Consider the following 140,920-nt stretch of genomic DNA (forward strand, 5'->3'; position numbering starts at 1 on the left):
TTATTGGTTTATTTATTATTTTTTTATTTTTATTTTAAACCTGACCTCCTGATTCTGCCTCAGAATTTATGCCGGTTTGTTTTGGTTTTTTGTTGGGTTTTTTTTTCCCCACAAAGTTAGCAGCAGGGAGATAAACTTCCCATGAAGTCCATTTGCCAACATAGCTTCTTTTAACGTGAAAACAATGGAAAAGCAAAAGAATGCTCTGGCTGGATGTGACATCTCCAGCACCATGGTGACAGCGGCAGCTGCTCTCTGTCCCCCTCAGGGATGACCTTCAGCTCCATGAAAAGCTGATTTCCTTGTCAGCTGTGTGCCTGCCTACCTGGCCTGAGGAGTCCCACCCCTGGAGCCGGAGCTTCTCAACTGCTTGGCAGTCCCATCTCAGCAATCTCTTCCCCAGCTTTCTTATCTTCTTTTGCTTCTTTTAGTTCTCAGTGCTTCCCTGCAGGCTGGAACATTTCAGGATGTCTCTTGTGATCTCAGGGGTGGCTGGATTTAACTGAGCAGGAGCAGCCCCTCCCTCAAAGCCATCAGGCTTGGGCAACACAGGGAGAGGTGACAAACCTGCAAATATTGTGACTTGTAAACTTCACCCTCAGTGGGAGTCTGCTCTCATCATCCCCATCGTCTCAGCAAAGATAGAGTAGAAATGGAAAGGATCCAAAGAAGTGCAACAAATAGTATCAATAATCCATGAGAAGAGATTAAAAAGACTTAGAACTATTTAGTTTAAGAAGAAGAGGGGGTGGGATAGAGGTGAAGATAAGGAGGGCACAGCAGAGGCATACAAATCGATGGCTGATGTGGAGAAGGTTCTTGCCAGCATAAATTTGCCCCTGCAGCACCAAAACAGGAGACTTTCAATGCAATTAGATGACAACACCTTTCAAACCAAGAACAGGGAATACCAACAGGCAGGACTGCAAGACCCCATGCCATCAAGTTTAAGAAGAAAGTGGAGTTTATCAGGGTCAACAACACCAGCAGGCATAAACCAGAACAATTGTGATGTTTGCCAGGGTTCAGTTGAATGAGATAAAAACTGTTCCATCCAGAATTTTGTACCCTTCAGGTCCCCAAAATCATCTCTGCTGAAGATGGGACACAGGGGTGGGGAAACAAACCTCTGGGGTTAATTCCTCCACCTCCAACAGCCTCATATTAAATAGCCCTAGCATAAGCCCAGAGCTACTGATGGGGAAACAGGAGCTGGATTTCAGCATCTGCCTGGAAATATTCCATCAGCATTCTTGAGAGACCTGGCTGTGAGATGAGTTAAATATATGTGAGGATCTACAAAAAAAAGCAACAGTGAATAATAACACTTGGCACCTACAGCATGCCCTTCATCCCTGGATCTCAAAGCGAGCACCTGTGACTCTCGTGCCTGCCTGGAGAAACTGAGGCACAACAAAACATGGCCATATGTACAGCTGCTCTGCTGAGAGCCCACTGATAGCATTCCCTCCCTCGAGCTGCAGGTCCAGTTGGCAGAAAGGTTTGTGAAGACATTTGGATATGAGTGCTACAGAAAAAGGAAAGCAGAGAGTTCAGGGCCAGGTGGGTACTCGTTGAGGGCTCAAGGGTGGAGGGAAGGATGTTGGGGAGCTCCTCTGGCATTTGCTGTGTGAGCTTTCCCCCCCCTACCCTACAGCAAACAGCATCCCCAGGGCCATGTGGGGACAGTGGGGTTTGCAGCCAGAGCAGCTCAGATGCCTCCTGCACGGCCAGGGGGACAGTGGCACTGGAGGGAGGAGGGACAGGATCTGGGGGCATGGGATAAATGGAGCGAGAAGTGGGGACCACCTGCTCCATCTGGTTTGCTGGGAGGGTTTTGCTGGTGAGATGCCAAAGAAGAGGATTGTACAGGAGTCTGTCAGGAGACATTTATAAAGTATTAATCCCTGGAGTGTGTCACTAGCCAGGGTGTTTGATAGTGGCTCTGTGCTGGCTCCTGCGGTCTCTCGCCTCTCTGCTGCTCAGGAGTGGGTTTGATATGCTTCAGGCATTTGCTGAATATTTTTTTTCCCTCTGGTCAATTTTTCAACCAGGAATTCCTTCTCTTCCTGTCCCTCAGCCAGTCACCCTTCTTGGTTTTACCATCCAGCTTGCTTTGATCATCTGGTCCCTCTTTCCTACCCCAAGCCCCCAGGTTCTCTCCTCCCCCAACCCCCAATCCCCAGTGTTGTCTCTGCCAGCTCAGCCCTATTTCATCTTTAAACAAGGCTTAAAAGGCTGTTTACAGGGAGTAGCAGGGGGTTAAGCAAATATTCTGTCTCTATACCTGTGCTGATTCCTGCCCTATCCCAGCTTGCAGGCACCCAGCCATGCTGGGGCTCAGGCAGCATCACACCACGGTGTTGACAACTTCTGGTGCTTGGCCACCCTCGGGGAAGAGAAAATGAGCAACTGTAGCTTTAAAACAAAGATTAGATGCAATTTTTCTCCCCTCCTCTCTTCCTCCTTTTCTCTCTCCTTTTTTAAAGAGAACTTGTCAAGGTTTCCATCAATAATAGATAATGGTGCATCACTCTGGCAGGTTACACCCTCCGGCTGTTTTGATATTTTCCAGAGAATTTGTCAGCAATCTTACAGCAAAGGAAGGCTGGGGGAGGGGTGGGGAGGTGGGGATGAGATCGGGGGGGGAAGAGTCCTCATTAATTTTTAGTCATTTGCATTCCCAGTGTTAAATAATGTATTGATTACTCTTTCTCTCTCCCTCTTCTAATTCTCTCCTTTCTGCGGTGTCTCACAGCTGATGGCCCTCACTCCCTGACAGATAAGTTTGTCAGAGGCAGAGCTCAAAGTCACCATGGTGCCAGCTCCAGCATCACTGCACAAGCCACAGCTCTGGTGGCACCGGCTCCTGTCAGGGGGACACTGAAGTCTCCAACCAGTTGCTAGGACATCCCAGTCCTTGACTTGGGGATTCACCTCCAGCCCTGGTTCCTGCATGTCAGGAGGACGAGGACAACAGGTATTGGAACACTTGGATGTCACCAAAGGAGGGACTGCCAAAAAGCTGGAGGAATGGTAGTGATGCACAGACAGGGAAAACACCACCCCTACCCTCTCCCAGCTGCCTGGGCAACCGAAGGGCTCTGCAAGGAGGAGATCCTGGAAAAGCCAACACTGGCAGCTCTTCCCTTGGGAGGTCAGGAAAATGGACACCCTGAGGGGATTTTGTTCCCTCTTACTTCAGTGTGAATCTGCTTCCACATCCCTTCAACAGACCTGAGCTCAGGACCCTGGGAAGCCAGATGCAAGGTCCACTGCATTGGCAGCTGAGCTAAATAAGAATGTGCACATGATTGGGGCTTTGCCTGGCTTAATACAGCTTGGCTTCCTTTTTAATTAGTACTTAATTGCATAGTTAATATTTTAATATTTTCTTTTTTTAAAAAAATGTCTGATTTAATGGAGTTACTGCCAGCTATTTGTTTTGTAGGACTTTTATGTTTATGTTCCCCTTTCATTTCTTGTTTCCCCTCCACGCAGTGCTCTAATCCCTGAAGCTCCTGCTTGGTTTTGCTTCAGGCAATCAGGAGCTGGGCTTTCAGTTGGGATGGAACCCTTGGTGCTGACATCCCTCAACCAAAGGTGCTAATATGAGTTATTAGCACTCACCAAAGATACAGCAACCCTCGGGAGGAGAGGGGAGATGAAATAGTGCTGGAGTCACCCCAGAAGGGAGGTGGGAGAGGATGGGGCTACCCTCAAGGTCATTCCCAAAGCTGGGCAGAGCCCTGAGCCTGTGTTTGCCTTCCAGCAAAGCCCCTGGACAAACTTATCGCTCCAGGAGTGAGGGAGAAGGGAAGAAGATGGATGTGACATTCCATAGGAATGATGGCTCCTCACCTCCTCTCCAAATCCCTTTGCTCCTTGCCCCAGGGTGGTGACCACATCAAGCCTGGCACATGGGCAGCTGAATGCATTAAGAAAGATGCTGCATTAAAACAACTTTGGCTTGTTGCCCTCCTCAGGCACCCACTGCCTCCCAACCAGCCCCCTTGAGCAGCAAAGCCCAGTTTCAAGGCAGACTTCCCATGGCATGGGATGCTGAGCCAGGACATGCTGGAATGGGCTGCCCAGGGAGGGGGTGGATTCTCCATTCCTGGACATTTTTATAAAGAGACTGATGTGGCACCCAGTGCCATGGGCTGGGAACCACAGTGGTAGTGGATTAAAGGTTGGACTTGATGAGGTTGGACTCAGAGGTCCTTTCCAACCCAACTGATTCTGTGATGCTGTGATTCTGTGACCTGAGCCTCACCTGGGTTGGGATGACTCCTCCTGCCTCTTTGCAGGGTAGGGAAAGTTTCTGCAGTAATCACCATGAGCAGCTTGTTGGGATGACAAATAAACACAAGTTAGAGCCAAGGCACTCGAGGCACCATAAACCAGGCTAAAAGCAAACACGGAATCATTAATCCATCATAAAATAAAAAATAAATATATATTTATAATAAATAAATAAATATAAAATAAAATAACAGCCACTTACCATCCTGAATGCATCAACATGAATGGGGGACAAGCAGAGCCACAGATGCAGCCAGGGCTATGCTGAATGTGAAGCAAGGCTGCAAGAACCAGGGTGGAAAGCCCCCCTAACCCAGTGGGTCCTGGGTAAACCAGGACTCCAGGAGCTCAGACCTTCCACCCAGGTCTGAGGTGGAACCCAGGTGGGTTTAAACCCAGTTACACCAGTTCAGGGCAGGCAGAAGAGATGTGCTGCTCTTACCTTTGTCTTGTGGTCTCCTGGATGGGATGTTCCCATCAAGGATGGCTCTGGCAGAGCCTGGAGAGCTCGTGGGATCACGAGGGGCCCCATGATGCTGGGGGGCTGCTGGGTCCCAAATCCCTTTGGTTATGGCAGGGCCTCCTTTGTTCTACTGGTGGAGCAGAGGTGATGGGACAAAGTGTCAGGAAAGGAGGAGATGAAACAAGTCAGGAAGAAAATTTAAGGGGACTCTTAAGTGCTCCATCTTCTCAACTAACGAGGGTTCTGCATGTGAAAGGATGAGAGAAGAAACCCCACCGTGTGCTAACAAAGCCCTGTGACTTGGCTGACTGGAGGCACTGGCACTAATGAAGTCACCAGAGAGTTGGGATTCCTGTGGCATGTCTGACATTGTTCTGTGAAACCCTCTTTTAATTCAGTCTGAGGAAACAACAGAAAAATGAAAAAGCCCCATGCTGGGGTGATGTGTCAAGGCTGCAGCAGGTTTGGCTGGTGGGTTGGAATGGCCTCCTGGAGGGACAGGATCCTCACCCAGGGTGAAGCTCAGGTCACCCCAAATCTGGGTTGTGAGCACCTCCCAGGTGCTCACCAGGGATACCCCAACCCCATCCCAGAGCAAGGAGATGCCCCTGTGCCAGGAGCTCCGCAGGCACACAGGGAGCAGGAGAGAGGAAGCAGGGTCAGACAGATGGACAGGCACCATGTTTGACCTAAAGCATTTCATAAATGCTGAAGGAGAGCCATCCTGGGAGAAAACACCCAGCAACCCTGAAGGTTGAAAATTGCTTTCTGAAAGAGATAGCTTTATGTATGTACAGACATCTCTTTAAATATATAAACATATTAATATATTAGTATGTTTATATTTAACATATTTAATATGTGAAATAGCATCTCTATACACACACCATGTCATATATATATATATATATAAATGCATACATACACACTATTCTTAAGCTCAGGGGTTTATTCTGGCACCAGCAGCTGTGACTTTGGCAGGGTGGAAGCCCCACAAATGTCCACCAGGCTCCCATATTTCTCCCTTCAGCATCTTTTGTTTGAACAGAGTTGCTTACAATGAGCTGCTTCATTTTGGTGGGCAGGGAGGAGTGGGCAGAGACCCCTCAGGCTCCTTCAATGCCTCTTCTTAATTAGAAACCCTGTCTCCAAGTCTCATGTGCCCTTCCACAGGGTTGGTTGCTCTCACCGGCTTAATCCTGGGAGATTATTTTCTGGTCTCTTTTAAAAAAAATAACCCAACCACCCCAACCCCTTCGGTCTTCTTTCAATTCTTTTCATTTCACCTCATTTAATTCCTTGCCAGCTTAATGACTTGGTAGTAATGAATAAGATGAAAATTAGGGCTTAGTAAGTGTTAAGACAAGAGAGTTTTCTTGCTGATGAAGGCAGCGTGCTGGTGGGAAAGCAAAGCCTGGGGACACCATAGAGATAACCCCAAAGTTCTTCCTGACCTTGAGACAGGTGCTGCCAGCTCCAGTTTGTAACCAGTGACAGACTCCAGCTGGGACCAGGGACACACCAGTCCAGGGAGCAGGATGCTGAAGGGAAGTGGGATGGGTTGGACACAAGGAGGGGTTGGTGTAGGAGCTCCTGGAGGGGAGGTGATGCTGAGCCAGAGGTGCAGATCTCTGTGTGTAAACCTGAGGGAATGAGAAAGGCTGCAGCAACCCCGATGTTAGAGGAACCCTGTGCACAGTCCTGGGTAATCTGGGGTGGGGTTGTTTGGGAGAGATTTTTGCCACAAGTAAAATCATAAATCCTAACACCTCTAAACCCGAGGAGCCTGACAGGTGGCAATGTCAGCAGTCCCAGCTGGGGCTGAGGAACAGGTCTGGCCCTGCCACTGGCCCTGCCTCTCCTGGATGAGCAGGATGGTGCCAGGAGCCACAGTTTGGGTTGGGTGTAAGAGTTTCCTCATCAGAGCCACACACTGGAGGCCTGGGGGGCTGAGGGGGGGGATGCACATCCTGACACCCATGCTAGGAGCATGCAATACTAATCATATGTGACTTTAATTCCAGTTTTTCCAGATGCAACAAAACTAAAACCCAAGGAGTGAGAAGCATGCACGGGGTGTGCAGGCAGCAGAGCTGCCCTCCTGTCACCTCCACCTGGTCCAGGTGCCCAAGGGATGATTTGGGCAACACCAGGGGATCTTAATTCCCCTTTGCCAGGAAGAGAAGCTTTCCTTGTGTGAGGACTCCAGACTGCTAAATGGGTTTGCCCTTGAAGGGGTGAGCCGAAACCCTTACCTAAGGGTGATGCAGGCAGGGGAAAAAAAAATCATACAGGCTGAAGAGAAAAGTGGATGAGGAGCTAAAAGGGAAGGGAACAAAGCACATCAGGCTCAAAAAATTCCCTGAGATAAAAGAATTGACACTAAAAACCCCCCCAACATTGGAGGGCTCAAGCACAATATATCAGAGGGGATCTCACACCCTGACCTCTTCCTGCTCATTCCCATGCCTCTGCTTATGGTTATTGTGGGAGTCAGGAAACCTAAAAGCCTCCAAATAGCCACTATTTTTTGTCAGGTACCTCCATCAAGCCCTGGTAGTGAGGGAGATGTGGGAAACCCTCACTGGGTGAGGTAGTGGATGAGCTGGGGGTGGTGGTGGGAGCTCTGCCCTGCTGGTGGGTGCCTGGGCTGGGTGATGAGGGGGTGGCTGCATCTATTTTGAGGGCAACGTGTCGTCCTGGGAAAATAACTGATTTAAGATGGGGAAATTTATTCCTGCTGGCACTGTGTACTATATAGATCCATAAATAATCAGCCCTTAAAAGCCGTCGCCTCAACTAAAGCAGAGAGGCACGTAAACATCCCAGAGCTGCATGACTAATAAGGGAAATTATACTGGAGAAGTGGCTTCACTACTCTCCTTTGTGTCTGCGTAGCAGAGCTGTGGGAGTTAGGGTCTGGCGACCGGAAGATCTCGCGCTGTACATCCTTATAATTCACAGGGGTGTATATTGTTCGTGCCTCATCACCCTCTCCTCCTGGAGAGCCTCTCCCCATCATTTCTGGTGCAGACAGCAGTGCTGGGAGAGCTCTGGAAAGGTTCAGGTGCCCCCTGGGCAAGGGCAGGGAGGGTGGAATCAAAGCCCTGAGGGTGCCGTTTCAGGAGGAAAAAGAAGGGAAAGGGAAAGGGAAAGGGAAAGGGAAAAGGAAAAGGGAAAGGGAAATGGAAAGAGAAAGGGAGAAGTAGAGGAAGAGGGAAAGAGAGAAGTGGGAGGGGGAGAGGGAAAGGGGAAGGCAAAGGGAGTGTTGCTCTTCTTGGAGGAATAAGGCAGTGGCTGAGGAGGGGATCTGGGATGTCACCCACCAACCTCTTGTGCATCCCCCAGGTGCTCAGAGGGGGTGCAGGATGAGCTCTGTCTGTCCCTCTGAGCACCTCCATGTGCCAGCAGACCCCTGGAAACCATGTACCTTTCCAGCACCCTTTGGAGAAACCCCTGCTTGGGCAGGGCTGGATGTGTCTTCCCAGTGTCTTGAATGACAATGTGCCTCATAGCAGAGGAATAGACCCACACATGGAATACATCCTGTGAGAAAGGCTCTGAGGTTGCTGCTGAGAGAGGGATAGGAATTGTCAGAGCAAATATGAGGGTACACGTGGGCATGCATGAAGTGCCAGGTCTGTGAGACCTCTTGATGGTGTGAAGCTGAGCAGGGAGGAGACTTCCTCCTTCCCTGGGTCTGGATGCTGCAGCATCCCCATCCCCTCTGCCTGGACCAGACCCCCACATGCCCTGACTCACTGCAGCCAACAAGCTTTTATTCATTAGCAGACCAGAGAACAGCACTTGGATTGAAAAGGATGCTCCAGTTCTCAAAGCCTCTTTTAAAATACATTTTTTTGCAATAATTCTGTTTTTAATTATTATAAGCCCTCTAAGTCTCCCCCAAGCCCGGTCCCACTGTGACCAAGAGGCTTCAAAGAGCCCCTCCACCACATTTAAAATCAGATGCTGCTCCCGCATAGCCCAAGATCAGAAACCTGCACTGGGAATCGATTTCCTGATTAGGGGGAAATTGATTGCCCCTGCCTCATTAGCATATCATTAGTGCTGACCCTGTGGCTGGCCCTGCTTGAGCTGGGCTGTGACCTGGATGGATTAAAAAGCTCAGTGTGCTGAGGAGGGATAGGAAAATCAGTAAACAGGGGAGGCAGGCAGGCAGGCAGGCAGGCAGGCAAAACCCCTGGTCTATAATACCCACCTCATCACCCCATCGAGGCTTTTGGTGCTCAGCACCCATCAGCACCAGTAGCAGCTCAAGGGGATGTAGCTCCTGGGGATGGTCCCCTGCCTGGAGCAGTCCCAGAGCAGAACATCCCCTGTGGGGACCACAGAGGGTTTCTTGGGGAGCTCCAGCCCTTTGGAACCTTGACTAACAGGGTGGGTTGTTTTTTTTTTAGTGTTGTGAGTCAGTAGCCCCATATAGGATTTCCATCTGTGCTGCGTGAGGCCTTGCCAGACTGTGTTTTAGGCCTCCATCCAAATAAAGCTGAATAACTACATGGGTTTGATTTGTTGGAGGGTTTGGGTTTTTTGTTTTAAATTTCTTTATGAGTATTGCATGCAAAACAAGGCGAGAGTAGCCTGGCTGCTCCTTAGGTCCTGCCCAGCCTGAGCAACCCTCCCAGGACCCACCTTCTGAATACTTTACCCAAGGTCAGGAGGCAACGTGCAGCCAAGAGCCTGGTCCAGCCTGGACCCAAACTGGTGGTGGGTTACATGGAGAATGCCCAGCACCTGGCTTTGCAGGAAAATCTGGGTTTGTCCTGAAGACATGAGCCGAGGCACATCATACCCCAGGAGCAGGTGGGGGTCCCCCTTGTCCACTGCCCTTGCTGTGCAGGGGGATATGGGGATCCCCTCTTCACCCCATCTGCAGGAGAAAGGAGCTTGTGTTGTTTATGAAGCCTTCTCAAAGTAAAAGGTGCTAACAGCAAATAAATTCTGGTTTCCCCATTAATCAGCATAGATTTGCTTCCTCACTGCTATGAGCCTTGGATGCAGCCATAGTTCCACATGGTTTGAAGTCCTCCACGTCGATGCTGTCCAGCAGCTCTCATTAGTTAGTTTCCTACATAGGGTGAATTATTACAGTAGGGTCCTCTCCAGCAGCCTGTGCTCAGCCCTTTGCTGGATACTCTAACACTGCAAATTAATTACCAGTGATCACACCACAAATCTCATAACTGTAATTGCACGGCCATGCTCCATCAAGGAGCATTTGATCTCCTATTGATTAATGAAACAAGCTGCCCCCTTGCACAAGATGTGTCATTTCCCACTGGCTTTCATGCCACCATTTTTGAAGAGGAATACCTTGATAGAGGAAGAGCTCCTCTGCCCATGGGATGGATGCAGCAGGTGTCACCACCCTGAGGCTTGCAGCAGTGATGGAGGGAGAGGAGCACACCCCAGGACCATGCTCTGCTCTTCACTTGGTCAGCAGTTTTTCTTCCAGGAATAAGACCCTCCTGAGCTTTCCTTTGCAGGAAAGGTGGGTGTCCCTGCTCCTCTTCAGTGCCCAAGGAGTCTCATCCCTCCTGGGCTCCACTGTCCCCAAAATGGAAACAAGAAATCAGGATTCATCTGAATTACAGTGACCCTTCCACCCCCAGTGCTTTACAGGAATGATTACACATTATTTTATGAATAAGTAATATCTTGCCGCAGATTTCCACCTGCTCTGAGCATCTCCCTGTGATCTCTGTCTTTCAGAAAGGAATCTGGAAACATAGATCTATTTTGCAAGCAGCAGAGATGTTTCAAGCCTCCTTCATCCCACATTTCAAGTGTTTATCTCCTCTCTCAGCACAGCTGTGTCTCCTTTGGGGCTGCCACAGAGCAGCTCAAGCTCTTGATGTCAAGTTTGTGCTGCTGCAAGTCCAGCTCCTAGTCCAAAGGAAAAGTTGTCATGAACATTATTAAGCCACTAAAGAGAGGAATGAAGACCAGCTAAATGAAGACCGGCAGCTGGATCCCGGAGCCTGGTTAATTAATTACCTGACTAACCATCCAGGTGGCCAACACAGGTGGCTTCTGCATTGCTTTGCTTACCATAAGGGGAGGTTGGGCATGGCAGAAAAGTGCTGAGAAGGGGAGGGGAAGGCAGAAAAGCCCTTCTGTGCTCAGTACTGTTGTTCAAACATCTTCCCTCTCTTCTCTGTAACAGTCCAAGAATTAAATTCAGGAATTGTTTCACTTTCCCCTACCACCACCATCACCACTACCCACCTGGCAAAAGGTAGAGTTATAGAAATTGCTGTGGCTTTCAGGAAAAAAATAAAAGAAAAAAAATTAAAATTGCCTCCAAACTGCCTCTTTCCTCCCTTGTCAGAACAAGCAAAAGAAAAAGAAAAATGTTTTGCCATCAGTCTTGATGTCTCACGCTGTTTAGGTGTCCCCCCTCTTCATTAAATTAGTCTTGGGCAAATTTAGTTGCTTTAACATAATTTCAAAAGAAAGAGCCAAGATACTCTATTTTTAAGTGTTAGGTGGAAACATTTTGACACAAATCCCCACCCCTCATTCATCAACTCCTCATCTAATTCAACACAAGTTCATGAATAATTTCCATCAGACTGAAACCACTTATCCCTGATGAGACACAGCCCAAGTGCCTGGATCAGTGTGGGCTTCCTCACCCCTCCCTCACCCCTCTCAGGAGATGCAGGAGATTCCCACCAGACTCTGGGAGCTGGGTATCTGCAGGACTTGCTGGGAAAGGTGACCCCCCCAAAGTCCTTGCAGATCTTCTGCTGGGTCCAACGTGGAGCAGACTTCATCCCCTCTTGATGAACAAAGGAAAACCTGGATCAGTTGGGTGAAATGGTGCAAAACCTCCCACCAAACCTTCCTCCCTGCATGGGGGAATATCCCAAATAATCATTTTGTGCCAGTTTCCCTGGAGTGGTCAAAGAAAACCCTACCCTGGAGCAAAAGCCACAAACCAGGGGCTCATGGAGACTCTGGCTCCAACCCCAGCCCCTTCGTGGGGCAGAGTGAGGGTCTGTCCCGGAGGAGACCTCCACAGTGCTGAGCATGAGGAGCTGCAATGGACACATCACCAAGCCCCAGCTCTGCCTCAGCCAGCTGCAGACCCCACTCCCAGGGAGCCAGGAAGACAAAGGGATCCCATCTCACCTCTTCTCCATGGCAAGGTGATCCATCCATCCATCCATCCATCCATCCATCCATCCATCCATCCATTCTGCTCTCAAGGGCTTTCAGCCAGCTTCACACCTACCTCAACAGTGCACTCTCTCTTATTTTCCTGAACAAACTTCACCACAGCAGAGGCTCTTTCTGGGCTGATCTGTACTTGCAGCAGCAGATCCCTCTGGGCCAGGTGCAGGATGTGCGCCCACACCACCCGCCTCTACCACAAACCTGGCCCTCAACAAGTGGGGGAATTGGAGTCTACAACATCAGCAGAATATTTTTAGCATTAATTTTTCCTTCTAAGGTCTTTGGAACCACTTTCTACCTTCCTGGGCTCTCAGGGAGTCACAGCCCAGGTTGGGGTTCAGGGGCGTTCTGCAGCAGCATGTGCTGACCTGTGCTGTTTAGCTGGAAGCTCCTCCAACATTTGCAGCTTTGCACAGTTGAGTTTAAGCAGTTGGTAAAGATCCAGCTAACAAATGCTCCCAGCTAACCTAGGAACCGTCAAAGCCTGGGTAAAACACCTGAATATTGGCACAGGGTGTTGGTCCAGAGGCAGTTTTAGCAGCCTGGGCTGGGGAGGTGGTTGGTGGTTGTCCAGGAGCCTGGCAGGTCATGGCTGCCCCCCCTACTCCCTGACCCTTCCAGCAGCCAGGGGTTTGCAGTTTTTCTGGCAACACACCACTGCCCCTTGCCCAAACAGCCCCAAGGAAAAGCCCTTTCCCCACTCTGTACCTCCCCAGGCAGTTTTTGCCAACAGCCCCAAGCAGCCCCACTCCCAGCCGAGCCGCTGTGCACGGTGCTGCTCCCACCCTTTTCCTCCTTTTCCAGAGGGTCCCGTGTGCTGCCCATCAGGGGAAGATGGCAGCAGAGGAGCTGAGCTGCAACCTCAGCTCCCAGGATGCCAGGGCACAAACCCCTTGGTTTTGAATAAACCCAGGCTGTCATTCAAACCCCTTGAACTCCAGGGCTGCGAGCAGCAGGGGCTTTGCAGATGGCAGCAGCCAGAGGTGGGGCTGAGGCTTTCCAGGGGACACCGGTGAGCAGGGGATGCCCTTGGAAAGCATCTCCCCCCGGAGGTTACAGTTTCACCTAGCCCTGAGCTGCATGGATCATGCCCAGGCACAGCCTGGCTGATGGAGCCATCCACTCGCTGGGATGCTGCCTCTGCCACAGCCACCTGCTGCGAGCCAGAGGAACAAACCAGATCTGAGTGTGCGGGGGGAAAAAGAAAAATTAAAAAAGGAAAAGGGAGATTAGAAATTATAAACGGCAACAGACAACAACAACAAAAATATACAGCTTTCTCCTCAAACTGTTCTTTTAGTCCCAACAGCATCTGCTGTGCAGAGCTTGTCCCTCAGAATTTACAGCTGCACAAAAAAAAAAAAAAAAGAAGCTCATGAATTATTTATCCCCGCTCAGATCAATCCTTCAGCATGCTGTCAGCCAGGAATCAAAGTCCCAACAATGCGGGCAGGGGAGGGAGCGGCTTCCAACCCCCCCACCCCGGAACGCGTCCGTCAGCTCCTTGTGCTGCCCCTCGCCCAGCCCCTCCCTGCCCCCACCCTTGTCCCTGTCCCTGTCCCCATCCCTACGTGGCTACAGTGTCGGTGCCAGCAGGAGCCCTCCCGCCCCCAATTTATGAGCTCCAAGACCCTGCGTGTTAATAATTGATGGCAAAAGCTGATTTTAAGGCACCTTGTTCCCAGGGAGGCTTTTCCTGCTCGTCCCAAATCCAGGCGGTTCCCGGCAGTGCAGCACTAACCCAGAGGACTCCATTTCCAGCTCTGCCTTGCCCGTGGTGACTCCATCTCCTTCCTTGGAAACTCTTAAAATCCTGAACCACCTGCTGCCCCCAGGGAACAGGGACATTTAAAAAAGAGCAATAGCAGGAACTGAGGGTTCCTTCCCACTGTCCCTGTCCCCATTGTCCCCACTGTCCCTCCAGGTCTCTCCAGGTGTTTTTCATGGAGGTGCAGAGGTGGAGGAAAGCAGAGGACAGAAGGATGAGAGGGGCTGGAAAAACACTGCTTGTCCCTCCTGTCTGATACAAAAGAGGCATGAGGGTGGGATGGAGAGAGATGGTTTAGCTTGGTTTATTTCTTTGCCTTTCAGAGGAAAAATCCATCCCTGCCAAGAGAGATGGGAAACCACCCTGCACAGGGAGGTGCTCCAGGCTTTGAACCGTGACCAGCAGAGCTTCCAGGCTCTTCCCTGAGAGCAGTGAGGTAGCACTGGTGTCCTGGTGGTGGGACAGCCTCTCACAGACCTGCAGCCCAGCAAAGCACTCCTATGTCCTAACTCGACTTTGCCAGCTTATTTTGAAGGCAGGTGAGGAGCAAACATCCCTCCCCAGCATTGTTTCTGAATTTCAGGGCGTTTTGCCTCTTTACTGGAAGCAGTGAAGAGCCCAGTGTAGTAGCTGCTCCCAGGACTATTCCCTTTCCCACAATCTCCCCAGGTCAGCCTTAATTCACTTGGGTGCCCCCAAAACACTGCCCCATACCTGGGGTGAAGATCTCTCCTCCTGAAAGCCCTGGTTTCGGTGTCTGTCTTCCCCAGCCCAAAGCCTTGTGCTGTCAGAGGTCTGGTTTCAGCCTTCTTCCTACAGCATCTCTCCTCCTAGAGCATCTGTTTCCCTGGGTGGATGCAAAGCAGCTTAATTAGTCCCTGCAAAGAGCTGGGTCTGTTTCTAAACACCTTCCTGCTCAGTCCAGAGCCTGTTCAGTAGTACTGCTGCAGCTCCACTTCTGCAAAGCCCAACCAGAACTCAGCAGCTGGAGAGAAAGGCAAGAGCAGGAGCTGGCCAGACCCACACCCCATCCTCTGCCATGCCCGGGCTCCTACACGAGTTTGCCTTTACCCGAGCCAGGCAAACCCCTGCCAAAAAAACCCCAACCAAACTGCATTTCCCACTGCCTATTCCCCACTGAGCACGGGGTGGTGGCTGCACAGGGCTCAGCTCTTCCATCAGGTTTTGCCCCAGCTCATCCTCCTCCACGCTGTCCCCAGCCCCACGATGCTCCAGGAGAGCAACCAGAGCATCCCTGGCTTCCTGCAGCACCTTCCCTGGTGCAAAACCATTTATCACAGCCCTCCCACAGCTCACTTGCTAAAGGCCATGCCGTGACAAAACGCCAATAGGTGTATTTACATTCAATATGTCCTGCTAATCTGGCCTTCAGAAAGCTGCTGTTGGAGCTGTCCTTTCATTTCTTGGGCATCACCTCTTTAATCAGCCTCTTGTTACTGATCACAGATTGATTTCTGGGTCCAGTAGCCAATAGGTTTGCCTTTTAATTTTCAGCATCACATTTAATTAAAGCAAGGCGGGTCCCCACCCCATCAAATCATATCAAAGTCTCTCCAAGCCCCAGGTGAGTGAAAACACCAGCATAAATTATTGATTAATCTTTGTTCAAATTAATCACTGCCATCCTCACTGGGCAGTGTGAGGATGGAGCTCGTGAGATGTTGGCTTTTGGCAGCTGTTTTGTAGCTGCTGGGGACACTGGTTTCTCCAGGCAGAGAGGCATGGCTGAAAATCTGTTTCCTGAGAGATCTCATCCTTCACTCCCTCTTTCCCCTGTAAATCCCAGCCTCAGGTTCAGGATTCACCTTGGGAGATATTGCTAGACTTCCAGAGATTGTTATTCTGTGGGATGCAAACCGCAGTGAGGAGTGGGTTTAAAAAAAGAAAATAATTCCCTTTTTCTGCATAAAATCCAGACTAAAGGCCTTTGGGCTGGAAGAGCAAGTAGTTTTTCCCCCTGTCTGGGAAGCCCTGGAGCTGAAGGTCAGCAGGAGCAATGTTCAGGGAAGGGAAACCCTTCTCCCCAGCCACCACAACAGATATGCAATTGATCAATGGAAACTACCTCAAAGCTCAGCCCTGGAGGCATTTTGTGTCAGAAGATGAGGACAAGGGGTGGTTGTGATGGGGAGAGAAAACAGAGCAGGACACACAGGGAGATGCCCTCTGCTTGGCACTGGAGAGCTTTGCCACAGCCCTGTGCTGGGAGGATTTTCATCTCCTCCTGGGCTGGGTGAGAGCTTGAGCACAGAAATGATCCTGAAATGCTAAAAACCAGCAGAGTCTCAGAGCATCCATGAGGTTCTCCAGGGCTCTGCTGGAGCCAGCTTCTCCAGCACTGCAACAACAAAAGCTCCTCTGGATCATGAATAAAGATGGGACCATGGCTGCCGCCTCTCCTGCCTGAATCCCAATTTCTGGGGCAGAGCTCAGATCACTGAACCACAGCTTTGGGGCCAGGGGCTTGGATGTATTTGCACCAACTGGGGAGGAAAACAGGTGGTTTTGCTGGATCCAGAAAACTTCTCCTCTGGGAATAGACTTTGGATGCTGAGAGGGATGAAGGGCTTGAGAGAAATGGAGACTGGGGAAGGATTGCCAGCAGCAGCAGAGCAGCTTGTGAGTCAGCAGCATTAGCTCTCACCTCAACAAGCAATCTGCAAATTGTGCAAATCTGCTGTTCACAGTTCACCTCACCTGCTAAATGGCCTCAGATTTACAGCTTGGGTGTTCACGCTCAAAAATGAGTGAGTTAATGAAGAAGCAGAAGGGAAGAGGGAAGAATTAAAACAAACACAAGTTTGGATTTTGCTTGAGGAGATGGCTGGAGCCTTCCTGTGTGAGGGTTTGTGCCACACAATGTTCAGCTGAGCTCAATTTGCCACTGCATCCCCAGGAACATCTGAGACTGGATCCAGGGCTAAGCATCCCCTTTGCTTCCCTGTTTTTCCTCCTGCTTGGTGGAACTGCAGCCCCTGACCACAGCCCTCACCATGAAGGGGCATTCTTTGATCAGGTAAAGATTTCCAACCCTTCTGGATTAAAATCCTCTCATCGCCAAACCCAAACCAGACAAGGGGATCAGGCTGTGCAAGGAGAAGATGAAAGGGGCTGAGTTTCCCCTCCTTTTGTCAAGAGGAGAAATCAATGCCCAGCTGCAACTGGGATAAAAGAGCTGGCTCTGCTGTGAGGAAATTACCTGGGAAGGAGGAGGCAGGAGGAGAATGAATTCGTGGAAAGAGCCACCCCCAGGGTTTACCTTTAAAGCATTTTTAGTGCCAAGCTCAGAAGAAAAAGCTGCAACCAAGTAGTTCAGAGTAGGACGAGTAGAGGACATCCTGGTGTGGTGGAGTCACTGCTGTGTGAAGGTCCTCAAAGCAGAGCTGGGAAATTAAGGGGGAGATGAGATTGTGGCGAGTTTGGATTTTTCTTGCCTTGAGCTTGAAAGGAGGATGGTGGCTGTAAAGCATCTTTTGGGGTCTCACTCCTTGGCTTTTGGATCTTTAAAAGAAAATCTATCAGCTCTTGATGCAGGGCTGTGTGTGGGGAGGCACCTGTTGGTGTTCAGAAGCCCTCAGATGATGTGCTTGAACCTCCCCTGGTTCTTGGAGCTGTGCCACCACCTGGACCCTCCAACACCATCCTGGCCCTGAGGTGGAACCACCAAAACCCAAGTGCCCACTCCTGGAGCACACCAGGTTTGATCCCCTCCTGTGCACCAGGGGCTTTTCCACAGGCACAGGCACAAGCACTCGGTCACCTTTCCCCATGGAAACTGGGAATGTCAGTCCCATTACAACCCCTAATGCTAGTGGTGTTTGCTTTCTTTCCAGAGAATGTCATCTTAATGTTCTCCAATGGGATACTATTAATCTTGCCCAGCAGATGGATGGATCATTACGGACGGGGAGAGCAGGGGGAACTGTAGCACAGATTGATCAAGCACATTACAAAAGAAGGGATGTGATTTATGTCTGTATTACACCACATATTAGGATATTTCTATAAACCGGTCCCTGAGCAAATAAAAGGACGTGGCCTCTTCCCCCTCATGGGTATGGCTTCTCTAACTAGCTGTGTAAACATGGTGATCAGACATTTAATGGGGTTTGATTAAATGCTGGTGGGGAAAACACCTTCCCAGCAACCGTGGCTGGGGAAGAGGACAGCTCTGTGCCCCTTTAGCCCATGCTGAGGGTCTGAGACCCCCCAGTCCCAGTGCTGCAGAGGGGCAACAAGGGGGCTGCTGGTCTCCCCAGGGAGGGACCCACTCCATCCCTCTTCTTGAGGTCTGGCCCCCCTCTTCTCTTTCTTTCTCCCCAGTCACAGCAGCCTTCATTTCCTCTTTCCAGCTCTCAGACAAACATCAAACTGTTCATCATCATCCAGCATCCCTAACCCCAGACCCCAGGGCCTATCCTGGGACCATGCCACCTTGCCAGTGTCCCTGTACTGTCCCAGAGGTCCCCAGGACCCCCTTTATGCTGAGTCTTGGTCCTCAGACACCAACCTCAGGTACCACCCTTGAGGTGTTACTAAACCCACCACTAAACCCAGAAAAGATCCAGGCTCTTTGCCCAGACCCATCTCCAGTCTCTTCCTGCTCCAGGGGTTCAGAGATGTCTACCCACGAGCAGCCTCTATTGTACTCAGCCTGATAAAACATCTCCACTTGTCCTGGAGCTTCACCTCATGAGGTTTAACAGCTGCTGCATTCCCTCCTGGAGATTGTTGCATTGCTGCACTCTGGGACCAGTCCAAGATCTATTGAAGCCAGTGGAAAACTTCCATCAACATCAATCAATCCAAGATTTAAAAGGGGTTGTGAAGCCTGTGATACACCACAGATGAAAGATAAAAAATAGAACTATTTTCAACATTTACACTTTAAAGAAATCCCATTTTTTCCATGGCCAGTAAAAAAAAAAAACAACCAACCCAGCATCACCTGTTGTAATGAAAACCAGGAAATGGTTTCTCATCCTGCAGACACCCAACACAGGGAGAAAGCTGCTGAAATCTAAGCACTTGGAGGATGGAGTGGAGCCTGTGTGCCAAAAGCCATTTTGGAGCAAGCATCAAGGAATGCTGAAAGCCAGGAGATTCTCCAGTCCTGATGGGCTCTGAGCAGAGTCAGAAAGAACAGCAAATAAACCCCATTTGTTGCAGCTTCCTCGAAATAATGGAGGAAGAGGACAAAATGCCAGGTATCCAAATGTCTAAGTTATTCCTTTGGAACAGGAGCCTGAAAAGGAACAGCTTTATCTAAAGCTGGTAAAGCAAGCAAATTAAAATAATATTAAACCAGACCAAGAGCACGTTGCTCTGTGCTGACAATTTTAACCAGAGAAAGTTTTGGCTGGCAGCACCAATTTAAAATGCAGCTTACAAATCAGTGGCTCAGAGGTGGGGATTTCTATTTCTGTTTTGGTGATATTTTTTATTTAATTGCTTTGCCTTCTGGATGCCCTTTAAAAGCTTTACTTTTTTTCTACATTGCTGCTCTCCTGAGCAGTTTTCACGTGCTGCTTGCACAGAGCTCTTAGGGACTCTACTGGGGGAAAATAAAGTAAATTCACTTTTAATCTCAAGGGCTGATGGTAGGACTTTTTGTTTGTATTGCCAGTATTTAATGATAAATATTTTCAGTGCTCCTGATAACCTGGGTGAGGGCATATTGGTTTCTCTACCTTGGGCTTTAAGATGGCTCGTATTAAAAAAGAGAGAACTCTGCTCTTTTCTGGTTTGGAACCTGCTAGGAAACGGCCCAGGTCTGACTCCTTTTTAATTAGTGGTGAACCACCCATCCTCAAGAAAACCCTTTCAAAATGTTCTTAGATGAAAAAGAAATACTTCAAACTGCTGCTGGATTTTGTAACCAGTCCATGAGCAGTGAAACAAACAAAAGAATTATTAACAGCAGCAAACAAATGGGTTTGGAAACTGAGATACCAAACATGGGCTATACACAAGGGTCAGAGCTGCATTTGTGGAGAAAAATCTGCAGTTTTAAAGCCTCTTGGGCAAATGGGGGAGTTTTTTCCTCGCAGAGGGCAGTGCTGGCAGCCCCTGGTGTCAGCACTGACATCCCAGAGTTCACCTCCAGTTTCCCAGCACAGCAAAAGCAGCTGCCAGCAAAGTTTGGGCAGGACTTTCCTTCCTCACAGATCACCTCCTGTGCCTTTAAGGATGGAAAAATGTGACATTGCAGCAATTTTAAATGCCTCTCCACTCTCTTACGTCAGCAACTTGCAGCTTTAATTTCAGGGATGCCTTTAATTATGTGAGTACAGTGACATGCACAGCAGAAACAAAAGGAAAATCTGAAGAGCTTCAGCAGCTTCACTGTTTTGGCATGTTTTGTTAAATATTCTTCATTTAATTTCCTTCCTTTAATTTTCCTCCTTTTGGTAGGAGAAAAGTATTCAATACAAAGAAGCTAATTTCACTGTAATTTGCTGTGGCTGTTGCCTCCAAACAGTGGTGGAGAGGGGATTGGGTGGGAGGGTGAGATGAGCACCTGAAACATCAGCATCAATCACTCCATAGTCAGAGAGGGGGAATTGTCAGCCAAAACTCAGAGGGGATTTCAAAGCTGAGCAGACCTTCACAGGAAGGTCCAGCCTCGTTCCTCTCCCCCCCTTAGCTAGGGGCACATCAGAGTCAGAAAACCACATTTGGGGAAATTTAGGAGCAAAGGTTTGGGAAACATGGGTCTGTTTCCTCAGAACAATCACCTCTTGGCTCAGGAGGAATTCAACAGAAGAGCAGGGGTAACACAAGAGCTGAGTCAAAAATCAAAGCAAGAAAATGAAGTGCAATGAAGCCCCCTGCTAAAGTTGTGTTTTAGTAATTCTTCCCCACAACTGGGGGACCTCACCTACCTCCAGCTCAGCCTGACCCCAGGGCTGGATGAGCTCATTCATCCCCCTCCAGGGATGCTTTAGTCCCTCCAGCAGGACACAGACAACAGCCAGCCCCGGGCAGTGCTTCCCTTTTGCCATTCTCAGCTGAGAATGGCATTTCTCTTTTCTTCAGGTCCCCCCGAGGGTTTCAGCCTCCTCAGCTGCAGGACAGGATGACTGGCTGACTTTTTCATCTCCCTGCAAATGAACAGTGGCCACAGGTCACATCTCCCTGGAGTTGCTGCAGAGATTGTTTGGAACCAAGGGGAACCAATGGCCACAGACCCATTGTCATCCCTGAAGTCACTTCAGTGTCTTGAAAACAACCTGACACAGGCTCCTGCTTCCTTCACAGCATTTTAAAGAAGGAATCATCAACAGTAGTGAGGCTGTAAGGAGAGAAAAAGGGCTAAAAATACCTTAATAAAACCAAAATGCACACGGGAAGTGCAGATGGTGGGAGACAAGGGCATGGCAGCTCCGCACAAGCACAGGCTGCTGCTCACCACTATTTTATTTTTACACCAAGGCTATAGCGAGATTTCCTGCCAGAAATTCTTCACCTGTGGATGCTGAATGAGCAGCTTGTTGTGAGAACTTGCTGGCTGGAATGTTGGTACCATGGGTTAACTGTAATGTGGCACCTAAATCCCAGCCTGTGTTCTTCCATGAGCTTAACTCCTGCAATCCTGCTCTCGATGCACAGACTTGTTCTAATGACTTCAGATTACCTCACCATTCATTTCTTTTAAAAAATGTCTTTGTTGTCTGGAAATATTCCTCAGCTGATCTGCCTGAACCTTGGAGACACTGAACAGGACAGCCCCAAGAGTGGTGCACACAGGCATCTTTCAACCCAAACTGACCAATAATAACCTGAATAACAGAACAGCTCTGTCCTTGATCTCAGCCCTCTGATTTTCAGCACAACTTTTTGCTCAGCACAAACCCCTCTACTCAAAACTACAAGGATGCTCATTTTAAATTAGCTTCCTTTATTAACATAAAAAGGTTAATATAATGAGAAATGCTCAGCTGTCCCTGGGTTCTCACAATTCAACGTACAACTAAAGACCATTTACATTCCCATGCCACACTTCTCTTTTTTTAAATACCTTTTTGTAGCGGGAGGAGCCATTCTTGCCCCTGAAGCTCGACGAGCTGCTGGTCTCTTCCAGGACTCCAGCCACCACACAGCGCTTCCAGGATAGAAGTGTAGCAGGAGGAGCCTTTCTTGCTCCTGAGGCTCCACGAGCTGCTGGCCTCTCCATGCCTTGCACCAGAGTGAACTTCCTCTGTGGGTGTGTGTCCCACCTTTATTGGCCCCCTGGTAATAGGGGGCCTGCCCTAACCAGGCACAGGTGGACTCACACCCACTCTTTGGCAACTCGAGGCACCTGGTTTATCTTGTTTCTCTTTTTATTTTATTACCTTTTCATTTTATTACCTTTTTATTTTAACAACACAAACCTAGTGATCAGGTATTAGTGCCACAGTTGAGCTTACCAGAGAATAAAATGCTACAGGGCAAAAAACCCCCTGACTGTTGGAAAGGTACATACAGCCCTGACCTCCCAAGGGGTTCACTGCTCTCCTCATACTAACAAGGAGCCCATCTGGAGCTGTCTCTCATTCTGGTCACTTGGTTTTAAAAGGGGAGGAAAAAAGATGACCTCGAAAATTCTAACAAGTCCATGACACATATATGTTTTATAGGAACTAATTATCTGGTATAGAAATCAGAGTGCCCCCAAGCAAGAGGGGTGACACAGACCCCAGTGACTCCGTGGCAGCTTTGTTCTGGGGTTGTTGTTCACAAAACAGCCAATTCCATCTAGACCCCAGCTTCTTCTGTGTGATGAACAAGCCCAGGAAAACCATCTGACTTCTGCTGTGAAGAAACCCAGCCAAAACCAATACTTCCACTATTTACTCACAGAAAAATCTCTTCTGAAGGACACCAGGTGGGTTTAGGAGAACACAAGCCCTACCTAGCAATGGTGCTTTCGTGATCAGCTGAGGGAAATGGAGGATTTGGCACAGACTGTGAGGTTTGAGCAGAGAACGGAGCCTCCTGCTCAACCACTTTGCTGGGAGCACGTGGAGTCATCTCCCACCCCCAGGAACTCAGCTCCATGCCTGTGCTGCTACAGACCAAGGGGCGACTGATTCCCACCTGAATACGAGCAGAAGCTCATGAGGCAGCCATGGGGGTGTGAAGACATCTTCCAGCAAACCCTCCATTGACAGTGGCCTGGCTCCTTTGGAAGGTTTTGCTTGTCTTTGAAATTCCCAGATCTGGAGGTATCAGAACAAGTGGCTGAGCGGATGCTGGGAATGAGGATCCTCCCTGTATCCCTTTTATCCCTTTCCCCATTTGTGCTCTCACAGTTCAGTGCCACCTGAAGGACCAATACCAAAGACAGTACTGCAGCATCACTACAACACTGAACTCTAAAGCTGCCAGTGAGAGACAAATACCCTGATATTTAAGCTGCATTTTTACCTTGAAAAGCAATTTGCAAACCCACAGAGCAGTTCTGAAAAGCCTCACTGATACCTGAGTTTGCAGGGAAGATGCATTCAGCCACCTGCCAGCCCTGGGATTCAGGTCAGATCCTGAGAGTCTCCTCTCACTTTATCATCATCATTATGGCATAAAAATGTTCTACAAGACAAAGTGGGTCTCACATATACTTGCAGGAACTCTTCAGGTTTTCAGGGCACACAGGCAGGACGTGGAGCCTTGAGGAGCCTTTGGTGGGTTTAGCTGAGAATGTTCCCTTGTGGTCCAAGAACTTGCAGAAGCCCAGCCTGGTGCCGAGAGCCCAGGTGCTGTAGGAATGTCCATGGGTGCTGTGCACTGGGGTGGGCTCCCTCTCTTCTCAGTTAAATTTAAGGCTATTGGGAAAGAGCAAAGGGAAATCCAAGCACCCTAAGTCCTCTGTAAGCCCTGCTCCAGAAGCTTGAGCAGGAATGACTTTGGCTTTGAAACTAGGACTGTACCTGGCACTTCCCACTCTCTCTTTTTACATTTTGTGGGTTAGTATCTCAGGGAGGACTGCTCTTGGTGGTGCATAACTCTCAATTAACCTAGGGACTAATTAAAAAGATATATTTGTTTCCATGTAGGCCTTAAAAACTTCAGAAGAAGGTAACATACATAAGAAAGGGAAGGGAAATAAAGGGCTTTGGTTAGAAAATTAAAGTTGTTTGCCATGGCTTGATGGCTTAATCAGTGGATCAATATTGTTCACAGGGCAGGCAGGGAGGGAGCCATGAGCTGTGATGAAAAATGCATGAGGGGACAAGGGAGACCTGGGAGTAGAAAATTAAAAAGTCAGCCTGTTACATTTGTCCAATATTGGCAGAAAAATTAAAGTGGTTTGGGGAGGGGTGCTGGGAGGGAAGAGGGGAGCCGGCTGCGGTCTGCACTGCATATCTGCTGCGGGTTCACTTCACCAGAGAAACTTTCACATTAATTATGTTGCTTTCTTAGCAAAAAGATGGATTTTGTAACCTTTAGCACTTGCGACTGCCACAAGCACAGTAGGTGGGGTTTGCAGATGGGAAAATAAAATGGGCTTTCTTCCCATGGGGGATGCGAGAGGAGAGGGTGAGCTCAGCTGAGGGGCAGGAACCCTGAGATGCTGCCGAGCAGGGAGAGGCAACGTGCTTTCCCTGCAGGATTGGTGGAAATTATTCTATCATTGGGCTATAAACAACAGTGCTGGGGTGATACAACTCTGTAGCACACACAGCCTGAGCCATTAAAAGCAGCAGAGTTGTTTCTGCATGTAGATTACTTTCCTTTACTCTCTCTCTGTGAACTTTGACTGCTACTGATTCTGCAGTGGTGCCTTGCAGAAATCAGCATCAGGAGCAAGGCAGTTCTGGAAGATGCTCTGGGAGAGGTGAGAGCCAACCACTCTGCAGGGCCCATGGTCCTTGCTGTTTGTTTGCCTTAAGGATCTGAGCTGTTTTAAAAGCTGCAACAAACTCCAAACAAATAAAAAGCAAGGTTACTCATCTTGCAATTCAACTGCTTTTTGTCACCCATCACTTTTATATGGGGGGAGAAAAGAAAAAAACATATGTCCAGTAACCAAGCTACAAAGCTGAGGAAAACCACCAAAAGGCTGCATGGGAAAAAAGGTTTCTCAGTTATAGAATCATAGAATCATAGAATTAGCCGGGTTGGAAGGGACCTCAGAGATCATCTAGTCCAACCCTTGACCCACCGGAGCAGTTGCTAGACCATGGCACTGAGTGCCACATCCAGTCTTTTTTTAAATGTCTCCAGGGACGGAGAATCTACCACCTCACCGGGCAGTCCATTCCATAGCCTGATCACCCGCTCCATGAAGAAATTCTTTCTAATATCTAACCTAAACCTCCCCTGGCACAACTTCAGACTGTGTCCTCTTGTCTTGTTGAAGGTCGTCTGTGAAAAGAGTCCAGTTCCCACCTCGCTACAGCCTCTTTTCAGGTAGTTGTAGACAGCAATGAGGTCTCCCCTGAGCCTCCCAATTGATCTCCCAAATGATCTCCCAATTTCTTGTCCTCATGTTCAAAACTAGAAGTGAGCTTCTGTTTGGCATCCCCAGCTCAGCACTAACCAGGCACCAGCACAGGTTCTGTATCCAAACTGCTGACATTCTGGAGCTCTGGAAGAATTCAGACAGCTTGAACTCCACTGCCCAAACCAGAAACATTCCAACCTATTGCTCTTAAAGGCAGGGATAGAAATTGTTGTTTAACCCAGGGTCTTGAAAGGAGAGAATATTCCCTCCTGCTGCAGATTCCTGGGGGAAGGAATGTGACCAACAGGTTTGTGTTTCACTTCAGTAAGGACAATTACTTCTGTAGTGAAGTACCTATAGTGAATTTTACAACTCTCCACCAGGCCTGCCAATTACAGTTTTAAAATTTCAGGCTCAATTAACACAGAGACTGCTGCTGTTTTCTGTAGCGGGAGGAGCCATTCTTGCTCCTGAAGCTCGACGAGCTGCTGGTCTCTTCCAGGACTCCAGTCACCACACAGCGCTTCCAGGGTAGAAGTGTAACGGGAAGAGCCTTTCTTGCTCCAGAGGCTCGACGAGCTGCTGGCCTCTCCATGCCTCACACCAGAGTGAGCTGAGGTCTCTCTGTGGGTGTGTGTCCCACCTTTATTGGCCCCCTGGTCTTGCTCATGCCCAATAGGGGCCTGTCCTAACCAGGCACAGGTGGACTCACACCCACTCACTGGCAATTCGAGGCACCTGATTTATCTTATTTCTCTACAGTTTTCTGCAACTAATTCTCACTGAGTGCCCAGACACAATTGCACACACAATACTTCTGTGAACTTCAGGAGTTGCTTTCTACACCATTATTTAAGTATAAACAGACTGGAGCAGACAGCAGAGCCTAAAGCAGCTTGGATATCATATTATGACCTTTTTAATAACAACAACAAAAAAGCTTACACTATCAGAAACCAACACCTTCTAATTAGTACAGTAACTGGATGGATAGCAGGGCTGCTTATTTACAAGGCTGTCTCTCATCTAAGATGCACACATTGGGTCTCGGGTCATCTTTGTACTGGGAAGGCTGCCTGGGTCAAATAAAAGCATGAGTTTTCATGAGGTAGTTCAGCTGACAGAAAACTGCCATTATCCCCCAGCTCTGGCCACATTTGTTTTGTGATAGGGAAGGAAACAAAAGTACACAAAACAAAAATCTCAGGGAAACCTTGAAACAAATAAACATTCTTCATAGCCAATGCTGTGCCTCCAGAGGAAGTTATAAACGTGTATTGTCTTTCAGCTTTTTCTTTCATTAATATGAGACAGACCTAAAAAAGGTGAAATTCACACCACACAAGCTGTCCTTGCAGGCAGGAGCTGCTGTCCTTGGGAGCTCAGTCTTTTATGTTACCAGCAAACAGTTAATTCAGTACCATGCATGTACAAGGTGATGCAAAGAAGAGTCCCTCCTCTCCCTGTCCTGTTTTTTTGTCCCCCTTTTTTTCATAATATGATTAACTTCATTTAGCATTACTTGCGAAAACCAAACCAAACTCTGCCACCACCAAAGCCTTCAAGAGGGGTGACTATTCCTCCTGCAACAGAAGCTTTCCACACAGAAAGAACCTCAAAAATTCACCTGCAGCACTGTACCTTAGATTTAGTTGAAAATTATCCCATTGACAAAGCTTTCCAGCCCTGCCACTGCCAGCTCCCAAAAGTGAGCTTATTACAGAAGCCTTTGTGCCTTGTTAAGGAAACAAGGGTGCAGTGGCAGGAATGACAGCTGCATTCATCAAACTGGCTACCTGGAAATGACAGATGAAATGCACAGGTCTCAAGAAAATACCAGAGAAGACACTTAACCTGTTATAGCCCCAGGCCACTGAGCATCCAGCTGGAACAGGGACATTCCCAGTCTCTGGGATTCCAAGTGGAAAGATCACTGGGTGGGATCTTGCTCTCCACTGCCATGTTGCATTGAATGTTAAATCACTTAGGAAATGTGCTACATGTGTCTCTTCTGCAGAAGCTGTGCTTTAGGGCTGAATTCTTCTGCTAATTTCAGCCCTAAACCATGATGAATTATTCAAGATGTCCCTGCTCATCACACGTTTTCTAACCACTTAATACATGCAGATTTTTGCAAACATTTTTCATTACAATTTCAGTAAAGGGAAACATCTGTTGCCCCCTCCCTCCCCACCGTAGAAAGTATGTTGCATCTTCCAAGCTGCCACATTCCTTTGAAATTCCATGTTTAATCAACACCATAATCTCTTCCAGAAAAAGACCATCACTCAGATAAGCAGCCCTGCAACAGCAACCATCACCCCATCACATCAGCATGCGTGTTTAGAAGTTTCCAGTTTTTCTACAGAAAAGAGCAGCCTTGAAAAATTCACACCAAAAACCCCCAAGGATTCTGTTGATCAACGAAATAAATAGCACAAAGTCCAGAATACAAAATTTATTTCAAACTTATAAAAGTCTTCAATGCTGCAAATTCTGTCACGAAACACAATCTGTACACAGATATTTGTCATTAAAGTTCAGAATAACTATTATTACTGTCAGATCTCCCCAGACATATTATTTCACCCCAGAAGCATCAAGTGCTCTCACACAGATCAGCCTCACACCTACCTTGCTGACTGATGGCTTTTAAATAGTCAAAGGATATTAGTGCAACCTCAATACTTGGTACAGGATGAAAGGTTCAGACATTGAACCACCCATTCAACCATCAGCTTCCTTCTCTCGTGTCCCAGTGGCTGAGCTACTACTGCCTGCAAGTGTCATGGAAAGCTTCAAGTGTTCGGAAATCCCTCCAGGTGGGTGGCAAACCATCCTGCAGGAACTTTCCGCAGCGCTGGCAGGGAGCCTGGAACAGCTTTATGTAACTTCTTAACCAGGTCTAAAAGGAAAAGGGAGAGAAATTAAGAAAACTGGATATGGATATTCCCCTTTGTCATCATTCCTGTCAAACAGTGATAGCAAGGACAGAGGATGTACTCTGGCGAGGCCCCAGTGAGATACACAGTGATTTTATAAACAGAAACATGCCACGGATTGCAAGGTCACTGTATAGCTGAATTCCCACTTTATTAATCATCTTTTAGTCACTTAAGCTTTTTTAGTCACTTAAGCAAGTTTGTTAATAGAAATTCATGCACTCTGAGCAGGAGGTATTTGCAGCTGGAGAATCACGATGGAAGACAAGTATTGTAACCTGCCTCCTGCCTCATATTTTTACTGGAATATAATTGCTCTTGATGGGTACCTTCTTCAACCAAATATTGGTTTGCTCTTCCTATAACCATCTATCACACCCCTGCTGCAATCACACTGCAATGGTCTGAACTCTTCATAACTGAAGATTTAAAGACTTTCACAGCAAGCTAAATAACTTCCTTTCTAATGCAATTTTAAGATCAATACTCATTGGTCATAAAAATACTCTACCATTTTAAACCTGATTACAGTGATATATATATATATATATATAAAAGGCTAGTGCTGAACACCACAGAGCAAGTCCAGGTGTTTCCAGGTAAAGTTCCTGCCTTTAAAGTGGATTGTTGCCATCATCATCCATAGCAAAGAGGACTCCATAACTTGATTCCCAACTCAAGGAGATATAGTACTAAAAACCACCTAGACCAGCAATTTTATATTGTGAAGGATGCACATGAATCTTGTCATTTAAAGTCCTATTGAATTACATCGATAAGAGAAAATTGTTCTCTGAAGAAGAGGTCAGCTGAGTTTATTGAAACAAATCCTTCCATCTTCATCAGAGCCTTCTCTATAGCAACCAAACCTTTGGCCGTCAATAACTCTCCTCCAAAAGAACTGCTTCTTCTCTGGGTTTAGCAGTAAATATGGGGACAAGGGCAACAGAACACTACAACTAAATTGCTGTTATTTACTTCAGCTTGGATGGGCTTTGCTTGCACTACAGAGAAATCGAATTTTCTGAACCATAATACAAAAATAGGTAAATGAAGTTAAATTGTGCACTCGAGACATCTGTTGAAAGAAAAAATACAAACAACCCTGCATTCTGCATTCCCATCAGAAAATGAGGCCTTCACTACATCCTGTCATGTGGATTGCACAGATGACATGTGAAAGGACCAACATATTGACACTGGTGGTGTTACCTCTGGTTTTGCTTTGTTGGAAGTTTTAGCAGTGTTTTATCAAATCAATAAGGCAGGTCCATGGCTTAAACAAACGTGCTACCCATTCTATTACACATTAATTTTCAGCAACATGTTGAAACATAGATTTGACCAGTAAGAGTTGCTTTCACCTTTCAAAACCTATTAGTTCAAGATACACTGCAATTGAAAAGACCTTTCTAAATCTCTCACCTTAGCGGCCTTTTTATTAAATAAACAAACCAGCACAGCAGGTAGGGAAGTCTGACTGATCTGAACCTACACAGTGGAAATTAAAGGTATAAAGGATGCAGTGCTACTGTACACACCTAAAGATTGTGAATGGCAAAATCAGATGTTTGTTTTCAGAAGTCTCAGTTACATTGATCCAGGTGAAGGGGTAATGTAAGGTAAGTGAAGGAAAAAGTCTGAAGAGCAGAGAAACCTCTCCCAAAAGCCTTCTCTGGGAGACTGCAGCAGAGAGAACAGCAAGAGCCTCCACTGCCAAAATTCATCTTGGTGGAAGGAATTCTATATCATAAATACTCGTTCTCAGTCCTCAGATTAACAGGGCTGCTAATATACAAGCTTATTTCACAAATAAAATTCTAAAATACAAAAAGAATTACAGGTGCTAAACCTAAGTCTGCATATCAAGATGGAGCAGTATTGGATTACTTTTATTTAGTAAGAAAACAGCAGAATACTTCAGTTAATGATTTCCTTGATTCCTAAAATGACCTTGCTGGGAGAGGATTTGCAATTCCTTAGGAACAAAATTGGGGCTGAAAGTGGATATTGCAAAATGGAGTCTTCTCGACCACATTCCTTCCTCCCATCTTTGTTCCATAACTCTCAGCAATTCCCACACTGAGGAAGTTGCCTCGGCTAGAACCTGGCAGTCTCCTCTTACTAGGGAATTTCCTCTGGAGCAGAACTCCCCTCCTGACTTGGTATGAACAGTGTGAAAGGGATGGACCACAGCAAAGGTTTTGGTTGAGAGAGTTTTTTCTCCTGTCTTTAGAGATGACCCAGAGTAGCTTTGCAAACAGGCATTCTCAAGCAAATATTGAGACCTGTGAGTGAGTCAGAACTGTACACACCTCAGTCTTCCAACACCAGTTATCCCAGGGTAATGGGAACGAGCTTTTCATCCTCATCCAGGTATCAGAACCCAACCATGAGAGTCCTTCTTTCTTGTCTAGCTTGTTTAAATCAGGGAAATTACAACTGTATCAAAGTGCTCATGTCAGTCACTGTAAGCATGCTGAAGTCTAGCGGGAAAGACATTTTCCAGTGTACTTACCATGAAAGATCTGACTACCACATCTGGCATTTGAGGCAGCTGGTAGTGCAACAGAGCCGTGGTTGCATGATCTGTCACCTGGATCACAGGAAAAGAGAACAAACACTTATTGATCCTTCATTTCAGACCCAGCAGTGTTCATCTGCAGGACAAGGGTGCATATTCCATGGGGAAGTAGCAAACCAAGGATTACACAACTCTGAAGACATTCTCCAAGTAATGTTGGGTAATTTCTGACAGTGAGCTTCCATTCCTTCTGCCAACTTCATACAAGAATCAGCTGAAGCAACCAAGATAAATAACTTTGTCTGCATACAGTAAAATGAAACACTTTTAGAAGTTTGTACCATGGTTGAACTAACAGTGTTGGTAAAAGAATCCAGACTGGTAGCTCCTCTGCTGGTAGCTCCCACATGCTTTCTTTCTACAACTGGTTTGGCAGTGAGAAAGCAGAACAAAATATGTTGTAACATATAAAATAAAAGCATCCATAGCAAATAATTTGCCTAATTTTCAAATGTCTACAGATTAAGAGGAGAATCTGTGATTAAAATCCCATGTATTCTTCGGCATCATAAACAAAAAAAGTCACTTAACAAATCAATATAGAAGAGAGAACTTTGGTTTTCCCTTTAAATGTAAATTTAAATTAGGTATTTATTTTGAGAAAGACTATATCTTATGATTAGCTCAACAAGAGAAAAAGCATTTTCAACACTGTGCCTGAATTAAATAGTTCTGGAAAACTAATTTGCAAGAGCAGAGGCTAAGACTTCAAAGAAACAAACCAAACAGTTTCAGGTTTGTTTCAGCAGAAAAAAACAACTCCAAAGCTACAACAAAATACCAGCCCATTTCCTGATCTCAACAAACTAAATACCATGATTTGAAACTGAACTTTTACAGGAAAGTGAGTACACTCTCTCAATTTTTTAAATGGAAAAACTTAAAATATTTAACTCTTGTAGTCCTATTTCAGGTTACTGATGTTGAAGAAGCAGAAATTGAGCCCTCAGTTTCATTTCCTCTGAAGCCAGGAATCAATTAATATGATTATGGTTTAGAAATACTTGCATTACTAAAAGCTTTCTGATAGAAAGCTTTTTAATTTCCCAGACAGGGCCATAACAATATCTTACATTTGGGAGTTACAGCTAGATGAATATATAAAAAACTGTATACTTACAATAAAAAGAATAATTAAAAAAACCAAACCAAAACAGGAAAACAGATCAATGCTTTGATAGATTTATAATTTTTTTTAAAAAATCAATACTATTTTTAAATTATTCTGGCAGTTTCTTACAGCTATGATACAATTCACTAACAGTATTCAGCTTGTCAGCTTCCAAAGTTATTAGCAAGGTTAACAGCTTGCTGCTCCTCAGAAGTTCTAGACTTAAAACACAAATGCTTGACATAGGTCTTTGGTTTGCATTATTAAAGAACTCAAGACAACACTACAATGAGAGCTTTCACATCTTCCAGCTTGTAAATCAATTAATGGTTCTCACTAGTAATATCAAAGTATCCAACTATGTGATTGTCTACTTAGGGATGAAATTGTATTTTCTAGTTTTAACATGGATAAGCAGTGCCCTTCTCAAGGACTGTCCATGTACTATAGTAAATTTTAAGTAAGATAAAGTGTGAAATGAAATTAAAATTGTTACTCCCAGCTAACAACTCCTCTTGTTCCTGATTTGTATTTCAGCAGCATGAGCTGTGCTGAAGCACTCAATATTCACTGGAGACTCAAGCTTGAAGCTATTCAGGGAGGTGAATCTGTAAAAGACATTCCTGAATAAATCCATGTAGAGAGAGGCTCTAATTCACACCATACAAACTTCCTCCGCAGAACACCACATCCCAGTCTGTCCTACTCTGAATCTACTTTCAGTTACACTACAAATTTAGAAACAGATTCTGCTCCCCACCAATTTGTGCACAGCTCCAAAAGGAGCTCCATTCAGCATGAACAAGGACATGTGATTCTGACATTTAGAAGGAAAAACTCTTGGGACTGTGCACATTCTGGGGAGTTTGTAAAAACATTCACAAAAGGAACCTCAGGCTGCTTAAGCTATTTATATGTTACCCCATTTAAAAATGTATTAGAAATAAGATGATTAACAGTGCATTAGTAGCACAGCATAACTCAAACCAGTCTTTAAACACATCTCATGGAGTGTTCAGAAATTACTGCAATCTAAGCCTTAGTAGCTGTGTGAATTTTTTGCCTTTAAGATGATGCTTTTACAGGATAATACCAGACATGGCAAAGAATAGAAAGTTCTGAACATTTTTATGAGCTCCCCTTCTGCTGTATTCCTACTTCTAACAAACTGTTGTGTTGTTTTGTTTTTTTTTTTTTTCCCCTGAACAACAAAGTTGTTTTCTCTTGGCAGGGAAGAAAGTTGCTTAAAAGAAATACTGCTATTAAAAAATTTAAATTGACTGGCCACTTTGGCAAAGTTGCACATATGCTGCTCCTATTGTAATGTGAAACTAATGAGATTCCACAGGGAGATAAAAGCCAGCCCAGCATTGCTAGAACACTAATAAACATTTTCTGAACAAAAAGGAGGCAACTTCTACCATAAGCAAATGCTGATAAAGTGCTTCTAAAAAAGATCAAAGTGGGTGTCAAATCTGAGGAAGAGGAGTTGGGGAACAACCTCTCCCCAAGCCCTGCAAAAAACCAGCAGAGCTGAGTAAATGGTAAACTGGCCAGTGCAGGGGAGTGAAAGAAGAATTAAACCCCAACAAGATAAGAGATGATGAGAGAAAGAACAGACTGGCCAGGATTAAAAAAAAAAAAAAAAAAAAAAAAGGAAAGTAAAAGATCAATACCCAGCTTTACTAATGGTCCTATGATTTCACACCAAAGCAAAGCAAAAGAAACTACATATGCACCAGCTCACTTAAGGGACCCACTTTTTCTTCCAGCCAAGTTGGAATCACAAATTCATTTTTTCTGGGTTTAGGATGACATTTTGTACATTTCAGGGGTTTATTTTATTAACTTCACTTTTATGGCTCTGCCTTCCCTACTGCTATCTAAATTATCAGTCACTTTCCAATTTTTATACCTCTTTCTATGGGAACATATTCAGAAGAGCACACATTGATTGAGATAGCTGTTGCTCTGGACCTCAAAATAGATCTTCAAGAGATCTTGCAGAAAAGCTCAATATTTCACAGTTCATATATTGAAAAACACTTGGAATTTTTGTCTGAAAAAACCCACCAGACAAGGCAATCTCCTGAAGCACAACTTTACTAAATAAAACAGCTCGTGTTTAACCAAGCACTTTGAGACAGCAAGAAAGGCTTTAGTTACATGGAAAAAAACCCAATTCTGGCAAAGAGACTCCATTTGAACATGAAAACTTCCCTTCTTGTTAATAGTTAATTACATTTCCTGAGATTTTTTTTTTTCCCCTCTCCTTTTTGCTTCCAAATTCAAATTCAAGTTGACTACCAGCATGTACTTTTAAAATGCATCTCTGCTGCCTTGTTGAGGGCACTGTGTACATCAGGAATACAAAGCAGATTGAGACAGGACCAAACCTCATCTTCCTTGCCACTTCATGAAAATTAAATCTCGTATACTTGTCACTTTTGGGGAACAACCAGGCCCCAGCAGGGATGTCTGGGACCCAGTGAGAAACTGTTGGCTGAGCCCACGCTGCTGTTCTAGGGCAGAGCAGGGAGCCCTGGACTCCTGACAGCCCTTTCCCAGCTGCCTGCTCAGCAAATTAGAAATAGCTCATGACAGCAACACTCAGGGATGAGCAAAAACCAAGCCCCCTCTTATTTGTCTCAATTGAATCCACACCAGTCATTGCTAGAGCATTTCTTTACCCACTTGAAAGTGCTGCTCTGCTGAAATGTGCTTTCCAAAGGTGACACATCCAAAATGTGGTATAATTTGGCCTTCCTGACACTTGTTAGTCATAAAGCAATCCCAAAGCTGAAAATTCATTAATCAAAAAAACCCAAACAAAATACCCCAACTAAACAAGTGCTTCCTCTAACTGGGATATCAAGCACAAAAAGCAAAGACCTGTGGTACAGCTCTGGTCCACCAGAGACTCAGCATGTTCCATAAGATGGATGAAGATATATCTGGCATGAAAACACAAACAGCAACACAAAAACACATGACCAAATTAGAGAAGCTCTCTCTCTCTCTCATAGTATTTTATCTTACTGTCAATAAATATGCTTTTTAAATGTAGGTGCAAAACTTCCTTACAAGTCATAGCTCCCCTTGCCACTTATTTATTCCCTTAGGAATGGCACTGACACCTCCATCTAATGGGAAGGGATTCTCTCAATCCCCCAAAAGTTTAGAATTTTTTGTTTTAAACCCTGCTAAGTGCATGGCCTTAACAGTAGCCTGCAGTAATGAATTCTGGAGGATGATCACAGCACTAAATGAAATTTTAAAACATTTTAAAATAATTTATTAGGATTTAGACCTTTTATGAACTGCAAAAATGCCTGTGCTCATTTTAAAGGATTCCCATCACTCAACCTGCTCTCCAAGACCATATCTGAGTCTCTCTGGAGAGAATCTGGTGCACAGAAACCAGTACCTGAAGGATGGGAGATCCTTGAGAGGATGAGAGTGCAAGCAGGCACTGACAAACTCCACACAAACCCTTCACACCCCTTTTCAGTAACGCACTACTGGACTTCTCTGAAGAGCAGGATTTATCAGTTGTTTCCAGAGCTCACATAGTGTTTACATTTTTATTTTGCTTGTTACACTTATTTGGACTTGGTCACAGAGATTTCATTTCACATAAGCAGGGCTCTGAACAGAGCCAAGCACTGATCACACAAAGGAGCAAACAGGCATGTGACCCTGGAACAGTCCATCTCCTCTCCTTGAACAGACATCGTCAATAGCCCAATATTTGTCTCATGCATGCATTCATCCTGCATGTGATTTTATTCTGAGCTTATTGACAGGAATACATCTTCATACATTACAATAGTTATGTGCCCCTGTAGTGGTGAAAATCGTGTTTCGAGTTCCATCACTTTGAGACCACACAGCTCCCAAACAGCTGGACAGGCAAAACAGCTTCTCAAAGTTCAGGTTAAAATGTGCCTTGGTGCAAGTGTACCAAGCCAAAACAAAACCAGTTTGTGGAATGCTAAAACTGAGAGACCACTTAGGTGAAAATAAGGATAGGACTCTGAGATAACAAAGACCTATATGGATTTACAGCCTATGCATATGACTCAAACAGCCAAACTGACCACATTACACAGCAAAACCAGCTATGCTGCTCCTGACTGAGCTGCCTGATAAATTCCTGTTTGACACCATCTCCCATTTTGATCAGCTCATAGCAGTTCCAGTATTCCATATGATTTGCCTCTTTTTTGAATTCAAACTTATGCATATTGCACCATTCTCTACCATGTGTGTGTGTATATACATATAATCTTCTTCACAACCAGGAATTATACAGCCCTCTTCTTCCTACCAAGACTTAAAGCCCCAAAATATTTCCTTTTCTCCCCTTTTGTTCCTCCTCTTGTGCTACTGGATCAAGAGATGCAAGGTGTTAAAATAAGGAGGTTTAAGATCAAAAGCGTTGCCTCTCCCGTGGAGTCTAAATGTCAGACCAAGATGGAAGTCTGAAAAACCTTTTATTTGCTCCTTGTGAGTTTGCCCTTTCAGCCTTCCCTCTCCTGTTTCCAAGCTCCATTCTCTGAGTCTAACCCTGCTGGTGGATTCAATGCCTATAAAGCTTATTCACCCCAGGAAGAGATTCAAGAAGTCTTTAGGGAACTTGGAAAATGACTGTACACTTTAACAGTAATGGGCCCTCCAGGAGCCATCCCCCATCAAATTGCACACACTTGGGTATCCTGCCTAATAAGGAGAGAGAAAAGGCTTGCTGACACAGCCAACATTTGCAAACAAAAAGTCAGGACAAATTTAGCTTTGTTTGACAGGGTTGGATTGAAGATCAGAGGTCTCTGGTCCTTCACCTAGAATGTCATCCTGCAACCCTGTGAGGATTTGACAGGCTTGCAGCTTCCACGGGCAGGTACCCTGTGAGCTCCAGATGTTGTTATATTATCACTGAAGACAGAGCAGGAGAACTGGGTCCAGCTCTTATAGAGCAACAGCCCTGTCCTTCAGAGGAACGATTGATTTTATATGGTTAAAGGAGGAAAGGGTGACCCAGCCTCCTCCCCAGGGGCAGTTCCTCTGCTGCATTTTTCCATCTCAGCACAGCACTTCCATGCAGTGTTCCTGGTGCCTGAGATGAGCCACCTGCTCCAGCAGCATCCAGGTGTGCTCTGACACATTTACTGACAATTTTCTAATGGCATGAAAACATTTGTTTGCAAGATCCTGCAGTACAGATCCTACACTAGTAACAGATTATAATAGTTTCTCTACCACTATTATATCTATTTCCTTTAATTTTGCTACTGCTATTTTGCTACCCAGGAACACCCCCCTACTCCTGGGTATTATAAATGGATACAAGTGCAGCTTCAGAGAATAAAGAGAAAACCATACCAAGCACAGCACTCCAGGGAAAAAATTTACTATGCTGAACCACAGCATTTTCTATCATCTGTTTGAAAACTTGACTTCAGTCCTAGCCTTAACTTCTTTAACTATCAGCTCAAGAGTACAGAATCTATTGATTAGAAAGCACCATCACCTTGCATTTTTATCCCATTTCTCATGCAAGACTCTTGAGCACCATGCAACAAATTCAGCAATAGCTCTTGTGAAGTCAGCAAGTATTACCCCAGTCTAAGGTGTGTGGAAAACTGACCCCAGGAGAGGTTCAATTGCCCAAGGTAACACAGTGACAGAGCTGGAAACAAAATTTATAAAACTACTATAAAAAAAATGCAAACAGCTGTTCAACTGGTTACAGGCAGTTTCCTGCAGTTTTTTCTCTGGTTTTTGTTTTGGGGGGTTTGTGTTTTGGTTTTGGTTTTCGTAAACATCAACCCATTTGTTATTATTTACAAACAGAGAAACAGGAAACTTAACATCCAGGTCACATCACATTATTTTAGAGAATTAGGTAGAGAATAAAGATTCTCATTTATCCATGATACAACCATACAGGCAGCAACAAGAGGAGAAATTCATGTTTTTTCCCTTTTTTCCACCTTTTTTTTCCACCTTTGGTTTGAAGGCCATCACCTAATACACTAACCTGGGTTGCATTTAATCTCCTGTTACTATTATAACTGTATAACTAAAACTTCAAGTTTTATTACCATTTAGCACAAACAATGGCAATATGACTTAACTCTTAACAAATTATTACATCCAGGAAGACTACATCTTATGCTAAAATGAGCTTACAATGGAACACACACGAGGAAATTGAGATGATGTTTTTAATTACAGAACCTTTAATTTATTAGATTTTGAAAGTTCCTTTAAAGCATACTGGTAAAGAAGTTACTAAGTTTTATGCTGTTTGACTTCCTGCTGTATTACCCAACTTGACACTAAATATTTCTGAGGAATGAGGAAAAAAAAAAAGAAAGAGTATTTAATCCACTGATCTCTGAAGTGAAGAATAAAAACTGAAGCAAAATTTTGCTTTAATGCTAGGCAGAGAGGGAGAGTAACCAGCCTCCCCAAAAGCTGCTGTTTGATCTCTAGCAGGTTAATATCACAGGTCAAACATCTCCCCTTCTGACTGCATCTGAAATCTTGGAAGGAAGATCCACAAATAGAGCTGATATGCCATACTTTTGACCTCTGCTTTCATGCCCTTTTGAGTCCCTGACCCCCATTTGTTCCACAAACTACAAAAGCAGATGAAAAAGAAGCAAGTGCACTAGCTGGAGACTCGAGCTCCTTGAACTGTGGCTTCAAGGTAAGGAACCAGGAATTTAAACACAGATCAATCTGGACTTATAGAATTTTGACAAGAGGCCTTCAAAGAGAAACCTTTCCTTCCCTGCCTGGAAAGCAGCAAAATACAGATCCGTCCAAAATACACCTCTTAGTAATTTCATACCTATTGTTCTGACTCTCTCATTGGTCTTTTCTTACTTTTTGGAATGTTACTCATGTCACTAAGTTACTCCTTTGCTTACACCACCATGGGAAAAAAAGCCCTCAGGAGAGACTGGCAACCAAACCCAAAGAAAGCAGCAAAACAAAATCCAAATGAAACGAAAACAGTCTTTCCTCCCCCAAATGTTTAATCTGAAAAAGGAGTAATTGAAGATTCCTCATGAAATTTTAAGGCTAGAGTAGTGTAATCTCCAATTTTCTGTTCCAAACAATGAACTGGAACTGTGATAGAAAATAAATCCAAATTAAACAACAGCAGAAGTGATCTCCTTTTCTATTTACAGTTTTCTCTTATTACAGATTATTGTTTGATATCAGATATCAAAAAGTTGTGATGACAAAGGAGTAAATCCTGAATTCTTTTGTGTAAGGGTCTGGACACTTAAGGTCAACCCCACATGTCTTCTGTACACATTATGTAGAAAAAAAATTATATGAGTCTTACCTTCTGAAAAACTTGATAGTTGGATTTAGACCATATGTCAAGCTACAGTAGGGAAAAGAAAAGTTATATTTTACAATGTGATTATGATAAAAAAAAGAGGCTAAGCAGCTGTTCAAATTAAAAGAGCAGACAATCAGATCTACAGAGACACATTTCTCACTTCACTGTTTTGACCCATTGCCTTTACCTGTTGCAATCCAAGAAAGGGAATTAATGATATAGCATTTGCTCTGTATTGCAATAGAACCTAGTTCCTATCAGAGTTGCAATTCAAAAAATGGTTTAATATCATACAAGGCCTGTTGAATTAACACATTATCTTTTTAAAAAAGCAACAATCATTTGTATAGGGTTGTGGCTGATGTATGCAAATATTCATCAGTTTCAGTCTGTTTCTAAAATGAGAGCATTTTTCTAAGTTTATGCTTGTCTTGTGTCTGAATAACCAGTTACAAATGACAACGTTTAGCTGAATTAAGCCAAAGCATTGGTCTACTGGGGCTAAATTCAACATCCCTTAGGAAACTGTATTTACATTTGCAGACAAAAATAACACTAAAAGGGACTGAAGGTTGCAGTAACTGCAGACATCCATGACTTAAATCTGTGCTCAACTATGTACAAACTAAAAGAACAAATAAGTTTAATTAGCCTTGGAAACCAGAAGGTAAGGTCCTTGTTAAACAACCAATTTAACATGCTAATGATCTTTTAGCCCAGCCCTGTGAAGTATCTTGCATTCTGTCAAGGAAAATCGACAGGGAAAACCAAGAGGAACTTCCATCAGTCCCAGATGGGCACATAATTATTTTTTTTCCTACAGATCCCACTGTACTCAACAATTCCACTCATAGAAAATTTGTCACAGGAAAGGTGCCACAGCATCATCCTTAGAGATCTTAGTCTAAACAAACCAAAATAATTTTTGGAGTGAATTTATGAAGGAGGTGACGCTCCTCGAGTGCTAGGACATGGTTTCCATAGTGGTGGTTTATCACCATTACTGTAGGGACCATTGATTATGTTAGTTCTGTCTTATGTGCCCATAAGTCTGAGTTGAAAGGAAGAAAATCTTACAAAGTGAGTAAAACACACTAGAGGAAGGTGAAGGAGGCAGGAGGGAAGATGCTGAACCCAAGTAATTCAACATTGCTAAAAGTGTTCAAAACCCTAAAAGTTCCCATTCTTTTAAGAGTGATGCTGTTAAGTGGCCACTTCTGAATACTGGTACAGAAGTGACTTCGAGTCCACAGACCTCAGCCTGGATAGGAGATGATGGTAAAGACTTCAAAAATCACTTCAGGAAAGATGTTTCATGGCTTAGTGCTGCTGACCTTGCCTCAAGACAAAAGGCAGCTGCCATCTCAGTGCCTTTTCCAGGACAGATGAAGACAGAAATACCCTGAGGCACACACCTACAAACCTCTCTACAGTTACTGGCTCTTAGGGTGGGATCAAGAACCTGTGTGAACACCAACAGCACTCACACCAACAGCACTCACACTACACAAGTGCCAGTTCAGTCTGGACTTGGACCTGAGCTTGATTTGCAGTGTAATAGTAGACCTGGTCCTATCAGGGAGGAAGGATTGCATTTACATATTAGAAAAGTCTACAATAGAAAGTAAAAAATTAATGTGTATTTTAAAAAAAAATTTTTTTTCAAGTAATTTAATGCTTTCTTTGACTGCAGAGTTGCTATAATTGGAATGTATATATGGTTTTGCTAATCTCTAGTGATCAAACCAAGGACGTGATCCTCTCTAGTTAGACCCAAGATCTAAAAACAAAAAAATAAATAAATAACAAAAATCCACTTCAGATGCTGCATTAAGATGAGGCCAACAGACTCTGAATGCTCATTAGTTGGCATGAAGACTGAAAAGCTGAAAAAGTAATGAATGTCTGTCTTACAGTCATGATGTTATCCAAGTTAAAAAAGAAAAAAGAAAAAGGAAAAGAGAAAAAAGAAAAAGGAGAAAAGAAAAAAGAAAAAGGAAAAAAGAGAAAAGAGAAAAGAAAAAAGAAAAAAGAAAAGCTACCAACCCACCCAAACCACATGCATACATCCTAAATGACTGCCCACCTTTCCCCCTGAAACAGAGGATTAAGGCAGAGGAGGATTAAACAATGCATCATTATAGGTCTATTATTCTTCAACTTTTCACTTTTAATCAAGACACACATTTGTAACTAAAAAACTGCTGAAAGCACAATTTCAGGGCATCCTCTGCATGTGAATTAAACAGGGGCTTTTCTTCCCCACTGCCCTACTCTCCCCACCCACCCCCAGCACAAGGAACAAGAGGCCATTTTCTGAAGGTCGTCTGAACGATTTCAAAGACGATAACAAATCAGAATGTTCCCTGCATCCAATATCAAACAGGTCTGGTGCCAACACTTATTAGAGGAATCAGATTCAACCCCCCTTTCACCCAAACACACACACATCCAGCTTTGAAGTGGAAAGAATGCAGGGATCAGAAATTACCCGAGAGACAGCTCTGCCTGTCTTTGAAGCTTTCCTTTGATACCACCATTTCTTTTCCTCTCTTACGCTAGGAGGCTAAAAGCTGCCTTTTCTTATTGATATGGGGTAATTAATGAAGCCATAGAATTAACATAACCCAAGTTCCTTAACATGAGAATTCAACAGAGATGCTTATGTTTCTTAAATCTAACAACTGCAAAAAAAGAGGTGTTTGAGTAGGCAGCGAAGTACCTGCTCTAAAAGGTGGTTCTCTGTCTCTGCATCCAAAGAGCAGCAGAGTATTAGTATGCCAAAAAAATCCCAATACACTTTTATTTTTATTGGCAGGCTCAGGCTACTAATGGCTGAGCTGACAATAAGCCTGCCCTGCAAGGGTGAGCTGCATAGCTTCATTTATTCAGGAATCAGAACAACACGAGTAATTAATTACTATCCGTGGTTAAATTCCAGTGCACAATGAGTATGTCAGAGTTTGAAACTGAGGGTGGCACGATGCCATCACTTAAACCACAGAGCTAATTAAAATACATCAGTATGTGGGGGATGCAATGGGTTAGTACAGTAAGCAAGAGAGAATGCAGAGTGCTCAGCATCCAGAACCCACGACATGACAGAGGCTGCCAGATCTCACCTATTGTTTTTGCAAAGTGTCACCAAAAATGTCTAAGTTATGCAGCTGGCAACCTGGCAAAGACATATTCTCCAGGGTTTGTGAATAATTCACGAGAGAAGTACATGGAGCACTTAAGAAATGCAATGACTCTTCGCCTGTATAAGCAAAGCTTTAAAATAAGCCCCAGAATGCACTGTCTTATTACTCACTCCAAACTTCAGACTTTTATTTTTTTAACTGTAGTTTTGAGACTATTTTGATCTCTAAAAGGGAGTACCCAATTTAACTAGACCTCAGTACAGCAGAAACCACGTGAAGCTTTCACCTAAGTACCTGTCAACCTACACAGCACAACGTAAAAGCACAGAGCAAGCTACAGCAACCCAGAAAATGCAGTGTCAGCTTTCCTCTGCAACTGCTAGGATGCCACCATGCACAGTTCCACAACTATGAGAAACATCCATATCTGGTTTATTTCAAGACTTGCCTGACTAATTGACCAGAAGACTATCAATGCCTCTGCTGTTTGCACTCACCCTTTTTCTTCCCAGTAATGCAAAAAAAAAGACAGCTAAACCAGTTATACTTTCAGAGATAAACGATGACTCCTGATTCACCATTGGCCTCTTTTGTGCACAGTCCATTTTTCACTCATTGTCTGTGTGATCATTCAGCCTCTTGATGGTGGCCATTTCTTCTTTTGCTCAATACTGTTGTTTTTTATTTTTTTTTTTTTTTTTGCCCCAAACCCTGCTCTACCTGGAGAAAGCCCCCCACAGATTTTTCCTTTTGTTATTTAAAGAACTTTCTGACTTGTGCAGCTAGGAGGATGCCTGAAAAGACCCTCAGCCAGCTACTTCACTGGACAGAACCACAATGATTTACCTAGTGCCCCTTCTTCACCATGGCTTAGAGGCAACACAGGAGCTTCAAAATGCCATATTGTATGATAACACCCAATTAATCTTATTGCTGCTATTTACAAATATTAAATCCTTCCTAGGAATAAAAAAGCTAACCCCAAATCTGTAATTACTGTGTAAACTGCTCACTGGAAAAAATATCAGCTCCTGCTGTGATCCTGAGTGTTCTCTGTATTTTTGTTATTTACTAAAGATGACACTTGCTGATCTCCTTTTTCATGCTCTTCTGTGTCTCTACTGAAAGCTAGTGAATTTTTCTCTCTATCAGTCTAGAAACTGAGAAGCTCAGATAGTATGCTATGGTGAAACCTCACAGGAGTACTTTCCCAACAGCATCTGTTGTGACAGGGAAGGAATTGGAATGGACTATGTTTGCAATTGACTGTAATCGCTCATTCCCAGCAGGCACAATAAGAAAGGGAATCATTGCAAGAGCACAATCTTATTCTTATTCTCCAATTACCAGTGTAGTTAATTAGTGAAAAAGAGGGAGCTCACTGTTTGTCAATATGTGCTCCAGTTGGCAAAACTAGCAAGCTACGCATTTTTACAATCCTCCAAGCCAAATTTACTCGTGATTTAAGTGGCTGCAACACCAATTCTACTTAAGTCAAATGAGATGTTGCTATTTATACCTGAAACACAGACCTTCAGGGTTGCAAAAGCCCTAGGATGGCCCAATGGAATAGCAAACTGCCACATAAAGGTCACAGGTTCATGCAGCCTCATGGGTGCAGTCACATAACTTAGCTTTGGACACAAAAAGCTTAATCAGTAGAAAACAGACTCCCTTGCAGACTGGCTTAAAGCAAGAAAATCAGCCAGGTGTTAGCACTGATGCTCTGGAGAAGCTGAACTGTTCCCCACTGACAGCAGACAAAGGTTAGTGCCCCATCCCCAAAGATGGCCTTGGTAAGCCCCACTCTCCCCCTTGCAGCAAATGATGACAGAGAGAAATGGAATCTGGCTCTGCAGAGAGTTAACCTGGAGCTAAACTGAAGCCCAGCACCAGATGCTAAGTTTCACAAAGGAGCTCTTTACTTAGCTTTTCAGCACATACAGCATTATTATATTTCAAGGGAGCTTCAGAGGAAACTGGATTCATCAGAGAAAATGAGCACACCCAAATGAAGAGTGACACAGGAATCCATCAAGCACTGCCAGTGCTCTTTAGGCAGACCATCATTTCACTTCCCAGCAGAACTTGGGGTGAGGAGGGGCTGATGTCACAAGTCTGCATTTATATGCTAATATACAGGGAGCGTAATGCAGTTGCTTCTGCAGCAAAGTGGTATTTAAACCTGAATATCTGAATCATGCAGATCACACTCAGGCAATTTTAATTTTACTACTTCTTAGGCCAATCCACCACCCTTGGGGTGAAAATCTCTCACCTGGGAAATACAGCTGTGCTATTCCCTTCAGCAGATCAGCTCCTGGCCTTTCCCAGGGAATGGAGGTTCAGGCTCAGAGCCACTGAACTCTGGGTCAGTACACAACGTGCTTCTGTGTGCTCAAACACAGTTATCACTTTTAAAAGGAAAAAAAGTCTCACCTCATTATAACATGGCCTGTGGGTGCCAAGTACTCGTCTTGATATAATGAACTTTGTATTTTAATAGGTTTCATAATCAGAAGAGAAAGCTCCAGAGACAAAATGTGAAACATGGAGGTATTTAGTACTGTTACTGGCAAAGGAGAGTCCTGGCGGACGGCTCAGTAAGAGAGACCATTCTACTCTGAAAAGGGAAACAGGTTGAGCTGAGGGCTGTCAGGTCCCTTTAGCATCTTCTGATGCACTAAAGAGAGCCACATGGAGCACGTGCAGTCAGATGAAGTTTCAGGGTGAATTTTCATAAACCAAATCATTTGTGGAAACAGGTAACACTTTAATAGCTGCTGCTCAAGGTGTGCTATTACTGATAAGCAAATCATTGAGGGCTACCTACCAACGATTCACGAAGTTGTGTTTATCAAGTTGTGCTTAAAACTAGCCAAAGATTTCCCAATGGCTCTCAAAAAAGAGATGCTTGGACCCTGGGGGCTGTTGGTGTGCTGGTACACTGAAAAAACTTTTTCTCTGTAGACACTATTAACAAGGCAAGCAGGGTCTAAGGTGCTAAATTAGAAATTCAAGCAAGGGCTTCAGAGTTGAGAAGTCAGGCATTTGGGTATGAAAAATCCAAGCAAAGCGTGATAAATTTAAACCTGAGCATTCTGAAAAACATCTACAGAGTCTTTTGACAGTTTTATGCTTCTAGCATACTCGTGATTGGATTCCTGTTCTCTGTCATTTCAGTACCAGGTAAAAATCCAACTGAATGCTGCTGGCTATACACTCACATACCTTGCCATCCTCAGTGTAGACATTCTCATTGTAGCCCTTCACTATTGTCCGGTCAATGAAGAGGCTCCGCATCACCACGATCACTTTCAACACCTTTCCTAGGGTAACCTGGGAAGAACAGGAGCAGAAGGACAAAAATAAGCTGAAGGAGAGTCACTGGCGTCTGAATTCACAAGACCATCATGTTAAAAGCTTAAGCTGATACATTTCCAGTTTTCAGTGTTTTATAGACAGACCAAAATAAAAGACCTAGAACCAAAATGTGTGTTATGAGGAAGAGACAGACTACAAAGTGCAGAACAAAAAACCAGTCATTTGCAACTGAAAATGTATGAATTCAGAGAATTCCCTTGTGTAGACAGGACACTGCCAAGCAACTCTATTTTATTAACACCACAACTCAGTAACTCGTCAAAAACAATGAGAAAATGTGATGATTTCTGATGTGTTTGATACTCTCCAATACAAGGCCACTCAGAGAAAAATAATTTGAAAGAAGAATCAGACTCTTCCAATGCCAGCTTTTAAAAGCATGTCATGAATTTAATGGAAAACATTTTAGGTCCAAGAAAAATGTAAAATTCTTTAAAAGGACTACAGCTAAGGAGTGAAAATGTTACATTTTCAAAGGTTTGATTTTCTTCTGTGAAACTGGTAAAGTGAAAAGAATAAAATAATGGAAAATACATAGGGTCAGTCACAGTATAACAACAGAAATAAGCCTAAATTATATTATTGACAAAAAATACAATAATGAGGCATTTAAATCTAAAAATTAATTTACATTTCAAAGATGAACTAGCATTTCAATATGATGTTAAGAGATGTGTCTAACAATAACTCTGCCTTTGTGTTTTGCTACACAGATATTATTACAGTTTTTCCTCACCCACAAAAGCATAAAACTGAGATTAAAGAACAGGAATAAATTAGTAAACATTAATACTTCCCAACCAGCAGCAGCTTGTTTTCTACTGTGTGTTCCAACATTTTGTCCAGTATAGATTAACACAAGCTAGAACAATTTTGTTTTTACTGCTAACCTCAGCAGGCAAATCCACACCCAAAGATATCAGTCAATATGCATCTTCATTGATTTGCTACACGTTTTTCCTTTTTAATTCCAGCTAATGACTCCCACCTGCCACCTTGTTTCAACACGAGGAACCTCAACCTGATACTGACCAAGAGTCTAACAGGGAAATCAGCTCTGAAGTGCCCAGAGCCTTTTCCCCCAGGTAGGAAGGAGAGACAATCTGGCACAAAGACTCCATCTCAAACTTGCTGAAGGAAGGTCAGGAGGGGAAATGGGGTAGCAAAGAGGTGATGATAAAGGACTATGCATAACAGTTATCAAACTATTGTAAGAATTCCTTATTATTATATCTATGTAGCATGGCAGAGTTACAAATCCTGATAAGAACTGAGGACATGTTCCAGCATGGGACATGAAGAAAGGAACTCTAGAAGAGTCTAAAGAACAGGGAAGAAAAAGTTGACAAGAGAGGGAATAGGGAAAAAAGGAGACATTCAGTGATAAACTTCAAGAAGACAGGCTGCTGGGCATAATTTTGGAACATGAAGGAAAAAAAGCAGGTCAGAAGAATGGGTACTCTGCAGTAAGACCTAGCTGGTCTACAAATAAAAGACAATTATTTCAGCGCTTACCACTGTACCAACTAGGCTGAAAATACAAAGTCCTAAACCAGAGGTGCCCCATCTATGATGCAGATTATCTACTGGAATAAAATCAAATCAATCCATTGTCCTTTTAGCCTAGGACACAGGCCTGTCGAAAGAACCGACTCTCAGAGCATCTCAGTAGGCACCAACCACATGGTAAAAGAAAAAGGAAGAAAAGAAGAAATTTTAAAAAGTGAAATCTTTATAATGAAAGAGCAAGAAGGCTGCCCTACAAACACCCAGACACAGCTTTATGTACAGTGTTTCTACCTCCATGCCTTCACATGCTTCAGTGCATGCTGACTTCTTCCCCTATGTTCTGCATTCATATCTCACATTGTTGCCAGGTGAAAAAAAGGGGGATGAAGTTGATCTGGAGCCCGTGTGGGATGTTCTGGAAAATCCTCAGAATGAACAGTGGAACACAAGCTGAAAAATCCCATGTTTGGCACTCCAGCTTGCTTGAACACACTTTCTGCTGGCCTCCAACCTCCCCGCAAGACTCACCTGCTTTCAAAATGCTTCTGCCTCAGCTCATTGCCTTTTCCCAGATCATTTGTTTTCACCCCCTCCCAAAGATTCACACCATACTTTCAGAATCTGTCACAGCTACCAAGACCCCAGCTACCATCCATCACCCAGTACTTAAAGGTCAAATTATGCAGACTGGTCTGGGACAGTAGTCTCAATCACCCACTTGCCTGAATGCCAAAAATGCCAGGCTACAGTCTCCTGCATGTGTAAGAAGCTGTGGGAATCCATCCTTAGCTGGGTACCTAAGAATTCACTGTTGTGAACCATTGTGCAATCACAACAGTTTGTACAAGGAGGTCCTCTTGGAGGGCAGGGGCTCCCAGGCATCACGGGAATACAACTGAATGCCAGCAGGTCTGCCTGGGTGAGTGCTTGGTTGTGTCTCAATCAGCTCTTACAGCTCCCAGGTATTGAAATAGCAAACTTTCCTATTTTGTGTCACTCCTGTTTAGACATGGGACTCCTGTAGTAAAGTTTTATACTGGCTGGAAGAGAGATGGGGACCTGCAGATCATTAGTTAAGCCTGACAGAAGCAAAAATTTTGTAAAACTAAGTGTAGCTCCCAGAAATTACAGGTCATCATTTTAACAGCATTGAAAGAATGAGGCTAGTAGTACAAAGAATGAACAGCCTGTCACTAGACTGGAGGATGCTGTTAGATTTGGAAGCCAAAAGCATGCTCCACAGCTATTTTCAGGGTAAAGCACGTTCCATATTATACACAGTAAATGGGATACCCTTTATTTTCTACTCTGACAGTCAACACCTCGAGCTGTTTCTAGGACTTAATGTTTTTGTTCAACTCAATTGTATTTTTACAAATCATGTTCTCCAGCAAACCATTTTCTTTCCAGCGCCTGTTCAACATAGCTAACTGGAGTCCATGGTCAGAAAAAAAATCTATGTATGGGATAGAATTTATACCTATAGCCATACAACTGTCCCTACAGATCACCAGGAAGAAGGTAATAAATACCTAATGGCTCTGATAAACAGCTGCTTTGATAGTCCTGCTCTGCAGTTCAGTAGTGCAGGTCTCTCCTTCTGGAGGTGAAGACTCACCCAGATGGTCCCCATTTATGGTGCTAAAATGTCCCTACATTTCCACAGGTATCAACTGCAAGAAACTTCTTCATTATACAGAAAAGGTACCTTTCAATAGTGACAAAAAGGCAAAAATTTCCTTTCTAAGCCAACTTTTCCTATTAAATTTCAACCTCTTCTGTCGATATCCTGTTAAGACAGCACTTGGCTTTTTAATATTTTGCCTGAAGGATAGATGCCAACTCGTCCTTGATGTTGAAAATTTTAATTCAAATCAATACATGTACAAGGTCACTTTAAAATTCAATTAATATGAATGAAAAAATATGCCCCACAGTTCTGGGAGATGAAAATGGAACAGTTGCAAGTTAAATATTTTTGTACCTTCTGTTTGGGTCTGTGTAATAACAATGTACTTCAAACTTGCTTTTAACTAAAGTATACTAAATTCAGACAGGTAAGTTATTCATAAATCTGCTGCTTCCTAAAATGGCAAGCTCCAGAAGAAGGTAGGACAGGCAGCTGATTGAAATCTGCAATATTATGCAGCATTTCTGACAAAAACACATAAAATAAAAATCTTCTTCAAATATCCCAGTTTTAAAAATATTTTGTCTATCACCAAGATAATTCTCAAAGAGCATATGACAGACACCGTATGCCAAGAAAGGGGGAGGGTAAACCAGAATAATCAGTGAGAATGCTTTGGATAATTTCTTGCTAAAAAAAAAAGAAAGTTCCAATTTAGTATTACTTATAATTGGAAAATAAATAACTCTGCAAATAAGTCAGAATCAGTTTAAATTAGTTTACAAAATGAAAAGGATCAAAATTAATTTACCATCCCCGAATTCTGCCTGGAGGAAATAGCTTGAAATCCCCTCCTTTAATTTTATCTCCTCACTGAAACTGATACCACATGTAAAACCCTTTTATAAACAATTTTTGAAAAGGCATTAAAAAACATTCTTCAAATTTATTTAACAGTTTTATGCTAGGAAAACGTATGCTCACAACATCAAGCTCCAACACTTTGCAAAAAATTCCCAAAGCTCCAGATTTCCTCTCAGCATCCTAGGGAATTTGCTGCTGATTTGAGCTGCAGATGCTCTGCAATGCAGAGCTAGAAGAAAGAAAACACTCTTTTCAGTTAGCATAGGCACCTCCTTGCTTGTATAAAAAGGAGCCCAAGTTTGTGTGCAGTTTTTAGCCACTTTAAAAAACAAAAAAGGCAACATCAAACCAGAGATGCAACCAAGCCATATTTATTCCCAGCAAAAGGCCAGACAACTGCTCCTTGCCACATAAGCTTGTCCTCCCACTCATGTATCTATCTTGCTAATCACACAATGCCTGGAAATCATCTTTATATATACTGAAAAAATAAGGTTTTGGATAAAAATAAAGTAGGAAAAAATCCATCCCACCTCGACTTTCAACTAGTAGGGTTTTTTTCCCTCTGTCTCATCTGCTGGAGGTATGAATGCTGTGCTTTTCCTCACATGCTCATTATTCTTTAATGATGCCTATGTGTAAATAGCAAGATAAGATGCAATTAAGCCATTAGAGTCTAAATAAACAAACATACTAATTAGGTTCCTTACAAGGATTTTTTTTTTTTTATAGGAGGGCTGGAATTTTACCTTTCATTAGTCTAACCTAATCGCAATAGTTCATGATAAAACATCCACATAAATTAAGGACTTTAAATGATTTTGCCACTCTGGGGATGAGCTGGTGATCCTCTCCCCTGGAAAGATGACATGCTCTATAAACAAGGTGAACAAAGTGTCCCAGAATATTGTTCAAAAATTAAGACACATCTTGCCAGTGGCCAGTCACACTTAGGGAAGGGTCACCCAAGACCAGCATTGCTGGAGATGTAATGGACTCAGACTCTTTGGCCTTTCTTAACTATAGCACACCAGGCATTTTACAAGGATGAAAACAACGTTTGATTTTGCAGAATCCACAGCAGTATCAACACAGAGAGGTGTGAACCCCGGGGACTGGACAGCAGCTCTGGGACACAAGAACCCTGTGGAGGGAGAAAAGTTGAGGAAGTTTCTCCCTGGTCTTTCCCTACTTTTTCTACCCTTCCTCACCTTCCCACCATAAGAGCCTTCCTCACCTTCCTCAGTCTGGAATTAGACAAGCAGAGAACCCTTTACAGTTTACTTGCCACACGCTGCTCACAGAGTTTGTTGACTGAAGAGATTCTTCCTCCACACACGACCTCAGATGCTTACTGCCTTTTAAATTCTGGTTCTCAATCTTAGGAGACAAACTGTGAAGCCACCACAGTCCCAGCAGTCCCACTCTGAGCTCAGAAGTGTTTCCCCAAGAATCCAGCTCACACAACAGATCTTTATATACCCCAGGAGTTCCATCAAACAATAAAACCCAGCCAGTGACTCCAGAAGAGCAGATCCCAAAATGAATATTCATCTGATGAGCCTAAAATTAACTACCTAATTTTGATGATTGCCAAATGTGATCACCAGATCCTACAGGAAAGCTGGAGAGGGACTTTTTACAAGGGCATGTAGTGACAGGAAGAGGAATAATGGTTTCAAACAGAAAAAGGGTAGATTTAAATTAGACATCAGTAAAAAATTTTTTCTTGTGGGGCTGGTGAGCCCTTGGCCCAGGCTGCTCAGAGCTGTGGCTGCCCCATCCCTGGAGTGCTCAAGGCCAGGCTGGATGGGGCTTGGAGCAATCCATGATGGCTGATCCCAAACCAGTCTGGGATGCTGTAATTCCATGAACCTGCATATCTCTATCCAGTGCCTCCCTAATGAACCACCAGACTGCTGAGGAGCAATACTTACACTGCTAAGAGTTTTGAAAAAAGAGATGGTTTTGAAAAGAATTAAATTCTCAGTCAAGTAGGACATCAAGGAAATTTCAAGCCAGTAGCAAATTCTCCTCGCTCCCCTCCAGTTCTTCAAGATCAGGGTCTCTTAAACTAAAAACTGTTTGGTGGCCTTTCTTCATAGAAAAGTAATAAATTTCAGCATAGATTTTTCCAATGGAAAATAATAATGACTTTATGATAAACAAAAATGAGATACAAGAAATTATTCCATTTTACTGAACAGATGTCTAGCCTATTTGCAATTAATACAGCCCACTTCCATACAATGAGACTGCTTAAAATGCTTGGAACAAGACTTGAAAGTTGAAATGCACATGTCTCTGACTTTGCAAGGAATGAATAAAATTGGATAAAAAACATGTTTCATGTTTTTGTATGAGATCTATTAAAAATCTAGACAGCAGTATAAATTTATGAAATTAATTTATTATCAAAAATTTGTAAGCATGAGAAGAAAAAATCATGAGCTCTGGTTTGGCAGAAACAATTCAAGTTTTTCAAATTTTAAGCTGTCATACCCTTCACTGTTTTAGAAACAGCTCAAATTACAGAAAAATATTCAATTAGATGTAAAAATATTCACCCAGTTTTCAACTTCTCTAGTAGTGCTTTTATATAGCTTTAGAGATACTGGGGAGACAAATTATTTTAAAGAGCAGGCAGCTCCCAGACAAAGACAGGAAAATAATTTCTACCTGATTAGGACTGACTGGGTACACAAGCTGAAGTTAGTCATATTTGTCAACTGGAAAAGTGGGGCTACTGTCTACTCTTTTCTAAAATATTTCTGATATTAATGAATAAATGAGGTGCACAGAGGAATCTAGTGTTTCATACTGGAAAAAATATTCTGAATTTTGATAATGGAAAAAAGGAGTGTGAAACAATCATAAGAATCACACTATCAAGTTAATTTTAGTAGAAATAATAATGTATATCTAAGAGTACAACTAATAATTAAGAAAAGCAAAAATTTAGGTATTTTTCAATCATTAAAAAAGTTCATGTTTTCTTAACATACAGATGAAGCTTATCTATTTACAATTCCTGGCATTTGACCAACAAAATCTCACAAAAACCTTAAAAAGAGTCCTCAGTTCCTTCTGCTGCAGATGGAAATTAATTTTGCATAACACTATTATTAAAGCTGATACAATTCTAGCTTTTGTCTTTTTTATGCATAGCGTGATTAAAAGATTAATTGAAAAATCACTAGTGAAGATTTGGATTAAACAGCACCTTGAAATGCCATGATAAACTGCTTTTAAAATCAGCTGAGGATTTCAACAGCTCTGAAAGGTTTCAATTATTTATGCGTTTGGCCTGTGTAGCATAAATCCAGACTAATGAGGCACAATTTATGTGTATAAATCTAAAGCATAAAAAAAAACCCTCCTCATTGTCTGGAGGAAGCAGTAACCTCAAAGGACTAGGGAGGTAGCAACCCCTCAAGACACAGCATTTATGCTCCCAAGAATGGTTTCTGGTTTTCTTTCTTAAAGTTCTGTTTATTTGAAAACTGTACCTTGGTTATGGAGAACTCAGCTCACCACAGAAGGTCACTCTCCAGAAGAGTTAGTCCAGCAGGCTGGTGATTATTCCTCTCAAAACACCAGATGAACCTTACCCACACCTCAACAGCTCAGGACATAAATGGATTTCCACATGCACATGAAATTGTACAGTCTGGGGGCTCAAACTTTCAGTCTTAAGTCCTTTTTTCTTGAAGAAGTTTTATGAGACAGAGTCTCCAGCTCTTCTGAAGTTACAAAAAAATCTCACAGACACTCCCTTCCCCTTCTTCCTCATCTCATTCTAATTATTTGCATAAGAATGGTTTGCAATCATTCTTAAAATCTGTATACTGCTTATCAGTGCCTCTAAAGATTAATACATGGATTTTTTTTTCTGGTAAAAATTATGTGTTTAAAGATATAGGACTGTTGTCAGAGGATGTAGGGAGGCAATTAGGAAAGCTAAGGCCTCCTTGGAACTTAACCTTGCAAGTCAGGTTAAGGATAATAGAAAGGGCTTTTTCAAATACATAGCTAACAAAACTAACACTAGAGGCAATATTGGCCCACTAAGGACTGAGCTGGGAGCCCTGGTGACAGAGGATATAAAGAAGGCAGAGGTGCTGAATGCCTTCTTTGCCTCTGTCTTTACTCCTGCGGGGTTTCCGCATGAGCCCCAGATTCATTTAGCCCCAGAAGTAGTCAAGATAGATGAGGAGTTAGACATAGTGGATGAGGATTGGGTTAGGGATCAGCTGAGTAATCTGGACAGGGAGAAACATGATGAAATTCAACAAGGGGAAGTGTAGAGTCTTGCATTTGGGGAAGAACAACAAGATGTCCCAGTATAGGTTGGGGGCTGACCTGCTGGGGAGCAGTGTAGGTGAAAGAGACCTGGGGGTCCTGGTTGACAAGAAGATGACCATGAGCCAGCAATGTGCCCTTGTGGCCAAGAAGGCTAATGGCATCCTGGGGTGCATTAGAAAGGGTGTGGTTAGTAGGTCAAGAGAGGTTCTCCTCCCCCTCTATTCTGCATTGGTGAGGCCGCACCTGGAGTATTGTGTCCAGTTCTGGGCCCCTCAGTTCAAGAAGGACAGGGAAGTGCTTGAAAGAGTCCAGCGCAGAGCTACTAAGATGATGAAGGGAGTGGAACATCTCCCTTCTGAGGAAAGGCTGAGGGAGCTGGGTCTCTTTAGTTTGGAGAAAAGGAGACTGAGGGGTGACCTCATCAATGTTTTCAAATATGTAAGGGGTGAGTGTCAGGGAGATGGAGTTAGGCTTTTCTCAGTGGTGACCAGTGATAGGACAAGGGGTAATGGGTGTAAATTGGAGCACAGGAGGTTCAAGTTGAATATCCGGAAACATTTTTTTCCTGTAAGGGTGACAGAGCCCTGGAACAGGCTGCCCAGGGGGGTCGTGGAGTCTCCTTCACTGGAGACATTCAAAACCTGTCTGGACACGTTCCTATGTGATGTACTCTAGGTGGCCCTGCTCTGGCAGGGGGGGTTGGACTAGATGATCTTTCAAGGTCCCTTCCAACCCCTAGGATTCTGTGTCTGTGTGTGTGAAAGATTTCTTAATATAGCAGTAGATCTGTGTCAAACATTTTCATAAGCGAAGGCAGATATGATATGAACAGTCCAAGGATGAAGATGGTTGAGATTATACAGTTAGTTAATTAACACTGGCTAAACAGTACAGTTGTGAAATATTTTTCAATACAATAAGCATTATCTGAGCCCACTGGTATGGTGGCAAACCATGCTGCTGCAAGGGAGCAACTCCAAATCTAACTTGGGATATGTTCAGAGCAAGAAATCACAAGTACTGAAGAAACCTCTCTCCTGGGGGAGGTGCTCTTCACACTGCCCAATCCTGCACCACCTTTCACTGAATGATTTGTGGTTGAAAACAGCAAAAGCTTTTGTAGCAGTCAGGGCCAGATGGAAAGTGCCATATTGGCAACATCAACTGAGACAGATGGGAAAGAGGGAAAACCTGCCTACAAGAAAAAAAATGATAAACCCATCACACGATCACATACAAAAAAACTTTAAAAACAATCTTTTTGATCTCTGATCCAAGGAAAATATGCGTACCACTGGTTCAACACAGAGCTGCTATCCTGTAGTAACAATAATATCCGTGATTTAGAGCAACTACAACATGGAATTCAATAAGTTGTTATTGCTTATAAAAGAAGTTTCTTTTAAGAGTTATCATCCTTCCAACCTACCTTATTCCTGATCAGTCACATCCGAGATAATTTAAAATAATTTCTTAATTCTGGCCAAATCCTGAAAAGCATCATCTCTTTTCTGACCTCAGAAAGCTATTAGAAGTGGAAGGTACTTACTGTGTGCAAAGAGGGACTGGGCTCTGAGAAAACAGGAATGGTTTTGAAGTAAACCCAGACATTTTTTCTCTAGCAAAATATGAAGTCACATCTTAAGTAGAAATGCAAAAGCTTCCAAGACTTACAGGTTCCTAAAACTGCACTGATGAATCCAATTCTTTTCCAGAATACATCGTTCCACTTGATGAATCCAACAATTGCACATTAAATGTTTTAATGCCATCTGCTTATTTTAACCTCTGACTCAGTTAATCGCTTGCAAATTTGAGGCTGTTCACAGAAAGCTAACACAGCTATAGTTATGATAGAAAACTTAACAATCTTTGAAAAATACAGACAAAAATCTAACCATAATAGTGTTTTAAAGTCAACAAAATAAAACCAATATAAAAACCTAAGGAGAGACCCTAATGTTCACCAAACAATTCTGCTTTGACAAAGAATCTGATTTTCAGATTCATTTTATATTTGCTTGGAAACAAAAAATAGAATCAGATGTACACTACACTGAAGCCTTTTGTAACGTGTAAGAAAGAAAATCAAAAAGGGCAAGTGCCATGAGAAACTCTGAGATGGAAAAGATTGATCTGATCTCTGTTCTTCATTTGTGCATTCAGTATGTTTTCCAGTTTTGTTTAAAATTTGGCAAAAGATGCAACTTCTGTTTTTCACCCTCCTGGAGGAGAATTAGCATCCAAGTGCCACTCTGCAGACTCCTCTTCCATGTTGCTGTCTTAGAGTAAACGCTTAACAAACTTCTCATGCTGTAAGCACAACAGCAGCCTCTGAAATCTGATGTGAACAATAGATTCCTCGGGAATGAAATCTTGCTTGGTGAGGCAGAAATAAGTCGAATGTATTGGACTTGTTTATCTCTAATCCAGCCTTTACTGCTCATTTACTTCAAAGGCAAATTCTTGACTTCATCATATACAGAAGTTCAGTGACCCAAGAACAAATTTAAATCATATTGGTTTCTTCCTTTACTTCCTCCCACCACTCTTTTCCTTCTTAATTACGATGATTAAGGCTCAGTCATTGCCAAAAGTGCTGAAGAACACAGGGAATATTTGAGTTTGCACTCATATTTCTACCACCACCACATTTAACAACAAAAAGCAATAGATCTTTTGTTTAAAGGTGAAATTCTTTTACCACTCATTTGCCCGAGAGCAAGAAAGGGCCTGCAATGCCATGACGAATGAGGGAAATTATGTTTCTGAAAAAAATTATCCTTAATAACATGCATTTTAGGAACAGTAATTCAATCTGCTAAGATATCTGTCTCAAGGGATTAAATGATCCAACTCACCAGAAGCATTGCAGAGGTTCCATTTGGCCGGGATAGCTGGATAGACAGCTCAGGGAACATCCTATCAATCCGATTGATCACATCATCAACGTATCTACCAAAGAAAATAAAACAAGAGAATGAACACACATAGTCCTTGCCCCAGACTCAGATTATTACTGCCTTTAACAATGTCCACAGGACTGTTGTGAATTAATTACTCTTTGATACCTGCATATTCTTCAAAAATGCAGGCAATTAGGAAAGCTGTTATTAAGAGGAAACATTCCAAAGCCCTGTGTAAGGGCTTGCTTTGAAAATTAATTACCCTAAAAGACATGCACACTCTTAATCTTTGGACCTAATCTGCCAGCCACAAACTCTTGCTGTCCTATTTTTCTGGTTTTGCATCTAGGGGCTGAAGGAGACATTACCAAAATTTTTCTTCCAGAGAGATTCAATCATTCACAGGTTGTCACCTCATTAGCCCTCTCTTTCATAAACTAAACAGAAGTTTTATCAAAGTCTTCAGACTATTTTAGGGCTTTTTTTTCCCTCCCCCAGTTTTTCTCATGCACTGATGCCTCTGAAATTGCCAAGTAGATTCCAGGAGTTTTTCTGGGGTGATCAAACACAGAGGTAAAATACTACCATCCCTGCTGGGAAAAATCCCTCTGTTCCATACACTTCTCTTTGTTCCCTACTATTGGATTGAGAGCTGACGTCCATTAACATGTCCTTTCAGATCCCATGGGCATAGCTCACATCCTTCAGCCACTCCTGGACAGATTAAAATGCACAGTATTTGCATTAGTAGGGGGTATGTGACTGTGTCATCCATGCACCAGTTCAGCTGTACTCTTAGTTGCTAAAGAGGAGAGAAATAGGAATAGGAAAACCTACCTCATCAATAGGTGGCTAAGGGATTGGTGCCACCAGAGGAACTTTGGGTTTTTTGACCATGGGCCAAATTTCAGCACACCAGGTGGGCTGCATCTATCTAACAGGGGAAAAAGGACTCTAGCCCATAAGTTGGTGGGGCTGATAAGGAGGGCTTTAAATGAGGTTTGAAGGGGGAAGGGCTTGAAACCAGGCTCTACAGAAAGGATCCCAAGGGTGGACAGCCCAAGTTAAGAGCCAAATCAGCAGCCCAGCTGAAGTGCATCTACACCAGTGCATGCAGCATGGGCAACAGAGAGGAGGAGCTGGGAGCCATCGTGCAGCAGGAAAGCTGTGATGTAATAGCAATCACAGAAACGTGGTGGGATGACTCCCATGACTGGAGTGCTGCCATGGGTGGCTACAGGCTCTTCAGAAGGGACAGGCAAGCCAGGAGAGGTGAAGGGGTAGCTCTGTATGTTAGAGAGTCTCTTGACTTTGTCAAAATTGAAGTCAGTAATAATAAGGTGGAGTGCCTGTGGGTCAGAATCAGGGGGAAGGCAAGCAAGGCTGGTAACATGATGGGAGTCTGTTACAGACCACCCAATCAGGATGATGAGGGTGATGAATTATTCTACAAGCAGTCAGCAGATGTTTCAAAATCATCGTCCCTTGTTCTCGTGGGCGACTTTAACCTGCCAGACATCTGCTGGGAACTCCACACCACAGAGAGGAGGCAGTCTAGGAAATTCATGGAATGTATAGAAGATAATTTCCTGCTCCAGCTGGTAAATGAGCCTACTGGGGATGGAGCCCCACTTGACCTTCTTTTTACAAACAGAGAGGGGCTGGTGGGAGATGTGGTGGTCGGTGGACGTCTGGGACACAGTGATCATGAAATAATAAAGTTTTCAATACTCAGGGATACAAGGAGGGTCATCAATAAAACCTCTACGTTGGACTTCCGGAGGGCAGATTTTGGCCTATTCAGAAGACTTGTTCAGAGTATACCCTGGGAAACAGCCCTTGAAAACAGAGGGGTTCAGGAGGGATGGTCATTCTTCAAGGAGCAAGTTTTGAAAGCACAGGAGCAGCTGTCCCAGTGTGCCCAAAGGTGAGCCGGCGGGGAGGAGACCAGTCTGGCTGAATTGGAAGACTCTGAAAGAAATTAGGGTTAAGAAGAGGGCCTACCAATTATGGAAAAAAGGCCTAAATACTCAGGAGGAATTTAGGAATATAGTCAGGTTGTGTAGAAAGAAAATTAGAGAAACAAAGGCACAACTTGAACTTAATCTGTGAAGGATAACAAAAAGTCCTTCTACAGATACATCAGCAGTAAAAGAAGAGGCAAGGAAAACACCCATTCTTTACTGGACACGGGTGGAAATATAGCTGTCAAAGATGGAGAAAAGGCTGAGGTATTTAACACCTTCTTTACCTCAGTTTTCAACAGTAAAACAGGTTATCCTGAGGACAGCTGGCTTCTAGAGCTTATAGAAGGTGACAAGAACCTAAACAGCCTCCCTGCAACCCAAAAGGAAACAGTCAGTGTTCTATTGAAGTGCTTGGATCCCCACAAGTTTATGGGACCAGATGGGATCCACCCAAGGGTGAGGAGGGAGCTGGCAGAAGAGCTCGCCAAGCCTCTCTCTATCATCTACCAACAGTCCTGGCTCACTGGGGACATCCCAGATGACTGGAAGTTGGCGAATGTGACGCCAATCCACAAAAAGGGCCAGGAGGAGGAGCCGGGAAACTCCAGGCCCATCAGCCTGACCTCAGTGCCTGGCAGAGTTATGGAACAGATCATCCTCAGTGTAATCACACAGCACCTGCAGGATGGGCAAGGGATTAGACCCAGCCAGCACGGGTTTAGGAAGGGCAGGTCCTGTCTGACCAACATGTCCTTTTATGCTCAGGTGACCCGACTGGTGGATGAGGGGAAGGCTGTGGATGTGGTCTACCTGGACTTCAGCAAGGCCTTTGACACCATCTCCCACAGCATCCTCCTGAAAAAGCTGTCAGCCCATGGATCAGCCAGGAGCACCCTGTGCTGGGTTAAGAACTGGCTGGAGGGCCGGGCCCAGAGAGTGGTGCTGAACCAGTTGGCGGCCGGTCACTAGTGGTGTCCCCCAGGGATCAGTGTTGGGCCCAGTTCTGTTCAATATCTTCACTGATGATTTAGATGAGGGGATTGAGTCCATCATCAGCAAATTCACAGATGACACTAAGCTGGGGGGGAGTGTGGATCAGCTGGAAGGCAGGAGGGCTCTGCAGAGGGACCTGGACAGACTGGAGAGTTGGGATGATCCCAAGGGGATGAGGTTCAACATTCCAAGTGCCGGGTCCTGCACTTTGGCCACAACAACCCCATGGGGAGCTCCAGGCTGGGCACAGAGTGGCAGAATGGGACCTGGGAGTCTGGATTGCCAGGAAGCTGAACATGAGCCAACAGTGTGCCCAGGTGGCCAAGAAGGCCAATGGCATCCTGGCCTGGATCAGGAACAGCGTGGCCAGCAGGTCTAGGGAAGGGATTCTGCCCCTGTGCTCAGCTCTGGTGAGGCCACAGCTTGACTCCTGTGTCCAGTTCTGGGCCCCTCAGCTCAGGAAGGAGATTGAGGTCCTGGAGCAGGTCCAAAGGAGGCAACTGGGCTGGTGAAGGGACTCGAGCACAGACCCTATGAGGAGAGGCTGAGGGAGCTGGGGGTGTTGAGGCTGGAGAAGAGGAGGCTCAGGGGAGACCTCATCACTCTCTACAACTCCCTGAAAGGAGGTTGGAGCCAGGGGGAGGTTGGGCTCTTTTCCCAGGCAACTCTCAGCAAGACAAGAGGGCAGGGTCTCAAGTTGTGCCAGGGGAGGTTTAGGTTGGAGATGAGAAAGAATTTCTTTCTGGAGAGGGTGATCAGGCATTGGAATGGGCTGCCCAGGGAAGGAGTGGATTCTCCGTGTCTGGAGATATTTCAAAAGAGCCTGGATGTGGCACTCAGTGCCATGGGCTGGGAACTGCAGTGGTAGTGGTTCAAGGGTTGGACTTGATGATCTCTGAGGTCCCTTCCAACCCAGCCCATTCTATGATTCTATAAAAAAAACAACAACAAAACAAAAAAAACCCAACCCAAAACTCCAACATGGTGCTATGCTCCAATGGCTATTTTGCAAGGAATTAAAAATCATCAGAAAAAAATAAAATCAAACCAATTTTGCACAAAAACCTTAACCCACACTTGTCACTGTGCAGGAAAAAGTTCCCCCATTTACTTGCATGACTCATTAAGAGCTCACTTGCTGGTAAGCAAAGTCAACACATCCATAAGCCAAGAACTTCCTTAGCACGGTGAAAGAGGAGATGCATGAAACCATCTGGATGAGTAAGTTACACATAAACAACATGCACCTAACTTATTTGCAACTTTGCTGAATCCCATATTTTTTATTTTTAAACACAGCATGAGAGCTTATAGTGTTTCATAAATGCAATCACCTCAGACTCCAGAAACAAATTCAGCTATTGCAAAAAGGAGAGATTGGGTGGTGCTTGATCCAGATGTGGTTAGGAACCTGCCTCAGAGCCTTGCACATTATGATGCAGTTTATTGCATAACTTAAGTTTTCTAATTTTCCAGGTTTTGGGCAACAAAAATATAACCACACAAAATATGAAGTTGCATTAAAAAAGACACTGACGTTGTATGCATTAAGGAAGGAAAAGCCAAGTGATTTTAGGTCAGACACACAACAGTAGGGCTTGGGCACTTCATCTTCTTAAGTCCTCCTGGAAAATCACAAGGATGTGTCTATTTCTCCTGAGAAAATGGCTGGCTGGAGTTAATAAATACTTCAGATCTTTCTTAGATATGATTTATTTTTTTAAGTGTCAAACTTGTCTTGACCACATGCCTTAAAACTTGACTCAAACCCAGCTGTCACCTTATACTACCTGAGCAGTGTAAGGCAGAATAGGAAACTCACAGGGAGCTTGCAAAGAGTATTCCCTTTAAGTGAAATCACATACAGCAAACTAGAAGTCTTTAAATTTATATTAACCAGTTCAAAAGACTTTAAAGATGAGTTTCTAAGATACTTCTGGCTTAGAAGCCTGTTAATTTTGTACCACTCTTCACAGGTCAGTTGACAAAAAAAACCAACAAACTAAAACCACACACTTCAGAAAGCAGTCTCTGCTTTGGCAGGGCTCAGCAGCTCTGTCAGGACCATCCACACAAATTGCCTTTTCCTTCTCTTCTCAATCAAGAGGATGCCAGAGAAAATCCAAACCAAATGTGACGAAAAAGCACTGATGAACATCATTGTTTTGCCCCTTTGCCTTTTTTCAAGTAGGCATCAGTGTTTCCAGAGGATTCATCAGAACAGAGGGATTCCTCACAGATGCATACATAATTATACACAATTACTGAATTAGCCCCACTACATGGTGACCTCAAATACAAAATGAAAAAGAACCTAATCCGAGGCAAAATTCTTCTACAGATGTGCCCTTCAGAAAGGACATCTGGTAAAACATCTTGCAAAGGGATGGATATAATAAATCAGATGCAGGAAAGTAATGTAAAAGTGTAACTGGTGACGACTGAGAAAACTGAAGAACATGTGATAAAGATAAGATAAGTGCACTCCTGAGGCTGTCTGGAAAGAGGGTCAGAGAAAAAGCTGCTGTCTGGAACTTATTTTACTGAACTGAAATACATTAATTTAGTGCCAAATAAGCAGGCACAATTTACACATCTCTCTCCAACCAGTTTAGCTCAAAAATGATAGTTCCTATTTGTGCCACAGAACCATTTAAAGTCTCAGAGAAGTGCAGCACTTCAGGATGGAGAAAAGTCTAATTTGACTTTGCCAATAAACACTTCTAACTTTTAACACACATACCACAACTCAAGTTTCCTCATACTTACAAAAGATGCTGGTTAGAACAAGCATTTACAAACCCAGGAGAAATAACACAACACGGGGCAAGCAAATGGAAATAGATTTTCCCAAATACTTGGCATACCTTAATCTTAAAAAAAATATAATCTACAGAATGCTTAGAATTAAATACAAGCTTCTCCTCCTGTCCTGGAACAGACATTGTTCCACCTAGGGAGGGCTGAATGATGTCTAGACAAAAGCTGTTCCCATAGCTTCTGTATCACACAAAAGATGCTCTAAAAGGTCTGGAGACAGATCACAGATGACTGCAGAAGATCATACCCAGTAAATCTCCATATTCAAATGCAGCACAGGATTAAGTTCTTTGTAGGCAGATTTTCATTTTACTTATTCTTCTAGGCCTCACCAGACAATACATTAACAACTTATAATTGCAACATCCTATGCTAGATAATTTCTACTAAAAAAAAAAAAGCTTTAAGTAACTTTTTCAGTACCTGCATCCTAATCCAGACCTGTGTGCAGCCCAGTTAGGAAAAAACAACAGACTTGGCCTGCAGGACTTCCTACCACTAAATTAAATCAAATATTAAAGCAATTTTGCTAATGTAATTTTACTGGTCAAAGGGAGGATTTTTGAAGAAGCTTTAATAGCAGTTGTACCAACTTCTCTCTCATTTTTTCCTCTACTCTCTCTCCTTCATGACACAGATTCATGATTTTTAAGGAGGTTTTAAAATTCTATTTTTGACAGAAAATCTTTATTTTTAAAATGATAAATAGTATCATTCTGAGGTATGCACTGAATGTACAACAAAACCAGCCTGGAAGATCAGACCTGACATCAGATGCTTTCCAAAGCTGTCACCTCTAGAAATCATTATTTTTTCCTACAAGCTTGCTGTATTAATACTGCACACGTCAAAACACAACAATCTACCACATGAGCATTAGCAAAGACTAAAATTAATTCAAAATGTTACACTCCAAAGGAAGCCTCATTATGAACATGTAGAAAAATCAACACTTGAATAAAGCAGAGATACTCTTTGAAAAATCTCTGCCATTCTGCCAATAAGCACATAAATAAATCCTTTGGTCCATATTAGAGGAACAATGCCTGGAACAGAGAAGAACCTCTGAAGCCCGTTAGAAAATACTGTTTATAAGGGACTAGTTATGCAAAATGTAAAATTAAATGTTTCATACTAAAACATCAGGTTGACAAGGTAGAAACAATTCAAGAAACATCTTTGTAGATAAATGGTCTTGTAACACCACTTTGATTCCCACAAAGGCCCCCCAAAGACAGTAATATAGAAAAGTAACTCATTACAAAAGCCTTTAAATTCCACACTGGACAGATGGCTTAACTCTCTAATGTGACCTCTTTTTTTCTTTTTTTTTATTTATTTTATTTTTTCTGGATTAGACTCAGCGATCCAATGTTAGTGTGATGTTTAACAGCTTAGTCAAGATTTAAATAGCATTTATCCCACACAGTGTTTAACTTGCATGCTGTTCATTTTTCCACTCAATACAACAATTTAAAAATTAGAAATGCAGGTATTAATAATTTTCTGATGAGGTCTTTTTAGAAGAAAGGAGATTTTGCTAAATGCTCCCAGGGAAAGAAAAAGGGAAAAAAACCCACATTTTAATATAAAGGAGTGTAATCTTTCCTATATACTCAGTGGAAAACACTACATGTGAGACCTACAGAAACTCCACATTTCTCTTGAATTTGGATTAGTTATATCCTGGACAGTAATAGGGGAAACTCTCCACAAATCCTCATACTTATTATATTACTTGCTCCCAGTTTGGTTTTTTTTTTTGTTTTTTTTTTTTTTCCCCCCTCTTCTCCTGGTTTCTATTTTCAACCAACCTAATAATTTCTATTCACATGCCTGATATTTCAGAAGCATGGGCTGGCTCTGCAGACTCTTGCTAGCATATGTACTGCTCCCTAATAAAGGCACCAGTGCACAGAGCCTGCCTGCACTCTGCTAAGACTTCTGGAATAGCAATTTTTTTGCAGAATGAAACTCAACATAGAACTTAAAAGTTTTAGCAATGGTGGGATTTTAAATACTACAGATTTTACAGAGAGTAAGTAGTTTGCAAGCAGCCTGATTAGATAAATACTGTATTTTTTAAACATATGATATAGGCACACTGCTAGTGTGATTTATTAATCAGTGAATTAAAGTTTTAATTTGATTCAGCCACCTGCTGAGCAAGTCTCTGCAGGTAGCAAATTCAAGTTGATAGAAGGCTTTTCAGAAGCATCAATTAACAATAGTTATTAAAACAGTGACCTCTGACAGCTTTTCCAAGATGACACTTCTGCTTGGAGAGGCAATGAAGTGTGAAAAGAAAATTCAACAACTCTCATGCCGAGAAAGCAACTTCAAGTCTCAAGACTAAATTAGACAGCTGGCACAATTCATGAGATCCATACATCAGTCTTGGAAGTCTCTGCTTATTCCTCAAATCCCACAGGTTTTGTTGTTTGTTTTTTTATTTGTTTCTTCAGGCTCCTGCTCTTTTTTTTCACTAGAACCTCTGTAAAAATGCTCCTATTTCCATCACTCCACTGCTGGAGTCAGTAGCTTCTTTTACCCAGCTTCTCCAGCTGTAAGCTTCCTTGCCAGGCTGTCTTGTCTTACAGCTGTTAACACTGCCCTCTTGTCCTTTCTGAACAAACTGCTTCAGTCCTTTCCTCTCTCATTTCTCACCTAACCAGCCTTTCTGTTGGTGGAAGACTCCAGCCAGGCTCCTCCTGGCTCATCATCTTTCCTTCTGTTCCCCTCTCATCTGCACAAATTCCTTCTTCTGCTATTCCATCAAAGCCTCCCATTCCTGCTGAGAACTCTTCCTTCATGATGTTATAAAGGAAAAACATCACCTCTTTCAAATATCTGACTAACTACCATGAGGTAAGCTGAGGGCAGAAGGGCAAACCTGAGTCTCTCAAGCAACAGGCAGCTCTTCAGCTGGGGGCTACAACATCTGATCAGCACATGGGAGTTCTGGCACTTGGTACCAGAAATCTGCAGGTGGATGAAGCAACAAGCCAGAATGTGTGGACTGCAAGGAACAAATTTGCTAAGATGCTTTGAGTAAAGGTCCTAAAGAACAAATCTGCTAAGATTTATGCCCAACTCCTTCCCACCATGCAGTGGAGAACTGAGACCACGTGCATCTGGAAGCCTGAGCTCCAAACCTGAAAGGCAGCAGCTTTTCAATTATTCTTCCAAGTCAGCTTGTTGTCAGCTTTCCTAGGGATGTTATTTTGGTCACAGAGGAATTATGTTGTGTTATTGAGTGGATGCAAAAGATTAAGTTATGTGCTTAAATAGTCTAGGAGTGTTTACATATAAACACAGGGTGGTCTGCTTCAAAAGCATATGCACAGGGAGCTGTATCAAACACTTAACCATCTGCAGTTCTCCCTCACAAAAGGCCAAACCTGGTACAGCACTTAGGGATGCACGTGAAGTCGTTTGGACAGTTCTCTAGAAGGCAAGACAAGAGTGTTTGAGGGATTTACAAAGACATTTAGAAACTTGAGGCTGTGATTCAACAACTTTCAGTCTTCAGCAGCAATAGTGCCATAAGGCAGTGACACATCCCCTCCCGCGTGCTGCAGGGTACATGCAGCCCCCTCAGCTGTGCTGTGCTGGGAGAGCAAGATCACACAGCTGATCTGGTTTAAAAAAATAAATAAAAAAGAAGCAAAACGTATTCATTTAAATGTAAACTGGTTTTTACCAGCTCTCTGCGTGGCTGCACGCAGTGGGTCAGCACTATTCCTGCTGGGAGTATGGACCAGGAATACTGTAAAAGGGGATCAGTCTATTACAACAATTATATATATTTTTTTAATGTGTTATTTATGTGGTATTGTTTAGACAACAAATGAAATCCTGAACTCTTCAGTGTTGCTTTGAGTCCACTGATAAGTGGCGTGGTGCAAACCTGCAAGGAACCTCCTAAAAGGGATGAGCTGGCAGTGATGCTCCAAATGCATGCAGGCTCTCATGCTGAATGCTTATGAAATGCAAACAACATCAAATTCCAGTGCACCACCTTAAAAAAGTGTAACTTTAAAAGGAAAACTAACTTACAAATAGAGACCTTGCAGTCAAATTCCTATGGATATTTTATTATATTGTTGAAATAGCTTTCGTTGTACTTATGTGGAATGCTCTTCAAGACACCTTTAATTCACAGCAGTAATCAAGGGAGGAATATGGATATTAGAATGTGTGAAAGCTGGTTAACAAAATAACCATGCATCTACTTTACAGTCATCACCAGGATCTTGTCTGAGCCTGTTACTAGTCTGTGTTTTACAGAAAACATCATTAACTCCTTCATACATACCTCAAAAGGAAATGCAGCCCTCCCACTTGTAATAAAATTTCAGAAGCTTCACAGCATATATGTAATGTTTGTATTTCCACTACTTCATGAAACTAGATATTGCTCCATGGACCCACCATAAATGGTAACAACAGGAACTTTCAGGGGCCTGGATGAGAATGGGAATTACATCAGCATTTATCTACAAAGATGGTTTCTTCAACTACTTCTAAATTGTAGCCTATTTGTGCCCCACGTGCACAAATGTGTGCCTTAATTTGCACACACACATTTCCATACAGTAAAGCTGTGCCACAAGAGCTCAGAAGAAAATAAAGCCAAGAGATAGAGCTGTCCTTTTAATAAAATAAAGAAAAAAAAAGTTTGCACAAACTACACACAGTTCTACCCCCTGGGGTTTCCAGGATGGATATTCCCCACCCTCTCTACCACCTGAAGTTCAGCAAAGCTCACCTGAGGTTGCTTGGGTCTGCAGGGTAAGGTCAGACCACTTCTGCACTCACCAGTCAGTCGTGCAGCAAGGGAGAAAGGATGAAGCTGTGACACACATAAGCTGTTCAGTAAACACCAGACAGTGCTTTGACAAAGGACTCAAAAAATGCATCAGGTCTGCTTCTAGAAAAGGTATTGGGCTGAGCTGGTTTTCAGGCCACCTGCCCAGCCGGATTCCCAAACACAAGTATGTCTCCCACAGATGGGAATGGCTCCACAAGTGTGGACTTGCCACTTGATGGGATCTTGATGCCGCTGCTTATTATTCCACACTGCCATCCCTGAATTCACCCTTTTAAAGCTCAAAATCAGTATTTTATAGCACATTATTTTCAGCTCTACTATTGAAGAATTACTTCACTAGCAAAGTCTTCCCTCTCTTTCTTTCTTTATGCTTTATGTCTCCCTCAACAGAGAGGAAATTACAATACTTACCCCCTTTTATGAACAGCAACAGATGATGCATGATCCCTATTATGTATTCTATACATATCAAAAGCAACATGATTTTACCTTTGGGTGCTGAGATTGATGAATAAGAAACAGACTATAGTTTCCACAGTTAGACCTTTTTACACCCTATGCTTGACCATATAACTAGTACTGCTGGAAGGAACAGGTCTTAGTGATTATTTTTGTGTGGCACACCAAGTCCCAGGACTTTCTGAAGGCAACACAAATTCCAGAGGATGTGAGGAAGGGAGCACTAAGGACAGAACCCTCTGTAGAATTGCTAACAAAAGAAGAGAGCAGAGCAGGGTTGACTATTTCATAAGACAGGTTTATTTGTATCAGTTAAGTCACCAAGCTCTGATAAAATATTATTTTCTAAAAAATTCACTTTTCATCACTTCTTCCTCCAACATGACAAGCTGTTCCTTAGGTTGGGATTTTTTTAGGGCTCATGGAAATTAATTGCGTGGCTTCCACTGAAAGTCAATGTGGGGGAGGAGGGCTAATTCCCTCAAGCAAATCCTTTGAAAAACTTTCTTCATTAGACACTGCCACCATGAGCAGAAGTAAACAACAGAGTTAGTTAAAGGAAAAGTGCTCATCATGGCACTTACTTGGGTTTGCCAAATACAGTCCAGGCACCTCAGCAAAGCAACTGCAGAAATTTGATGCCATTTTGGCCATTTCCCCATCTTGTAATCAGGTTCTTTCTCCTCTATGCTATTTTCCCCTTGCATACAAGGATCAGAGTGCAACCACACAGAGATCAGACAGGCTTTATGTTCACTGTGGCTTTTCAAATGCTGAGTCTCTGCTCTCCTCGTGTTCCTCCACTGCACAGAACAGCAGAGCAGAGTTTAAAGTACTTCACAGGGCTGAAACCTGGACTAAGGCCAAGGAAACACCAAGATACACAAACCCAGTTCTGTTCATAAGTATATTTTTGTACCTGTATCACTTTGCCTGCAGGGCTTCCCTAAAAAGTAAAACATAAACCAGTTTTCATGCCAAATATATGCTAAGCAGAATAACCTCTCAAACTACCCTGTCCTGTGCTATTGGGGAGAAATGTTCAGCCTATTAGAAAATAGTACAACTCTGTTTATATAAGTATAGTAACACAGAAAGCTGCCTGCGTGAAAAACAAGACATAAGGATGTCCTTAGGTAAATACAAACATGGTTATTAACACTTCCTAACTTTGCTCCTAGATCTGTTTCCCTAATTCTGAGCATCCACCTCATGAATATGGAACTGAAGCTTGTAAAAACCAAGTTCCCTTAAGAAATGTCGAAGTTGGTTACCCGAAGTAAAGCAATTCCAAATGAACAGATAATTGCTGATAGGTACAGATTAAAAAGTCTCTCTGGATTCACAGTCCTTAATGATAAAATAAAAACAGAGAAAGACTGCCCTCTGTAATGTGAATGAGTGGTATGAAATAACCCAACACTGGATGGGACCCTATATGGTCTCACGTGAGAACTCAGACTCTGCCAAACAGCATCTCAGCAGTTCTGCTCCAGAAGGGACAACAGAAGATTTCTTGTAGACTCTGAAGGCAATGGGAGCCCTCTCAACCTTTCCTCAGCAGCAGCCAAAATGTCTCTCCTGCCTGTCAGTGACAGTGTCTTTCAGCAGGGAGTGGTTTATTATTCTGATAGGATGCTCCTATAAAGAGAGGGTCAGCTATGAATAACTACACTGAGAAGATTTAATTAGGTTTTTACACTGACTAAACACATTCCCTGCACACAAACAAAATGTTGAATATGGGGAGAAATTATAGTCTATTTTAAGGCCAGGTTACTTTTGGGGGTTTTGTTTTAAACTTCCTGTTTATATTTTTCCTTTGCATGAGATGACTGTTCACATTATCCAGGTACACCATCCAAGCTTAAAGATATCTGGTGAAAAAAAAATCAGCAATTATTTTTTTTTTAAACTCTCTAGGCTAATCTTCTCAAGCATCCCATCCAACAGAGAGCTCCATATTTTGCTAGGAAAAGGTCTGATGATAGCATTAACAAAACCCATAACTAAAAAACCCCCAAAATCTCTGCTTCATTACAGAGTAAAAGCTACAGGGTAGTTTGATATCAAAACCATGTACAATATTGTAGCACTGGGTTTCAATTAAAGAAAAAAAGAAGAGACTGGGACTCAGCAATACTAATGCATACAGCTGCAAATTATGTGTATCAGCAGACACAACTTACCATTAACAGTAACCTTATATCAAAGATTTCTCTAAAAGCAACCAGAGAAAACTGAAGCCAACCAGAAGGGGCGGGCTTATGACAGCTACTACCATCATTAAGAAACCATTATCACCAATTCATGCTGCTACCAGGATACAGATTCACCAAGTTACATGACAGCAAATTATATGATTAATTAGCTAATGTGGAGCTACTGAGAGTCACCAGTTGAAACTGATGCCCTACAGAAACAGATAAAATACAACCAAATGGTATGTATCACCACAAAAGATTGTCCTGCAGTTCTTTTACCCAGCATCAGTGAATTTGCAGATGTTTTAAGGGAGCTCTATCCGTGCTTGCTTTGCATTCACTGCTCACTGCACTGAGAGGCATTTCTGCACTTTGACTTTTGTCTAATCGTTTAATTATTCTTCACTTTTGGTCTAATTGCAATCATCAACTTTTCTATAGCTCCAAAACAAAGACAAAACACAACTGCATTGCTCTAATGAGTCATAGAATCACAGAATCATAGAATTGGCTGGGTCGGAAGGGACCTCAGAGATCATCAAGTCCAACCCTTGAACCACTACCACTGCAGTTCCCAGCCCATGGCACTGAGTGCCACATCCAGGCTCTTTGGAAAGATCTCCAGACACAGAGAATCCACTACTTCCCTGGGCAGCCCATTCCATAGCCTGATCACCCTCTCCAGAAAGAAATTCTTTCTCATCTCCAACCTAAACCTCCCCTGGCACAACTTGAGACCCTGCCCTCTTGTCTTGCTGAGAGTTGCCTGGGAAAAGAGCCCAACCCCCCCCTGGCTCCAACCTCCTTTCAGGGAGTTATAGAGAGTGATGAGGTTTCCCCTGAGCCACCTCTTCTTTAGGCTGAACACCCCCAGCTCCCTCAGCCTCTCCTCATAGGGTCTGTGCTCAAGTCCCTTCACCAGCCTGGTTGGCCTCCTTTGGACCTGCTCCAGGACCTCGATATCCTTCCTGAACTGAGGGGCCCAGAACTGGACACAGAGTCAGACACATTCCTAATAGCATTCTCCATCCCTGCATCCCACCCAGCATCAGTGCTGACTGACACATCTGGAGGGGCTCGATGCTCAGATCAGAGCTGAACTTTTCTCAACATCCCCTGTCCTTCCCACTCAGGATATGGACTTATTTAGGATTTGAAAACTTAAGTCAACTCTTTGGACAGACCTTACATGAGGGATAAAAACCCCTCTTTTCTTCAAATTCTCCAAAACAAATCAGAGCAATTTAACAGATATGGAAATACTGGAAGCAAGCTGAAAACTAAGAACCACCCCACAACCAGGTGCTCTCTGCAGCTTGTTTACACCAGCATTTTAAGATGTCTGGAGAACTTCAGCAGATAGTATTTAAAGATTTGTAAAATGCAGATCTTGAAGATCCAGTACATACTTAACACTTTACCAAAGCGATTAAGAGCAACAGCAAACAGAAGTTTGCTTGCATAAAAGCTTGCTGGTGGAGAGCACTGCCTAAGACACAAAAGACATTCAGTGGCTTAAGTACACACATGCTTAGGAACAGATGATTCAACCACAGTACTGCAGGCAGATGTAAAAGTACACACTAGGAGAGAAAGGATATTAAAACACTCAGGCTTCAATATCAGAATCTCTGTCCCCATCGACGAGTTAATAAAAACCAGCAATTGTGGAACAACAAAAAGAAATTAGTAGCAGCAGATAATACTTCAGCCATACTAGCAAAAATTATAATTGATTTTCTGTCTGTGGAGCTAAAGCTGCTATCTTTGCACTGAAAATAAATTTTCATTTTAATAGCATAATCACACGTTAAAATAGTTTTACCTGGCATTTTCTGTCAACATGCTCATTTTACAAGTGGCATACAAGAGCTATCATTGCTCTGTCATGTCAAGAAATTAGTTTCACTTCCCCAGAAATACCTGCTAGTACATTCCATTGGATTTGCCTATTGCCTATTATGCTTTAAAAACACATTGTTGTGGAAGTAATCTGTTATCTAAATGAAGAGAATCTTTCAAAGTAGAGGGGATCATGGAGGCATCCATATATAAGATACTTTTAAGCCAAACTGCAGTTTTAAAAATAAAATTACACAAATACTATGTTAAATCCCAAGCACTCTTACTTGTAGCAGTCCTTTCAGATAATCCATCTGCTTCTCACTGGATTTAACAGGTTACCATAATCTACATCAATACCTAATGTATTTTCCCCAAAGATACTTCCTTTCTCCCTCCATCAACCACCTCCACTGAAACCCACCTTACAACAGGTTTATGTTCAAGAACTGGCTTTTCAGCAGACCTTTTTAAACAAGAACAGTATTAACTGTAACTCTAGAAGCAGGCGAACTGTTTGATGATAGCTCCAAGTGTACCTCTCCATCTCTGGAGGATTTTAAGATTCATTTAGGCAATGTCATAACTAATCAGATCTAGTTGTGACAAGAGACCATCTCTTAATGGGAGGCTGGACTAGAAACCCCCCTCGTCCCAACTCAATCTCTAACTGAAAATCAAAGAGGATTCAGAGCTGACAGTCTGGAGGCCCCACTGCAACAGTGGATCTTCCCATTAATGTTTGCTTGACTAGAAAATCCAGAAGCTGCAGCAGGCAGAGGGTGATCAGAGGCAGTATCTGCAGAATAAACACAAAGGAGAATAGTTGGAGAAATTCCAGCTGCATGTTCAGTGTGCTCAGTGGACAGACCAGACTCCAGTAACCTCAACACCAAACCAATTGTTTATCAACCAGAAATTATCTCCTAACCTTTCAAATTTATGGTTGCCTTGCTAGCAATACACCTCAGGGACATTTGGCTAATCAGCCTAATACCCTCTTCTCTTGGCTTTAAAATTCAACTATAAAAAAAATTATTAAAAAGCAATAAATGTTTAAATGTAGTTATTATTATTAAAAAGGTAAAGTACTGTCAGATATGACTGTGATCCTTCTTCAAACTGAGTCTGCCATGTAGCTGATTAGCCCCAAATATAGATCCAAGTTTGATGTGTCTTTCAGTCCTTCCCAAAAGGCTTTTTTGTAAGACCTGTTTACAAGGAGCACACAGATTTGTCACGAGCAAAAACATCTTTGCTGAGCAACTGTCAAAATCCAAAAGCCAAAATGAAAGAAGATTCTGCATGTAAAACAGGAAAGTAGAAAAGCCTAGGTTTTGGCTCGAGGGGCGCTCAGTTTTATTGTGCTATTTCGGACACAGATACTAAAATCTAACTTAAAACACATCAAAACAGCAGGGTATTTTTTGCCATTTCTAGAGCTCATTCGATTTTAACACCAAACGCTGAACGCAACAATCAGCAAAAGAGCTTGACAGCTGAAGAGATTCAAGAAGTCCAGGGAGCTTGACACAGACTGACAGGCTCCAGCCGTGCTTGCTGTGTAATTATTTCATGTGTCTGCACTTTGTCTGCCATCACTGAAACGAACACCTAAAGGCAAGAACACAAAGGATACAGAATAATACATCACCACTCATTTATCAGAACAAATGCTGACAGTGGATAGTTAGAGCCTCCCATTAGGTCTTGGCAAGTAGGAATTACACGGTCATTCATTGCTCACGTGTCACTCCTGGACTTGGAATTTGGTAAAAAATTAACTGGTCTTGAACAAATGACAATAAAAGACAAAAAGTCAAACTCTTCCCCTGGATGAAAGCACCTGCTTTGCAGTTAATACCTTCTCTTATCCCAGCTCTGTATAAGCATTACTGAAGTCACTCTCAGCACTGTTCCCAGGTGAAGCCATTCACACAGTTCACGTAGGGAAACTGAGGCACAGAGCAACTCATCAAGAGTGTCATTTGCTCTGCAACATCTTATTCAGGAACTGCTGTATCTTTTAAGTGCTTTTAAATACACATGGCATAGAAGAAGGCAGCAGACACTACTGCAGAATCATATTCTGTGAGGGATGGACACCAAAGTATTATAGGCAATAATGGAGCACAGTGATCATACACAGAATGTAATCCTTATTTTGTTACACTCAAGTGTCCAGGTAAATTTAGCAAAGGTTAAATAAGTAGTAAACCACTTCAGCATGACCAATACCTTCTTTCCAAAAACAGAACTTGTAAGAACAATCCTGAACCCCATCAAAAGAAAAATCTAATTTCAATGTAAAAATTGCTGCACAGAGATGCTTTGGGTTGCTAAAATTAGAGGATTTAATAAAGGATTCCCTTGGCCATGACTCAGAGACACTAGAGACTGCACACAGCCACAGAAAAAAGGCACAACTAAATCTGCCAATATAAATAGGTCTTCCCTGTCCACAGTATTTAGCATTTTATTTTTTATGTTAGAAATAAACTAAAAGAATGAAGCAAATGTATCCATGTCTAATTAGAAATGTTTATTTAACTAGTAGGACACTTATTTTCAAAATTATACATGCATACTATTGAATAACATGACTGAAACTATGAACAAGGTGCAATGAGGCTTTATTAGGTAAAATCTGTTCAGCAAGGAAGAAGTGCTCTGCAAAATTGATCCACCAGGACTGAAAACAACAGTAAACAACACAAACAGCTGTACAGTAGTGCAAATGAAGTCACCTCACCCAGTGAAACTTCTAAAGGTTGCATTTTATTTTTTTCCACTGGCAATTTTGAAAATGGGACAAGCAAAATAATGACACCAAAATACTTTAAACCACTACAAATTGAGATTATGTTTAGACTCTGTGAAAGTCACCAGCTCGAATTTGCTACCCAAGCTTTTTTTCATTTAACCCACCCATAGGGTTCCTTGTAAACACATGAATACCCAAAGAATGCCCTAAAGTGAAATTAAAAAGTAATAACAGTTATTTTTAACATCAAGTGAAGAAAGCAGAGCAAGGCAGTTCTCAAACTCTGTATTCTTTCCAGTCAGAAGGGACATTTAGCTGGCTTTCTCAACTCAAAATCTGGTGGGCTGATGGGGACTGAAAATAGCTGCTTGAGACATCTGCAGTAGGACAGCATCCACCACCCCACCACACTCTGTCCTCCCCAGGGAACAACCACCTGAAACCACAGGCAAATCCCTGTCTGCAGCTCATTCCTTGGGAAAACTTTCCCTTTTTGGTGACTTACTGTCAAAACTGCAGGAGACTTTCATGATGCCTTTAGTGTCAGCTATGACTTATGTTCCTTACTGTGATACACCCAGAGATTCCTTTCTCCTCAACAGTCCATGTTTCACATATGAAAGCACTTTTATCCCTCCTCCCACCACACTTCCTGAAGCTTTCCTCTCAGATAGCTAAAGGCTACTAAGAGTGTCTTAGAGGCACAGAAATGAGGTCACAAATGAAGACATTCACAACACCTTCATATTGCATCACATCATACAACCTGATGACACAGTAACACTGCTCCTGGGAAGCCACCAAAACAGAGACCTTCTTCCTCCACTGGATCAGGGCTCTACTTCCTTTGCTCATCATCTTCGACCAGGGAATATACAACCCATGCAGATGGAAACCCTTGCTGTGAAGCACTTCTGAATTTGGTAAGCAGCACTTTGAATTTGGATTGTAAAGCAGCCACTGATCACCCTCCCTCAAACAGTAAAGCTTAGGGGGGAAAAAAAAAAGGGTTGAAGCAATCATATTATAAAATTGCAGCTTTAGCAAATGCTTTGATATCATTATTAAATTCATACAAATTTCCCCTCTTATCCAGCTTGTTCTTCACTATCTAATTAGTCCAACCACTGGTAGGGTATATCCTTTTTTTTTTTTTTTTTTGACACAGAAACAAGCAGTTAAACTAGTATTTGCAGTCTTTAATTACACATTAAATCTTCATCCTTAACTTTCTCTTTTAGTAAAAGTACAGGGATTCCCTACAGTGCAGTATTAGTGTTCTGCTCTAAATGCTGCAAGGACATCTTCTAACGGCTGGGACTGTGGAACAACTTTTAATTAATTGCCACCTTTTAATGGCATGGTTCTCACACAAACATTACCTTTAAGGCAAACATACATCAAAGAGTCAGAAATTTGCTCTTTTACAACAAAGCTGCAATCCCCAGTAACACTAATTACACACTGTTCCAGATCTGTGCATATTCCAGAAAATGAACATGCAGATCGAGGCTGGGACACAGCCCAAAATTCCCCAAAAGATGCAGGGTTTTCATTTCCCAGTGCCCAAGTGTTCCAGCTAATCTGCAGCAAAGGAGATGGGAATTATTTCAAACCACTCAGTCACACAGGGCTGTACATCACACTCGGAGCAATCCTATTTGTGGGAATTAGCTTGTGGAATAGGGCACCAAAATATCAACTGGAATCAACCTGAGGACTCTTCTGGCTGATTTCTGCAGGACAGATGTATTCACAGAGGTGTTCACTACAAGGACACTCGAGCTAAGGCCATCAGTCCATAACAGCTCACAACAGAATAGTGAGTAAAGCTCTACAAGTGATAAAGAAATGATGAAATCTTAATTACATGCATTCTTTTTCACAATCACAGTGGTTGATTAGGGTATTTTTTTTAAAGTGAATAAAACAGATTATTCCTTGATTTTAATATACACTGTAAAGTTTTACAGCACAAACAATGTGCATTTCAGCAATTTACTAGGGATCCAAGGATCCCTGTTCTCTTGTATAGATAAAAATTATTATCCTGTTAATGAATATCATAAGGAACATTTGGTTTTAGTCAAAATCTTTGCTTTGGACAATCTGTGTTGATCATGCCTGCTGTTTGCTGTGATTACTTTGTAATAAAATATGCAGCTGTATAACACTTAATGAATACAATAACATGAAATTCAGCTCGTAACTATAGAAAAAAAAAAAGCCCAACATTGATCTGGTATAACTAAACTAAGAAGATTATTACAAAAAACCCTTCTGCCAGACTTATTTAGGAGATTAAATCAAGATTAGAATTTTCAAGAGAGAAATTTCTAAAGATGAACAGAGGTGTTGATTACCCAGTTACCAAGCATTGCCAGACTCAAACTGACAGCTCTCAGGAACAAAATTTTAAAAAAACCCACAAAAGAAAAAAGTAATAATAAAAAAAAAAACCACCCAAAAATGTCCACACGAAGTCATACTGTACCCATGTAGTGGATCAGGAGTCCACTCAGATTATCATTAGACCTTTGGCAGCACTTGGTGACCTTCCACAGAATCAGTCTGTGACCCACCCACTGACTACAGCAGGGGAGCACTGAGCAGAAAGCAGGGAAGTGCCTCCTCACCCCACATGTACTGGGATCAAATCTGCTAAAAACCACAACAGTTTATTGCAGAACTGCTTCCTCTTAACAGTGTAAGGGATTAGTTTGGCTCCTACTCAACTGCCCAAGTCACACAGCTCCCTCTGGGGCTCCAACACTTCTGCTGATGGGAGATCAACATAAATGAAAATTCAAAATATATTAACACTCTAAGAGGTTTTATCCTTCTGACTGAATGCTGGTTTAATACTGAGATAATTTGATTTTTATTTACACACCCTACAAAAACTTAGAAAAAACAAACATGAGAGAGAACCTGAATGAACAGAACTGAAAACAAAGCAGAGAAATAAAATAAATTAACAGCTATTTATTTTACAATTTGCCTCTTCTCACTGAAATTGAAAGTTCAACTGGATTACCCCCTGGGCTCTTTTTTGAAGCAGATCTTGGTAAAGTACCTTTGGCTACAAATAATAAGCTGACTGATCAATGTTCGATCCCATGTACGATATTGGATTTGATCTCATTGGACTTCTCAAATGAAGCCTCTCATGACTCAAAACAGTTCTTAGCAGTTTTTTTTCTTTCCTGTTACATTATATTGAGTGCTAACCAGCAAATACCACATAACTAAAAAAGACATTGCCATTATATTTAACAGCAGACTGCTTCTCACCCCCTAGTATTTAAACAAAACACTCCAACAAACCCAGGCTAAAGCTACAGCAGCCCCATCACTGCTCTGCACAGCCATCTGCTGAGCTCTTCCAACTACTTCTCACTGCTGCTGACAGGGGCCTTAGGAAAAAAAATCTCCCTCTCTCTTTAAAAGCTTAGAATCATCTTTTATCCAAATGACAAGGACTAGCTAACTTGCTTGCTGGTTACATTTAAAGAGCTGAAAGAACAACACGACACCCACAGGCACAGCTCTTCTCTTGATAAAACTCCAATAAAGTTTAATGATGTGTTATCGCCTAGGAATTTTCCCTGGTAATGTGTAATACAACATGAGTCCCACCACAGCAGACACTCCCCAGCTTTGAAATCTGAGTGTAGTGGCTACTGAATCTGAAAAGAATCAGATCACCTCCAAGCTATCTATTAAATGTAGGCACTGGGGTTAGGGTGAACTTAAATCAGAATTTCTAATCCTGTTGTGGCCACTTACTTGGGAGTAATCCAGACAATCAGATTTCTCAGCTTTCAGTGGTGGTGAAACACTGTTGAGAAGAAAATAAAGAAACTAGAATTATGTAATGACATCCCAGGGCACAGGGAGGAAAAGTTCTGATTTCAGTGCTCACTGTGTTTAAGGAAACGAGAAGCACCCAGGGGTCTCACTAAACCTAAAGGCAAGGCAGACACACTTGCTGTCTCTCTCGCTAGCAGGGCCCAGTCCCATTTCCCCAAAACTTGTCTGAAAGCAACTGTTGTCAGTTCTGCTTCATAGACAGAATGGAAACCTGAAGAAAATTCCAAAACAAACCAAAACATGTCTGTATCTAAAGTAGCTTAAAGCTACCATATTTTCAACAGCTGCTAAAATTCATTATGATGTGAATTCCTCAGCACTTATTTACCTGTAATAAAGCTGTAATAAAGAGGTTTCCTGTTTGCTCATTATTCTCTATTATGTTCTCCACGGTTTAAAAATTCATTTTGGGATGTTGCTATTTTCTGAAGCAGTGCTGTAGGCAGCAGTTGGAATAGGTTCATATTATTCTGTAGTTTTCCTTTAAAGAAACAAAATACTACATATTCACTGTATTCCTTTGAAATATCTTAAGGGAAACCATATCATGCAGCAGCATGATTACATTGTGCCACTCCAACACCACTGTATTAAGAAAAGTGTGGAATAGTAACCCCTGAAATGCACAGCATAAGTTTTATAATTGAAATAGATTTTCCTCTAAAAATAGAGAAATGGTCACAAAACCACCTGTTCAATGAGTACAATCCTTTTCACTAGAGGCTACTAAGAATTAGTATTCTACCTAGCTAGACTAGCTTTGCTAGTTAAAATACTAGTATTTTTGACCTTCTGTGTAAAATTATAGAGCTTATTAAAAAGCAAGATAAAAAAGTATTTAACAAAGATTGTTCATATACAACAAAACCATACAGTTGGGCAAGGAAAATAATAAAAGAGCAAAGAACCAAATGCTGAGATTCTTTAAGGGAAGGTAAGTTATTTAACAAGTTGATGAAATACAGTATGGAAAGTTTAAGAGACTTTCTATTTAGTTGAAGCAGGTGAAATATTGCACACCTGGATATCAAATGATGTTGCACGATGTGCACATAAATTCTGAACACATGAGAATCAGTATTTCAGCTGAGGATAAATGCAGTCTCACTGCAGGCAATACATTGCAACTTATGCTAAAAAAGTCTCAAAAAACATCTGCAGAGCAGGTGTTCATCCACTTACTAAAAATAAAAAGTAGTACAACGATATGATCCAAACTGTGCACAAGATAGCAAACACTAAAATTAATCTTTGATCTACATGGTATATGGCTGCAAAGTAATTAAACCTCTGAATCTAAATATTATTGCTTTGAATCTAAATATTTTGAATCTAAATATTATTGCTTTGCTTTTTCTTTTATTATTTTCTTCAGCCAGGCAGAAAGGGACCTGGGAGTCTGCATCGACAAGAAACTGAACATGAGCCAGCAGTGTGCCCAGGTGGCCAAGAAGGCCAATGGCATCCTGGCCTGTATCAGAAACAGCGTCACCAGCAGGTCCAGGGAAAGGATTCTGCCCCTGTACTCAGCGCTGGTGAGGCCACACCTCGAGTACTGTGTCCAGTTCTGGGCCCCTCAGTTTAAGAAGGATGTAGAGGTCCTGGAACAGGTCCAAAGGAGGGCAACCAGGCTGGTGAAGGGACTCGAGCACAGGCCCTATGAGGAGAGGCTGAGAGAGCTGGGGCTGTTCAGCCTGAAGAAGAGGAGGCTCAGGGGAGACCTCATTGCTGTCTACAACTACCTGAAAGGAGGCTGTAGCGAGGTGGGAACTGGACTCTTTTCACAGACGACCTTCAACAAGACAAGAGGACACAGTCTTAAGTTGTGCCAGGGGAGGTTTAGGTTAGATATTAGAAAGAATTTCTTCACGGAGAGGGTGATCAGGCTATGGAATGGACTGCCCGGTGAGGTGGTAGATTCTCCGTCCCTGGAGACATATAAAAAAAGACTGGATGTGGCACTCAGTGCCATGGTCTGGCAACTGCTCTGGTGGGTCAAGGGTTGGACTAGATGATCTCTGAGGTCCCTTCCAACCAGGCTAATTCTATGATTCTATGCAATGTAAAGAACTGATTTTTTCCTTCATATGAAAATTTGTGGAGCAAAAGGGTCATGTATTTCAGCAACATGTTCTTCAGCAATTCCTGTTGCACTGTCTCAATGAAGTCCAGCTAAAAGAACACTGTGAGAAACTTAAACATGAACAGGGATATTAAACGAGCTCCTGGTATTGGATGTTATTGGAAACTGATCTCTTCCTTATTAATACAATTCCCCATCTTGTACAAAAAGATATCTCCATGTTCCAGAATGCAAACAAAGTTTTAATCTTTAATTATATTCTCAACCTCAGCTCTACTGGAGAGGTATAGATGTGGTCCTGAGGATTATTGCTTTATTACATTATCATCTCTGTGGTATTTAATGAATATTGATACTTAATGCAGCTTTGCCAGAAGGGGGTAAAGAAGAATTTTACAACTGCATAAAACTTCTGATGACTTTTCTCAACAAGGAAAATAGAGCCATGCACTTCCCTCTTTTACTTTCAAATGCTTCTAAGAAGAGGCCCAAACACCAGAGTACACCCCAGAACACCTGCTAAATAACCACATTTCACACAGCTGCTATACAGGTGTCACCCTTCACCTGCAGACTCTGGGTTGCCAAATCTGAAGCCTGGGACAGGATTTCAAACCTCTGTAAGCCAGTGAGGCCAGACCACATAAGCAGATTTTAAACATATGGTCTTAAAAAATACAAAACATTTATTGGCTTAAGCATGTGCTTTGCCATTATCTTTAGAATTCATCTGCCTCTTTCATAATGCAAATCTCTGAACTTAGGAAGCAATTAGATGCTGTTTATAAAAAAACCACTGAAAAAGCCCTTTCCTCCAAAAACTCTTGGCAAAGGGCTCATCAGGATTTTTCTTCATGTAGAAATGGTAAATTACACAAGTTAAGTTCCAAATAATTTTCCCTGGCACATCTGATGACTGAGTGTATGGTTTACATATATAAATATATATATACACACACACACACACACACACCTACACCTTTCAGTTAGCTGTTAAAAATAGCTAATCTTTTCAATTCTACGTCACTGGCTTTTAAAAATTAAATTCCTTCCTGAAGATTCCACTTCTGTGTCCCAAAGAAAGCTCTTGAACTAATACAACAGAATCTTACAGCACAGCTTATATGCCAGAACAATTAAAACTGACAGGGCATTAACACTATGACTATGCTGGTGTTGAATCAAACTAGGCATGACATGGAATTTGGCATATATTTAAGTTTATTTTCCAAATCCAGATGAAGATACCTGCTGAGTCAGTAAATTAAGCTTTTAAGGGAGACTACATATTAAAGAGCATCTTTTGCTACTGTAGCTCCAAGGGAACATGTATGGACTGCTTCTCCTCTAGAATAAGAATCTAAATGGATTCAGAATTGCAGAAAGCAGGCTAGAGACCTCCTCCACCTCACCCAGAACAAGTGCCATAAATATCCTGGCCCTCCTGAGCCTGCCCAGCTCCCCATCCTCAAGTCTTTATTATGAACTAAAAGAAAAGTTATCCTCAGAGCTTTCTGATGTTCATTTATCTAGAACAATCTAATGGGTAGCACTATCATAATCTTTTCTTTTAATAAAGAAAAAGTAATTTTGCTGGTCTGCTCATAGCAACTGAGTACAAATTCACAGAGGTTTTTACTCACTCTATCACAATGTTTTTGCTGTCAGGTTAGGGCATACATCAGAGCACAAGAGATTACCAGACAAGTTCAAAAGCCCTAAAACAAAAAACTGGACTGTCTTTTACTCAAGCTTCTCTGTCCACTGAGCCTGAAGTTGTCAAATAAGAACCAGACTTCCACATGTTTATTGTTGGTATTGTGCTTATTTCCCCAAAACCACAAATGTCACAACAAATGATCCTAAAAGGCACCATAAAGGGCAAGAGTCTCAGTACCTTTTGTGGTGAGCAAGTTCTTGTTCTGGCAATTTCCTTTCCAACAGAGAAGAAAGATGAGTAATCTGGGAGCACTGAGAAAGCCTCACATAACAAAGCTATCAAAGTCACAAGGTTTTCATCCAAGGCCCCTAAAAATTCCCATTAAAACTAACTGACTCTCTTGTGTGTGCCAATGAACACAACTGCACAAATCCAGACAACATCCTGTGCTTTCTCTTTTCTTTTTTTTCTTCTCTACAAACTTCACTGCTGTCACTTTCCAGCCAACCAGTGCCATACCTGAGCCTGCTGGGTTCCCAGCAGGATGCTCAACTTCTGGGGGTTCTCTGCTCTCAGCTCCTCTAACCTCTTTGCTCAGCTCCCACAGTGTTGTGGAACCAACTTCATAATCAGGAATTTGCTTCTGAGATGTGGTGCCAAGCAAAATGATACGAGGTTAAATAACTATGGTAACTACTACATTTCAAGAGGAAAATAAAAAATGAAGAGTCATCATTTCTTAGTGTATTTATTAATTGCAAACCAGAAGCCATCCTGCTTTTCAGAAGGGATGTGTGTATCTGCTTTCCTTGTCACTCGGAAGGAGCTGACAGCTTTCAGCACTTCAGCAAACACTGCTTTGAGATCTTTTAACAGAAGGAAGGAAGCAGCAGCCAGATGAGAAGCATGTGAGGGAATGCATCTATTAGCAAGTACAGGGAGATGTCTTGTTAATAGAAGACAGAAGGAGGGACAAAGCAGGGAGAGAAGGAAGCCAGAAGTTAGTAATTTTCTCATGTAGATAAATTTGGCTAGAAATGAGATACATATCAATCTCATATTCCCTTCTGCACTGTCAGATCCAGTGAATACCAACACTGAAAAGCAAAACTGAACAAGAGAAGGTCTTCTTCAAAACCGTTTGGCACCCTTAGAAGCCTTCAGATAATGAACAGTAGAATGAAAATTGTCCTCTTAGTGGTTGCACAGGACAGAGAACCTGCCATTTGTAAAAATACCTTTTTGATTCAGAATTGCTGCTGTTGTTTTAGGTATCTTCTAATGATAATGTAGAACTTCTCACTTTCAAACCAGAGCACATCAAAAGATGGCCTAAGCCTGCCAAGGGAAGAATAGGTGAATCAAGAATCAGCTTTGCCATTAGCAAAACCCTTTCTTCTCCAGCTCCTTCTGTAAGCATAAAGAAGGAAGAGGTGGTTGAGCCTCCAAAACAAGCTGAGAAGGTTTTGAGTTTGTTTTTGTTTGGGTCTTTTTGTTTCTTTTCTTTTTTTGGTTTTTTTCTTATTTATTTTGGGGTTTCTTTCCTGTTGTTTGGGTTTTTGTTTGGTTTGGACTTTGTTTTAGTTTGGATTTGTTTTGGTTGGTTGGTTCGGTTTGGTTTTCTGGTGTTCTTTTGTTTTGATTTGGTTGGTTGGTTTTTTAAAATAATTTTTGAGAGGACACAAGACAGCAGAGCAGAGAACAAGACTAAGGGCTCAAGAGAAGAATGAACTGACCCAGACTCGGGTTTTGTATGAGCACCCTTAAGAGCAGAGACACCATTTGGGTCTGTCCATTCTGTGGAATAACACTCAAAGATGGGATGAGCATGGCAGTGGCTCAGGGTGCATCCCTGCCATTAAGAATGTAACAGATCAGTAAAACTGCTCTCTAATGCTACCTTTAGCTCAAATGAAGACATGGACGGATGCAGACTGTGAGTGGGGAATTAAAAGAGACAGTGCTGGTGAGGAATGTCTTGTGTTTGTGCTGTCTCTGCTTTGCACAGGAAGGACCTGTGCAAATGCTAGGACCTGTGTACAGGCTGGGGACAGAGTGGCTGAGAGCAGCCAGGCAGAAAGGGACCTGGGAGTCTGGATTGACAGGAAGCTGAACAGGAGCCAGCAGTGTGCCCAGGTGGCCAAGAAGGCCAATGGCATCCTGGCCTGGATCAGGAACAGCGTGGCCAGCAGGTCCAAGGAAGTGATTCTGCCCCTGTGCTCAGCTCTGGTGAGGCCACAACTTGAGTCCTGTGTCCAGTTCTGGGCCCCTCAGCTCAGGAAGGAGATTGAGGTGCTGGAGCAGGTCCAAAGGAGGCAACTGGGCTGGTGAAGGGACTCGAGCACAGATCCTATGAGGAGAGGCTGAGGGAGCTGGGGGTGTTGAGGCTGGAGAAGAGGAGGCTCAGGGGAGACCTCATCACTCTCTACAACTCCCTGAAAGGAGGTTGGAGCCAGGGGGGGGTTGGGCTCTTTTCCCAGGCAACTCTCAGCAAGACAAGAGGGCAGGGTCTCAAGTTGTGCCAGGGGAGGTTTAGGTTGGATATTAGAAAGAATTTCTTTCTGGAGAGGGTGATCAGGCATTGGAATGGGCTGCCCAGGGAAGGAGTGGATTCTCCGTGTCTGGAGATATTTCCAAAGAGCCTGGATGTGGCACTGAGTGCCATGGGCTGGGAACTGCAGCGGTAGTGGATCAAGGGTTGGGCTTGATGATCTCTGAGGTCCCTTCCAACCCAGCCAGTTCTACGATTCTATGTTTAATATCAAACTTTTCATATGCAAATGCTGCCTTAAAACATTAAAAAAACCCAAAACCACACACACAAAAAAACCCAAAACCCCAAACCCAACATTTTTAGAAGATTCTTTGTCCAAATCACCCCCTACGCTGCATCTTGAGGACCTCTGTTTCCTGCATTCCTTTGTTGGGTCAAAAGAATTACTGCAGTACTGCTGTGTGCTCCAATCTGCTGTCCTAAAATGATATTTTGCAATCTAGCCTGTTTTAAATACTTACATTTAAGAACAGCTTTAGATAATACAGTTGCTCTGAACAACATTTAATATATGCTTGACTCATAGCACACTGTTACTCAGCCCAAAGACCTGTCACTGAACTTAATTTTAATGGCATACATCAAACCAAAAAAAGACAAAGGAATAGTTACCCCTTCCCTGACTTCACAATAAAGCTAAAAAAGAATTCCCTGGATTGCCAAGGCAAAATTAGTATGCAAAATTAGTATGTCCTTTCAAGGAGATATGTAGTTTTGCACCTGGATTTTTTTCTTGTTTTGCATTTTAGAGAGTGAAGAGAAAGAAAAAAGTAATCACAGCATGATTAATCATTATTTGCATGAAACTACAGCAAAATCAAGATATTAAAATCTGTTTGCCACACTTTTTTAAAAAATACTTTTCATAAGCCTATTTTCATAAGTCTTTTCATAATCTGCTTCTGCCCTGTGATGTAGACTTGATAGTGAGCTCAACAGGTATTTGATTTCACTTAATTGTTATTCACTCCCTAAGACACAATAAGATAGCAAATAAGGACAAATGCAGAAAGGTCAAAGAGAAGCCAGAGAGGAGGAAATCAGGGACAGAAACAAGGCCAGCTCAGCATAAACATATTTTTGCCTATGAATAATGCTTGAAGTGGTAATAAGATCCTGAAAAATAATTCAACCACTAGCTGAAGTTTAGTTACCACACTGAAGTTTCATTCTACCTATAAACTACAGGTAAATGCACCCCTGAAGGAAATCCCCTGCAGATAAAAAGATATCCAATGCTTTTACATTTAACTTACCTCATATTACAATTCATACAGCTGCAATTGTTCAAGCACACAGTTTTCTACACAAAAATATAAGCTAGCTCTTTCTCTCTCACCATATATACTTTGAGTAGCTGGAAAAGCCATGATTAAAAAAAAATAAACAACAAAACAGAACACCAGAATATTTCAAGACCTCAAAATAAAAACTTTAACAACTGCTACCACAACAGTCTATAGACTTCTTGGAGATGTCTATTTTAAGGTCTGGATAACTCAATACCCCAGCAAAGGAAGAAAACTAATTAGCCAGTTCCTTACAATATACCCCTGATCTTTCACAAAGAGAAGGAAACAACACCTGGTTTTCAAATCTGCAGTTCTGCCAGAGCTGCCGTTCTAACCATTCTTCTTCACCTGACATATTGGTAAAACAATAACACTTTATGGATTCTTGAATTAGCAGCCCTTTGAAGTTAATATACAAGAGGAAAGCTATGTTGACTCTGATCTTCTTTTTCTCACTTCATAATGGAAAACTCTAAACTTCCCTTCACTCCTTTATCAACTCAGGCCTGTGGATTCTGGTCAGGGGACTTTTATGATTACAACTATGAAGTTTTTGATAGTGTAGTGTTTATAGACCAGTGAAACTTCTGTGAAGAAAAAGCAGTTTCCACAAGCTACAAGGATGCTCAGTAGAATGAATAATTGCTTAGCACTTCATTTTCTACATAATAATCATTTTCTTATATGCAACTAAATATTTTAAGCAGGTTATTAATTTATGAGTTTAGTTGTCGACAGCTCTGTGTTTTTGCATCAGTACACAGACTGCCCAAAGTGTTGATACTCTGTGTCCTCAAACAGTTTCTTAGTGTCCTCATAATTGCCTGTCACCTGTAAAAGAGGTTTAGATTCAATGCAACATTAGCATATGGTGAACAGATGGACTCGGAACAGACGTTTGTCAAGAAAGTACTCAAAACAAAGACTTTTTTGCTTCAGCCTTTTAGGACCTTCAGAAGAGTCCTACTTGAAGCTCCAAGTCATACTAATGAGGGGAACATCGGTGCTCAATGACAGCCTTTCTTGTGTTGCAAAAACTTCTATGACCTGCTACAAAGAAAACTCCTTGCAACTTTTCAGTTGTCACAGTGCCTCCAAAAGCCCTAAGAAACTTAATAAATAATGCTTCCACAGATTACCCATCCATCCAACAACAAAAATTCATCTCGTATGGAACAAAACCACAAGCACAAAGCTGGTATGATGATGATGATATTTTTAAAAAAACAATAACCAAAAGGCTTCTTTAAATTCCCCCCATGAAAACTCTTCAAATTACTCCTTTACTTACTGAGGAGGTAAGACAAGAGTTGTTGGCTGGGCTTTTGGTCTGCGTTTTGCTGATACTCCCATCTGGTTGGCAGAACGTTTCAGAGACTGCTGATTCAAAAGGCCAGATGCTAGCCCAGCATGGTACTGCAACTGGATAATAAAAAAACATATATATTAAAATACACACCACTGCAGTACTCTGTCTATGTGAGACCTCTACTATCTGTATTCATCTGATTCAAATTACAGCCAGTCAGTAAGTTAATGTATGGTATTTCATATATACCTCTTGGAACGTGATGACAGGAACAAAAGGATACTAAAAAGTCTGATGGGCAACAGGCATTACAAAGAAATCATGCTCTAGGGCAAGCAAGACAATGAATCAAAGATTTCATCTGAAGTCCTGAACCCATCTTCAAGTGCAGCAAGTTAGAAGCTCACCCCCAAACATTTCCACTTCACAATCTCAGTTCCCCATTTTTGAAGAGAAGGGGCAGAAAAAACGCTCAGGATTATCAGAGAAATGCAATTCCACCATTCCAGTCCCTACCCCGATGCGTTCATGAAGTTGCCTGAACATTTGTTTTGAAAGAGATGAACTGCTTGACACCTTAACAACTCTAATCCCATGATCCACAGATAAAAAAGGTTACTGTTAGGAAACTATGAGTTACAAACGTTCAGAAAATGAAGCGGTCTTAGGCAAAGCTATACTGCAGGGTACTGACTGCCAAGGAGAAAAACAAAGCTTGGTAAAGCAATCTACATGAAAATGGCTATTAAAATGAGTGAAGCTATCCTGTGAGCCAATTTGACTCAAATGTCAATGCTCAGAGCATCCATAAGGCTTCTTAACAGGCTCCTGGTTTCCTTGGCTGCTTTGCCACGTGCTTTGGGCAGTGGCAGAACATGGAGACACTTGGCATTACCAACGCGAAGAGAACCAGGTCTGCAGGGGGAGGGGGGCAGTGCCCCCCAACAGCTGCACTTAGACCTATGAATTCTGTTCGGAATTGGGTTACTCTGACAGATTTCTGAAATGTTAAAAAAAAAAAAATCAATAAGAGCAATGGACGGTACATGTTTGAAAGGCAATGTTTCAAAGTGTCAGGGGCACCAGAATCTGCTGGGAGCACAATGTGCAGGGAATGAAAAGGCAAGGCAGCTCTGGCAGAGGACCCCTGACTCCAGGAACTCCCTTCCCATTTCTCCTTGCATTTTGTTATTACAAGCAGCCCTTCCCTTCAGCCATTTTGTGCTGCTGACACCATTCACTTGTGTTCCTTGCTCAGAATGACACTGACAGGTATTTGAAGTAAATAACATCATTTGAACACTTGTTAAGAGACAGAGGTAATCACAGGTGATCATCATGGAAGAATTTTAAAAGCCACCTTATAAAAACATTTCATAACCTCCCTGCTAGCGTGACATTTAGTGGTCAAGCATGAAACCCCCCCCGAGAATTAAATATATCCTAAACCCCAATTCTGTCTTTGAAAGCTTCCAGTGATTAAGCCACTTTTACTAATTATAAGTATTTCTTTAAAATCTACCTTTGCTCCCAGGAATGCAGATTCAACTGTCAGAATCTATAAGGGACATTAAATATTTACCAAACCATCCTTATAATGGGAGAAAAGGTCAAAGTTAATAAAACTGACAGGCAGCTTCTGTCCAAGTTGATTTATACATTATTAAAGTATCACACACTGTACTGCACAGAACACATTCCTTTTTGGGAGCAGAGAAATGTTAACTGAAAAGACTGGGAAATTCTTCCTTAATCATTCATTCTAACAAGCAGACACAAGACTGAAAGAAGCACTGAAGCAGAACCTCTAGCATCAAAACAATAGCCAGGAGATTCAACAGTCCTGGTGGATAATAAATGTGCTCTTTAGTTAATTTTGCTTCTTGCAAAATAAACACCTTTGTCTGCCAGCATCAAGCATGACAGAAAAATCTCAGCTAAAAACACACCAATACCCTTAAACATTTTGTTTACTAACAAGAGAATGCCATTTCCTAACATACTCTCCTCACCTTCAGGAAGCAACATGAAATGTACTGTCAGAAGATGGTAAGGGTGCTAAAAGGCTCATGCAGGGAAGCAGAATGAGCTGGTGGGACACCAAGCCAGAGGGTGCTGATGGCTAGAAGAACAGTGGGGAGAACATGGTACAGAGGTGTGTGCCCAGGGACCCTGCTGGAGCCCTGGGTCTGACCCAGTGGTGCTGCTGGGTGCTTCAGATGGTGTCTACAGGGAGGGTCCCTGCAGGTCTACAAGACCCTGTGATCCAATCCAGCCTGGGGATGGTGCTGACTGCCTTCTCTAAAGCTATTTCCACTGACTTGGCTTCTAGTTTTGACAGCTGTGCTGATTTAAACCAGTGGGATGGTAAAGAGCAATAGCTTGACCCTCAAAATAGGCTAAATACTGAAGAGGAGCATTGGTGCAGCTCTAGGTCCTGCTACAGATCATCTCCTTAACAGTCACTAAGGATTTCCCCAGCATTCAGAGGCTTTATTACAGCAGAAGTCCATGCTTTTCACAACAGGTGGAGCAAAGCTCTTTACTTCCTAATGAAATATTCCTCTAAAAATTCAACAAGATCTATCTTTTTCCCCCTCAATACATGCAGATGAAACATAAAATCTATTTCAGAAAACTATGGAAAAAACCCAAAAAACCCCACCCCCAAAACAAACAAACAAAAAACCACACACACACACACAAAAACCCAACCCCCTCCCACCTGCTTGCAACAGCAGCTAGGATTTACACCAGTGCCAATTGGTACAGAGCCTCGGAGAGCTGGTATTTTTCTTAAAACTGTGGTTCCAAACGTGTGAATTTCACATTTTAAAATCAGGAGACTCTAGTTCTCAAAGATGCAGAAGTCCTGAAAATAACACTTCAATACATACAAAAGCCTTACCTAAATGTAAACATAAACAGAACTTGGAGTATTTTAAAATTACATTAGTTTTGAGATTTATTATTTTTCTATGGCAACATGGACTATCTTTTCCAGAAGGAAATATTAGCAGTAATGTTTCACAGGTGCCATTACTCACACCTTCACAGTGTTCCTCAGTATATGAAAGCAACATTCACATATTAACAGTTTTCAGTCTTCCTTACAAGTGAAATACATGGTAAAACAGAGAGTGTTTTATGGAATTAACTTTTCTCACAGCTGTAATTGTAAGAAGGTCAACTTCTTCAAGCACATAGGATGTCTTTGGCTTTCACATGACCTAAGTAAACAGGGTAAGGTGTATTAGAGAAATAGGGACTGGATTTAGTTCCAAAAGCATTCGTATTTTTTTAAAAGGTAATCACATAATATCTTTTATCTACTCCAGTAACCATCATCTTAAAGCAACACAGCTGTGCGTGCCCTGACACAATCAAAAAAGACAAAAAAAGAATCCCTCCATCCACCAAAAAGATCCCACTGCCTTCTGCAGGTGATCTTTAAGGTTTGGAGCAGGCAGAGAACTTCTGCTACAGCCCAAGGGCTCAGCCCAAAGCAGTCAAGACCTCTTTGCTCACTGACCATGTCCTGAGACTGCATCTTGGTCTGCAGCATTACAGGGCAGTGTGTGCAATGAAATGATAAAGACATACAGGGTGCTAATTTAAAACTTTTAAAATTAAAGGATCATCATTAGTATTATGCTGGGTCAAAAGGTCTTTTGTGTGCATTATTCATGGGCTGGAGATTTTGCATGTGCTGACCAAACAAGTCCTTATACTCCACTTACTGATAAGGCCATTTAAAGCTCCAAGAGTGAGCTGGGCAGGAAATAAGTAAGAAGCAGGAGGAGCAGAGGAAAAACCAAGCACCTGGAGCTCTTACAATCAACTATGTCAGCTCACAGGTGCACACTGAAGTTAAGTATTACCACTTTTAAAGCTTTTTAAGCACCAGTAAATTTTCTTTAAAAATGAAATCAGAAGAATGAGTTTTGTCTTTGATCACATGACCCTGATGTAATTCAAAAAAAGTCAAAAACCATGAACTTTTTCCAGTTTCATGTAAACACTTACTGACTATATATATATATATAAACAGAAAAATAATTTGGCAGGTATAGGTAATATTAAAATTTTTTTTTTGTTTCTATTTCTACATTCTCCAAGAAACAAAGTTTTTCAGAAGTGGCTGACAGATCCCTACCACCCAACTGTCTAAGTTCACTCTAATACTGGTGAATGTGTGCACATTTTCCTCTTTCAAGATTCATAGAGCTTTGCCCCACATCATTAAATTATTTCTCCCTTACAGCTAACAAGGGATTTGACTATTATGATAAAACTCTGATCATTCTTTTGACAAGAGCCATGAGCAAGCAAACAGGACACTCCCCCAGTTTCATCTCTGCAGACTGAAGTAGGCAAAAGAGAAATTACACTGCCTTAATTGATATTTTTAAGCATCTCTCAGATAATGAGGCCAGTTTGGAAATTCTCTTTTTCTCCCAACAATGTTTGATCATTTTTAGGATAGCTAAATCCTTGGCCAAAACGACATAAATAAACCAAAAGAGCAGTCCCCAATTTATTTACTCATTGGTTCTGCTCTTACAGAACTGGGTTGCAGGCTTTTCAATTAATAGGAAAGACAGACACTGAGCCTTTGCTCTCTTTTACTAGCTAATTAGGAGATTCTTTCTATTTTTTTAAAAAAAGCATTTATGACCCCCAAACACTTTCCAGTTTAGAAGAATATTTAAGCAACAAATACCTATCCATGATAGGAACAAATGCTACCCCCATTCTATTTTTTTTTAAATCCCTGTACAGAAGTCACTCTATCTTTTCCTAAACATCCTGGTCCACAGAACTAATGAGATCACACCTGTGGCTCTTATTTGCACAGGCAATCTTGCTTTTCCCTCAGGGTTCCTCTCCCCTCTCCCAAATCTAGGGAGCTGAAAAACAAGTTTAGGCATTTTTATTTATATATAAAGCTACAATGGTAGGAAATGCATTGATAGATACCTGCAGTTTTTTTTTTAATGTTTTCTTCACTACATCTTTATTATATTGTCTTTAGATTACCATTTTTGCCAGATTACTGTCAGATTTCAGCCTTCACACATGCTCTTCCCATACTTCTCTTCCAGAACACTGAAATTGTGCTGATGAATGACTGCATCAGTGTTCCCTCACTCCAATACTGCTAGCACATCTTTGGCTTTTCACCATGCAGAGACTGCAAATCTGGTTCCTTTCTTCAGGAATTGGTCAAACCTTCAGCACTGGCAACCTTACTGCCAATAAAATTATCTGCACTCAGTTCTAAGTCTCTACAAAAGCCTCCTCCACCAGGTTGGTTTTCATTTTTTTAAGTATTCTGGAATCCATTTAATAGTTAAATCAGTGACACATCTTGCTTTTTGGATAATATCAACATAAAGTGAGACAAAACAGCAAACAGGCTCTGGGGTTTAAAGAAAATAGTATTTGAGATTGATTATTCTGCTTCTCTATCCATCTGGGGCTGCATGTGGCCTTATTCACCTCTCCAAAAGAATAAATATTTAAGATGCTTCCAAAGGAGGGCAACCAGGCTGGTGAAGGGACTCGAGCACAGGCCCTATGAGGAGAGGCTGAGGGAGCTGGGGCTGTTCAGCCTGGAGAAGAGGAGGCTCAGGGGAGACCTCATTGCTGTCTACAACTACCTGAAAGGAGGCTGTAGCGAGGTGGGAACTGGACTCTTTTCACAGACGACCTTCAACAAGACAAGAGGACACAGTCTTAAGTTGTGCCAGGGGAAATTTAGGTTAGATATTAGAAAGAATTTCTTCACGGAGAGGGTGATCAGGCTATGGAATGGACTGCCTGGTGAGGTGGTAGATTCTCCGTCCCTGGAGACATTTAAAAAAAGACTGGATGTGGCACTCAGTGCCATGGTCTAGCAACTGCTCCGGTGGGTCAGGGGTTGGACTTGATGATCTCTGAGGTCCCTTCCAACCCGGCTAATTCTATGATTCTATGATTCTATGAAATACTTCCAGGTGCTCTAAAGGGCTTGAACACATTTCCTGAAAGGTAACTTTGTGGACTGGTATTTCATTGGATATGCAGCTACAATCCAGACACTTAACAGCATCTCCAAAAGCTGGGTAAAATGATAACAGAATCATCCGGGTTGGAAAGGACCTCTGAGATCATCAACTCCAACCCTTTATCCACTAAATGACATTGTGTTCTGCTTATAAATGACAAAATACAGCCATGGGCACTAACAAACAGTAGGATTTTCAAGTTACCCTGAGCTCAAGGGTAGCAGTGAGCAGTGACTGTTCACTAATGGACTGCAGAAATGGTTTTAGTGTCAGTCTATGAGATACATTTACCCCTGTGTGTTCACCTAATGGATTTCATTGAACTCTGAAGACCAAAGTAGTGCACTTGATCAATAGCTGACAGAAAATCTGAATTCCTTTTCTGACAAAAGTTTTATCTTTGCAAAGTTTTGCAAATATCTTTACATATTTATAATACATGTAGCAGGTAATAATCTGTAGCATGGAAAAGTCATCATTAAAACTCAAGACTGAAGGACATCACTAGCATCATCCCCTACTGCTACTGTGTTCCCTTAAGCAGCTGCCAGAACTTCAGAAATCACTGTTCTCACACCAAAATTAATATTTTCTAAAGATGCAGACTAAATCTTTGGTGTCAGGGGCTCAGGTGGCAACTATGTCACTACAAAGGATGGCCTGCTGCCTCTGCCAGGGGATGCTCAGGTGCCTCTCTAAGAAATGTGAAGATATTTTAAAACTGAACAGCAGAATGAAAGGCTGGAATCAGCTACAGAAACCTTTTTCCAGTTATCCAGCAGCCTGCCATTATTTGCAGCACTGTGGTTGGGCTTTATCACTATAGCAAACTACTTTTCAGATAAAGAAAAAATTAATACTGTTCTTCAATAAAATGTCAACAAGGTGCATCTTATTTTAATCCTAACAGTCTAGTTGCACCATCAAACAAAGGGGAGAAAGATGGTCAAGGAACAGATAAGAGGGAAATCCATTACTGGATAAGCAATATAGCAGTAATGACCCTGGCTGGTCATTTTTTTTTCCCTAACTCATTAAATTGAATTATTTTAACTTCTGGTAAATGCCTTTCCTTCACTTTGGTCACTCACACAACCATTAAAATTCACAATATATTTAGACTGGCAAATACTGTGTCAGCCAACAGCTATTAGCTCAGCCATAGGGCTTTCTGCCAGCACACACAAACCTCACCTTACTTGGTCTCCCAAGGCCTTACTCAAACACCAGAACTCCAGTGTACAGCTCTCCCTGACACAGGAATGTCACAGGCAGATGGACAGACTCTCCCAGGCCGTATCAGACTTCACTCCTTTCTTCTATTGGAAGTTACCACATTACCCAACCAGCAGAAAGGGTTCCAGAATGATACCTGGATGATCTTTAAGGTCCCTTCACACCATTCTGATTCTATGGTACAATTCTATGAATATAGGGTTTCAGCATAGCTGATCTTGCCAAATTAGGAGATCATTCCTCCCTGAATGGTTATTTTTGCTAATACACTCCTTCTTTAAATGTAGCAGGCATCCTAAAGACGGGCTGCTGGGAATGCTGATTTCTAGCCTGCTAGCAAGGACAACCAAGAAAAGCTTGAAGCAGGACAGCTACATTTGGCACAGAACATACACGGACTATTTCCATACTACATTCCTACTACAGCTTGAGAATATTTAGCATCTGATTAATTCATAATCCTTCCAAGATACTATAATTTAACCCCCAGAAAGCATCCATACACAGATAATGGCAACCAGTACAGACAACAGGTACAAGTGCTTAGAGAAAGAGGTTTAAACTTGCATCCTCCCTCATCACAACACAGATTTTTGCACAGACTAAACCCCTAAAATCACCATAGGTGGCTAAAGTTAGAGATCAGCTGCATTCTGGAGGATAAATGTCAAAAAGAAATACATCATATTACCTTTAAAACATTACATTCAACACTGAATGGACTTCTCTAGAATATGAGTTGGAACAGATGTCCATAACCGCTGCACTTGCAAGCAAAACACTGAAACGTAATGGTCAACAAAATCCAAGACTTATTTTCCCCACAAGGTGATTAAAGAAGTGCTTTTCTGCCTTTACTCAAGGTTTCTCTGTTGAAAAATTAATGATGTATATCTGAATCCTGGCTTCAACCTCACGTTCACTTTGGGGAGACAGAGCAATCCTGCTGATCACCAGCAGCAGTCTGAGCTTTTCCTTCTCTCAGGAGTTTCACTGAAAATTTTCTCTAGCTAGAACAACATTATACATTAACTAAGAACTCTAAATTTAAGCTCATTAATCTTCTTTTTAAAACCTGTCAGAATAGCCATTTATGGCTTACAACACAGACTGTCAGAAATTCTTCCTGAAACAGAACGTCCAGTTCTGGGCCCCCCAGTTCAGGAAGGATATTGTGGTCCTGGAGCAGGTCCAAAGGAGGGCAACCAGGCTGGTGAAGGGACTCAAGCACAGACCCTATGAGGAGAGGCTGAGGGAGCTGGGGGTGTTCAGCCTAAAGAAGAGGTGGCTCAGGGGAAACCTCATCGCTCTCTACAACTCCCTGAAAGGAGGTTGGAGCCAGGGGGGGGTTGGGCTCTTTTGCCAGATGACTTTCAACAAGACAAGAGGGCATGGTCTCAAGTTGTGCCAGGGGAAATTTAGGTTAGATATTAGAAAGAATTTCTTTCTGGAGAGGGTGATCAGACATTGGAATGGGCTGCCCAGGGAAGTAGTGGATTCTCCGTGTCTGGAGCTATTTAAAAAGAGCCTGGATGTGGCACTGAGTGCCATGGGCTGGGAACCACAACGGTGGTTCAAGGGTTGGACTTGATGATCTCTGAGGTCCCTTCCAACCCAGCCAATTCTATGATTCTATGATCAGACTTCAGAAAAGTTTGCTCTATGCTTTTAGTTAGGGCACCTACATGAGAAGCTGAACAATTATAAATCTGCAATCCTTGTCTTTATTATATAGAATGTAGAGAAATCCTCTTACTCAATACTGCTAGAGACCAAAATATGTTTTACTGCATAAGTTTGTGCAATGCATTGTTAATATTAGCAACATATGGCCAAGCTTTATTTAACAAAGAAAAAAACCACAACCAACAAAAAAACACAAAAACCAAAAACAACAAAACCACACACACAAATAAAAACAAAAAAAACAACACAAAAACCCCACAAAAACAAGACAAAAAACCACCAAAACAAAAATTAAAAAAAAAAAAAAAAAATCAAAACCCAACCCTACTCCAAGTGGTTTTTCATTATCTGTATTTCTAGATGACCAGGCTGGAATACATGAAAAAGTTAACTTTTGAAAAAGCAGTTTAAAAGATATTTCAACTTAGACATCCAAAAAATAGGTAGACATTTAAAAGAGTCTTAGTAATATTATTTCTTCAGACTTCAAAACGTTATGAATGTTTTTAGGAATGAAAAAAGAATCTATCAGGTTTGATTGATAAAAGTGTAGCTTTTAACTAAGACTGAAAAAACTGAAGACTGGCAACATTTTTTTCCAGAATAATATGCTTCCTCTGCTTTTTTTCAGCACAATGCACATAAATCAAAGAAATGTTAAAGAGGCCCATACATCACAAACTGGCATTTCTAAACTATTTGCAAAATCTGTAATAGTCAAGAGGACAAAAAATACAGAAATGTGACCAGGAAAGTTACTGAAACAAGAGCAGCTCCAGCAGGGTTAATTAAGGTTGGAAAATAAACTTGATTTTGGAATTTAAAAATATGAACCCAAACCAATCCTGATGGTGCAAACACGACAGTACATCAGTCACCACAGAGAAGGAGGTTTTGAGCAACGTGCTTGTTCCACAACTAAGCACAGGCTGCTGAAAATACACAAAGCAAATGTTCTAGTAAGGACAGAAGTGGGTACAAATCAGGGCTGCCCTTGCATCAGCAAAAAGCCAGCCCCCAAAATATCAGTAATTCCAGTGCTAAGCTGCATAGCCATCAGATTTTCACACCCCAACATCTAAGCATGCAACAGACTTTGACAGATGAGGTTTTCCTGAACAGCTCTTGTAGATGAGAATCTCATCTCCTCTGCTGAAAGGAAAGACATGGATTCTGGAAAGTTTATCTGTCCATCTGTTGAAGATGTCACACTCTGACTAGAGAGTGCAGAAAGCACAGGGATGTTTTACAACCAAATCCAAAACTTACTGTAGCCTGAACCAGTGTAAAAGCCATATGCTTCTCAAAAACACCTCTTTTGCTACACATTTTTTTTACCACAGCACAAAGAGTAACAGTTCGAAAGCTGCTGTAATCTTTATTTCTGGAAACAGATCACATTTTCTTACTCTCATCTGCCACGTTGGGGTAAGCTAACTGATCAGAAAGCAGAAAACCAAGGAAATACTACACAGGAAAGCTAAAAGAGCCACGTTCCATTGCAAGAAGTTATCTGCAGTTTGCAGGTAAAGCAGCAGCTCAGAAAGCCCAAGGCCAGAGCAGGACAAGGCATTCAACAAAAACATTTGGTGCAGCAGCACAAGAAGAGGTTTTACAGCTTCCTCTGTCAGAGCTGAAGACTTCCAGAAGGAGTATTTCAGATGAAGCCAGGGGACCTCAGAAATAGCTTTAGGAGTAATCCAAATAAAATGCACTTCATACTACTTCCATGGGAGCTTATAATGATATTATAATTAACTTAATTACACCACAAGATTAATAGCCTTTAAAACACTCCCAGTCATTCATTGCTGGCCTAATTAAAACTCTCTTGGTGCTGAGCCAGCAAGAAATAAGAAACTACTTGCTAACTAACCATTTATAGTTATATATGGTATTATCTTTCTCATGCTGTTGGTTCCCATGTTCACAATTCAGGGAGCTGTCAGGTTTCTTTTTTATAAAAATAATATCAAAGACAGAAGAAAAATGGACAAGATGCCACTTAAGAGGCTTCAACATCTGCAACAGCATCCCAGCTCACTACAGTTAGCCAGTTTATTTCTAGTTTTGCTGCAACAGTTAAGGTCTTCTACAGTAGCAGATGCCTTTCCTCCCACACATCAATTAATTTGCAAATGCACTCAGGTTGTAGAAATAATGAAGTGCTGAATGCTTTTCTATTGGCAGGTTTGGCTGTCAGGAGGTGGATGCTGTAGGCGAGGTGCTAAAATGTGCTGCTGCTATCTGCATGCCAAAGGAAAGACATGGCTCATGAAAACTGGTCGACAGCTAGCAGGGCACATCAGTTATTTTATTTACCCCTCTCTCATTGGAACCAAAAGGAACACATCCTCTCTAAAAGAGTTTTGTTGTATTTATCTACATATTTGTAACATGCTGTTTCCCATGAGATTTGAGCTTTTGTGCTGACCCAAGAAATGTTTCATATTTAAGGAGGAAAGCAATGTTTGTTCATGTATTGTTATACATACTAAAAAAGTTACATTAAAATTAAGTTTACAATTTAATTAAGTAACTAGGAAATGCATGAATTAATATTGCCTATGCAAAATATATCAGTCTGCTTATGCTAAGAATTCAGACATTAATTACATGCTTCTTTCTGAAGGACTTCAAATTACCAAAGTCTGCAGGATTACATGGATGAAGAAGCAGTTATCCAGCACCCGTTTTCATGCACAGAATGATATTTACAGTGTTTCACACAATGCCCACACTTCTCAGATGTCTTCTATGATGTTCTCTTGCTTTATCTTGTTGCTTTACAAATACTGTTAAACTTACCTTCAGAATTTTCATTTCACTCATTCTGGGTGTGGGTCTGAGAAATCTTAGATTTTTAAGAACATGAAGTATTTTTACTACTTAGTTTATTTGTAGTAGGGTTCCTGTAGACAGTAACTGCAGTCTTTAAAGAAGTCAGAAAAGGCTTTAAGCCAGGTCATGGCAAGGCTGGAAACCTCACTTCCATCTCCTGAAATAAATGAATAGATGGTAGCAGTTCACCAACACTTTTCTGTCCTGATCAGCTGGTAACAGGAACTGAAGAACATCTTGGCATCTGTTCACTGAAAATAAGTTAAACTGAGATTCTGAACTTTCAAATTAAATCCCAGACTTTGAGGACAGCATGTTCTCATGGATACAGACCCTTATCATTCTGAGTCACTGAATTAGAAGGTATATAGTTAGTGAGCAGAGAACAGACAAAAGAAAGTTAGGTTATGGTTGAGAGCCTGGCCAGTTGTGAATTTGTATCTGCAACAAGCTCTCTAGGAAATATTAAATCAATCTAAAAGCATCTTTGGGAACACTTTGTCTTGTCTCTTACCTCATTCAAGTGACTTCTGTGTTTATACTTCAGCAAATGTACTCAAAAGCACAAACTATGCATGCACTCACCTTTCAAGTCTTCCAAGAAAGGTAAATCCTGTCCTATTCCTCTCCAGTTCTTCCAGTGCTTAATTACTAGAGTGTTTAAACCATGCACCTCAGCTGCAGTCTGAATTTCTTGAACTTCTATTTTCAATTACTGAGTATTTTTTGGTTTTGCTTGCTATAATGAAGAACCCTCTTATCCACTTCCTCCCCCTCAATGAGGATGTTGGCATGAAGCAAGTGAGTCATCCCTTAACTTCTCTTTTAGAAGCAAAATAAACTGAACTTGTTTGATCATACAGAAGGAGCAAAGGAACCCAAAGGCTTTTGATCAGTTCTCATGTCTCTCAGCTAGAAGAACCCAAATTAACAGGTACCTAGACAAATGGTAACTAATTAGTTTCACAAATAAAATAAGGCTTAAAACCATTTTCAGGTGTTAATAACTAAACATGCTATTAGCAGGGGTACTAAGAGGCAAGGAAATGCATTGCTACAAATAAATTATTTTCTGCTCCTTAAAATCTGCAATGTTCAGGCTGACCTTGTCCCTCTAAAATTTGTATAGCATCTTCAGTTCCAATTCCTGATTTTCTTGTGGGGCAGGCAAACCTTATGTTCTGTATTAAATACAAGACACCTTCTTGGCATGATCTGCAATATTAATAATATAACAGTACCAATTTCAGGAGCAGCAATGTAGCAACAACACATGCATACCTCCAGGAATGGAGATTTAACCATGTATAGCATGGAAATCTTTAATACATCATGGGAGAAAAAGCAGCACTAAGACAGTTCAGACACAATTTGAGGCTTCCTCTTTTGCCATGCAAACACATGACCTTGTTATGCTTCACAAGGTAACACCAACATAGCTGATGCAAGAAAACATATGCTCATCTTTACTGGCCTCAGAATAGGAATAGTGGAGAAAAAGAATGATCCTCAGGGCCAAAGCCAGGTTTCTGAAGACAAGACTTGCAGCTGTCACTTTATTCAGCACAAAACATCCCCACCCACACAAGCCTTAGAGTATTCCTATCATTTCACTGACACAACAGAATCTGAAAAATAATTTTTTTGAAACTTAAAACCACCGCAGACTCTTTAGCTAGGAATTTGTCTGATGTATTCAGAAGACCTGTAAGACTTTGAGCCACTTTTAAGTTGCTGGGGGACACACTTAAAACCACAGGAAAACACAAACGATTAATTTTTATGGATTTCTAAGGAAGACTGACATACATCTGAATTCTCATGCTGTCTTGCAGTCACTCTTCAACAACCCAGTTGCCACTTAAATGTCTAATATCTAACCCACAGACATTTCAGCTCATTATCTACATCTGGACACAGCTTATTTCTGCATCTTGATAATCACTAAGAAAATCTTATGGGCTCAAAACACAGCACTTCATCAGTCCCCCAGTCTCAGGCACCAGGCAAACTGACACTCATTGCTTTCTGGACTTCATTATTAATGAAGTAAAAATTTCAAACATTAATTGATCACTTCAGGTTGTCATCACACATGTACACAGAAAAAAGATAAAGTGGCTTATCTGGAATATTTATTGGAGGGTAAATTAAGACCAGTAATGATCACAGTACAGAGGCTCAAAGCTTTCAGCTAGGCTTGAGCTGTCTGATGATGTATTTGTAATTCATAGAGGAAAGAAATGCTTTCCTTGCTGTTCAATCCATTTTTTTGGTATGTTATCAGAAGCACCTTCATGTGAGGAAGTTGTTCATGGGCTGGAAAATTCCAGAAAGTCCAGCTGACTTAGGGAAATGACACCAACTTCCTTACACACATTTTCCATTGCAGCAATATTTCAGTACCACCTTATTATAAACTGTTGCCCATCTCATCTCATCAGCTGCTTCCTATAAAAATCACAATGCACCCAACATAGGTGGTCTGCTGCCCTCCCAAACTTGCTGTTCCTGAAAAGACACAAAATGCTGTACCTGTACCATTTATTCTCACTCATTCTTAACTTTCTCCCCTCAAAAGCACCTCTCATCCCTTTCCCCTCTCTAAAAAAAAACCAAAAAAGCTGCTATGTTACAGTTGGCTTTTGCGACAGACACAAGATGATAAATTAAGCATTAAGTTTTCCAAAAGAATCCTCAATTCTTCTGCAGTGCACGTAGGTACACAGCTAAAAAGGATCTTTCTGAATGAGATCATCCCATCAGCAGTATGACAAACTGGTGTGCATTTAAGGAAACTGGGGTGGGGGGGGAGCAAAATACTGCTTTTTTCCAACCATCATTTTCTAACTTGTTTCTATCACTTCTCTAGCTACAAAACCACTTGTAAATGAGGACATTACCTACCTACCACCCCAAGTTTACTTTATCAAGTCAATAACTGAGCAGCATGAACGTCTGACAATGCATTCAACTATAGTTTTTGCCTGAGGCACTGAAATATAATAAAAGAGCAAGGAAAGCTGGTAAATGGTGCTGAAATGCTGAAGCTTTGCTGCTGGCACACTAAAACAGGGACAAGTGAAAGCTACGGAGCAAGTATTATAAATTACTAACAAGCCTAATGCTTGGACACTAAGGAAAAACAGATGGTTTTGCAATATGGGGATGGCTCCATGAAAAGCAATCAGCAGAGGGATGCTGCAACAGCGTAGTAGCTTGTCTGAATGTGGCAACAGCCAGAGCAAAGGGAATTGTATCATTTTGGGGTATAAAACAAAGCAAAATCAAACAAGAGTAGAACAAAACAAAAGCATACTAGAGTCAAGAAGAACTTCCTCTTACAGTTAGCTTACATTCCTTGGTAAAACACGATCTGTTTTTTTTTCAGACAGTCCAACATAGTTTTGTGCAAATCAATGAGCCTGATCCACCCCTCACTAGCAGTACTCCTGTCCTGTCCTCTCCCAGGAATTCTGCATCTCACTGTATGATTCTGAATGTCAGCTATTTAGTTCTACTTTTAGCTCTGCTTTAAATAAAAGTGTGCTGAGTGCAAGCTGCATAATGAAGGCTCAAAACCATGGAGATGGTGCTGACTGCAACTGGGCAGCACTACCAAGCTGTGGTGGTTTTATTTTTTGTTTTTCATTCTAACAGACTTATTTAATTTGTGGAACAAAACCAAAACTCACCAAGTTTCTAGCCACAGGCTGGAGCTGACAAGCTGGCTGGTTTCAAAAAGAAGTCCTGTTGAGGCCTTGAGGACAGATTCCAAGACAACAGTCTGAGTGCACATGCACACAAACACAAGAACAGGTGAAAGACTTCTCCACAAATGGGCAAGGACATCAAACTGATTTGTTTTAAGTGTTACATTTCAAGGCCATCATAACCAAGTCATATAGCAGTCATTCGGACTTTTAATGACCTAAAAATCCAATCTGCAACTTTTCAGAAAGGCCAGATTATTATAAAATCTGACACACACTTTGTAAAAGAAACATGAAAGCACAAGTTTATTACTGCTCCCAGTGAGCAACCAAGTATTATTGTTCTTTAAAGTAACAAGTAAGAAATTAAAGAAAATTCGGTTTAAGGAATATGCTTTCTAAACACATCCTGGACTTAAAACTGTACAACCAGAATTAGAACAGAGCCTGCAAACTAATTACCAGCATGTAGCAACAGGACTCCCAGTCACAGCATTCTGCCTGCCTCCTATTGCTCTTCTAAAGAAAACAAACTATTAAGATTTGATTAAATACCTACTTTGCTTAAGGATTCTTGATTAAAAAGGGCTTTTTTTCTTCCCCTGTTATAGTGGGTATTTTATGTTGGCAAATGATGGATCCTATATTACTGTTTTCATTCAAAACAGCAATTTGCTGCTCTAACCATCAAACTGAAGAAAGGGAAGGATGGTAGAGCCCTGTGAGCTGAAGGGAACACAAGAGCAGCAAAAGGTATCAAGTTTGCACAACACTGTAATAATGCTACTGACAGGTTTTTTATCTTGCAAACTACCTTCCATGCAGGAACATTCTTTTATAACCTGACAAAATTCCCTGTAGCCTGGAAACTTCATGAACACCTCGTGTATTCTTGTTCTTAGCCTCTCTGAAGTCCCTGCAAAAATGTCTTTCTAACCTAATAGTCAGAAAGAAATGCAGCTGCATCCATGAAATTAATAACCACATTTACAGTACCCTACACTTGCTACTTCCACACTTTATAAAATTCATTATTTCCATAAGCACCCTTTTAATGAAGACAGACACCATCAAGGTTTAAAAAAAAAAAAAAAAAAAAGGATTTAAGCAACTTGAAAGGAAACAAAAAACAAATCAGTCAACACACTGTTTGACTTCATCAGCCACTGAGAAAACCAAAAAGGATTCTGCTGCTCCTCTGATTTGGTCATGCAAGTCTCTGAAAATATTGCCTGGTCTATTATTTATTTAAAAATACTCCTTCCATACTTACCATAAGTGAACACAAGACATTACTTTTCCAGAATTCACATTGTGGCTGAGAAAGCAAAACACACAGTGATGTTAGAAGGCCATCAGAGCAACAATCTCTGAAAAAGGCCACCTTATATAAATGCACATTAAATATCTTCTCAGTTCACCCAAGCAAAGTCTTCAGCCACTGCTGTATGTCAGTGTCTTGTTTTAAAAGCAGGTCATGGATGCTTACAGAAAAGCCCCAGACTCCTGATGTCTATACATCTGGGAATTACTACATTTTGCAAGTTAGCACATAAGAAAATGCACTAAGGACTATACTCTGAGTTAATTTTGACTCTGGGAGTTCTACTACAAATAACCTTTGCAAAACAGTTAACATTCCCTACGACAGATTCTTTTTTTGGGAAAGTGACTCTTTTTGAGTCATCTTTCTGTGTACTGTGAATGCAACAAAACCTTTACTATAGCATGGCCATCATTAAATATGCATTTATAAGCTACACAGAAGCACAAAGTTACTTTGAAATATGTCTAAACATCAGCCAAAAGTATTTGCAATGCAGGATCCTGTGATCAGAACAGTCCCCATGCCATTGAAGTCTTTTTCTCCTCTGTTGCTCTGTGGAAGGTGCACACAGGACAGCAACTTTAGGAGTACAGGGTAAAAGGGAAACTCAAGAATGAACAAAGTCCTATCAGATAAATACAGTAACAGTGTGGTTCATGAGGGAAAGATCTGGAAGAATAATGTATTTTGGTTTATCAACCTAAATAAAACCTTTTTCTCCCCCATCCTTTTTCACTTCGGGACTCCTTTTGCTTTGTTGTGGGGAAAATGAATTGTATCTGAGCAGGTGAATGTTTTATGTCTCTGCTGCTTTCAAGTCATGCAACCTGCTATGGCAAAGCAGCTGCCTCATCTGGGCTCTTGAAAAAATTAACAAAAAGATGTATTTATCTCCATAGGCAGATACAGTTGCCCATGACATGGAAGTATGACTCTGAAACCCTATTTTTACCAAAACCTTGTATTCCAAAGCTGCTTGGTCTCTACAACATGAAGCTGCCAAGAGAAATGCTACTAATGAGATGTTCTTTTGATTCCTCACAATCAAAGGTCTCCATTCGTTCAGAGGGTGATGCCAACTCTTCTGTCTGTGCTGCACTTTGAACAGACAGCACCAACCCTGGGATGCATCAGCTCTAACAACTGAGCGATCACCTAACAAGACAGCTAGACTGCAGCTTTCCTCTCAGCCTTCCCCTAAAAAAAAAAAAAAAAAAAAAAAAGATTTATTTCTTCCATTTTCTGTACTGTTCCGTGTTTCCTCCTCTCCGCTCCAGGTCTTCCAAAGTGAAGCTGTTGGCTTGGAGGAAATACAACTAACTAGCTCCCTCATCAAGAAAGGAGAACAAGCACATTGACTTGTGCCCTTTATGTATTGAAGCTCTAGCTGAGTAAATGAAGATGTACAGGGGAAAGCAAAGAGCACCAGAAGCAAGTATACAACCCAGAAAAGCACAGTAGCAATTTTATATCTTCTTCAATCTTCCCAAAATGGGATTACAGTTGACCTTTAAATCCACTGGATCAACTAATCAATTCTGCTGGAACAACACTGTATGTGTGATCTAAGAGCGTAGTCAAAAAACTTCCACTGGTTACCTGGCATAGTCATTTTATTTTGCTGTAAAAGTTACCAAGATTTGTCTCAATTGATTTTAGTTGCAAGAAAAACACATCACCAAAACTGCAGGATCAGCAGATAATAAAGGTCTTAGCTTTTTGCAGGATGAATGCAATATCAATAGTTATTAGGATGTATTCATACAAGGTACACAAGAGGAATGGAAAGAAGATGCTAGTAATCTCACTTAATCCTAAAGCAGCCTCAAGTCAGGTTCTTTAGGCTGTGGGAAAAAAATAACTATGCAAGGAAGATGATAAACACTTCAAAGTATTTGCCAGGCAAAATGGTGAATTTGAAACTGAAAATATATTTAAGAGCTCTTTAAGTAGTAAAGCTTTTGTGTCCTGTTAGATGTTAGTTTTATTTCAGATGATAAATTGTGCTTCAACAAAATAACTTGAAAGGGTCTTCTGGATGGTATTCATCCACAGAGGGATCAGAAGCAAAATCAGCAATCAGCAGTGATTCTACTTGGATGAACCCATCTCTCAGATTACACAGAGTACTCATTTAGTACCCCCATCCTCATTTTATAGATGGGAAAAGAGCAAGGTAAGGACAGAGGAAAGAAGAGGATGCACAACTCCAGAGTCCCTCCAGTTCCTTTATAATCTCGATGACACAGCCACTCCTGGAACCATCATCCTTCCCAACAGAAATGTCCACACACAGTATCTTCATACATCTGTGTTCACACAGCCAACTAGACAGCAAGTTATTTTATGCAGAAAGTCATTAACTCCATACAACAGGCAAGGGTGTCCAAAAGATTCAGAAAACTGCAAATGAAAGGTTAGCTCTTGCTTTATCAGGCACAAGAGAGCTTCCAAACTTGATCGTCTCTGTGATCCATGAAATTTCTACAAACAGCTTTGGAAGAGACATCAAGCAGTGCAGCCAATTAAAAAAAAAATAAATGGCTCTGAGCAAACTGAAAATGCTACATTGAAAATTCTGAAAATACAAGATCTGACTCCAGAGTAAAACTGAACCATAAGGCAAGCCAGAGAACTTGTGAAGTCTGAGTGCAGAGACAACTGCAGAGAAAACTCTAAATAGAACCCAATTGAAAGCATATGGGTAGGTCTGGGAACATTAGAATAAAAATCTAACTAATGGTAAAACACATGGTAATGTTTTTCTTAAAATTCAGCTTGGAAGAGAAACATACATCCAGCCTCACTGAGGGCTAACCCTAGGGGGAGGAGGCAGCTATTACTCCTCCAACTGCAGCTGATTTGATACATGATTAAGGTTTTCTCTGAATGAAGAGCTCTTTCAACACAAAGACAAGCAACTTCTGAAGTGAGCAGGGCCCAGGAACTGCAGTAGTTGAGAATGTCTCGATTTCCATCAAAAAAACTGTTTTGCAGAGCTTAGGAACAGCTGTTTCAAACTGAATTACACTAAAACTGGAAGCAAGCTGTCAAGACCTAGAAAATATATTTTATACATAAAACAACATATTTGATTCAGCTGTTTGGTCATGATGGTCAGACAAAAGAGGGAAATAAAGTAACATTTTGAGATTCCAGACGTGGCAAAGACTCTCCTTTTTAACACTATGTAGATTTAATCCTTTGAGCATTTGGAATAGGATAATGTCAAACAGCTCATATCACAGATTCTTGTATATTTTCAAACCACGGGCAGCTTAAAACAGTTTAGAAAGCTGAGGACCCTTTTCCCCTTTTTACTCTAGTTCACATTTTCTGCATCTTTTATAGCAGTAAAAAGATGCTGCAATAAGAGAAATATACTCAATTGCTGTTGACAGTAAAAGATTTAAAGAATTCCCTTTAGTTCACCATTTGAGTAACAGTACCCACACACAGCTCCTTTTTGTGCATGTCTGCAGATCCTAGGAGGCCTTTAGTGGCTATTTTAAATATCAATTTCTACAGGAATTGCAACTGCATATAATGGAGAAGCAAATACATCTATTTTAGAATATACTGTAAAATGTCACATCTTGATATAATTTATTTGTGCCTAATGGCCCATGCAGTACACAGAGCACCTCTTACACTACTGCCAGCTCCAGGAGCTTAGGGAATCCAAATACAAGAAAATTCATCAGGAGTGGTGATGGTTTTGAACAGAACTATTTGCTCTGAAGCACAACTCTGAACATCCAAAATCCCTGTGATTTTATGACATCCTCAAAGATGTAGCTATTAAACTCAGCTTTCCAACCAAATCTAAAGTAATCTTGAAAATATCCTTAGCATTTCAACATGGTCATTACTCTTCATAAGAATGATTTCTACTAATTCTACTCAATAAGTATATTTGTTATCACTGTCAGCTTGTGCTGTCAGTGTATGTGCTGCTGAAGAAGAGGCACCCAGGAACAAGCTAATTCATGACCACATAAAAAAATATGCATTTTTAACACACTGAGACACTGGGCAATCATGCAGCTGCTGTCATGCACCATTTCAGCTTTCAGATTACTCCAGTCTAGCTTCAGGCACTGCACTTGAGCACTTAACATCTCAGCAAATTCAGTGGAGCACCAGAGCATGACTGAATGCTTCACACTGAGCCAAGAACCTTACAGAAAAGCACAAGGTAACTTACTCAGGATACATAAACTTCTGATCTTTCTGTGAAAAGATCAAAAATGTGGAGGACCAGCATCTTGCAGAATCAATCAGATTTCATTAAAACTTATTTGATTAAACCAGAGGACATCACCTTCTACGTGTACTGTAACACAACAAATGTTAGTGGCTAAAAGATTTTTTCCTTGTTCTTTCTTTTTTGTGCAAGTGGGAGCCCTACATCCAGGCATTTAAAATGAGATTGGACTAATCCTATATTGGCAGAGAAAGTGATAACATACACTCTACATACATCATCTTTATTTCTAGAACGTCAGGATTTTACAGCTCTAATTGGATTAAACGTTAGCTCACACCAAGATGTACCAGCAACAAATGGAGTCAGGAGTGCTGGATATAAAACTGCTGCAACTTTTTTTGCCAAAATGCACATTTTCATGAAGCCAATGATGAGCCAGTGGTCTGAACTGCACTGTTGATTACATACTGCTCCTTTCACAGCTTATTTTCAATTTTATTAGCTTTTTTTCATGTTTTGTAGCCCAGCTATCAACAGAATCTGATTAAGATAAAATGGAAAATTATTGAGTATTGCTTATATGCAATCCCAACAATCAAACCAACCACTCTGTGAATTATCTGAGGGGCCAGGTTTAGTAACTCCAGAAGAGACAGTCAAAAAAGATTAGAGTTGCACACACTTTTGCATTAAAAAGAAACAGCAAATAAAGTCACACAAAAATACCTGACAATAATAGTAGAGACCAACAGGGTGACATCATTAAATTTTCCATTTTCTTTGGTATCTTTTAGAAGCTATAAAAAAATCTTTTCCATATAAATAACAACAATGGGATGCTTATCACCCATATCAGTTTCTTTATATTAGTGTTTGCATTCCTTCAATGTCCTTCTTATGAAGGTCCACAAATGCATTACAAACATTTTGATTTGCCTCAAAGAAAGTGAGACACAACCCTGAGTCTCTGAAAACATCTCCTGTCCTTTCACAGTGGCCACCATCCCCTGGGTAAGTCAGATTTCACTACTGAGAGCCCAGGCAGCAGGCAAACATGAAATGGAAAGGAATCCTGGCTCCCAGAGTTTCTTACAATGCTCTTCTTATTCTGTAGTCCTACCTGTTCTTTCATTCCATTCCTAGGCAACATGGATTTCCAGGTACACTTTGGTTTATTTCTTATCTACTAAAAGTAAAGCCTTTTCTTCCAATCTAATGGTTATATCAAAACTTACTCATCTACCTACTATACTGTGCATGGCATATTTTAGTTCAAAGTATTTTAGATTTCCCAAGCAATGCCAGCTTAACCTATTCCATTTGATGACCACACTGGACAGGTTAGAACAGGGAAGTGACCACATGGCACCACTGACTTCCAAGTGCCATGATCCAGCCATCCAACCTGGACTGTAGGAAGGGTTCTTGCAGAGGAAAAAAAGGACTTAGGAGAGGAAGAAGGAGGAGTGGGCAGAAGTGTTTTGGTTACAATAGAGCAACATCAATCATTTCCACCCCAAAATAGGCTAACAGCTAGAACATTAATACTTATCAAAGGAATAGGGGGGAAAATCCCACTCATTAGCAAATAAAGGTGTTGCCAAAGTATTAAATAATTCCTACCAGCTGACAAGGGGGCTGTGATTTATAATAGTATGTATTGATACACCACTTCCCATAATTAGGAAAAGTGAGACTGGTACTGCTCACAGCATTGTTTTGATCAGAGCCTTGAAAAAATACTTTTGAATAACAACAAATACCAAGCACAAAAATAGAAAACTACCCTATGGTGCTCTCAGTCTGCTTCAGGTTTGAAATAAAATATTCTAGTAAAATTCAATAAAAAGGCAGTTTGGACACATGTAACCTTATTTCACAATAGCAGCCGAGTGTGAATTAGTACTATTTTAATTCTGGGAAGATCACAGATACAAAACATTCAAAATATCTAAGACAACAGAATCAAAGGCCAATTTTATTTTTTTTTTTAGCACCACTCTTATCTTCCTGATGTAACCAACCAACCTCAGTCTACTAAAACATCAACGAAATCCAACTAACCTGCAAAGGAATTACACTGGCACAAAACAGCGTTATGTGGCAAACTCTCACCTGCCACAACAGCTTTCCAGCAGTGCAAAGAAAATGGTAGTTTTCATTTCCTTTTGTTCCAGTGATTGGATGTCAAAAACATTTTTGTAGTTATACATGGCACCAATAAAATAGCTAAGGTAGCCTTGGGTTGCACTTTTGTTCAAAAGCAGCCCAGAAATCACAGGCCAACAAACACAAGAGTCCAGGAGCTGCAGATTCCAGAAATTCCAAGCTGAGGAGGGAAGATTCACCCTCCAAAAAGAAAGATGGACATGACTGAGGTTATCCATCCCAAGCACTCCTAGATGCTACTTGAGGCAAGATCTCTAGGGCGAATAAAACCCAGCCAAGACACAGTAGTTGGTGATTCTGCCTTTACTTTTACTGTTACCTTTATTATTACAAAGTTCCCTATTTCATTATGGCTTTCACTTTTTTTTCCATTTCAATACATTAATTTTTTTTTCCCAACTATCATTGCACAGCTCAGAGACCCTCTGAAAAACGATATGTCCACTTTTTTTCCTTCTCCAGAAAAGTATCCACAGATGCTTCTGCTCCATCTCCCTCCCTTTTACATTCTGGATTTTGGTACAAGCACTTGGTGCTTTTTCTTCCAACACTGGAGCATAAAAGATAATTTGCACACTACCTGAATTTGCCACCCCTGACATTCCTGGTCACTAAATTCAACCCTGTAATAATAAAAGTCAATATTCTCCATGCAGACAACTGAGCAATAACTAATAACTATGGCAGTTGGAGGCAAAGAGGTAACCACCTGTTATCTACTCAAAAAAAAGTTAGTAACACATTAATGTAATTCAGAACAGCAAAGGCATTTCACATAAAAAATTACCTAAAGCTTACACAAAATTAAAAGTCCATAAAGGGCATCTTTCCAGACTGCCATAGAAACAACATCAGTCACTGCCTGTATAACACTTGGCATCCACAAAACATTTCTGTCCAACAAACCCAATGCACATGAGGCACATTTAGACTAGAAACTCTCCCAAGAAGTAGGTTAAGTATTATTATCCCATTTTAACTGTAAGAAAAATGAGGCACAGAAAATCATGTATCCTGTTCAAGGTTACAACAAAAATTGATAAGAAAAGCAAGAATGGAATCCAAGAGGACCCCGTATTTTGTGCCCCACGTACAAGAAAACACCAGTTCACCAGTTGCTTTATCATTCATTTTTCCAGTGACAGGAATATAAGCTCCCATAGCTCATGGGTACAGGAAAGGAGAGCCCAGTCAGTAATCCTCAAGAGCCTTTCTGCTCTGGTTCCCTCTATGAAGCCCTGGTTTTCCCCATACAAAGCAGATTAAAGTGTGCTCTTCAGAGGCAACAGATATCCTTGCAGGGACTTGTCACTTTGCTTCAATTACGATTTTTAATTTTTTTTTCATGTGTTCCCTTCTGTAAGCAAACCAAGGGAACTGGGTCACTTTAAGTCTTTTAAGTAACTTCAGAGTTCCTGCTCACTGAGAATACCAGAACTCAAACTGCACCACTAACCCTTCCTACCCCAGCAAGCACAAGGGAGCTTCCAGAGCGGCCTCCAGGAGCACTGGGCAAGCAGATGATGGAGTTTCCCTCAGTGCCACACATTTGTCACTGATATTACACTGCAGATGGAAAAATAACGTGAGTGGATAATAAGGGTGGTTGAATTCTTAGCAGAATAAGCGAACTCTCCAAGCAACAGCACATCACTAGATTCTGACACCACCCTTCTAGAGAAAAGACTCCTGAAAAGACAGAATCTTGGCCATCTTCCTGAACTTTCAAAAAAAAGCCAACACAGTAATCCAGTTACATTGGCCATGCTACTGTAAAACTACAGTAAATTTAAAATGTTTGAGTGACTCCAAACTTTAAAATTAATGTTCCTTGGAATTAACATTTCAACAATCAAGTTGAACCAAAACCAAACAAAACAACAACAACAAAAAAACCCAACCTACTTCAACAGTGTTCCTCTATTATTACAGTTAACAATTAATGTAATTTATTGTCATTAAACTTGATATTTGTGTCTAATCAATACTAAGGTACCAAGGGCAGTCATAACAAGTCTGGACTTTCTCTACAGGCTTTATTGATTTTTTTTTTTCTCCAGACCTACACTAAAGGCAATTTACACAAATCATTTATCAGGCAACACATCAAAATAATTTAATAAACAAAAGCTACATATTCCTTTTCTCTTCTGTCATGTGACAGAAAATCATTTTAACTCATTAATGGTAATTACCTCAACAGTTTGATTTTATATTTATGTAAAAACAAGAGGAAGTTGCAGAGCACCAAATTTAAACCTAAATATTTTGAAGTATATTTCAACACACAGTTCAACAGAAATTGTTTTTATTTTGTATTTACCAGCCTATTACTTTTACATAAATTTTTTACAACTCCTGTCCAGCTTTCCTCACTTGAAATATTTAAAATACACTGAAACTGTAAAGTTTATTCAAGTTGCCATCATCTTTCTACAGATGACTACAGTACATAATTTTATCTAAACCCTACTCACCCAGAGAGTCATCAACAGAAAAGTTGATTTTTTTGCTTTCTGCTTGAAGTGGTATTTAACAGTCTTCCCAAACACACGGTTATCATGTTTTTTAAGTACCACCTCATGATGATAAAAAAAATACCAGCACCACTCACATACCCCTACGCACACAGGTCCAAACTACGGAAGTGCTGGAATTGGAATATAGCAACTTCTGCAGAAAAAAAGAAGCACCCAGGAAAGAGGAAGGCACTTGTTATACAAGTGTCCTGAAGAGCAAAAGAAGCGAGTTATTCCTGTGCTCTGTCACAAAATATGATGTCACATCTCTTTCTTTTTTAGAAGTCAAAACTTAATCAGCTTTTCAGTCTAGTAAGTGACTTTAAAAAAATTCCCTTAATCTAAACTTAGAGCTGATGCCTTCTCTTCTGTGGTAGTTTCCTTCAAATTCCAATATAAGGCAAGACACAAGCATAGGGAAAGGAGGGGAAAGGCAGCAGCACCCTGCAGATCCAGGCCTGGCTGTTCCCAGCATACAGAACAGAAAACCTGCTCACTGCTACCAGCATCTCAGATTTCAGCTGCTCAGACACAATAATCATTTTACCAACAAAATTCAACAGCTATGAAGTACAGAACTAGGAACACCAGAATTCAACTACAATTACTAAACAGAAACAGTCTCCATGGAAAAAACCTCCTGATTTCTACCAACTTTCTAATTTGCCAATAATACTTTATCTGCATTACCCATACAGAATGATGGCTCATTTTTACCTTATCTAATACTGTATCTTCAGTATTACACTAAAGGGCACATATGAATCCTTCTGGGAAACAGCAATTTAGTTGTAATGAAGAAAACCAACCCTATTAAATAAAATTGAAGTGGAAGGGGAAAAAATTTACAAAGTAGACCTAAATACTGTTCCATGGCTACAACATGCCTCCATGTACCCCAAAGCCAGCAAATAAATTTACTTACATGATCTCTACTGAGACATAAAGGAAGCTCTAAAGCAAAAAAGACAAAACATTTTGCTCTTGCAAACTTAAACTTCCCACGGTTTTCAGCTGTAGCTTGTGTGCTCCATTAAACACCTGAAAAAGTAGAAGTTCCTTCACAGCTGCATGTGTACGTAATTAATGCATTTGACAAGCTGTTGTGTTCCCAAACAGCTGCTTCCATTACACAGACAACTTTACCATCTGCAAAACTATTGGGTAAATTACAGTAAGTAAATATCAGGATACCAGGTGCTAATAAATAACAAGACCTGCCAAGGTAACACACTTCTGTAAAGGAAGTTCTAGATTTTTCCTGTTGTAGTTTTCTGTACCCCTGCAGCAGGCAAACTTAAGACAATCAGAAACAGAGGAACTAGTGTTGTGATTCACAGGAGCACTGAAATAAAGTTCAGGGCAAATATCTCTGAAATCCCAATTAAATACAATCATCTCTACTGCACCAAGCCAAAGGAATGGGACTTCTCACAATACAGAACCAGCCACAGCTACAAGTATCAATTGCAGTATATAAAACTGACCTTATTATTGTCCTACAAGCCACCACTCCCCATTTTAAAAATTAAAAGAATGCATTGAAATATGCAACACCAAGTCTGTGTACCCGTTTTTCCTACATTTCATTAACGTGCTTTTGGACTTCCACTATAACCCTGAAACTCCATCTCTCCTCCCCTGGCAGGCATGGGGCTCTCCATGCCATCAGTAATGCATGAACAATAAAAGATAGAGGAAAATGCCCTTATCTCAGCTCATCAAAAATACAAGCAAGCAAGCCACAAAGGGGTCACAAATTAAAAATTAAATGCAGACAGACGAAGTGTATTGACACATCAGGAGGGCTTTGCTTTGAAGCAACAGAAAACACCAGACACAGTTAATAAGGACAGAGGGCACCCAAAAGATACAATGAAATAACACTTAATCAAGAAGGGTTATTTAGCAAGGAAGAATTAAGCAGCAAAACAGGATAGCATCAGGGTCTTTGCTAGGAATGGTAAATATCTAATGGCTAATGGCAAAATCTTTTGTCAGAAATGGAGGCAACCTATCCATGTCTGCTGGTAAAGTTCAGAAGAACAATTAGGTAGAAAGCAGATATTTAAACACAACTTAAACAGTGTCTTTTATTTCTGCAGTAAGGTAGAAGTCAAAGACAACGGAGATAAAAGCAAAAAAATACTGTTTTTTCCCCTGGAACTGTGTGTAAGAGTGCACAGGATACTAAAATCTCCCCTGCTTTCTAAAATCAGAATCCACTACTACAAGAAACTGCTCCTCAAAGCTCCATAACACTCCAAGTTAATAAAAATCTCCATTAGTACAACTCTGACAGAGCTATTTCACTATCAACTGAGTTTACTCTGCTAATGACCTAAGGAAGTAATTAAATCACTGAAGACTCAACTGCATTACCACTTCAGAAGTCTTCCTGTATAAATATTGGATGGCTTTGTATTTTTCCTAAACCAGCAAAATGCTAACAGCAAGAAACACAAGCAAACAGGAAACATTTTCTCCATTGCACCTCTACTTAAAAATCCTTCTTGTCCCCCACTTTCCAACCATACCAAATTTCCACCAATGCTGAGCTCTACTGCTTTTAGAAGATGTTAACACATATTTGTATTCTGAAAACCAACTGTACAAACACTACAGTGCTATTGATACAAACACTATTGTAGTACTCTATTTTACATTTGAGTAATTGGCTGGCTCAATGTATAACAAGAATTTGCCTACAAAATATTTGTGTAGTCTGAAAGTCTTCCTTGCTCATGTAGCATGATAAATAATTTAAACTGGAATTGTTTCTTTTAATGCCCTAATATTATGAGATCTATTATTCCTGCTTACTCCTGCTGTCTTGTCTAAGGTTGCTAAAAGCTATAGCTCTGGAATCTCTCACTAGGAATAATTATCATATCAGGAACTAATCCATCTTTGACATTTTGTAACAATTCACTAGTATTTCAAAAATTATTTAAAGAAAGCTTCTAAATGCATATTCATTTAAATAATAATATAAACAGCAGTAAGCATGCTCAAAAAATTCTGGATGGGAACACACAATCCAGAACATAGTGATGCTCAGAGAGGGAAACCAATTGCAGTAATACAATATTTACTTAATAAAATCAGATGTGAGGAAAGGAACATTTTTTACCCCCAGGTAGACTATGATCAGGGAAGAGAAGGAAACACACCTATCTAATTTCTGGCTAGATATATTCAGCATAAAGTTTTAGGAAGCTGACTTATCCTCATGAGAGGGAAGTTTCTTCCCACAAAAACAATTTTTTTTATAAAAAATGTAAAAAAAAAAGGGCAGTAACATTATATGCCTTTTTTTTTACATTACTTAAAATTCAATGCAATATATACAACCCAAATACAGCAGGTGTGCCAAAGCTGTTCAACACAAAGTTAATTCTGAGACCAAGTTTTTCTCCCAGCAGCAAATGGCATCAAAGAAAAAGGATTTCTGATGTGACAACTTCTGTTTCTTTCCTAGAAGCAAGTTGGGGGGTGACATAGACTCTGGATTCTCTGCTCCAACATCCCATAACCCTCTGCTACAGTGTTTACTACTAGATGCAAGGATACACCATACTTTTATTTTGTATCTAGAGGATGCTATACAGCTAACAAAGAAAGTATTGTTCTGTTAGGGAGTTAACAGCCCCTTTGAAAAACAAAGGCACACCTGAGCATCACAGAAAAGTCTCCACTCAATTAAAACACTATTTTTACCCTTGAAAGTACATTGAGGTACAATTACACCCCTGAACTTCGTAAGAAAACCTGAGCAACTTTGACAGTCTCAAATACTCAGAAGTCTCTAATACCACAAATCAAACATTCTGTAGGAATCCACAACTGCATTACACTGATGTATTCTGTTACCTTATTCGACCATTTGTAGGCTTGAAGAAGTTGGCTGTAAAGAGGTGTTTTGTCCTGAACAGGATCTAGGCTCAACAGTCCACTGTTGTGTAAAGGGTGATTCTCAGATGGTTTCCCAACCAGGTTGCTCAGACGCTCCAGTTCACTGAAAGGAAACAGAGTGGCATTTTTTTAAAGTCAGACCTGCAAATAGAGACACCTGAGACATACAACCTCCTACAGGGACAGCAATCATGAGTGAACTCCATTTTATTATCTAAAGGAGTTTTAAATACCTCCCCAATTCAATAAAAAGCATAACCACTCTCATCCAAGCAATTTAAAGTGGTCTATCAGTCATTAAGCTCAGTACTTCTTCAAAAAGCAAGTACAAAGCATGGCTTTGGAAGGCAACCTGGAAAGACCAAAACTATGGCAGGTCCTGTTCACAAGCACTTCCAGGTCACAATGCATCTTCTGAGCAATGCATGCCCCCAGACACTACAAAACTCTGACTTTTTAATCAACAAATGGGCAGATGAGCCATCATTTCATTAGAGAACTTAGAATTAACACTGTCCTCACACACATCTATAAAAGAACTGTCATTAGTCCTAAGCCTGTAGATAGTCCTGCAAAGTTTGTGATTACTCTCAGCAAGTATAAGCACTCCATGGTCTCAGGGCAAGGAAGCATCTTCTAGTTCCCTTGAGCAATTTGTACATTGTAGACGTGTGTAAAATACTCAACTAAAGCATAATAAGCACCATTTTCCCATGAAAAAAAAAAAACCTCAGTGAAATGATCTATTATTGCTTCATCTCTCATTTGTCAAACTCCATTTAATAACAACAAAAACAAAGCCATATTTAATTGTATTCCATCAGCTGTAGGAAAGACTGGCTGCTTCACAGAGGTATAAAACGCAGTCTTTCAAGAGTCATGACTTATCAGATGTCCTTCCTTTTAACTTCTGAACGTTACATCCTATACTCTGAAGTCCAGAACTTCCACTAAATAAAAACAGGATTCAGACCCTTTGAAGGGTGACTTTTGAGAAACCTCTGTAAAGAGAAATACCAGATATCTTAAACTTGCATTTAATGACAATTATGAAAATAAACACCAACAAAATTCTCCTTTGTCATCATTCCATCAGGTTTTCATGGCCTATATGCTTGCCAAGCAACTGGTGCTGTAGACACTCATTAATAGTTCTTGACAAAAGAATACAATAAAATAGATGTGACCTAAGCCAAATTCCACTGAGAACAGTAACTTCAATAAATCTTGAAGTATTATTCTCTTGCTACTTGAAATCAGTGCTTCCCAAACACGTAACAGAATATGAAATGCTGAGATGCTATATAAATTACAATATTTTGAGGCCATTATGCTTCAAAAAAGACAAACTAAATACACCCCAAAATAGTAAGAAATAGTTATTTTGCAAGGAATCAGGAAAGAAATGGTGACCACAGCACTGATGCTCTGGAGGAGATGGTAGAAAAGGAGCTAGTGAAGTTTGATGCTGAAGTTACTCTCAGGGGTAAGGACTTGGACTTATTGCAAAGAATCCCACAAGAACTTCACAGCACTGCAATACTGGATGACAAACTGCAAAGCAGAAGAGTGTAAACATGAGACAAGATAGGTCAGAGCCAATTGCTATCTATTACTGTTTAGGAACAAGATTTTGGGATTATACTAAGCAATTCTTTAAAAAGACACCAAGCAATCAAGAATAACTAAAGATTTAGAACAGCTTCCACGTGGGGAACCATAAAGCCTCCTTCATTTCAAAACAAGAAAAACCAAAGGGATAAACCAGAAGTCTATAAAGTTGTGTACAACATCATTTGTAAGAATGATCATCTACCATCTTCCCTAACAGAAGGGAAGAAGTAGGTATCAAATTATGCTGCCACTATCAGAACGAACTAAAAAACACCAAGTCCTATGAGCCAGCAGGGAACAAATTCTTGTACACAAGACCCTGAACACCTTTGAAGGCCAGAAGATGTGCTTGGGAAGGGTGGTTACATGCTTGTCCTGCCTGGGGACACCTCCCTGGACAGTGCTGATGGACACAGCCCAGCCCAGACTCCTCTGGCAAGGACCCCGAGCCTCAGAGCTTTGGGTTTGGCTTCAAACATCCCAGCTTGTGCTTGACTAACGTGTGCTCTTCACGAGTAGTAACTCTCCAGCCCTTCAAGTTTTGGAAATTAAATGGTCGTTCTTGAACTACTGGATGCTACTGAATACTCAGAGCTTATGAAAACGTTTTTTTTTTTTTTTCTTATAATAAAAAAAATTCAAAGAACAGCAGAAAAATCTCCCTGCAGCCCCGAGCAATCACCTCGCCCATTCAACTCCACAGCAGCTCCTTCTTCGAAACAGAACACAAACAAAAAAAACCGGTAACGAAAACAAAACATAAGCAAAAAAGCCGGTCATGAATATGAGCAGCATTCATCCCTTTGGAAGGAAACACCAGAGGGAAGGCGTACGGCGCTGGAAGGAACGAACCGGACCCGTTTTCCCATTTTTTTGCCTGAAACTTTCTCCAGGAGTGGAAACAGCCCTGTGGAAAGCCCCTGAGGGGACAGATCGGAGAGACCCCAGGATTCCTCTCCCTCCCACACCAGCACCGCCGATCCGGGGATCAGGGGGGAGGTGAAGCCCGTTCAGGGCCCTCTGCTCACCCCAGGTCGCGGCTGACGGAGTGCAGGCTCTCCTGGAAGGCGGCCATGAAGCCCTTCTCGCGGCCTTCCAGAGTCTCCTTGTTCCGCATCCCATCTTTCAAGCAGTCGAAGACACGCGTCACACTGGAACGCAGAGCCTGGATAGCGGCGATGGCCTGAGAGAAGGCTTCCAGGTTCACCCCGGGGCTCAGCACCCCCTCCGCCATCTTAGCCGGCCGGGCCCGGCCTCTTCCCCGCCGGGCTCTGGAGGAGCGCGGGGCATACTGGGAAATGTAGTCCTCTGAGGGGCCGGCGGGAAGCGGGGCTGCGCTGAGGGCGGAGCCGGCACAGCAGGTTATTGCTTTTAAACCTTTTATTCTCTTTTTCCGACCTCAGGGAAGGCTTCAGCAAATCCTTAAGCAAACCCACCGCCTGGGACAGGAGAGGCTGAGATGTCTGCCGGGCCCCAGGGTCTAAGGGCAAAAGAGAAGAGCGCTGGTGCGTGGATCTCTAAAACAACTCTCTCTTTCCTCAAGAATAATTTTATTTCTCTAGTCAGGCGTCCTCTTCTTCTATTTTCCTGTGCATGTGCAGCACTCTCTGCTCACAATACAGGGTATATTCCCACCTCTCCATGCTCTATATAGATTTTTCCAGGCATGAAACCAGTGAAACCAGGAAGCCAGGCCCCAGCTCCTGCTGCAGCTGTGTTGAGCTTTAAGAGGGCAAGAATTCTTCTATAAGCCTTGTGCAGATGTGCAGACTGAATCCAGATGTGCAGGCTGAATCCAGATGTGCAGACTGAACCCAGATGTGCAGACTGAACCCAGATGTGAAGATGAGGTCCCACGTTGGACGTTGACGTCTCAGCTGTGATCACAGGTGGGACAAGGACATGGATTTCCTTATGGAATACCCGCACAGCACTGCCAAGTTCAAGGGTGCTGTCATAGCACTAAGCAGTAATAGTTGGATTTTGAATGAGCTGCTTATGTTTCCCGTGCCCCTGCCAGGTATTTTCACCCTTTTGAATAGAGCTTAAAAAGAAAAGCAAAAATAATGAGGCGCTGCACAGGGCAAGAGTCTCTTCGCACAGAGTAAATTACACCACCAGGTTTTATGTTTTCTCCACATGTTAAATAAATAACACCCTCTTTCATAATGGTATTAATTAAATTCGATAAGCACAATTTGCACAGTCAGATTATTCAGTCCGGGGATGTTTTGGGGGGGGTTTGGTATGTAAAATGGAAATGAGTAAGACAGATGTGTCAGTGGCCAAGTGAAGCGAGGCTTTGCCCTCTGCTCGGTGACACTCTCCTGTCTATCAGGCAACAGATACTGAAAACTGCATCTCAGCAATTAAGTGTTTTCAGACAACAAGAAAAGTATTGATAAGTGAAACCCTAGTATTTAGCATAAAGAACGAGAAAAATGAAAAGGCTGCAATTCCACTTCTCTTGAGCTTCATAATGCTGTTGTATCTAAGCACAGAGGTAAAACAAACCTGAAAGAAGTATCATCTGAAGCAGTGTATTTCAGCCTACTTAAACAGTGAAATATAAAGTGTACTTCAAAGACTCACCAATGGACTGAGCACACTTAATAAGGAAAAAATGAACAAGATAGGAATAGCTTTTTATGGAAAAGAAACCAGTGAACCAAATAATGGCAGACAGAGGCAGAGTAGACAGGATTATCTCCACCAGAGTGGCAACTTGAACCACTTGGTTCAAGTTATAACTATATTAGTTATGCAAGATATAAAATACCTTTCTTTGGGTTTTAATAGGTTGGTCATGAATGTGCTGTGTTATTCTATATGCTTGGAGGCTGAAGGATCGTTCCTGCATGGAATCATTCTTTTCTCCTCTCACTGCAATGTTCAAGTTCTGGGTACACATTGCAGATATTTGTAACTTGTTTTATATGTCATCCCTTGGAAATGGGTTCTTATTTTCCATTTCTTGCTCTCTGATGCAAGATTCGTTATTTTTAAACATAGATTTTCAGCTGTTAATATTGCATTTATTTTAACTATCTCCGAGGTCCCCATCATTGTGGTGCCCAAGTGCCAGGATTTCTCATTTTACATTCTACCTGGAACAGTCAAAGAGCTTGACAGTTTTACTATTTTTAAACTGCAATGACAAACCAGTGGCCTGAAAAAAACCTACCCCATAAATACATAAGAAACTATTTGGAACTTGCCCCTAAAGAACAAAGAGCACAGCACAATTTTGTCTTAGAAACTCATAGGAGGACAGTCACATTGTTTGCTCCAGGGGTCTGCTTTTCCTTGCATAAATGAGGAGCCAAGTTCTCCTGAAAAGACAACAGACAATTCAGAGCACTCAGAACTCTGTTGGCTCCATGAGGAATTAAGGCAGACTCTGCTTCCAAACCTAAAGAAAAAGGCTAAAGAGGATAGGAGCTACTGTTCCTCTATTACATGTCCTCCTGTTTTGCCACATCTAGAAGGAAAATGCTGCACAATTTGACAACTTGTCCAAGTGTAGGTGGTATGCTAATTCCATCTTCATTATAGGTATATTATAAATGGCTATTATGGATAGAAAATACATGATACCAGGATATCTCCTATCTTTCTGCCTTAAAATCACAAGTAAAACATAAAAGCATGAATCCAGCTGATGTTCTAAACATCCCAAAATCTGACAGCTTTTGAGGTGGGCTCCTACAACATTATTTGGGCCACCCAATATGGATGTGAATCCACATCTGAGCAACCATCAGGACTGACAGCTTTTATCCTCTCCCCAAGTTCAAGGACCTAGTGATCTCCCTCAAAAAAATGTGAAGCAGGTTGGTTATATCCATCCTGCACAACAGAGTGTCAAGCAGGGAGAAGCAGGCAGCTCTGTTAGTTCAGCACTCTGGGCAGATTAATAAACCTTGCTTCTCAGCACTGCTAATTATCCCTGGCAGACTCCTGTGCTAACAAGGTGATGCTACAGCCAGCCCAGTTATCTCCACACACGGCTGCACTGTGCCACCAGACAAAGGGATGGAACAGAAAACTGCAGTGAGCTGCCAGTTCTGGATCTGTTCTGTGGCTAAAGAGAGAATTTCATTTTGGGTGCTGTCAGTCTCATAATGTACATAAGCTCTGAATTCACTTGGAGAGAAAGGGGGAAGAAAAGTAACAATCCAAGCTGGCATCACGTGCAGCTTGACAAGAGAAGTGCAGTTCTCTTCTGAAGCAGAAGCTTGGCTGGGGAGCATGTAATTAAGATGAACCTTTCATAGCAAAGTATGTTACAGCAATATTACTCAGATTGCAGCTACCAAGCACCAAGTGGGCTGTAATTAATCAGCAACATCAAAGAACAAGGATGATTTCATAGTCCTCGCAGAGGTACTGTAAACAATTTGTTGGGGAAGAGATTGCATAATTAGAAATCCTTTCTCAATTAAGAAAAATTAATTTTTTGTTGTCAGGTGGGACAACTAATGGTGACTATCATATTTCATACCAAAAGCAGATAATCTGTCATGAAATATCTGGGCAGAAGTCAACATTTGGAGTAATTGACATCATAAGAAACTATCTTTCCTTTCCTCTGAGACAGATAAATGCTGGTATTTATTTTGTAGCAAGCTGGACTAATATTCATTATCACAACCCCTGTACTTCTTCATACTTCATTGCTACATTCTTGAGAGAATTTCAGATAAATATAATAAACTGATATTTTTGTTGTTATTTAAATAATTGTGATGCTCAGTGGTGCAAATGGCAAGATATTATTTTGATTTTTACATTCCTATTTCATTCAGGTTTTCAGTCTTTAGTTAGCCCCAGTTAACTCCGTGATGAATTACTGGAACAGAAGAGAAGCTGAAGGGTTATTGACTCATGTTTGAGGCTTTCGCCAAGAGAAGGGAATGTGTCTTGCCTCCTTTTAGACAAGGTTAGAATGGCAAGACATATTCAGGTGTGGGGGATCCTTGATCTTCAGTGCTATTTCTTTCCTATTGTTCCCTGAACCAGAATCTCCCACTATATTCAACAATAGTGAGGGAAAATCTTATCTGAACTCTCCTGCCAGAAGAAACAGTGAAATAATGAACTGAGCTGACAATGATGTAGTTATAATCAGATTTCCTGTGGGATGAATAGAGTTAGCTCAGTATTGTTTCAGACTCTCAGGCGACCTGGATCACATTCAAAAGGATCTTCCCTCCATATCATGGTGTATGGAAACAGACCCAGAGGCCCCCCAGTCCCCTTAGGGGCTCACTGTACCTCTAGGAACTCCAATTTCCATGTAGCTCTTCAGTTCCTTATCCAGAGTACTTCCTTTCAGTTTACACTTATAAAGTGCCCACATCACACACACACAAAATCCAGCACAGAACAGATTTGTCTGCAGAATCACTAAGGACTGGACAGATTATGACTCTCCAGTTCCCCCTTGTCTGATGGAACTGACACCCGTGGTACCAGTTTTAAGATAATTCAAAGTGATCAGTTGTTATGCTGTGTTGCTTCTGGAGTTTCAGTCCCTGCAGAAGTCAACATCTTATCCCAGCATTGAATTTACATGAGAAGTGTAAAGCAAAATTCAAGAAGTAAACCATACCCAGCAAAATTCATGATGATATTTTATGCATGCAGAATTCTCTCCCAAAACACGTCAAGTTTTACTTGCAAAAATAAAAGGCTGCTGTTTTATTCTGTGTGTGTGCAACCTGCAGAGAACTATACTCAGACACTTCTTCAAACATTCAGTGATCAAGTGTGGAATCTGATGTAAAACCGATTGGGAAGAAAGTAACATTATTTAAAGGCTACATAACTGCTTAAAATTAGAGCTGTGAAGGCATCAAAAACCACCAGAAATCACAGATGGTTTGCAGATAAATTCACATTGCATTTAGTCCACTCAACATCTAAAAAAAACCCCAATGCATTTGCCTGGATTTTCAGTCTATCTGTTGATGCCTGTTCAAGACACACTTCTTTAAATTGGGCTTTGAATCATGTTTGGTTGCCCTCTACGTTCAGATCCTAGTCACTCTGAAAAATAAATGCACAAATAAATGTATTTTCAGACTATACGGTTAAAACTTTATATATTTTGTACATTTTCAAAATTATAACTATCCTGAGCAGGTGAAATAAGACACGAGCAGGGAAGAAACAGTAGCAAGAACAGACAAGTAGTTCTGCAATACACAAGTGGCTGAGACAGAATGACCCAGTTGCTTGTTCTTGACTGTACTGATAATACCACAGCATTAGAGTCAGATAAACTCATTGTTTTCCCTTCCCAAAGTCTGCAGGATGAGGCTTTTGCATAATTCTGGGGTACTTTAACTGGTTAAAGCTTTTTTGCCTTTTTAAATGCCTGGCCTGTATTTTCCAACGTTCAGTCTTGTCCCCTGGGTTTTCTCTCTGATGCTGGTTTGCTCTGGGGAAAATTCTGCTTCCATTAGCATGAGGGGTCAGGGTTTGGCAGAACCATTCCAGCCTCACCACCCAGCAGCAGTCAGCAGATTTTACTTGAATTTATAATGCTTGAATTCTACTCCTTACCCGTTTCTTGCAGAGGCAGGATTTTGCAGCAGGCAAGGGGGAAGCTTGAAACATGGTGGTTATTCAATACATGGCTATTGCTCTTCATTGAACAGGCATATCAGAGCTTCAGAGGGAAGTGCATCCACTGCTCCCACAGTAACCACAATGGAGTTCATGGTACAATAGATGGGATTTCTTCTTGCCAGGAGCAAACTGTAACCTGCAGCTTGGACAAGCAGAGGCTGCTTTTCCCCAGGCTCTTTAAAAAAAAACCAACCAACCAGACAAAGTAACAATCAGAGAGACAAGTTTAAAGTGTTCTGAAATTCCTGATCAGTAAATATTGTTTGGGAAAAGCGTAATCTCAGGACAATGAAGCCTCACATGAACCAGATTCAGGCATGGATTTGGCAATCCTCAGCTTTACGCCTTCTAACTATGAATGCAGCACTGCCAAGCAACCATCCTGCCTAGCTGCTGAGCTTACAGTTCCCCCATTTCACCAGCCACTTGCCAAGAGTTATTTGCTCCAGTACTTCTTACAAAAGCCAAGTTACTTCTCATTACCCTCCATCCTAATTAAGCTACTTGCTGGCTTTTATAATCACCTCTCCCTTAATCAATCAATCTCAGCATGATTTCAACAGACTAAACTGGGCTGATCTCCCCACAAAGCAGCCATCCTTAAACAAGGTCTTATGTTTTTACCCTTTAGCTTTTCTTGCACACCTTCTTTCATTTCTTTTCCATCTGTAAAAGAGACAAGCCAACAACAGGAATAAATATAGCCAAATATCCTTATGGTTGAACAAGAGCATGGAAACCAGCAGTTTTCCAGACAAGTCAAGCAGTTCCAGATCAGAATTTCCTTTCAGGTTGTTTCACACTCAGTACTGTTCATCAATGCATTAAGAAGAACAGACAGCCATGCTTTTTAGCAGGCACCCAGAAAAACAAGGCAGAATAAACCAAAGTTCTGGGATATTCAGAAGTTCAGCATTTCAGGAATTCAGTATTGCATCTTGACCTTTATTCAGGAAAGCATCTGAACCAAACTTGGAGAACATACAAAGGGATTTGAAATCAATAAGCCCTGCTGCCTGCTTCAGGACATGCTTTCTGAAATCTGTAGGGCATCTAAACCAAACTCAGCTCAGAGTCTGCAACAAAAAAAAGCATTTCCTCCAGAGTGGGTTCCATGTGGAAGGCACATGTCCAAAATCTGTGCAGGCCATCCTAGAGTCACTGCTGCACTCTACATGTTAGCAGGACACAACTGGCACAACTGGCTGAGAGTGCCACCAGTCTGGATTTACCCAGAAACTTCTGCTCCCAGAACCATTGCTATGGAAAACAACCTGCGTGAGACAGAAAAATAAATAATGAAAAAAAAAATTAATCAATTTGGTGTTGTCAAAGGCATTCTAGTGTGATTCTTGCTGTCTCATAATATGGGATAAAAAGGGACATCAATATATGGACATAGTGGAGGCATCATATGACATGGAAATAAACTGGCTTCAAATGGAAGGCTTCCTTCATTTTGTCAGGACAGAGATACAAACATTTGCAGACACAGAGGGGTCACACTGCTACCAGCATCCTCAGCAAGTTCCTTGTGGATGCTGCTCCACCAAGACCAGCAGAGCCAAAGCACCGAGGAAGAGCGTGCATCGGAGGTGCTGGCCTGCTGGCATGTCTGCTCACAGCATCTCGGAAGGTAACAGGGCTAGGGAAGGACCAGAGCCATGTGTGACGTGGCCAGCAGACACAAAACAAGCTGGATTTTTTCCAAAGGCTATTATCTGAAAAAGATTTTGCTTTATACTTGGGCCAATATGGTAACCTGCATCCAGTTAGCTCAGGGAAAGGTCAGAGATATTTTACAGTAAAGAAAGGCCATCTCTGGCAGCTGTATCCAATTCAGAGAGATATATTATCCCCAAAGGAACAGGAGGAAAAAAAAATCCTTATTTGTTTAATTTCTGCATATTCCACTTATGGCTACCCTGGTCCATTAACTCTGTGGAACTGATCTATGTTTTCAAGCAGAATCTGACCAATCTTCCCTAAATTGAGGCAGGGATCATGTAAACAATCACTTCCTTGAATTTGAAGGTCTAATTCTGTACTTCAATATTTAAGGTGTCCAAAAAAAAAGTGATATTCATCTTCCCTCTTGAAAAGAGAAACAAAAAAAAAGAAAAAGAAAAAAGGGAGAAAGGGAGAAAGGGAGAAAGGGAGAAAGGGAGAAAGGGAGAAAGGGAGAAAGGGAGAAAGGGAGAAAGGGAGAAAGGGAGAAAGGGAGAAAGGGAGAAAGGGAGAAAGGGGAAAGGGGAAAGGGGAAAGGGAGAAAGGGGAAAGGGGAAAGGGGAAAGGGGAAAGGGGAAAGGGGAAAGGGGAAAGGAAAAGGAAAAGGAAAAGGAAAAGGAAAAGGGAAAGGGAAAGGGAAAGGGAAAGGGAAAGGGAAAGGGAAAGGGAAAGGGAAAGGGAAAGGGAAAGGGAAAGGGAAAAGGAAAAGGAAAAGAAAAAGGGAAAAGGGAAAAGGGAAAAGGAAAAGGAAAAAGAAAAGGAAGAAGGAAAAAGGAAAAAGGAAAAAGAAAAAAGAAAAAAGAAAAAAGAAAAAAAAAGAAAAAAGATTTTCCTTCTGTCTGGAGATTATTTAGTGCTCTGATATTGACACTGCTTCCATTGAAAGCTTTAAAGATAAAAATGCAGTGTATTCAAGTAGCAATCATTTTTCATCGTCACTTAGTGACAGTACAGCCTGTACTCAATTGCAGCAGATTTATCTTTTCTGCTATTGATCGTGTGGGGCTAAGCTGTTTGCAGGTACCTGGCTGTGTCTCTTCTGAGCTGCAGCAAGAAATGCAAAGGTTGTGGACAGGGGTGGTGCCAGGAGGTGCTGTTCTCATCTGGGAGCTGTTCAGCTGCTTCCCTGTGAGCAGTGAGAGGAGCTGCTGGAGGAGAATTTGTGTGTGGACAACAGGCAGCTCCTGCCCCACAAAAGGAACACAGAAATGCCATTTCCCCGGGGAGCTCAGCCCACAGGGCATCACAGGCACCTGGGCTCAGGACACCAGGATGCAGATGGAATCTTCAGCCATGGGAGGGACAGAAGTTTTAAGTAAAAAGTAAGGGATGCCCCAAAGCAAACCTCCTGTGGCCTCCTGGGGTGAAGAGGCTCTCTCCTATCCTTGTGAGGATTCACATCATGGGAAGATCCTTTCTGCTTTTTAAAGCCCACAGAGAATAGAAAACATTACCCTCGGGGTCCAGCCTCCAAAGCTCCACAAATAATTTTTACACCAAAGACATCAATTCTGGTCACCTTCTGAGTTTACAGTGAAGCTGAAGGAAAAAAAAAAAAACCACAAAACATTTAGATGCAAGGTTCTTGTTCTCAAACAGTACAGTGTTGGATCCCAGACTCCTGTCTCAAGCACATCTACTATTTTAAACAGAGCCAGACTTATATATATGCTTTTCTTCTCTTAAGCCAAATACATGGTGAAGTGCTGATACAGAGGCTGTGAATTTGATGGCTGAATAATGCTTGTGGGAATTCTTTAGAGACCAAGAGAGCTTTCTTTAGAAGCTGTCACGCACCACCCTGATGGATCACAGCTCACAGACCATAAATGCACTTAATGTGGAGAGCAGCAAGGACCAGATCTCCAGCTTCCTGCAGCAGCTGCTCTATTACAGAGCTAAAAGGTGCATTTGTGCTTGTTCCTTTTGCCAGGTGCTTGCTGAAATGTGACACAGACACCTTTACATTTCTATATTCCAGTGTAAGTTTTAAATATGAGCTGGAAAATAGGCATAAAAAGGACTTCAATGAATGTGGTGCCTCAGTGTTATTTGCAGCTTGCTTACCCCAGTGATGACATTTATTTTCAGTTCTCACTGTGACTTTGGGTCATCCCATTTTTTGGACACTGCCTATAAAGCCAATTAGATTAGAAAAGGGACAGGCAAGCACTGGCCATTGCCTGGACAAGGAGACCTATTTAATTCCTTGTGCCTGTGGCTTTTTTTTTCCACTCCTCCTGGGGAGACCCAGCAGATAAATTAACAGACCAGCAAAAAAATCATCGTAACTGCAGGAAATGATCCTGATCCAAACCCCTTTGATTAATCATCCCTTAGCAGGTTTATCAATCTGCTCTGAAGCCCATGCACAGGAACATACATGTTCAGCAGATATTTCCCCTATAACTTTCTCTACTACACTATTTTGGAGAACAGTTCCAAACTGTGCTAGCTAACTCTTGCTATTTGCAGACATGGGAGATGGGATTCTAAACCATGAGGATTTGCCAAGGTAGCTATTTGAGTATACTAGCAAATGGATATTTCTCCTGCTGTATAGTTCATTCCTGTTCTTCAAATAAACTGTACTAGTAGAAGGGCTTCCACTGCCCCAGCAGAAGGGGTTTTTTGATAGGAAATTCGTTTCATCTTTTTCATTGCAAACCAATATAGCAAAGACAACACAGCCTTCTACCAGGGCAAGTTGTTTTCTCTGCAGTATACACAGTTGCCAGAAAAGGAAAATGATAATTTTCTTAAAGAATAAAAAGAGGCTTAATACTTGCCCGCACAATAACCAGCACTCTTGATCCATTCTGAATTCTTTTTCTTGCAAGGCTTTTCTGCACAGATAACAATGTTAAGCAAATTAGCAAATGACACTCTCTGCAAGAGCCAGGTCGTATTTCACCATTAGAGCAGGAGTCTGATTTTTGCCTGGGTGAAAATAAATCCACAATAACAGTATTTGTTATCATTCATGTCTCAACATTCCCCCTCAAAATAGTTTCATTTTGTTCTACTTAATGGTTCAGCATTCCACCTTAAAATAATGTCAATAATTACAAATCTCACTGGTTTATTTTAGGCTCTGTTCTCCTGGAGCGAAACCACCACACAGATTGAAAATGTTGCTGAAAAAAATTGCTGGATGATAAGAAAAACACATCCATGCTTTTCTTAAGAGGCAAAAAAGAAAAGAGGTGCTCTTTGGAACCAGTAGTAAAGAGATTTTAAAGTTTCTAATTTCCATTACTTCCTTAAAGCCTAAACAGGATGCAGTGACAGCAAAGTAAAGCACTGCAGTATCATGAGTTCGTGGTGTAGCATTTTGGCCCTTGTGGGGTGTTCAACTGCAATACTGAAATGAAGGATCATACTCTGGAGTCTGCAATCTGGTGCCCCTCTCTGGCTGTCACCCCTGATTCCAGACAGAATAAAGCATATTGATCAAACACTGTGTTATGTGGCAGTTAAAAAATAGCCCTTTGTATTTAAGCAAAAAACTATGCAAACAAGCAAAAAACTCCATCCAGTTATCAAACCTTCAAACCTCTTTCTCTACAATGAGAAAATTTCACAAGTTTTATGAGTTCTACCACTGACCCATTCATTTTCTAATGCTTGAAAAATTACAGATCTTCTTTTGCCTGTTGAAGGATAAAGCAAAGCTCTTTATAAGCCTATTAGAAAAACAATATTTACAACAAAGCACCAAGGAAAATCCTCCCATTAAATTTTACAGCAATTTCCTTGGAAGAGTCCTTTTTACTGAGAACAGCTGGGCTGAATTGCTAGTGAGCTGATTGAAGGAAGTACATCTGATTGCAGATGTAATAAAATTCATACTTGACAACTTAATTTTTTTATTATATATTGGCCACCATCAAATCACTGCATTTGCTGCTTTGCAGGCTAAAGCTATCAAAGTTCTGGCAGGAGAATAGAAAAGGAACGAAAAAGCTGGTAGAGTCCTTCAAAGCTTGATGCTTAAGACACAGCTTTTTAATGCTATTGATTCCTAACAATCAATTTTTTTTTTTCAATAAGAAAGTCTCATATTACCTCTTTTCCCAGCCACCCTTCACAATGAACTTCGTTAGGATGAAAAAGCACTTAATGGCTTTCTTTTGAGGTCTTTTTTTTTTTTTCCATGTTCATTGCAGTCTCTCCTTAAAAATTTCACCTCCCTCTGCCCTGCTGCCTGGTACTATGTGATTGCAGAGTGGTTGGCCAGATTTTCTCCAGTGTAACAACCTCCTGTCAAGTTATAATTTGACCCAGGAAAGCTAATTTCCTTTAAATTAATGAAATTGCAATGACATGAACCTTTCAGGTTATTTGCTTAGAATCTACCATAAAAAGCAAAGGCTTCTTCCTCATTCTTGTATTCCAGAGAATAACTTAGCTATCAATGAGGTTTCAAAGTACCTTTTTTACCATTAAATCTGAAGCAAAGCTGTTCTCTGTGCTGGGACTCTTGCAGGATGACTTCTCAAAAATTAGAGATGGGCATCTCCTTTTGGCAAGAGCAGTGCTTCTCCATCACACCAACCCCAAGCTTTGCTTAAGAGAGAACAAGGGGAGTGGGAACTGTGATTGCTGACACCTGAGATTGCCCAAGATCTGAGTTTCCTTGCTGACTAATTGCAGGCAAATTGCTCCTGCTGGAATGTAATTGAATGAACAGCAGCAACAGTGTCTGCTTGTAAAGCAGGAAGTTCAACAGGGATGGAATAAACACTAAATGCTGCCTGACTCTTCCTGCAGTGGGAGTATATAATCCCCTTTATGCTTCAGTCTCTGGGATTGTCATCCCATCCTCGATGTTATCCCATTTTCTGCTGAACAAAACATTGGGATAAGCTTCTTATTTTCTCCCGTCTCCTTACCAAACAGGATTATCCCTGGAGAGAAACACACATTTCTGTGAAAGGAAACCAGTTCTTTTTCAGCAATGTGTTCTGAGCTGCAACTGGTGATCAAGGCTCTTTACAAAGGCAGGTTGCTTTTCCTTTTTTTTTTTTTTTTTTAGAGTAACACTATGTGTGGCATCCCAACAATTTAAAAATAACCTCCTGCCCCATTGGTACCTAGCAGGATGCTAATAAGAGCTTCATATAAGGGATGTTGCAGAATCTGTAACAAGCAGCTTCATTTTCTTAAAGAAATAACATTAACAGAATCACAGAATCACAGAATCCTAGGGGTTGGAAGGGACCTCGAAAGATCATCTAGTCCAACCCCCCCTGCCAGAGCAGGGCCACCTAGAGTACATCACATAGGAACGTGTCCAGACGGGTTTTGAATGTCTCCAGTGAAGGAGACTCCACGACCCCCCTGGGCAGCCTGTTCCAGGGCTCTGTCACCCTTACAGGAAAAAAATGTTTCCGGATATTCAACTTGAACCTCCTGTGCTCCAATTTACACCCATTACCCCTTGTCCTATCACTGGTCACTACTGAGAAGAGCCTAACTCCATCTCCCTGACACTCACCCCTTACATATTTGAAAACATTGATGAGGTCACCCCTCAGTCTCCTTTTCTCCAAACTAAAGAGACCCAGCTCCCTCAGCCTTTCCTCATAAGGGAGATGTTCCACTCCCTTAATCATCTTAGTAGCTCTGCGCTGGACTCTTTCAAGCACTTCCCTGTCCTTCTTGAACTGAGGGGCCCAGAACTGGACACAATACTCCAGGTGCGGCCTCACCAATGCAGAATAGAGGGGGAGGAGAACCTCTCTTGACCTACTACTTTTCACTGCTTGCTTCTGTCAGTGGCTGCTTAACCAGGCCTACAGACATTGCAGGTACACACACAAACACATTTTAATCCACCACAGAAACACTCTGTAGCCTAAGTAGTTAAGTGGCTACAGCCCCAAGAGCACAGGTAAGTAGGCTAGTAAATATTTTATAAACTATTGTTGCATGGGACAGTAAACATAAATATTTAGTGTAATATTTATTTACATTTCTATCCTATGTTTAGAATAATATTAAGTCTAAAGACAAGCATACACCTCAGTGTTTGGTCTGGTAATGTTGCTTGTGGACACATGCTTGGGTAAGGTATTTAATCCAGTGTCATGCTGCAGGGAAGAAAATGAAAAAAGGATCATTTTATAAGTTATATACACAGATACATAACTTTTTCTTTTTCTCTATTTTATTTTATTATTTGTTTTTTTAAGAGTAATTGCACTATGAGAATATGCAGTATAAACATCAGTGTCTTTGCAAAGTTGGTATATTTGGGCTTTTAACACAGGACTTGTCAGCTGGTAAGGAATGACCTTGGGGGGTTGCATTACAAAATTCTGGGCTGGCATGAGGGCCAGTTTCAATGAACACAGTATGAAGAGCAAATATCACTCCCTCAAGGCATAGCCCCAAGCTCAAACAGATTTCATGCCTTTCTTCTCAAGTAAAACAGAATTTTTGGTGATTCTTTAGAGAAATGCAGGATGTGATCACTGCAAAGATAACAATTCCTTACCAAAAGCCCTGGGAATGCACCAGCTCCCTGGCAGGGCTGTCTCATCCTCTGCAGGACTGTCTCTTGCCTCCATCCTGAAATAGAGGTGGTGTACATTTTGACACATTAATATTTATTACAGCTTGCAGCACAGCAATAGTCCTATATCAGAGCTGACTCGATTATAGAAAAGACCTGCATTATAGCAAGAAGTGGCCCTTTACAGGGATTTGGGTTTTCTGCCTGATAACACATTTTGGACTACAGAGTCTCTATATCCATTGAAAATTCCTTTTGCAGAGACATTGCATTTCTGATGCCAGCCAGCTTTTATCTCCAGTTGAGGGCCTTTTCAAAGAGTTCCTTGAGTTCTGATTTATGGGGTTTTTTTACTTAATTGAGATTTCTTTCAAAATGTACACCTGTATGTGTGCCTGCAGGCTGGGGTCCTGTTTAACACTACTTATTTTGGACCTCTGACCAAAGCCACGGTGTCAGCTTGACTGGAACACTTTATGCCAAAGTAGAGCAGAGATCTTTGAAGGACCAGTAAATCAGTAAGAAGGATTTAATCTCTAATTCATGGGCTCATATACAGCCCCAGTTATTTAGGGCTGTTTTCACAACAGCTCCATGATGACCTTAGTGAGATGTGGCAGAGCAGTGGTTCTGCTCTTGATGGATCCTTGTTGCCTGTTGTACAAAAACCCCCATCACTGTTAAGATCTATGTGCACTGTTGGGGTTTTGTTGGTTTTTTTTTCCCATAGCTTGCACTCTATATGATATGCCTGCTGAATATTAACCACCCAATGATCCCAGAACAGCTCCAGAGCACTGCTGCTTCCTTCAGTCCTGGCTGGAGTGATTTTTGCAGAGGGGCCAAGGACTGGCAGAGTTACAGCAGCTGAGCAACCTTCCTCCTCATTGCAGGAGGCTCCTGGCCAGGCCTCAGTGCTGATGCAGAGGGTGGAAGCTTTGGTTGCCATTTTCCCTTATCAGTGCTGATTCTGTAGTGCTCGTGCCCCTAGATCTGGGCTCTGCTCTGCACCACAGAAACCTGGGGTGAAGTGATGCTCAGTACTTCCAATCTCTCTCTGAGAGCTGAAGGTTTGCTTGCACCATCTCCCCAGGCTGCAGATGGGCTGGCTGAGGTGGTGGCTGTGTTTGGAAGCCCATCCCTGCTGGAGGACACTGCTGTCCTTTCTATCCATCAGCTTGCCTGCTGAAGGAGGGTGCTGCGGGTCACAGGGCCAGGAGTTGTCTGGCAGGACTGGGGTGAGAGGCAGGAGATGGTGTTACCAACACACAGAAATACAAACAACATGATTAACTCCAGGCCTGAATTTTGTTGATATGAATGGATATCAGGAGCTGCATTTTAGAGATGCTATGCACAAAAAAATCCATGCAATCTAAACTGGAGGGGAGGACAGGGTAGGGGATGCAGGAGGGATGGGGCACTGTGACAGGCTGAGTGGAGGACCAGCATGGCTCTGATGAAGGAAAAGTCTTCAGTGTTTGTGTTTTGGGAATACCAGATGAACTTTCAAGGACATGAAAGGGAGCTTGTACAGGAAAAGTACCAAAGAGCTGAATCTAAGGCAAGAAGGGGCTAGGAAAGAGGTCAAAGAATTTTGGAAGCCAAACAACAACAACAACAACAAAAAGACTGTGAAGTGTCCTTTCTGTTACCAGGAAATACCAAATCCAGAACTGCTGTGGTGGAGATGAGCAATGAGAAGAAACCACTTGAGTCTGCCACTTCCCTGGTGAGTTATTGCCAGGTAGGGAACAAAACCACAAGACCGCCAAAACCTGGGAGCAGAAGAGGAAGGCTGAGCACAGGTGCACTGGCAGGGGGTCTGTTACTCCTGCTGCTCAGATCCTAACTGCAGCTGGAAGAGTCAAGGAAGAAGAGAGACAGGAGGCACAGACTGGGCTCTGCCTTGTGCTGTCAGCATTTCACCCCTTCAAGCACTGCTGTTCCTCTCCCATCTGCAAGCAGGACATGCTGAACTCACCCATCTGAGGCTCTCCTAAAACAGGCTCTCCTCTCCCTCTGATTTGCCCCCCAAGCCTCCCCCCAGCCACGCTTCATTTTTCATTGACTGACTGGGTAAGATTGTGCTTGGCTTCATTGAGAGGCTTTTAAAATCTTAGTCTTTGCTATTAGTATTGATTAGCTTTGTCCTCTTAATGGGGTATTTTTTTGTTTCCTGGCTTGTTGCATCACCAGGTTATATATTACTCTTCAGGATTCTTTGTATGGATTCATAGATGTGAATACAGATGGGGACCAGCTCTGAGAAGAGATGCTAATCTTCTGAACAAACTCTCAATCCATCTTTCAGTGTTTAGGAGACTATTCACAATGAGAAAAAGGATAAACAATCAGACCACTGCATTTTGAGGAAGAAAAAGAAAGGGGAAAAAAAGGGGAAAAGGGGAGAGCAAGTTGTTCTTACACAGGGAGAGTATGAGTGAACCAAAGCAGCAGCTTTATCCCTGCAGCCATGGGTTCTCAGCTTAAAAATACAAAAGTAGTAATTAATAGTTTGCTCTTATACAGCATTTTTGCAGATTAACCTTTCCACCTGACATTCACCTAAATCCAAATGCACTCACTTCTGGAGTGGAAAATTGTGGGAGTTTAATAATGCAAAGCAACACTATGCAACAACTTGACTCAGGAATATTATACAGGAATAAAAATGCAGGGGCAAGGTTCATAGTGAGAGAATTCAGCTTCTCTGGCTAGAATTGCTTCACACAGTCCAGCTAATAACCTGCCTTACAAAGTTGTTGCTGAATTGTTAAAATATTACAAGTAGGTATTACAAGTACACTTCAGTTCCCTATCTCATCTTACAGCTAGCATCTCCTAGAGCTTGAGGCCTCCAATCTAATACTGCTGCATTCATCCAATATTGATTCTAAGGAAACAGAGCTCCTGAGCCACCCAAACAACATTTTGCAGCACTAAAGGTTTCCACTGAGATCTGTCCTCAAGCCACTGACCCAGCAGTCATCTTAATTTGTCAGACCTGCAAATATCACACTGCAAGGTAAGGCAGGTGCAGCCCATGGATGTGATGGTCTCATCTTCATCCTCTGGGAATCCATCCATTGCAGAATTTAGCAATGCCAGAGAGGCACTTGAGGTGAAAGAACTCCTTTGGAAACAGATTACAGTTTTTCTGTTTTCTTGCTGTGGCTAGAAAATGTTGTTTGCCATTTTTAAGCCTCAAAGTCCTCAGCACGGTTTGGCACCAGCTGGTTAAAAAGTGTCACTTTTAACCCCCTTTCCTTTGGGTGCTTGTGCCTGGGGTTTGACACTCAGTGGCTTCATCCCCATCAGGTCACTGCTACCTCCTCTGGGGCTTGGTCAGAAGTGCCAATTCACAGCTGGGTCCTTCACTGCAGTGAAGATGTCCTGTGACATCTGGAGATGCTGCTCATGCAGAGTGAGTTTAGCTCATGAAAGAGGAAGGATAAACAACTGAGGGGCTGTTTGCTCATTAGCTGACCCCAGGAATTCCTTGACTGGATTCTGCTCCTCTCAAAATTCTCTCTTGAGGTTTGAGCTCGAAATGAATGAACTCATCTGTTGGCCAGCGAGGAGTAAAAGTAAATCTGAAGTCCTGAAGGCTTATGGAAATTTGCCCAAATGGAGCATATAATTTTTAAATATAAAGGAGAAAATGGATTTGCAAAAGAAGTTTCTCAGCTGGCAAAACAAGCTGTAAGAGAGAGCACAACGAAAGGGAGAAAAAAGCATAGAAAATACTGCAACACAGCTTGAACACAAAGGTTTTGTCTAACAAAAGCAGTTTCTTATAATTTTACTAGAAAGGCATTTTATTCTTAAAATGAAATCTTTATAGGATGTTACTGATGGTCTACATCTTATTTTCAATGAATGCTGCGCCTTCATGTCCCATGAAATATGAAAGTAGAAAGCTGCATCCTATTATATTCAGCAAAGGTTTTTTCCCCCCCTTTTTAAAATTATATTCATTATCAAAGGTATAGTGCCCTTGAGCAGCTGAGGCAGTAGCTTGTACTGCTGTGCAAGGAATTCAAGATACTTACTGAAGTTTTTACAAACAATGATGCAGAGATGTGTAGCATGCCTTTCAAGACCCTCAATCCATCTATTCAGAGCTGACATGTAAGCTGGAAAGAAACATACTTGTCAATCTACTTACATATTGCATATACAATGAGATAGCTCTTCATCTCTAGCCCACTAGTTGCAGGAGTTCAAATTTGTAGCAGGAAGTGTCTAGGCCTCTTATTTCAGAGTCTTGTGGGTCCATGTGCAGAAATCTCATTAGCAATAGTGAAAGTTCTGTATTTACATCGAATGCATCCCACATGAGAGGGCAGGAAAATCTTTTGGTGAAAAAGAATCTAGGCAGATGCAAACATGTTTCCATCCTGTGCTGCAGAAATTGTTACCATGCTACTGGTTTGGGGTGCAGGTTTGTAGCCGGAGGAGCCTTTCTTGCTCCTGAGGCTCGACGAGCTGCTGGCCTCTCCATTGCCTCGCACCAGAGTGAGCTTCTCTCTGTGGGTGTGTGTCCCACCTTTATTGGCCCCCTGGTAATAGGGGGCCTGCCCTAACCAGGCACAGGTGGACTCACACCCACTCTTTGGCAACTCGAGGCACCTGGTTTATCTTGTTTCTCTACACAGGTTATCCCCACGTAATGTTTTCATTTATAATATGTGTTATACCCTCACTTGTGGCTTAAAATCAGGAGGAATTATTTGTCTGCTTAAAAAATAACAGTGGTTGTTATTAACAAGGTATTGGTCTCTGCTGTGCAGTGAAGAAAGGGCAGCTCAAGTGTTTCATAACCCAAGCACTGAAGTACCAGGAGGTGATGCCTTGGTTGACAGGAAGCTTATTCCTGTGGTTATGTATCTCTAAGGGAAGAACTCCTCTGACACATGGAGTGCCTGCACCACTCATGGTCAAGTGTTCTATGCAAGTTTCTGCTCATGAAAATCTCAGCAGCAGCCACATAAAGAGATGTGAAAAATCTGAAAATGGATGTTAACAATTGATTTTCTAAATCTGTTTTGTTAATGTAACTTCATAATTTCTACGTACTAACAGCTTGATTGCACCTACTGGAATTAACAAATTAAGTAGATGCCCCCATAAGAAAAATCTCTGGGCAATATGGGCATCACCTGGACCAACAAATTCACTACCAGAAAGTAGCAAGATTTCTTAGAATAACAACGATCTGGGCAGCTTTCTTTACAGATCAGTGTCAGTTCAACCCCTGTGGAAAGGGTTTTATGGTGAAGAACTCCTGGGTATGGAACAGGAGGAGCTGAAGATCTCCTTCTCACATCACTGTTCAGAGCAGCAGTCACACTGCACACCAGCAGCTCCTGCTCAGACAGGAGCCTCTGAGAGCTCCTTCAGCAGCTGGAAATCTTTAGAGGTGCTTTATAAATACGTCCACACTCACAGCAGGTGCCACATACTATTCCACTGAGGAATGTCCCTGCATCTGCTCCATGGAGAAAACCATGGGAGGCTGAAGGTGACAACTCTGAGAAGTCCTTGCATTAAGTAACCTCAGCTGGCTAGGATGTGGTCCCGGGTAATGTCTAATGGGTTTCATATGACTCAGGTTTTTCTCTTTTGTCCTTCCCTCTCCTTCACCAGTGTGCATTTTGCTAGTTAGCAGTTATGCAGCAACAACTGCAAAGTACTATTTAAAGGGAAATTAGTATTAAGAGCACTTTGCCAAATTGCCACAGATTATTGAGTATCATTCTTTTGAGCAGCTTGGTCCCTGCAAGCCCCTAAGCAGAGCATGGATTTGTATCTTCACGTGCATATTTACCTTGTTCCAGAATTACAGAATCTTTCTGGTTGGAAAATACCTTGAAGTCATTTATTCCAAACGTTAACCCAATTTTACTCAGCCCAGTGCTAAACCATACTCATAAACAGCACATCTACAGGTCTTTTGAACACCTAGAACCAGAGAATCATAGAATTTTCAGGGTTGAAAGGGACCTTTAAGATCATCCAGTTCCAACCCCCTTGCCATGAGTAGGAAAACTTCCCACCAGATCAGGTTGCTCAGAGCCCTGTCCAGCCTGGCCAGAAAAACTTCCAGGGATGGTGATTCAACCACCACACCCTGGGCAGCCTATCCCAGCGTTTAATAACCCTGTCAGTGAAGAAATTTCTTCAAATGTCAAATACAAACCTTCAGTGGGACAACTTGAGACCCATTTCCCCTGATTCTGTTTCTTCACGTGCATTTTGATACCATGTCCCTTTCTATCACTCCGGGCAGTTTTTCTCCCGGATCGGAGAGGGGAGGGTGATGCGAGAGGGGATGCAGAGGGACAGAAGTCAGACTCTGGTTTCCTTGGCAGGAACAAGTGGCTGCAGTCAGCACTGGTCCTGCAGCCAGCACTGCCCTGGCGGTACCAGCAGACGCTGCCGGTGCCGGTGCCGGTGCTGGTGCTGCAGCGCGGTACTAGAGGGCACTGCGCTCCCGAGCACCGACTGAAGGCTTCGCTATTTGCGGGCATTAAAGCTCTCTTGGCGCTTCCTGCAAAATCAGCGCTAACCCCTGGGTCTCGAACAAATTCTTTTGTGGACTTGCACTCTGCTGATGCAGTTTCGTGCCCCCCTCCCCCCCCATCCCTCCCTCCCCTTACAGCGCCGGATCCCTGTTCGCTGCCTGCATCCCACTGCATCCCATCCCAGAGCGGAGGAGCTCTGTCTCCAGTAAATGAGCAGTGGGTTTAATGCTGGGAGGAAAGGGGAGCAAGAAGCATCATGTGAACTTGGGAACTTGTTTTAAAGCTATCACTTAACACTAATGTGTTCATTAATCGGCAGCCAGACCGCTGCCTGACTTCATTTACAAAACCTGGTGGTTTCCTTTCATGGTGGTAGCACAAGGGTGCATCCTGTGTCTTCTGTATACACCAACATCAGTTTTTCCCGTGTGCCTGCTTAAGGAGAAACACCTATCAGAGGGCAGGAGAACTCCTGCATTGCGATAAAGCAAGGCTGTTTTTTAAAAAAGACTTTTAAAATGTATTTTAAAATAGCAACATGCTATTCCAAATGAAACACTCCAATCAATGTGATCAATAGATTAATGGATTTCAGTATCTGCCTCCTCAGATACTCCTCATACATCCATCACTGTAATTT

The 140,920-nt window shown here is 41.9% G+C and overlaps 1 protein-coding gene across 1 annotated transcript; it reads right to left on the reverse strand.

Moving 5' to 3' along the window:
• Positions 1–27,641: 27,641 nt before the first annotated feature.
• Positions 27,642–120,150, reverse strand: MED27 (mediator complex subunit 27). Its single transcript, XM_008491506.2, has 8 exons — positions 119,895–120,150; positions 117,211–117,355; positions 87,569–87,699; positions 56,888–56,981; positions 45,566–45,673; positions 39,192–39,233; positions 30,652–30,729; positions 27,642–28,096 (listed from the first exon to the last, which is right to left on the reverse strand). The coding sequence occupies exons 1-8, from the start codon at positions 120,098–120,100 to the stop codon at positions 27,962–27,964; spliced, it is 939 nt and encodes a 312-aa protein (XP_008489728.1). The 5' UTR covers positions 120,101–120,150; the 3' UTR covers positions 27,642–27,961.
• Positions 120,151–140,920: the final 20,770 nt, after the last annotated feature.

This window comes from Calypte anna, chromosome 17, assembly GCF_003957555.1.
Source record: "Calypte anna isolate BGI_N300 chromosome 17, bCalAnn1_v1.p, whole genome shotgun sequence".
Lineage (NCBI taxonomy): Eukaryota > Metazoa > Chordata > Aves > Apodiformes > Trochilidae > Calypte > Calypte anna.

Coding starts and splice junctions, on each gene's coding strand:
- MED27 (XM_008491506.2), bottom strand. CDS start 120,100: ATGGCGGAGGGGGTGCTGAGCCCCGGGGTGAACCTGGAAGCCTTCTCT. Junction 56,982..87,568: donor ACTCTTGTCTTACCTCCTCA/GTAAGTAAAGGA, acceptor TTTCTTTGGTAG/ATACGTTGATGATGTGATCA. Junction 30,730..39,191: donor ACTATCAAGTTTTTCAGAAG/GTAAGACTCATA, acceptor CCTGTGATCCAG/GTGACAGATCATGCAACCAC.